Genomic DNA, 144,179 nt, shown 5'->3' with positions numbered 1-144,179 from the left:
GGGCCGAATACTTTCGCAAGGCACTGTATATGGCTGTGCTGCTTCCAATAGACCCTAACCAATAGGGTCTATTCAGTTTACACTCTTAAGGCCGGTTTCCAGGACACAGATTCAGTTTAGTAGGTAGTCCTGGACTAAAAAGCATTCTAAATGGAGAATCTCTATTGAAAGTATTTTTTTTAGTCAAGGACTAGGCTTAATCCATGTCTGGGAAACTACCCTTTAGAGAGTTAAATTATATTTATGTTGATGGCCTTCCCACTGGGCACAAACTTTTTGAATCAACATTGTTTCAGTGTAATTTGTCAACGTATTGTGGTGTGTAAACTACATAGAAAATACACTGGATCTGAAAAAAGTTATCAACTGTTGTTTTGAGGATGCAATTTCAACCACAGGATTATGTCATCATAACCAAATTTCAACATAGACAAACCTTGTACAAAAAAAGCAGAACTTTTAGGCTGGGCAGCGCCTTATACTAGAGAATAGGATGCCACCTTTCCAACAAGTCAGTATGACAACTTTCTGACCTGCTAGAGCTGCCCCGGTCAACTGTAAGTGCTGTTCTTGTGAAGTGGAAACGTCTAAGAGCAACAACAGCTAGGCGTGAAGTGGTGGGCCACACAAGCTCACAGAACGGGACCACCGAGTGCTGAAGCACGTAGCGCATAAAAATCATCTGTCCTCATTTGCAACACTCACTACCGAGTTCCAAACTGCTTATGGAAGCAACATCAGCACAACAACTGTTCGCTGGGAGCTTCATGAAATGGGTTTCCATGGCTGAGCAGCCATACACAAGCCTAAGATCACCATGCGCAATGCCACGGGTCAGCTGGAGTGGTGTAAAGCTTGCCGCCATTGGACTCTAGAGCAGTGGAAACACGTCCTCTGGAGTGATGAATCACGCTTTACCATCTGACAGTCCGATTGACAAATCTGGGTTTGGTGGATGCCAGAAGAACGCTAACTGCCTGAATGCATAGTGCCAACTGTAAAGTTAGGCAGAGGAGGAATAATGGTCTGGGGCTGTTTTTCATGTTTCGTGCTAAGCCCCTTAGTTCCAGCGTAGGGAAATCTTAACGCTATAGCATGTAATGACATTCTAGATTATTCTGTGCTTCCAACTTTGTGGCAACAGTTTGGGAAAGGCCCTTTCCAGTTTCAGCATGACAGTGCCCCCTTGCACAAAGTGAGGTCCACACAGAAATGGTTTGTTGTGATCGGTGTGGAAGAACTTGACTGGCCTGCACAGAGCCCTGACCTCAACCCCATCGAACACCTTTGGCATGGAACGCGGACTGCGAGCCAGGTCTAATCGCCCAACATCAGTGGCCGACCTCACTAATGCTCGTGGCTGAATTGAAGCAAAGTCCCCGCAGCAAAGTTCCAACATCTAGTGGAAAGCCTTCCCAGAAGAGTGGAGTCTGTGATAGCAGAAAAGGGGGGGACCATCTCCATATTAATGCCCATGATTTTGGAATGAGATGTTCGACGAGCAGGGGTCCACATCCTTTTGGTCATGTAGTGTATTTGTCACTAACTATTACCAATGTGCTATCGTGAGAATTATTGTTGAGATGTCTCCACTTAAAATCTAAATAGATTCACTGTTGCTATTGAAGCCATTCCAAAGGCTAGGTTTAACAGAGCAAATTAAATGTGACCATACATTATCCTCACATATCATCAATGTTGCTATTTAGGCCTACATAGCATTTGCAAAGTCACCAACAGCTATTGTTTCAATTTAACCCAGATTTTTTTTTTAAATGGACAACACAATCAAATTGTATTTGTCAAATGTGCCAAATAGAACAGCATTTCACCTTAAAGTGAAAGGGCCTTCCTCTTATACTACCTGGTATAGTGGTCCTGGATGGCAGGAAGCTTGGCCCCAGTGATGTACTGGGCCGTACACACTACCCTCTGTAGTGCCTTGCAATCGGAGGCCGAGCAGTTGCCATACCAGGCAGTGATGCAACCAATCAGGATGCTCTCGATGGTGCAGCTGTACAACTTTGAGGATCTGAGGATCAATGCCAAAACTTTTCAGTCTCCTGAGGGGGAATAGGCTTTGTCGTGCTCTGTTCACAACTGTCTTTGTGTGTTTTGACCATGATACAGTAGTTTGTTGGTGATGAGGACACCAAGAAACTTGAAGCTCTCAACCTGCTCCACTGCAGCCCCGTCAATGAGAATGGGGGTGTGCTCGGTCCTTCTTTTCCTGTATTCCACAATCATCTCCTTTGTCTTGATCACATTGAGGGAGAGGTTGTTATCCTGGCACCTGACGGCCAGGTCACTGACCTCCTCCCTATAGGCTCATCATTGTCGGTGATCAGGCCTACCACTGTTGTGTCATCTGCTAACTTAATGATGGTGTTGGAGTCATGCCTGGCCTTGTAGTGGCCTTGCAGTCATGAGTGAACAAGGAGTACAGGAGGGGACAGAGCACGCACCCCTGAGGGGCCCCCGTGTTGAGGATTTGTTTGGCAAATGTGCTGTTACCTGCCCTTACCACCTGGGGGAAGCCCATCAAAAAGTATAGGATCCAGTCGCAGAGGGAGGTGTTAAGTCCAAGCTTTGAGGGCACTATGGGTGTTGCATGCTGAGCTGTAGTCAATGAATAGCATTCTCACATAGGTGTTATTATTGTCCAGGTGTGAAAGGACAGTGTGGAGTGCAATACAGATTGCATTATTTGTGGATCTGTTGGGGCGGAATGCAAATTGGAGTGGATCTATAGTTTCTGGGATAATGGTGTTGATGTCAGTCATGACCAGCCTTTCAAAGCACTTCATGGCTACAGACGTGAGTGCTACGGGTCAGTAGTCATTTAGGCAGGTTAACTTAGTGGTGTGGGGGCTGTGCTTTGGCAAAGTGGGTGGGGATATATCCTACTTGTTTGGCCCTGTCCGGGGGTGTCCTCGGATGGGGCCACAGTGTCTCCTGACCCCTCCTGTCTCAGCCTCCAGTATTTATGCTGCAGTAGTTTGTGTCGGGGGGCTGGGGTCAGTTTGTTATATCTGGAGTACTTCTCCTGTCCTATTCGGTGTCCTGTGTGAATCTAAGTGTGCGTTCTCTAATTCTCTCCTTCTCTCTTTCTTTCTCTCTCTCGGAGGACCTGAGCCCTAGGACCATGCCCCAGGACTACCTGACATGATGACTCCTTGCTGTCCCCAGTCCACCTGGCCATGCTGCTGTTCCAGTTTCAACTGACCTGAGCCCTAGGACCATGCCCCAGGACTACCTGACATGATGACTCCTTGCTGTCCCCAGTCCACCTGGCCATGCTGCTGCTCCAGTTTCAACTTCCACCTGACTGTGCTGCTGCTCCAGTTTCAACTGTTCTGCCTTATTATTATTCGACCATGCTGGTCATTTATGAACATTTGAACATCTTGGCCATGTTCTGTTATAATCTCCACCCGGCACAGCCAGAAGAGGACTGGCCACCCCACATAGCCTGGTTCCTCTCTAGGTTTCTTCCTAGGTATTGGCCTTTCTAGGGAGTTTTTCCTAGCCACCGTGCTTCTACACCTGCATTGCTTGCTGTTTGGGGTTTTAGGCTGGGTTTCTGTACAGCACTTTGAGATATCAGCTGATGTACGAAGGGCTATATAAATAAATTTGATTTGATTTGAACTTACTGTTCTTGGGCACAGGGACTATGGTGGTCTGCTTGAAACATGTTGTTATTACAGACTCAGTCAGGGACAAGTTGAAAATGTCAATGAAGACATTTGCCAGTTGGTCAGCGCATGCTCGCAGTACACGTCCTGGTTATCTGTCTGGTAATGCAATAGGGCGAGGCGTTAGTGATATTGAATTGTTTTTGGTTGTCAACGCAACCAAATATCAACATTTGAAGTACATTTGTATTCTGCTTGAATAGTTCCATCTGTGCCACTGGCTTTAATTTCCGTTTGTCTACAAATAAATCATTGATATGTTGGATTGACGTCTCCATCTCAACCAAAAATCAAGGTTAAAGAATAGTACTAAATGAAATTAAAATGTAATTTAAAGTGCATTTAAAGTTTGATTTTGTCCTATTTTGTCCCCGGTGCGCAGGCATAGCCCAGTGCGATACATAGCAGCGCCTCGTATCGGCCGGGCTAGAGTGGGCATCGAGCCAGGTGCCATGAAGCCGGCTCAGCGCATCTGGTCTCCAGTGCGTCTCACAGCCCAGTGCGGGCTATTCCACCTCGCCGTACTGGCCTGGCTACGGGGAGCATTCAACCAGGTAAGGTTGGGCAGGCTCGGTGCTCGAGAGCTCTAGTGCGCCTTCACGGTCCGGTCTATCCAGTGCCACCTCCACACACCAGCCCTCCGGTGAAAGCCCCCCGCATCAGGCTGTCTCTCCGTCTCCTTCCTACAGGTGCTCCCGCCTGCTCAGCGCTGCCAGAGTCTCCAGTCTGTCCTGAGCTGCCAGAGTCTCCCGTCTGTCCTGAGCTGCCAGAGTCTCCCGTCTGTCCTGAGCTGCCAGAGTCTCCCGTCTGTCCTGAGCTGCCAGAGTCTCCCGTCTGTCCTGAGCTGCCAGAGTCTCCCGTCTGTCCTGAGCTGCCAGAGTCTCCCGTCTGTCCTGAGCTGCCAGAGTCTCCCGTCTGTCCTGAGCTGCCAGAGTCTCCCGTCTGTCCTGAGCTGCCAGAGTCTCCCGTCTGTCCTGAGCTGCCAGAGTCTCCCGTCTGTCCTGAGCTGCCAGAGTCTCCCGTCTGTCCTGAGCTGCCAGAGTCTCCCGTCTGTCCAACACGTGCTCAGCCCCCTCCTGTGCTCCCTGTTCACTCATGACTGCATCGGCCAGGCACAACTCCAACACCATCATTAAGTTTGCAGATGACACAACAGTGGTAGGCATGATCACAAAACAAATATGAGACAGCCTATAGGGAGGAGGTCAGAGACCTGGCCGTGTGGTGCCAGGACAACAACTTCACCCTCAACGTGATCAAGACAAAGTAGAAGATTGTGGACTACAGGAAAAGGAGGACCGAGCACGCCCCCATTCTCATTGACGGGGCTGTAGTGGAGCAGATTGAGCTTCAAGTTCCTTGGTGTATACATCACCAACAAACTAACATGGTCCAAACACACCAAGAAAATCGTGAAGAGGGCACACTGAAAATGTTTGTCATGTGTCCTCAGATCCTCAAAAGGTTCTACAGCTGCACCATCAAGAGCATTGCATCACTGCCTGGTATGGCAACTGCTCGGCCTCCGACAGAAAAGCACTACAGAGGGTAGTGCGTACCGGCCAGTAAATCACTGGGGCCAAGCTTCCTGCCATCCAGGACCTCCATACCAGGCGGTGTCAAAGACTCCAGCCACCCTAGTCATGGACTGTTCTCTCTGCTACCACATGGCAAGCGGTACTGGAGTGCCGAGTCTAGGTCCAAAACAGCTTCTACCCCGAAGCCATAAGACTCCTGAACAGCTAATCAAATGGCTACCCAGACTATTTGCATTGCACCCCTACCCCCTTTTACGCTGCTTCTACTCTCTGTTTATTATCTACGCATAGTCACTTTAACTGTACCTATATGTACAGTTGAAGTCAGAAGTTAACATACACTTAGGTTGGAGTCATTAAAACTCGTTTTTCAAGCACTCCACAAATTTCTTGTTAACAAACTATAGTTTTGGCAAGTTGGTTAGGACATCTACTTTGTGCATGACACAAGTAATTTTTCCAACAATTGTTTACAGACAGATTATTTCAATTATAATTCACTATCACAATTCCAATGGGTCAATAGTGTACATACACTAAGTTGACTGTGCCTTTAAACAGCTTGGAAAATACCAGAAAATGATGTCATGGCTTTAGAACCTTCTGATAGGCTAATTGCAATCATTTGAGTCAATTGTGGATGTATACACCTGTGGATGTATTTCAAGGCCTACCTTCAAAGTCAGTGCCTCTTTGCTTGACATCATGGGAAAATTAAAAGAAATCAGCCAAGACCTCAGATAAAAAAATTGTAGACCTCTACAAATCTGGTTCATCCTTGGGAGGAATTTCCAAATGCCTGAAGGTACCACGTTCATCTGTACAAGCAATAGCATGCAAGAATAAACACCATGGGACCACGCTGCCGTCATACCGCTCAGGAAGGAGACGCGTTCTGTCTCCTAGAGATTAACGTACTTTGGTGCGAAAAGTTTAAAAACTGTAAAAACTGGCCACCAGTTAGGAACCTTGTGCTAGAGTTTCACCATACTGTAACTATATGTTATAGACCCCTTTCACCTACTGGGTATGTGGCATGTAATATCTATTGTAGACCATGCCTGCAGGTAGCTTAGCTTGAAAACTATGAGAGACACACTGAAGCCACTTACCCGTTATCCCACTCCAAACACACACAAACACATCATAAAACAAGCAAAATATCGTAATCTACAGCCACATTTCTAAAAATGTACAATATCACTCGAATGCGAGAAGGATAGTCTTGTGATCTAGCAATGTAGTGTCGGAACAACACATTGCCATCAGTGAGTGTGTTTGTGCGCGCGTCAGGCAGCTGAGCAGTACACGCACCCCTGCTAGGAGGAGTCAGTAAACGATTTGATTATCCGCCTCGCTCAACTCTGTGCGCTCAGTGGTTTACGGGGACCGATTTGAAGGGTTGACAAGGAGAATCGCTTCCCCGTTACCCTGTCCCTCTTCACCGGGTAGCCTAGAAGCATAGTATCCTATCCCTGTCCCTCCGCTCGTTCCACGTTGAACAGAATGGCCAGAGACGCATAGAGAACTGTCTGGATTTTGAAGGTGAAGGACTTTGTATTTACATAAAGTTCTGTAGGCTATAAGTACTGCGTATTTGATCGCGAGGATGGCTGCGAATATGGAATTAATCGAAAGGACAGTAAGGTCCGATATCAGAGTGAAAGTTTGCACAGCACTCCCTCTGAGATGGAGACGCGAATAACATAATAATTTATTCACTTTTTCTCATAACGGAGCGGCCTTTTGGATTTATTGTCTGCAGCTATTACGCGGCGCCGGACACCTGCACCCGACTTGGCCGAGACGGCTTCTACGCGGCTCTCCGCTCAATAACAAATTGCTCAGAAGCGCTTCTTGAACTGAATCGATAATTTCTACTCGTATCTGAACTGTTGTCAATGGTAGGCTACTTCCACACAGGCAGTTCATTTGTTGCGCTTTGTTGTGCAGTTCTGTAAATCACTGAATGCGACGGATAGGCGACAGTGGACATCCGATAATAAATTGGTGAGCACCTCTACTCTCCTCATATTGATTATTATACAACCTCTTTGTAGTTACATGCAGGTATTTTATAAATGTTACATTATCCTGTTAATTATTTTCTGTGTTTGTGGGGATTCATTCATTGTGTGATGTTATTGTCTGAGGTTGGGGTTTGCGGCTTTATGCTCTTGTTATAGTGCGCACTGTGACATGTTGTTGTAACCTGTCCTAGAATATCATTGTGTTCTGTGAAAAAAATAATAGTTATTGATTTATCCCACTGCAGTAGCCTAGGTTACAATATGTTGCATTGATTCGACAATAATTGCTGCATGTACAGGCAGTCTGAGTCAGTCTAGTGACTAAAGAGACAGGCGCATGAGGAACCGTCCTCACACTAGGCTAGGGAATTAATTGTCTGTACTAGCTCTGGTCCAGGGCGTTAGTTCGCGGTCGTAGATGTTAGTAGAAGAACACGCACTAACGTCCTGGACCAGAGCTTTGTCTTGATATGCATGTGGGAATAATGTAGCGTCGCTGCTTGACGGGATTTTAAATATTTTTTATATTACATTATTAAATGTTATTACAAATGTCTTGTTTTAAATGTTAAAGTATTATCTTGTTTATTCTCAAAATCATACGTTTGCCTGTTCTTATGTGTTGCAGATACTTGATGTGTCTTCATGGGCATTTGAATAGTGTCAGCATCAACTGAAAAGTAACAAAGCTCAACTAAGCTTTATAAATGTCTTCCTCAGTCATCTCTTCATATCGCTTCTCTGTCCAGTATTCACTGCCTGAATTGTAATCGCTAAAACAGGAGAGAACTGTGCCTCCACCTCGCCCCTGTCCAAATTCAAAGCCAGTGTAATATTCTTTACAGCACTGACTCACAATGGGCACAGTACTATCCCTTTCCCCTGCATTCAGGAAGAACAGCTACTATGACACGCGGCCTGGCTCACTCAACCACTACCCGAGCCTGAGCAGCCGTTCGCTCAACACTCAGAAAGACCGCGCCAGTGGCCTGAAACGGGGACAGTCAATCTTTCTCCCAGCCCTCACCTGGAAACGCCTTGTCGCCTCCACCAAGAAACGAGGGGGCTCTAAGAAATGTCCTGGGGGTCCGGGGTCACTTGGAGACCCCCTCAACAACAACAACATCTACCAGAAGGATCCGGTGTTGCACCTCAACCGCGAGAATGTCAAGAAGTCTCTGTCGTGTGCCAACCTCTCAAGCTACGACGGGCCAACGGGACTGGGTCTGGGGATAGGCTTCGGCCAGGGGCACTACAGCTATGGCATGGGCATGAAGCCCCAGCAGCTGTCCTCTGTCAAGAAGGTGCCCCACCAAGGAACGGCCGCCTCATCCCCCAAGCGCATCATTGTCCAGGCGTCCACCAGTGAACTTCTCCGGTGCCTGGGTGAGTTCCTGTGTGGCCGCTGCTACCGGCTGAAGCACCTCTCCCCTGCGGACCCGGTGCTGTGGCTGCGGGCGGTGGACCGCTCTCTGCTCCTCCAGGGCTGGCAGGATCAGGCCTTCGTGACTCCGGCCAACGTGGTGTTTGTCTACATGCTGTGTCGTGATGTGGTGGATGGAGACCTGGTGGCGTCAGAGCACGAGCTTCAGGCCACACTACTCACCTGTCTCTACCTGTCCTATTCCTACATGGGCAATGAGATATCCTACCCACTGAAACCTTTTCTGGTGGAGGCTGGCAAGGAGGCCTTCTGGGACCGCTGCCTAGCCATCATTGACGCCACCAGCGCCAAGATGTTGCGCATCAACGCCGACCCGCACTTCTTCACCCAGGTGTTCGCTGAGCTGAAGAGTGAAGGGGGCTGCAGCCCACAGGACTACAGCCGCGTGCTGGACCGGTGAGAGGAGGGGTAGTGGGGTACAACCCCCCCCCCCAATCCCCATCCCCCTGTCCTTTCCCCCCACCTCTCTGCCAAACATTTCCCACCCGCTCCAGCCACCTACCTCCAAGAATGTAACACAGGGATAAGGGACTGCCCCCCCCTCCACCCCCCCCGTCTAATGGTACATCCCGAGATCCTGCCATTAACCATCAGTGAGCCATCCACATTAAGACAATGGGGAAACTTGTCCCCCTAAGACTAGATCAGAAATTTGCATGTGTCATCAATAGGGTTGAGTGCTTATGTTGTTAGCACAAGCCCTTTTGTGTTATGTAATACTCACCTGATTTTACTTGAATGGTGGAACCATTTGTTCCACCTGTCCTTCGTGACCCCATTCTCACCTCTTGTGTCTCAGTGAGCTGGGGGAACAGAAACAGAAACAGTCATCTCAGCTGTTCCCCCCTCCAGTCTCTCCCCACTCTCCTCCCTTCCCTCTCCCCACTCTCCCCTCTTTCTCCCCTCTCCACTCTCTCTACCCTCCTCTTTCTCCCCTCTCTTCTCTCCCCTATCTCCTCCCTCCCATTTCCTCTATCTCCTCTCTCCCCTCTCCTCTCTCTCTCCTCCCCTCTCTCCTCTTTCCCCTCTCCCCTCTCCTCTCTCCCGTCTCTTCCCTCACTTCTCCCCTCTCTCTCCTCTCCTATCCTCTCTCCTCTCTATCCCCTCTCCCCTCTCCCCCTCTCTCCTTTCTCCTCTCTCCTTCCATCTTCCCTATGCTCTCTCCCCTCTCCTCACTCTCCTCTCTCTCTCCTCCCTCCCCTCTCTCCTCTCCCCTCTCCTCGCTTTCCTCCCTCCACTCTCTCTCCTCCCCTCTCCCACCTCTACCACAGCCAATAATCCCTGTCTGAATGTGATAGCAACATCCGTTTGCATGGAACAGAGTTTTTTTTGTCCGAAAAAAAGGCATTCACTATTACAACCACATACAGAGCCGGGTCAGACGTTCTAAACAGTGATTGGTTGGGTCATAAACAACCCAAGGGAATGGCATTTCAATAAAAACATTTTTACCTAGAAGATCATGGACATCATTACCTATAAATTACTTTGCGCTAAGTCAACAGACCTAACTGAAGACATAACAGGACATTACAATAGGACCTACAGGCATGTATTATGGTAGTGTACTAAATTCCTTATCTAAGTAACAAAACCCCATGTTGCCTAGGTCCCATGTTGCCAAGGTCTCATGTTGTCTAGGTCCCATGTCATCTAGGTCCCATATTATCTAGGTCGCGTGTCATCTAGGTCCACTTGATTCTGTCTGTCGTGTGCTTGGTCATCAGTAAAACAAAACAAACAGTGTTTTGCAGGATTCTTTTTTCAACAGAGGGTCATCTGACCTGAGGGAAAAGCTAGAACAACTACCAACCCATTAAGACCATTTCACTCAGTTTACATCCCAAATGGCACCCTATTTCCTAAATAATGCACTACTTTAGACCAGAGTCCTTTGGACCCTGGTCAAAAGTATTGCACTATATAAGGACTATGGTGCCATTTAGGACAGAGCGTAAAAAACATCTGTAGGGTGCAGGGCCGTTTGTGTGTCTCTCTCCAGCTATCATTTAATCTAAGGGTCTCCTGGTGGAAGCAAAATATGACCTTATTTTGCATGTGTGTGTGTGCTTTTGTGTATGTGGGTATGTTATTGGCAGATAGCGAGGTTCATCAGCTGTTTACCCCATCCGTCCTTTGTTCCCTTGCTGTGCATGTCATCAGGGCACCCGGCCGCTGCTACTGTGGCATTAATGAGACTACACCCCCCCCCACCACCTCCTCCACCACTCCTCCAGTCTTACTCTGGCCCCATACCCTCCATCCACCTCTGTCCCCCTCTAGGCTACTCTACAGGCCTAGAGGTTCTGTCACTGGCTAATCCAGGCTTGCCTGGAATTTAGACACACACACACACACACACACACACACACACTTAAATACCTAGTCTCCTGCGCCGGGAGTCCCCTGAAACAATGTATGAGAGGGAGAGAGGAGGGGTGTAGATATGAGTCTCACGTGCCCTGTAAAAGGGTAGAGGTAGCTGAAGGTGGTCCTTAGTCCCAGTGCAAGGCTGGCCTGGAATGGCAAGATGTGTGTAGTTGTGGTTAAATGCTGCTGTTATTGTTGTTATCCTCTCTGTCTCATTCTAGGGATTACATCTATGTCCCAAATGGCTCCTTATTCTGTTTATAGTGCACTACTTTTGGCCAGGACCCATAGGCCTTGTTGTTCTCCTCTTTATAAAATGTTTTTAATGAAACCTTGGAATTTCTGGTTCACACGTTTTGATCTAAGTCACATGTGCTCTAATGTGTGTTTGTGTCTGTCAGGAATAGACCACAGATGTACCTCAGGGCCAGAGGGTGGGATTTTTTCTGTGTGCAAGCTGTGCTCATAAAAATATATTTATCATGGTTGCCAAGGCATTAAAAAAATCTGATTTGAAATATGAACAGAGAGCGCGAGAGGCTTTGGATCCTCTCATTCCCTTCTGGCCATGGCAGACTGTTAGCCTGCTAATGAGCAAAACTACAATAGCTACAATATGAAAACGAGGTGTGTAGAATGTAGAAACACACCTAAGGTGAGACATGGGAATTGTCCCAAATGGCCCATAGCGCTCATAAGACCCATAGGCCCCTGGTCAAAATGAGTGCACTATGTAGGGAATAGGGTGCTATTTTGGGATGCACCCATACAGTAGGATCACAAAGATAGTTACTCCCGGTATGAGAGGGTGAGGACGTTCTTCTATCGCCTTCTATGCAGACAGGTCTTGCTGCCAAACCAATTGTATTTCTGTTGATGCTAAAGCAACATAACAGCCTCTCAGTCTCTCTTCACTCTGATTCTGGATGAGAGTGCTATAGGTTCCAATGGGTTGCTATGGGTTTGTTGAACCAAGGAAACTGGTCTACTGTCCTAGACCTAGAAGACATGTTTCAGGGTCTGGAACCTAGGCGCTCAATGCTCCTCTTTCGCCCAGACGGGTGGTGGGTGGCACATTCAGGAACAGTATATGGCAGTACTGTGCTGTGCCACCCTAACCGTCCCCTCCCCCATGCCAGGCAAAATGCATTTACACACTTATGTTATGTGGGCTGAGCATCCTGTACTGGAATCCCCCCCCCTCCCCCCCCACACACACACACACACACCTATCTATGGATTTACCCTCCACTCTCTGACTGACAAACCCTCACGCTAGATCCGCCCCTTGACACGTGCATACAGTACGTACACACACACTCAAGCAGACACACACACCGTGGTAATCCACGATTAATCCTCCCATCCAATCAAATAGAGCAAGGGGGAATAAGTAAATGCCAAAAGGTTCAAAATCTGATGAGATTTGGTCTTGCACTTCCATCCTTCCCACTGCGTTGGCCCTCCGCTCAGCCTTCCAATTCATGACACACTCCTTATAACTACTTGGAGGTCCCCCAAGACCAATGGACAAACCTCATGTTCACTCCTTCCGCTCAGATCGAGGCTTATTGGTGTTGGAGGCAGTCCAGTCCAGTGGTTCCTGCCTGCCTGCCCAGGGGCCTTGTATTTCTATTTAAGAAGTGGGAGACTAGAGCTGGGTGAGGTTGGCAAGGATGTCTCATTGCTGGGGACCACCGTCTCTGTTTCAGGAACCTTGGTCGACGGCCATCTTGGAAGACGGCCGGTCACTCCTATTGTTGTGGACGTTGTTGTGCATTCAGTACGACACTGGCCACTGTCCAGCACTCAAGGCCTCTAGTGTGTTGACAGCAATGAACCCTATCCCCCTCCTCTTACCCGCTCCTCCTTTCTCCTTTCTCCTCCTCTCCCTTATCCCCGTCTCGCTTTCCACACACTCGGCTGTTGTTCCCCTGCCTGTTGCCATTTGATTGGATGTTCAACCACATTGTGGAGAGAGGAGCAGATAGAATGGTGGTGTTTGTTGGCCAACAGTCAGTCACAGACACAGCCTTAGTAATGGGTCTCTATGGCCTCTATCTATACCGTGTGTTGTATGCTATCCTGTCTATAGGGGTGATAGGGATTGCACGTGGGTCATAGTATTGGGAGGATTTTGCTTACACCAGGAGTCTCCTAGTCAAGTCCTGTTCTCCTCTTATGTTATATTATTGCATATTTCAGGGAAATCGTAAAATGTTGCATGTCTATGTGTGTGACCTTTTAGGCATCATAACGTTAAAACGTGTACACGCTACATGTAACTGGCAGTTTTGTTGGAAATCATCATTCCATTGAGGTCAGTGGGAGATAGGCATGAAGATTTCAGTTATGTGTATGGATCTCAAGTTAAGATGTGGCCCATACAGGTTACAGCTATGGGACTACGCTGTAGTCCATGTGAACAAGAGTATTTCTTACTGTAAAGTACATGTAGTCCATGGAGATATAGAGAGAGACATAGGCCCTGCAGATGGTATATTTATTATTAGCATGTTATTGTAATGTGACATCCATCAACCTTGAGTCCACCCTCACCTTCACCTTAAGCAGATTACCCCTTTATCTCTTTACCTCCACCCACCCAAACAAAACCTTGAGCTGGATCCCTGTTTATCCAATCGTATGGCTATACCAGACCTGTTTCTCTGTTTCCAACCAATCATATGCTACTCAACAGGAACTGTGACTCTACCTGTCCAATCAAACACCTCAGCAGAACCCTGGAACTCGGTTTGACTGTTGGATGAAACTACTGATTGGCCGACAGGATATTCTTTGCAACCCCATTGGTCAAGTGATTCTCCTTCACTACAAATGGACTAAATATGGAGAGTCAACCAGGAATAAAACAAAAGACTGTTGGACCCTATTCTATGAACTACATGGGTAGGACTCAAGCAAAGACTATTGCACCTCAACCATCCAGGATATTTCAAATGGATCTCAGGCCCTAGTTTGGCATAGTGGGAGACTGTGGTTTGGCGGGAATATCAGGCAAAGGCTGTTTAAGTCACCATTGCTCTGTGAGTTCTGGTGAACTTGTTTTCTCAGTGTGTTTTTCTGCTGTGTTGGAGTAGAATTTCAATGGCACACCTATAACAGTCTCAGTGCAGACTTAAAGGGATAGTTACAATTACAAAATGACATATTGGTTTGAAATATCCCTTTTAAAAGAAGTAGAAAATTGTGCAGCTTAAATATGTTGCTGTGTGACAAAATAAACTGACGACAGGAAACGACCCATTTTGGGGGTTATCTTGTTACTGTGGTGGTGAGCATGCCAGATAGACTAGCATTTATTGTTTTGTTTTACGTTTGCTTTTTTGTTTTGATTAGCTTTTGCTTTAATGCCGTAAATGTGTTTTCAATTAAATGTTATTTCCTTAACTTAAAAAATGTAATCAGTTCATCCCTAGTCGTGGGAGAAGATCTGATTGTCAAACAGTATTAGTATGTAATTCAAGGGGTAATTCAAGTCATGATGACTGTTATAATTATAACTGCAGATTTGAAGTGTTATTGTCATTGTGGATGTTATGTTATTGAATGACAGAGATAGAGAATCTACAGTACCTGTATTCTCATTTTATTTTGATGAACCTTTGTCTTTAACATCTCGAAGAATGTGAAATCACGTAAACAATGATAACATAGTTTCTCCCATTTCTCCACCGCTATGTCTTAGTGTTCAAAGATGTCAACACTGCGATTTCAGACAGCTTTTGACACAACACTGTTCAGATACGGTAGATCTGGTGGTATAATGGTATAATTGGCATCATTGTGATGGGTGGTGGGTCAGGAGGCTGGGTACGTAGGGTCGCATCCCAAACGGTACCCTATTCCCTATATAGTGCACTACTTTTAACCAGAGCCCTATAGACTATATAGGGAATAGAGTAATATTTGGGACACACCCCTAGCTTTCTGTTAGAAGGAAGTGTTTCAGTTTGTGCTTGTCTCACTTCCTCTGAGGATGTTGTGAAATGGGCGGATGATTGATTTTCACGAAACATCAACATAATTTTGTAATGGCTGCTGTGTGTATAGCAATAGCATAATCAATGGAATCAATGGCGAGGCCTCATCAATGCGACAACAGACGGTGAATTGATGCACAATGGAAGACATTGTAGTGGTCAGATCACAGACAGGCGTCCCCACACAAGCACCTCCAGTCCTTACCCTCATTGTAGCTATGTCTTAACCCACAGCACTGCATATAACTGAGGCCTCTGCTTCTTTTCAAGGCTACATAGCACTCCTATTTATATGAAAGGAAAATACTTAAACAAAATACTGAACAAAACATCAATAAAGAACTGTCTGAATGATCAGTGCTTTGAGTTAGACACTTACCTGTTGCCAACCCTCTCATAAGACCTGTACCCTTCAGTCTCCTCTCACCGTTGCTGCCAACTCAACCCTTACCCCAGGTTTCCATGGTTACCTGGCACTGACTGACAATGTCATTGTGATAAAACTCAGTTGAAATGGAGAGACCAGAGTTACTTTTATAAAGCCACCTCATATGTGTGTACAGATGTAGGATCTTACTTTGATCACCCTAGTGTGGGGACTTAACCGCCATTCAGGACATTTAAAACTTGTAGTGTATTTGAGGTTTAAAAAGGCTTCTGAAGTTTGTCATTTATATTTTGAAATTTCAGACTTAATTTCTTCCCTTTTGAAAAATGTATCAACCCTTACAAAAATGTCCATTAATTATAATCCACATAATAATCCACATTTCCTGTTGCTGCAGGATTATTTTCCTGTTGTAGCAAACTGGCTCAAATTAAGATCCTACATCTGTATGCAACTCAATGTGTCTAATATTGTTGTTGGGGAACACTTGAAGATGAAAACAATGTGACTTTGTTTTTCATGTTAAAATGCAATTTTGTTTCCTTTTTTCATTACGATGTTGATGATTATTACTATTATTATTCAATAAAGTATTGAGATGAAATTCCTCTCCTGTGGTGTTAACGTTATTTGGGTGATGGCTTAAGAGCTTTATATTGTATGCTCTCTCTCTCTCTGTCTCACACACACTCACTCACTCTCTCTCACACACTCACTCACTCACTCACTCACTCACTCACTCACACCATCTATCCATGCACACACACACCCTCCTCCGGTATTTGCAAGGCCCACAAGCTACCATTGTATTCTCCCAGTGCATATGGTATACTCTGCCTGTCTGGGCCCAGCAACGCAGCACCTGGCTGGCCGACAGTAAAACAGCATAATGTATGTCACCCACAATAGCCTGGCTGTGCAGATAGCACATTGGGTTTTAGTTAGTGGGCTGATCTGTGCTCTCTATTGGAGCATGTCTCTGTAGTCAATCAATTTCCCACTGGTGTGATCCACAGGAGGGACTGGTCTCACAGCTCACAGGTGGGTGTGGGTGCCATGCTGGTATCTAAGAAAACAGCAACCCCGGGATTCAACCAGAGGAGAGTTCTCGCACTACCACAAGCCATCATGGTAAACCCTGTAGATGTCGGTTCAAGCAGAAATGACCTTCTCTACAATGCACCTTTGATTGAGTCGCAGCCTTGGTCAGGATGTGTCTGCAGCATGCTGTGTTATGCACTAGCCTGGCTGCTTGCACTAGCCTGGCTGCTTGCACTAGCCTGGCTGCTTGTACTAGCCTGGCTGTTTGCAGGATGTGTGTGTGTGCATGTGTGTGTTTATGAGAGGGAGATGTAGAGAGCACAACAGGTTGTATGTGTAGTTTGAGTACCAGCTAGCAAGCACTGGACAGTGGGTCTACCTCAGGCCACCTCTGGCTGCCTGTCACTATATATTATGGTGATACAGAGTACCCCTGTAGAGGGACTGGATACAAACACTGATGTGCCCTTGTTGTCTTCTTGCTGGTTAGCTTAAGTCTGTGCATAAACAATTAAAATGCCTGCAACAAAGCAAACACATAGATGCTTTAAAACAACACAGTAAAGCACATTATCCATGACACGGACACACACTCTCTCTCTCTTCTGCAGATTGACAGGAACAGCGTAGTGGGCAATGCTGAGTAAAAGAAAAACACAACAATGAAACTAGTAACTAGAGGATTTAGGGTGTTTCGTTTTGTTTCAATTTGAATAAACATTACATCCTCCTATAACGTTCATACAACTAAATGAAAATAACTTTTTGGCAGTGAAGGCAGCTTACTTATTTTGGTAGAGTATTGTATTTTACAATTCATTTTAAATGGCCATTCATGATCTGGGCACAATGCTTAGAGCAGGGTGAAGCCATATGGTATTAGAGATGGGGCTGGGTTAGTGACCGTGTCCAGGGACCCTGCTCTTGGTCACTGGGGGCACAGAGGTTACCGAAGCCAGCCCAGGACACAAGGATGGAGGGATGGAGGGAGGGATAGAACAAGATGGAGAAGAGAGGGGAGTCAAAAGGAGTGGATGCAGATGGCTGATCTGGACTGTTGGTCCGGCCCTCTCCCTCGTCTGTCGAAGACACAAATCACCCTGCTCACTCGCTTCCTCCCATCTCTCCCTCCCTCTTCCCTCTATCACTCCTTCCCTCCCTCCCTCTCTCCCATCTCTCTCTCCCTATTTCCCTCCTTCCCAGTGTTGTGGTCCTTTGTGCCTCTGTGAGAGCCTCTACTGCTGTTCTCAGTCTTTTATCGGTCCTCTGCTATTAGTTCCCTATGGGGACAGCCGAAGAACCCTTTGAAACCGTTTTTTTCTAAGAGTGTAGCAGCCTTTCATAGAAGTGTGTGTCTCAAATACCAACCTATTGCCTTTATATTGAACTACTTTGACCAGGGCCCTTACGGTTCTGATCACAAGTAGTGCACTTTTAAGGGAATAGGGTGCCATTTGAGACTCAACCACAGGCTGTGCTCTGCCTCTCCAGAAGTGATTACCATTGGTAATTGATATTTTTGACTGGTATACAATAATCCACATAGGTTACACAGCACTTTAAAGAGTAGCTTTGTTAATTTAGAATGATTAAAGCCAACCTAAATTGCTCTCATCTTAATACATAATAATGCATAATAGGATATACCATACGTCTAAATAGCTTGAATTAATATCATATAATTTACTCTAGGAAGATCATGTCCAAGTCTAACTCAAACCATATAGTCAGAATTAAGGAAATAGTCTAATTCTACTATGGGGAGTCTCTAACTAAAAACATACATATTAGGTCAGTTTCTACAGTGCATTGGTTTGTAGATCACAGTACAGTTCATACTTAAAGCATCAATATGGGGTCAGTTTCTTTCTACAGAACATTGGTTTAAATAGATCATTGTACAGTTGGGACCTTGAAAAGAGGCCACCTGCTGGCCTGGCAGCCTCCAACTGGGAGAACAGATGGTTGGTGAGGTAGTAGCTGTACCAAGTTCCAGAGCCATGTTGCACCCAAAAGGCATCGAGCCTAGGTCAGTGCCAGGGGCAACACCAGTCCAGAAGAGCCCAAGGGAACACCAGAAGACACATGGGCCCTGGCCAAAAGTAGTGCACTAACTAGGGAATAGGGTTCCATTTAGGACGCATACAATGAACACAAAGTACAGCAGAACTGAGATTTGTTATCTTTTCATAAAACAACTGGTTGCAGTAAAGAGCCATCTAGAAGAAAAAGAAACGCACACCTATTAAGACGAGGTGCTGGCTAGCGGAGTAGAAAACTTGAAAATAAAAGAGAGCCGCATACTCTAGGAGCTCAGATGCAAAAATGTAATTACCAACGTTTCGACAGCCAAGCTGTCTTCATCAGGGTATGCAGTAAAGAGCCAACCTGGATACTAAGGAGATCCTGAGGGAAATCGATGAGTACCAACAGCTTTACGCTATGGAGGAACAACATAGTCCATCGTGGAAAGATCCGACTACCTCACAAAACAACTTTAACCCGACAAAAAAAAAGAAAAACAGACTCATCTACAGACACGGACGATTGCTTGAATCCATGCAACACTGGAAAGGTTGTGTGAGGAGGTAGCAGGGCTGAGGGGGAGTTTGGAGTTTAACCAGAGTTAAATTCTCACGCTCCAATGAGAGAACAAGGCACCCACAGCCAAGGTAAAAATCCACAATTCCAACATGGATTGTCTACTCAAGGGAAAACAGGGTGCAGAAGGAGTCGCTACTAGACATACAAAGTCATAGCATACGTGAAAATCTATTTTTATCTGGGATTCCTGAGGACGCATCCAATAATCCAGAGGGCGCTATCAGAGAATTCATGCAATACGCCTTGAAACTTCCTATAGAGACTGTAAACAAGGTGGCTTTCCACCGAGTACACAGACTTGGAGCTCGGAGCGACAAGACCAAGTGTCCCTGACCGATCATCGCAAAATTTGAACACTACCAACAAAAGGAGCTGATCAAAAGCAGGGGAAATGAGCCTAAAGGGACCAAATTCGTTCTCAATTACCAATTTCCAAGGGAGATAAACTAACTTTGTAAGAGACTGTATCCGGTACAAAGGCAACAGAGGGAGAAGGGTAAGCGTGCCTTTCTCATTATGGACAAACTCTTCATAGATGGACAGCTATTCCGAGACAGCTCCATAACACAATGGCTGTACTAAATTCTACAGGGACTTCAGGTTATGAAAAACAGAAAGTATGGGAACTGTAAAATATCTGAACACTATGAAGGGGATATAAACACACAAGTACTCAATTACATGCTCGCTTACACATACGGACTTATACATACTCACACACACCTGATCTCGCTCTCTTCTCTCACTCTCCCCTTATCTCTTTTCTTTTCTCTTCTCTCACTCTCTCTATTGTCGAGAACTGTTTTATAATTTAATATGTTTCTTGTTTGTCTATCTTTATTATGTATTTGTCTACAAGTTTATATATGTTTATAACAAGCAAGGTTTACAACAAGCAACAATATCAGAGTAGTGGCATTGGGGAATAATAACCTATTGTACTGTAGTGAAGCCATCTCTAGAGTAATGTAAGTTCGCTTTCATGATCATGTGAAACGTCAATTGCTGTGGAAAACTGGGATGTGTTTTTCAATGACCTTAAAGTTACAGTGCCTTGCGAAAGTTTCGGCGCCCTTGAACTTTGCGACCTTTTGCCACATTTCAGGCTTCAAACATAAAGATATAAAACTGTATTTTTTTGTGAAGAATCAACAACAAGTGGGACACAATCATGAAGTGGAACGACATTTATTGGATATTTCAAACTTTTTTAACAAATCAGAAACCGTTTTCCACATTTTTGGTGTGGAAGTTTTGCACCTTCTTCCACATGTTTGGTGTGTCTCCCAGGTGGCTTGTGGCAAACTTTAAACGACACTTTTTATGGATATCTTTAAGAAATGGCTTTCTTCTTGCCACTCTTCCATAAAGGCCAGATTTGTGCAATATACGACTGATTGTTGTCCTATGGACAGAGTCTCCCACATCAGCTGTAGATCTCTGCAGTTCATCCAGAGTGATCATGGGCCTCTTGGCTGCATCTCTGATCAGTCTTCTCCTTGTATGAGCTGAAAGTTTAGAGGGACGGCCAGGTCTTGGTAGATTTGCAGTGGTCTGATACTCCTTCCATTTCAATATTATCGCTTGCACAGTGCTCCTTGGGAAGTTTAAAGCTTGGGAAATCTTTTTGTATCCAAATCCGGCTTTAAACTTCTTCACAACAGTATCTCGGACCTGCCTGGTGTGTTCCTTGTTCTTCATGATGCTCTCTGTGCTTTTAACGGACCTCTGAGACTATCACAGTGCAGGTGCATTTATACGGAGACTTGATTACACACAGGTGGATTGTATTTATCATCATTAGTCATTTAGGTCAACATTGGATCATTCAGAGATCCTCACTGAACTTCTGGAGAGAGTTTGCTGCACTGAAAGTAAAGGGGCTGAATAATTTTGCACGCCCAATTTTTCAGTATTTGATTTGTTAAAAAAGTTTGAAATATCCAATAAATGTCGTTCCACTTCATGATTGTGTCCCACTTGTTGTTGATTCTTCACAAAAAAATACAGTTTTATATCTTTATGTTTGAAGCCTGAAATGTGGCAAAAGGTCGCAAAGTTCAAGGGGGCCGAATACTTTCGCAAGGCACTGTAATTATGATGCAGCTATTATATTGATATGATATGGATTACAATTATCATCATGAATATTAAGGCTATAATCACTACATGTTACACACATAGACACTCAACCATGTAAATTGGCGGAGTTATTATTTATTTGGACAGCATACATTATAGTCTTACTCTTATTTAGACATCGTACACACTCTCACTAAATCACATCCAATATCATACACATCAACCTACTCAGATTTACGACACACATAATATCTTGTATCAATTTTTCTAACATCTGTGGCATTGGCTCACAGGCAAACAGGCAAGGGAATAAAACAAATATTGCTAGAACCTATTTCTTGAATTCTAAATATCAGACATTTGAAAGCTCTAATTGTGACCGTCATAATATCTCCGATGGCAGCAACTTTACAAGCACTAATTATGGTAAATTTAGACTGAGAATAGTATCTAGTTATATAAGTATAGCCAGTTATAATTGTAACGGTTTAGCAGATTATAAAAAAAGAAGATCAGTCTTTACGTGGCTGAAAGAAAAGGAATATAACATATACTGTTTACAGGAAACTCACTCTACATCCTTAGATGAAGTTGTGTGGAAAAGGGAACGGGGTGGTGAAATAGTTTTCTGTCATAGACAAAGGAACTCAAAAGATGTGATGATATTAATTAACAAAAATGTTGATTTGAATGTGCAAATAGTCAGGAATGATTCTCAAGGAAGGTGGATCTTTTTGAATATGAAAGTGGACGAAAAAGAGATTTGGCTCATTAATCTATATGGTCCAAATCAGGATGTTCCATACTTCTTCGAAAACATTTATACCGATTTATTGACAATGATCATATCATTATGTTAGGAGACTATAACACAGTGTTAAGTACCTCAGTGGACCGTAAAGGTAATCACTCTACAAACTATCATCACCGTGCCCTCAAGGAAATCACAAATATTATGGACACATTAGAAATAGTGGATATTTGTTGACTAAAAAAACCCGACATAGTGAGATATACATGGAGGAGACTTAATCAAGCTAGTCGTCTTGACTACTTTCTTGTATCTTTCTCTCTTGCATCAAAGGTTAAAAAAGTTTTAATAGGAGACAGAATGCAATCGGATCATCATCTAATTGGCATTCACACTACTCTTATAGATTTTCCACGTGGACATTGGAAATGTAATCAAAGTTTACAGTTTACTGTCTTTTTAACTAAGACAAAATCATTTATAACTGCATTTTTAGGTATAATATAGGTTCAGCAAATCCCCTTATTGTTTTGGATACCTTTAAATGTACAATTTTGGTAACTTTTCTGTACTCTCTGGACTAAAACCTAATTATGATAAATGTACAATATTACGTATTGGATCTTTAATAAATACAACTTTTACATTACCCTGTGGTGTATCTATAAAATGGGCTGATGGTGAAGTAGACATTCTTGGTATTCATGTCACAAAATATATAAATAAGCTCTCCATATTGAATTTCAATAGAAAAAATAGACAAGATCCTGCAACCATGGAGAGGTAAATACCTGTCTATTTTTGGAAAAATTGCCCTGATTAAGTCCTTAGTCAGATCTCAGTTTACTCACTTCCTTATGGCGCTGCCTACTCCCAATGTTTCTTTTTTCAAATCACATGAGCAAAAAATATCTTGCTTTATCTGGGACGCTAAAACAGGCAAAATAAAGTGTTCCTATCTATATAATGAATATGAACTGGGTGGGTTGAGATGATTAAATAGAAAAGCACTAATCCTCTCTCTAAAAGCTTCACTTATTCAAATGTTTTACTTGAAACCTAAATGGTTCTCAAGTAGATTACTAAGAAAAACTCATCCATTGTTTAAAAATTGCCTTTTGCCTTTGTGCAGATTGCCATGTCTCATTTTCGATTAATTGAAAATGATACTTTTTTCAAAGTATCTCTCTTTTTCAAACAAGCATTGCAGAGCTGGCTACAATTTCAATTTCATCCCCCTGAAAAGATAGAACCAATATTCCTACAAATATTATGGTGAACTCAAATGTGCTGGTTGATAAAATGCCTGTATTTATGGGAAAGATGTTTGAAAATTGTATTTTGTTCTTAAATGATATTCTAAATTGGAATGGTTGAGTTATGTCCTTCATTGAGTTATCAGAATTGTATGGGAAGGTCTGCTCAATCCAAGAGTACAACTAATTGATTATAGCATTACCCCAAAAATGGAGGAGGCAGGTGGCAGTGGTAGGAGGTAGGGAACTAGTCTGTCTGCCCAATATAAAGGATCAAAACTGGCAGAGGAATATAAATAACATAACTATGAAAGTATACCAGTTTCATTTGAGAACCAGGATGTTGACAACTGTGCCATACAGATGTTTAAATAGTTGGGAAGAGATTTTTGATGTACCGATTCCATGGTACAGGGTGTATGAGTTTAAATATAAAACAACGCGAGATTCAAGACTTTGTGCTTTTACGCTAAAATTATTATATAGAATTCTTGTCACCAACAAAATGTTGAATGTTTGGGGCATAAAATCATCGAAGCTCTGCAGATTTTGTTGTGAGGATACATAATCATTAGACCATTTATTTTGGTATTGCCATCAGGTAGCCTGTTTCTGGTCTCAGGTTCAGGAATGGCTGAAAATGCATAGCATTAATCTAGAAATAGTACTGTTAGGAGATCTGGAGAGACCGGGTCAGTCAATTACTAATATACTAATAGTGTTAGTAAAAGCATTTATCTTCAACTCACAATATGTGGATTCTATTTGATTAGATAGATTGAAATTGTACGTTAAACATCACAGCATAGTTGAAAGATATATGTTAGGCCTTTAGAGATAGGTGGGATGGGCTGAGGGAAGCTGAGGGTTGGGATGTGGAATTGGAGACAAGTGGGAGTGGAGTTGCTGTGCAGGAGATAGAATGATGGGCAAAGATCAAAGTTTTTTTTTTAAAGTCTAAATAAAATATAATAAAAATAAGTTTGAATGACACTGAGGGGCAGTATTTTTACAGCTAATGCCGGGTTGCCTGAGGCTGATGTCGTGCAGGTGTTTGTACACATGCATATACACACACTCTCATTCCAATAAACGCATACAAGAACACACATATACATGTAATAGTGCCAGACATGCACACAAACATATACAGTTGGCATTGCTGTTATGATTTTAGTTGTCCTTGATGTCCTTTGTTTTTTATTTTGTTGTTTTGTTGTTGTTTTTATTTGTATTTTTTTGCATTGTTCTTTGTTGTTTTCTTCTGTCTTTTCCTTTTTTCTCTTTAGTTCATTATCTTGGTTGTTGGTGCATTTGGGGGTTCTTGAGGGTAGGGAATGGAATTTATTTTATTTTTTAATTTTATTTTTCTTCTTGGGGGGGGACTCAGCGAAGGGTCTCAAATGGTTGAGGGACAGCTATTGGGGAACTGTGGGGGGATCTTGGAGGGTTCGGTTTACGTTTTCTGGCCTGGTGGGAGATCGGTCAATGTACACTTGCCCCGGGATGCTTCTGTGTGTCACTCTGAATGGGAGTCTGTTGGATGACTGGTATGGTGTATATATATATATATATACTCCATACCACCATATATACACCAAAAATATATACACCAAAAATATATACACCAAAAAAAAACATATACATATATATATATGTGTTTTTTTTTAAAGAACAGCAGAACTCCAAGAAGTCACATGGGTCCTGAACATACTGGTAAGTGTCTGAGAATATCACCCTCTCTCATACAGACTGGACTCTCTCATACAATCACATGCCTTGCAATTGACTAGCGTCCTGTCCAGCAAGCTGCCTTGAGCTACAGAAACAGGAGATAGGCTCCTGCCCTATGGGCCTTTCTGGCTTGGACAAGGCTTACTTACATACAATCACATAGTACAAATATTCATTATCATTATCATTATACAACATTCAAATAGTATCAGAGTTCTCAGTGTAGGCGACAGGTTTGGTCTGTTAAACGTTTCCTGATTAGTTGTTATTACCACTGATGGCATGTTGATTCAGCTCAACCAAGCAGAAAGCAATCTCCCCCTCACATTAAAGTAATCTTTCCCATGTGACCTTCCTCTGCTCAGCCTAAAGGGGAGACATACAAGATATGTCCCAAATTGCACCCTATTCCCTATATAGTGGCATAGGGCTCTGGTCAAAAGTAGTGCATTGTGTAGGGGAATAGGGTGCCATTTGGAACGCAGGATTAGAAAACCTGCAGTGCTTACCAAACCGGTGGCGGAGGCCTAGCCTGAGAGGATTTAGGAGAATAAAAACCTGCATGGTAGACTACAGTAGCTGCTCCTGGACCATGTTATATAATCCCAAATGGCACCCTATTTCCTATGTAGTGCACTACTTTTGATCAGTGGGGGTCTCTGGTCAAACGTAGTGCACTACATAGGGAATAGGATGTAATCTGGGACACAGCGGTATTATATTCCCATTGACAAATCCTCCCCAACTGATTAACAAACTGTGGTGGGTTCTAATCTCTAAGTAGAGATAGAACCAGGTGCCAGATCCGTCCCGAATGGCACCCTATCACCTATTTAGTGCACTACTTTTGATCAAGGACCACATGGTTCTGGTCAAAATTAGTGCACTATATAGGGAATAGGGTGTCATGTGGGACGGATCCTTTTCAGTAATGGAATTTAATTGAACACCCCCTCTAGAGATAATGCATTAACAATGACCAATCCCAATAGATTAGTTTAGAACAAGACTTTGGATCCAATTAGTTGATAATACACTGAAGTACAATAGCCTAACTGTAACATCAACCAATGGGCCGGATTGCATCATCATCATCATCACAAAACAAACAGAACAGGATTTAGAAAATGCCTTCTTCAGACTTGTTGAGTATCTGGAGCATCAGCGTTTGTTGGTTTGATTACAGGCTCAAAATGGCCAGAAACAAAGAACTTTCTTCTGAAACTCATCAGTCTATTCTTGTTCTGAGAAATAAAGGCTATTCCATGCAAGAAATACCAAAGCTTTGTACTACTCCCCTCAAAGAACAGCGCAAACTGGCCCTAACCAGAATAGAAATAGGAGTGGGAGGCCAAAGTGCACAACTGAGCATGATTACAAGTATATTAGAGTGTCTAGTTTCAGAAAAAGACGCCTTACAAGTCCTCAACTGGCAGCTTCATTATATAGTGCATGCCAAACCCCAGTCTCAACGTCAACAGTGAAAGGACGACTCCGGGATGCTGGCCTGCTAGGCAGAGTTGCAAAGAAAATGCCATATCTCAGACTGGCCAATAAAGAGAAAAGATTAAGAAGGGCACTGGACAGAGGAATTCTGCCTAAAAGGCCAGCATCCCGGAGTCACCTCTTCACTGTTGACATTGAGACTGGTGTTTTGCAGGTACTATTTAATGAAGCTGCCAGTTGAGGACTTGTGAGGAATCTGTTTCTCAAACTAGACACTCCAATGTACTTGTCCTCTTGCTCAGTTGTGCACCGGGGCCTCCCACTCCTATTTCTATTCTGGTTAGAGTCAGTTTGCGCTGTTCTGTGAAGGGAGTAGTACACAGAGCTGTACCAGATCTTCAGTTTCTTGGCAATTTCTCACATAGAATACCCTTAATTCCTTAAAACAAGAATAGACTGATGAGTTCCAGAAGAAAGTTATTTGTTTCTGGCCATTTTGAGCCTGTAATCGAACCTACAAATGCTGATGCTCCAGATACTCAACTAGTCTAAGAAGGCCAGTTTTCAGCTGTGCTAACATACTTGCAAAAGGGTTTTCTAATTATCAATTAACCTTTTAAAATTATAAACTTGGATTAACTAACACAAAGTGCCATTGGAACACAGGAGTGATGGTCGCTGATAATGGGCCTCTGTACGGCTATGCAGATATTCCATAAAAATCTGCCATTTTCGGCTACAAAAGTAATTTACAACATCAACAATGTCTACACTGTACTTCTGATCAATTTGCTGTTATTTTAATGGACAAAACATGTGTGTTTTTTTCTCAAAAACAAGGACATTTCTAAGTGACCCCAAACTTTTGATAGGTAGCGTATGTCAACACTAACTTTCATGCAGCAGTAGTCTGCAGCTGTGTGTGTGTGTATGTGGTTTGGTAGCTAATTAACAAACAGAACAAGGGCTATGTTATCAGGAGTAAAGAGCAGGCCTGTCACAGATGGAAGCATGTGATTGGAGGTGCTATCATTGAGTCTAGCAACTGATAGGAGGAACTGTCACAGAGATGAGTGCCTGACCTTGGAAGCCATAAGTGATGATTGAGGTGATTGGAGGAGGAATTGTGGCTCTCTTTGTATAATGATTGGACCAACTGTCTTCAAACCTCATCCCATTGAAGTTTGAGTTTCCTCCATACAATGTAAAGTGCTTCGAGCATCTGAAAAAGCACTATATAAATCCAATCCAGTTGTTTGTTTCAAGCTTGAGCTCGGATAAACTGCCACAGGTACTGAATAAACTGTTGATGAAGGGCCACAATTCTAGGGTGGCAGGTAGCCTAGGGGTTTAGAGCATTGAGCCAGTAACTGAAAGGTCGCTGATTTGACTCCCTGAGCCGACTAGGTGAAAACTCTGACGATGTGCCCTTGAGCAAGGCACTTAACCCTACTCGCGCCTGTAAGTCGACACTGGATAAGAGTGTCTGCTAAATGACTATTGAGGTGTAGTGGAGCTGCAGCCTATAAAGTTCACTACTTTTGAGCAGAGCCCATAGGGTTCTTCATTCACCAGGGCCAATAGGACTCTCTATTCAACGTAGTGCACCATAGGGAATAGGGTTTCATTCAGGACACGTAGAATTGTACCTTATACCTCTACCTCATTCCTAACTGTAGAAGGCTGAAAGCATCCCAAATACCAAACTACATACAGAGGCAACAGTCAATCAATACCCAGTTAGAGTTATATACTGTACTCTAACCTTAAAACATTATACGGGAAAAGCTTGACTGTCCTATAGATCAATGATTAAGGGAAGTTACATAGACTTTTTGAATCAATGACCACTGTACGTGATAGCTACAGTAGCTGTATCTAAGCAAGTTTGTGATTGGTGTATGTATTAGTAAGAACAGATGTCTATCTCAGCAGGAGAGACTGTTATGTCCCAAATGGCACGCTATCTATTTAGTGCACTACTTTTGACCAGAGCCCTATAGGCTCTGGTCAAAACTAGTGCACTATATAAAGAGTAGGGTGCCATTTAGGACACCACCAATAGATTACCACAGAGAGTTGTCAAGTAATCTGTTTTGGCCAAAGAACACACAACTATCAGCGAGAGCTCTGTCTCACTCAGGTTGGCAAAGGATAAGACACTGTTCAAGATATGTTTTGAAATGATCCCGAAAAAAGTTTCTGAGAAAAAAGTTATGTTTTAACAACTTCATATTCATCCAGTCCAGTTTAGATGACATCTAAGTCAAGTGTTTTGGACCAAAATGGAACTAAACTAAAAATGAAACGTCCTCTCACTGTCAACTGCATTTATTTTCAGAAAACTTAACGTGTAAATATTTGTATGAAAATAACAAGATTCAACAACTGAGACATAAACTGAACAAGTTCCACAGACATGTGACTAACATAAATGGAATAATGTGTCCCTGAACAAAGGGGAGGTCAAAATCTAAAATAACAGTCAGTATCTAGTGTGGCCACCAGCTGCATTAAGTACTGCAGTGCATCTCCTCCTCGTGGATTGCACCAGATTTGCCAGTTCTTGCTGTGAGATGTTACCCCATTCTTCCACCAAGGGACCTGCGAGTTCCCGGACATTTCTGGAGGGATTGGCCCTAGCCCTCACGCTTCGATGCAACAGGTCTCAGGCATGCTCAATAGGATTGAGATCCGGGCTACTCGCTGGACATGTCAGAACACATTCCTGTGTTGCAGGAAGTCACACACAGAACGAGCAGTATGGCTGGTGGCATTGTCATGCTGGACGGTCATGTCAGGATGAGCCTGCAGGAAGGGCACCACATGAGGGAGGAGGATGTCTTCCCTCTAAAGCACAGCATTGAGATTGCCTGCAATGACAACAAGCTCAGTCTGATGATGCTGTGACACACTGCCCCAGACGATGACAGACCCTCTGGCTCCAAATCGATCCCGCTCCAGAGTACAGGCCTCTGTGTAACGCTCATTCATTCGACAATAAACGCGAATCTGACCATCACCCCTGGTGAGACAAAACCACACCTCGTCAGTGAAGAACGCTTTTTGCCAGTCCTGTCTGGCCCAGCGATGGTGGGTTTGTGCCCATAGGCGACGTTGTTGCCGGTGATGTTGGTGAGGACCTGCCTAACAACAGGCCTACAAGCTATCAGGCCAGCCTCTCTCAGCCTATTGCTGTTTTCATAACTGTAACCTTAATTGCCTACCATCTGTAAGCTGTTAATGTTTTAATGACCGTTCCACAGGTGCATGTTCATTAATTGTTTATGGTTCATTGAACAGGCATGGGAAACAGTGTTTAAACCCTTTACAATGAAGGTCTGTGAAGTTAGCTGCTGTAGCTGCCTACCTAATGTCAACTGGCAGCACCAGTAGAGCAACAATTAAAAATAGACACTAAAAGTAAAGTTCCTGGCGATCATAGCGATCTGACCACCCCTTCTGTCTGAACTTGGAATATTCCTTTTCGCGGGCTTTGGCCACTGACCTTCAACCAGGTTGTTCTGTTCTGCATTGTGTACTATTCTAATAATTAGAAGTTTGATGGAATAACCATTTTAACTCTACTACATCTGTGTCTTTCTTCGGGTTTTGTTTCATTAAATGTATTTTTTTTTCATCTGGGTGCTTGCGTCACCTACTAACACCCTGGTACTACCCGTAGCTCCCGTTCTCCTCTGTCCGAGAAAACACAGAGAGAAAGGTATATGTTGCAGATTACTCCTCTCTAGAAATAATGCTGTAGATATTGTTACAAGGGAGTGTGATACTATTGAAACATGTAACATTCAGAGTTTTATTGTTGTTATCAATATAGTTTACAGAGTGCTAAAAGTGCTGCGGTTGCTAGCTAGCATGCCTTTCTGTGATGCAGACGGTTAGCTGAGCTGCCGACTGGTGCTGGCGTTGTATTATGGGAGATGTAGTTTTGGCCCTACAGGTCTGAATGGGATAGAGGCAATTTCACGTTGTAACTTGTTTGTGTTGCCGTGTTTTTTTACATGAGTTGTTGTATTCTGGTACTGTCAACACTGAAAGCACCTAGCAATGTATTGGGGATGTGAGACAGGATATGTGTTTTACCTTTCTTCATGCTCCTGTGTAGAACAACTTGTCAGATGGTGCATTGGAGACTGATGTGTTCCTGTCCTGTCTTTTCACAATACTATTGCAGATCAACATAAAAGCCAAAAAGACAGCCTTGGTGTCGCTCTTCATTTCTTGGTTCTCCTGTGGTACATACCAAACCCGATACATAGAGAAGAGCCAAACAGTAAAAGCACAGCCCCCTTCATTATACACACATTGTGCCAACAACATAAAAGAGCCATTTCAGACTCCGAGGTATTAAGTGTTATCCAGACTAGCTGATTTAAGTTAGCAGGTTAAATAACACTCTGAGGAGAGAGGTGTCATGGGAGATATTAGGCACTGTGTCTGTGTTGCAGCCTTGATGCAGGCCTATCATCTCCTAATGTCACGGAAAGTGGAGAGAGTACTTGACATCTCAAGAGGCTCAGCTTGAAAGAACAGAAGAAAGTGAAGATTAAGGGAGAGAGGGGAAAGATAGAGAGGAATGCTTTTCCGGTTGTCCGGTAAGATGAGAGACATGCTCAGACACATGCAATCACAAAGAAATACATGCAACCACACAAGAGGAAGTTGACACTAACCACGTTTCTATCCAACCATTCCATGAGGATGAATTATCTGAAGCATGAAAAAAGTCACAACCAAGTTAAGCATGAAAACCGGTACAATTTTAGAAATGCTGACAGACAAGACAATTTGTTTGTTCAACCTGGTGTGATCTTTTTGTTTCTGTAAAATTAATTATGCGAGAAATGGCAGTGGAAATACAGTGCCTTGCGAATGTATTCACCCCCTTGGCATTTTTTCTATTTTGTTGCCTTACAACCTGGAATTAAAATAGATTTGGGGGAGGGTTGTATCTTCTGAATTACACAACATGCCTACTACTTTGAAGATACAAAATATGTTTTTTTGTGAAACAAACAAGAAATAGGACAAAAAAACAGAAAACAGAGAACAGAGCGTGCATAACTATTCACCCCCCCAAAGTCAATACTTTGTAGAGCCACCTTTTGCAGCAATAACAGCTGCAAATCTCTTTGGATATATCTCTATAAACTTGTCACATCTAGGCACTGGGATTTTTGCCCATTCTTCAAGGCAAAACTGCTCCAGCTCTTTCAAGTTGGATGGGTTCCTGCTGGGGTACAGAAACCTTTAAGTCATGCCACAGATTCTCAATTGAATTGAGGTCTGGGCATTGACTAGGCCATTCCAAAACTTTTAACTGTTTCCCCTTAAACCACTCAAGTGTTTCTTTAGCAGTATACTTAGGGTCATTGTCCTGCTGGAAGGTGAACCTCTGTCCCAGTCTCAAATCTCTCAAGAATTTTCCTGTATTTAGTACAATCCATTATTCCTTCAATTCTGACCAGTTTCCCAGTCCCTGCCGATGAAAAACATCCCCACAGCATGATGATGGCACCACCTTGCTTCACTGTGGGGATGGTATTTTCAGGGTGATGAGAGGTGTTGGGTTTGTGTCAGACATAGCATTTCCCTTGATGGCCAAGAAACTCAATTTTAGTCTCATCTGACCAGAGTACCTTCTTTCATATGTTTGGGAAGTCTCCCACATGCCTTTTGGTGAACACCAAATGTGTTTGCATATTTCTTTCTTTAAGAAATTGCTTTTTTCTGGCCACTCTTCCGTAAAGCCTAGCTCTGTGGAGTGTACTGCTTAAAGTGGTCCTATGGACAGATACTCCAATCTCCGCTGTAGAGCTTTGCAGCTCCTTCAGGGTTATCTTTAGACTCTTTGTTGCCTCTCTGATTAATGCCCTCGTTGCCTGGTCTGTGAATTTTGTGAATCTTGGTAGGTTTGTTGTGGTGCCATATTTGTTCTACTTTTTTAATAATGGATTTAATGGTACTCTGTGGGATGTTCAAAGTTTCAGATATTTTTTTATTACCCAACTCTGATCTGTACTTCTCCACAACTTTGTCCCTGACCTGTTTGGAGAGCTCCTTGGTCTTCATGGTGCCACTTGCTTGGTGGTGCCCCTTGCTTAGTGGTGTTGCAGACTCTGGGGCCTTTCAGAGCAGGTGTATATATACTGAAATCATGTGACAGATCATGTGACACTTAGATTGCACACAGGTGGACTATATTTAATTAATTATGTGACTTATGAAGGTAATTGGTTGCACCATATCTTATTTAGGGGCTTCATAGCAAAGGGGGTGAATACATACATACACGCACCACTTTTCAATGAAAATGTTTTTACCTAAGTCAGGGATTTCCTCATCGAATGATTCATTTTCAAAGTCAGATAGAGTCAGCATGGCACGATCGTCCACCATAAAGTAGTCCATCACAACTTTTTCCCACTGATCTTTGTCAATAGTGCCTGTTAATTTCAGGGCAGAAATATTGAGAGAAGTAGCAACACATTTTCAGTTCTTCATGATGTCTTTAAAAAAAAGCTGCAGTAGAAAGGATTATCTACACATACTGAGAAGCTCATGTTATAGACAGAAGCATGCTACATGGCAGACCAATCTGAACTCATCTCTCAGCATGTCCAGTCCATCCAATCATGGCTAGCAGGAAGGCTTCTGTATTTTTCCGTAACTAAACCAACTAGGATCGTAATTTAACAATTGTATTTGTATTTACAGATGGCATACAAGTTTGTTATTAAGGCACATGAAAGTTCACCTTTCAAAAGGCAGTTCTGCCAAAAACGCATTTAGAAAAAATATATATATAATCAAATGCCTGTCCTGTGAAGTAGTGACGTGTGACATTTTTTGAAACAGGTCTTGTGACAAAACCATCAGTAGAGTTGGAAATGCGATGGAAACTCATTTAACATTATAGGCAAAAGTGATTTTTATGTGCACTATGTCATCACGGCAAAAAGTATGCTTGATGGAAACACATCTCTGCTGGGAAGATGCTCATATTATTTATCGCAAATTGGATGGAAACCTAGCTATAGACACACACAAATTGACACACTGAAAAGGGAGATACATGCACACATAGTGGTGTGAAGAACTTAACTTAAGTCGTTTTTGGGGTATCTGTACTTTACTTTACGATCTATATTTTTGACAACGTTTACTCCACTACATTCCTAAAGAAAATAATGTACTCTTTACTCCGTACATTTTCCCTGACACCTAAAAGTACTCGTTACATTTAGAATGCTCAAGCTGGACAGAATTATGGCACCTATCAATATAGCACTTTGTCATCCCTACTGCCTCTGATCTGGCAGAATCACAAAACACAAATACTATGTTTGTAAATGATGTGTTGGAGTGTGTCCCTGTCTGTCTGTAATTAAAAATAATAAGAAAATCATACCGTCTAGTTTGCTCACTATAAGGAATATGATGTATAGCATTTACTTTTACTTTGTACTTTTACTCAAGTATGACGATTGGGTACTCTTTCGACCATTGTACTTAAGTACATTTAAAACCAGATACTTTTAGACTTTTACTCAATGTGTATTTTACTGGGTAACTTTCACTTTACATGAGTCATTTTCTGTTTTCGGTATCTTTACTTTAACTACAGTATGACATTTGAGTACTTTTTCTACCAATGTGCACACATACACTTGCGTGCGCACACACACACACACACACACACACACACACACACACACACACACACACACACACACACACACACACACACACACACACACACACACACACACACACACACACACACTTGTCAGAATGGATTAGAGAGAGACTGGGGGACTCACAACATGAGGGATGTCAGGAGAGGGGAGATGTCAGGGGAGGGGAGGATGGAGATAGAGGATGTCAGGGCATGGAGAAGAAAGCAGAGTCACACTGAGGCCAGGCCATCACTAAGCAGTACCATCAGGACAAAGTGGAGAGAGACACAGAAAGAGCGTGTGAGAGAGAGAGATGGGGGGGGGGGGGGGGCAGAGAGAGGAAGAGAGATGGAGGTAGAAAGGGAGAGAGGAAGACAGAGAAAGACTGATATGCTCTCAGTTACATTACAGTGTATAGGGTTGGTATCTCTAACCCAGAATAAGACTGTTCAATGGACTTAATCTGGGTCCAGAAAATTGGCCCATAATATAATAATATTAATAATATATCAAATGAAAATAAATAGTATGAATAATATGATATAAACATATTATATATACTTTTGTGGTAGAGTAAAAACATCTACACATACTGCGATAAAATACATTTTAATAAATATTTATTTGCTTTTTCATTGTTGCTATTAATCTCATGGTCTGCCCTTTCAAGGCAGTATGTTGAGATGATGCACTTTAAAGGAGTATTCCCATTTCTCAAAGGCAGTAAAATAGCTGTCTTCTCTGCTGAATATACAGTATAAAAACACTGTGTCTAAACTAAGTTAGTCTGAAAAAATGGATGTGAAATATTGCTATTCTTGTTTGCATTTCAATCTCTTGGCTATATATCTCTGTTAATTCCCTGAAAAGTGCAAAAACATGAAATCATATAAAAAATATGTTTTTAAAGTTAAATGTTATACCTGTGAGCATCTAAACCATACATAATATGACAAAAAACATCCAATGGCCAGTGTGAGTCCCTGCCATAATGAGTAGTTCCAACTCCAACCATCAGTGCATTGGTTTTACATTTTCAACCAATAAGATTGAAGCTCCTTTTCCAAGAACATGAAAATCAGCAGGCTTTGAGGTCCAGATTAGAATGTGCCTGGGGTAGCTGGTGGTGACTGTCTCAGTTGGAGGGGATCAGGAGGGTGAAACCGTCGCGGTTCTTACGGAAGTCTGCGTGGGCCTGGCCGGCCTTGGCCTCCAGGGTTACACTCTTGGGCTTGCCCCGCATGTACAGCTGGACGGCCGAGCAGCAAACCTTCACTGGTAGCGGGGCGTTCCTCACTCTGAAACACACACACGCACAAACACACGCACACACACTGACTGTTAACTCACTGATCATGATCTACAAAACAAGATAAAATATATTGTATCATCGGAAAGTATTCAGACCACATTACATTTTGCACGTTTTGTTACTTTACAGACATATTCTAAAATTGATTAAATAGTTTTTTTCCCTCATCAATCTACACACAATACCCCATAATGTTTATTTTTTTGAAATGTTAGCAAATTGGATATATCACATCTACATAAGTATTCAGACCCTTTACTCAGTACTTTGTTGAAGCACCTTTGGCAGCGATTACAACCTCAAGTCTTCTTGGGTATGACGCTACAAGCTTGGCACACCTGTATTTGGGGAGTTTCTCCCATTATTCTCTGCAGATCCTCTCAAGCTCTGTCAGGTTGGATGTGGAGCGTTGCTGCAAAGCTATTTTCAGGTCTCTCCAGAGATGTTCAATCGGGTTCAAGTCTGAGCTCTGGCTGGGCCACTCAAGGACATTCAGAGACTTGTCCCGAAGCCACACCTGTGTTGCTTTGGCTGTATGCTTTGGGTCGTTGTCCTGTTGGAAGGTGAACCTTCACCCCAGTGTATGGTCCTGAGTTCTCTGGAGCAGGTTTTCATGGATCACGGATCTCTCTTCATCACGGACCTCATCACCATGCTTCACCGTAGGGATGGTGCCAGGTTTCCTCCAAACGTGACGCTTGGCATTTAGGCCAAAGAGTGGTTTCATCAGACCAGAGAATCTTGTTTCTCATGGTCTGAGAGTCCTTTAGATGGCTTTTGGCAAACTCCAAGGGGGCCATTATGTGCCTTTCACTGAGTGGCTTCCGTCTGGCAACTCTACCATAAAGGCCTAATATACCTTCCAGACCAAAGGTATATTACACCTCTCATCAGCTCCCATATGACATGTTTTAATTGGTATTCCAACATGTCAATAAAGGACAGTAAACACAGCACCAATAGTGTGTCCATTAGTTATACTTAAGCAATAAAGCATGAGGGGGTGTGGTATATGGCCAATATACCACGGCTAAGGGCTGTTTGGGGCGGCAGGGTAGCCTAGTGGTTAGAGTGTTGGACTAGTAACCGGAAGGTCGCAAGTTCAAACCCCCGAGCTGACAAGGTACAAATCTGCCGTTCTGCCCCTGAAGAGGCAGTTAACCCACTGTTCCTAGGCCGTCATTGAAAATAAGAATTTGTTCTTAACTGACTTGCCTAGTTAAATAAAGGTAAAAAATAAATAATGCATGACGCAACGTAGAGTGCCTGGATACAGACTTTAGCCGTGGTATATTGGCTATATACAACAAACCCTTGAGGTGCTAGAGCAGTGAAAATAAATGTTCTCATACCTGTGGTATACAGTTTGATATACCACGGCTGTCAGCCAATCAGCATTCAGGGATCGAACTACCCAGTTTATAAAAGCTAATAGTCCTTATCTAATTGAAAACTCTACACTGCCTCTCAGAGGGGATCTGACTGACTGCCATCCTCTCCTCTCATCTATCTAGTATCCTGTGTGCAGGTGCTGTGGTGTCACACACCCTATCCTTGAGCTGACAGCTGCCAAGGGGAGGGGAGAGAGGGGGATGAGAGGGGGAGAGAGAGGGACAAGAGGGGGAAGAAGGGCTTTGGCCACTGCACAGTCAGCTGAAGATGATCTGTTCCGAAGGCCATACTACAGTCTCTGTTTCCATGCCAAATGGCACCCCATTTCCTACATAGTGCACCTTATGGCCCTGGTCAAATGTATTGCATTATATAGGGAATAGGGTGCCATTTGGGACACAGCCTCTGACTGACCAGGGGGATCCTCCAGCCTGGCTGCACTTCTGCACCACACTGACTCTCTAGTTAACACACAGGACCAGCACATGGCCAAATACACATGGCCAAATACCTTATCTATCTGTCTATGCTATGGGATTGGATGGGTGCACAGTGCATTGTTAAACTGCTCTATATCTCAGCTGGTTAAGGAGCTTCTTGTGTGTTATTCTTCTGGGAGCACAGGCTTTTTTGTGGGGGGGAAATGGTTTGAAAGAGCAGTACCTGCATTTATCACAGTATGAATTGATGATGCCACTCTCTCTAGTATAGCAGGAAAGTGTGCCTGTGTGTCTGCGTGTGCCTGTGTGTCTGCGTGTGCCTGTGTGTGTGTGTGTGTGTGTGTGTGTGTGTGTGTGTGTGTGTGTGTGTGTGTGTGTGTGTGTGTGTGTGTGTGTATGCCTGTGTGTGTGTGTATATTGTTATTGTATCTGAACCCTTATACAGTGCTTGGGTACTGTGCTAAAGCTTAATTCAAGGTTTCCTTCCAGTTCCAGCACCCTTGTTTCACAAAGCTGCATGGCGTCCATCAATAAGCCACTCTAACAGGTGTGACCCCAGACCCATAGTCCCCAGTGCCCAAAGTCAAGTAAACCCCAAACCCCTTCTTCCTCCCTCTTCCTCTTCCCTTCCTCCTCCTTCCACCCGTTTCCACCAGCTGTCCCCCTCCCAGAGACACACCCGCCCGGCCCTGCGACCCATTACCCCACTGACTTCCTAGCTTCCCTGTGTTTTGATGATTTGTGTGCAATACTGATTTCATCACAGATTGATTGACCAACTGTCCAGAGGAATGGCCCAGTGTAAACCGACACCAGGGTAAGGCTCTTTGAACTTCACACTAAGCCATGGGCTATGACAGAGAGATTTGACACTATGGCTGGTATAGAATGAGATGAGGGAACAGGCTGCCATTTCAGACACAGCCGAAGACAGGTCTACCTATCTATTTCTATGGCTGGGCTGTGGTACTGCAGTGTAGTAGAGGGGGAATCTACACGACATGACCAAAAGTATGTGGACACCTGCTGGTCGAACATCTCATTCCAAAATCATGGGAATTAATTTGGAGTTGGTCCCCCCTTTGCTGTTATAACAGTCTCCACTCTTCTGGGAGGGCATTCCACTAGATGTTGGAACATTGCTGCGGGGACTTGCTTCCATTCAGCCACAAGGTAATTAGTGAGGTCAGGCTCTGATGTTGGGCAAATAGGCCTGGCTCGCAGTCGGAGTTCCAATTCATCACATAGGTGTTCGATGGGGTTGAGGTCAGAGCTCTGTGCAGGCTAGTCAAGTTCTTCCACACCGATCTCACAAAAACATTTATGTATGGACCTTTGTGTATGGGGACATTGTCATGCTGAAACAAGAAAGGGCCTGCCCCAAACTGTTGCCACAAAGTTGGAAACACAGAATCATCTTGTATGTCATTGTATGCTGTAGTGTTAAGATTTTCCTTCACTGGAACTAAGGGGCCTAGCTGGACCATGAAAAACAGCCCCAGACCATTATTCCTCCTCCACCAAACTTTACAGTTGGCACTATGCATTGGGGCAGGTAGCATTCTCCTTGCATCCGCCAAACCCAGATTTGTCCGTCGGACTGCCAAATGGTGATTCATCACACGTTTCCACTGCTCCAGAGTCCCATGGCAGTGAGCTTTACACCACTCCAGTCGACGCTTGGCATTGTGATCTTAGGCTTGTGTGTGGCTGCTCGGCCATGGAAACCCATTTCATGAAGCTCCCGATGAACAGTTCTTGAGGTAGTTTGAAAGGCAGTTTGAAACTCTGTAGTGAGTGTTGCGGCTGAGGAGAAGCGATTTATACACGCTACACGCTTGGTCCGGTTCTGTGAGCTTGTGTGGTCTACCACTTCGCGGCTGAGCCATTGTTGCTCCTGGACATTTCCACTTCACAATAACAGCACTTACAGTTGACTGGGGCAGCTCTAGCAGGGCAGAAATTTTTACTTGTTGGAAAGGTGGCATCCTATGTTGGTGTCACTGAGCTCTTCAGTAAGGCCATTCTACTGCCAATGTTTGTCTATGGAGATTGCATGGCTATGTGATCGATTTTATACACCCGTCACTAACAGGTGTTGCTGAAATAGCCGAATCCACTAATTTGAAGGGCTATCCACATACTTTTGTATATATAGTGTATGTGTGAAGCCTAAAGGGCTTTCTCAATGAGATTTCTCAATGAGACAGACCTGGATTGCATCTGAAATAGCATACTATTCTCTTTATAGTGTACTACTTTTGACCAGGGACCCTATTTCCTATGTAGTGCACTATCCGCATAGAGCCCTGGTCAAAAGTAGTGCACTACGGCCTCCCGAGTGGTGCATTGGCAAAATCGATCACATAGCCATGCAATCTCCATAGACAAACATTGGCAGTAGAATGGCCTTACTGAAGAGCTCAGTGACACCAACATAGGATGCCACCTTTCCAACAAGTAAAAATTTCTGCCCTGCTAGAGCTGCCCCAGTCAACTGTAAGTGCTGTTATAAGGCACTCCATCGCAATGCTTGAGGTGTCACTACAGACCTGGGTTCAATCCCAGGCTGTGTCTTGCTTCAGAGGACCCATGGCTCTCAACGTTCACCTCTCCTGAGTCTGTACAGGGGTTGCAGTGATGGGATAAGACTGTAACTACAAATTGGATATCATGAAATAGGGGAGAAAAAGTACAACAAAAAAAACCATATACCCTTTGCACTACATAGGGAAAATGGTACCATTTCAGGCACAGGCCTGGTGTTTAGAACCTGGTTTGTCTCACTGCTCTGGTTCATAAACAGGGAGATGTGCCAATGAGGCCTCCTGATGCTGCACCCAAATTATTCATTCTCCTGGAAATGACCGCTGACAGAACTGGGGCGCAGCAGCAGCAGCAACTCCTGGGCTGTGTCCCAAATGGCACTCTATTCCCTATTTAGTGCATTACTTTTGACAAGAACCCATATGGCTCTGATCACTATGTAGGGAATAGGGTGCCATTTGGGAAGTAACCCTGCAGGTGCCTGAGGACCGCCTCCACACCTCCTTCCTTCTCCGCCTTTTCCTTCCTCCTATTCCTCCTTCCCCACCTCCCTCTCCTCATCCTCCCTCTTTCCCCTGTCATCTCCTCTATAGTGTTGGAGTGTAATAATCCGATGTGAATATATGCCTCCTGTGTCTCCATTATGAAGAATTATGAGACCATTTTGTGCTGGGCTGTGGCTGGGTGTATGTGCTGTAAGACATTGCCTCTGCTGTGCCTCCTGCCACACTCAGTTACTGTGTTAGTGCTGCTGCTAGACTGTGTGTGTGTGTGTGTGTGTGTGTGTGTGTGTGTGTGTGTGTGTGTGTGTGTGTGTGTGTGTGTGTGTGTGTGTGTGTGTGTGTGTGTGTGTGTGTGTGGCACCCGAGGTACCAGCACTAGATCCCATTGTGTAGAAATCAAATCATCAACACTGAGGCCTGTACAACGTCCCTGCCAGGAAATACGTGTCACTCCAAATAAAATATGTTTATGAAGGGGGAGTGTGTGTGTGTGTGTGTGTGTGTGTGTGTGTGTGTGTGTGTGTGTGTGTGTGTGTGTGTGTGTGTGTGTGTGTGTGTGTGTGTGTGTGTGTGTGTGTGTGTGTGTGTGTGTGTGTGTGTGTGTGTACACAAGCTGCCCAACCTAGGACATTATTATCAGTGGAACCCCAAAACCATATTACATAATCTCACTGACAGCCAAGAGACATCTACAGAAATCATAAAGTATTTCATGCCAAAGTATTTATATAACTAACCAGTGCAACTTTAATGAGCAAGTAGGCTGAGTAGGTAACTTAAATATAATTTAACAAAGTAGCACACGAGTATGACGCATCATAAAAAGCTATCTGCAGGGTCAACACTGTAGATTGGTCCCAGATCTGTTTGTGCAGTCTTGCCAAAGACAAGACAGCACAACGAGATCCAGGACAAAGCTAACAACGCTATGCTTTGAGAATAAAGTTACCATTCCTTTGTTTTACATATTCTCATACACCTTTTCCTGATTTCCAATGAAAGCAACACTGCCATCCACACTGACTCTCTGACTCACAATCTAGTAATCAATGGATCCCAAGCAGTTAGCTGCCTGTTCTGTGGAGGCTCAGTGCACATTCATAAAGTATCTGAGAGTAGGAGTGCTGATCTAGGATTGCGTCCCCCCCTGTCAATGTAATCTTATTCATTATGATATAAAAGGCAAAGCTGATCCTAGATCAGCATTTCCAACTCTGAGACACTGTATATATACACAGTGTCTGGCTGCAGCTGTGATGACTGCTTCTCCAAATAATACCACTGACCACAGAACAGCCCGATGATGATCACACTACCGGAGCCTGAAGACACAGCTTACTGCCAAGCGACACAATGGCTGTCTGGGGCTCACTGAGTCACTACGGCTGCTCTGGCACCCTATTCCCTTTATAGTGCATTGCTTTTGACCAGGACCCATAGGGTTCAGGTCAAAAGTAGTGCACTGCATAGGGAATAGCGGGCCATTAGGGACACAGAACACTACATGCATCCATGCTGCACACACAACTGTCTCTGTAATCACTGCTAGCCAGTGCTTTCTCTGTAACAGCATAAAGCCTACTTAGCACATAGCATCATCTCACTCATAGCACCTCAATAGCACTTGGTTTACCACTGTATCTGTTTGTGAAGATAACCATGGCATGTAGGCTGTTTATAGCAGTGTGTGCATGGGGTGTTAAAAGTATGCCCTAGATGAAGAAGTATGGTGCATTGTGTTTGAATGGTTGGAATAAGACTTTTTTAAATGTTACTTATCCCAAAGAAAGGTATGCTTTTCCTTAACCTTCTTTTAACTCACTAAACTAACATTCTCCCCTCATCCCTCTCTCCCTCCCTTGACTCTCTTCTCTTATCCCTGCCTCCCTCTCTCCATTCACTCACTCTCCCCTCATCCCTCTCTCCCTCCATCCATCCAGGCAGGTATAATTGGCCCTGAGGAGGGGATCAGAGAGGACATCTGTTGGTCAACAGGGTGAAAGAGAGAAAGAGTGAAAGAAAGAGAGGAAACTAACTGTGGAGGGGTCAGGCCCTCTACCGAGCCAGCTACAGTATCCCACCAGGAGAGACATTGATGGAGAAAGTGATAGAAGAGGAAATAAAGGAGTCATTTTAAGAAGGATAAAGAGGACATGGATGGACAGTTTCTGGAGAGGAATAGACGTCTCTCCCCTGAGCATTCAAAAGACGAATGATGGTAGTTTACCGGACTACTAAAGACTCAGACTGCTCCTCAGATCATCATGTACTTATGATGTACGGTACCAGTCAAAAGTTTGGACACACCTACTCATTCCAGGGTTTTTCTTTATTTGTACTATTTTCTACATTGTAGAATAATAGTGAAGACATGAAAACTATGAAATGACACATATGGAATCCTGTAGTAACAAAAAAACTTTAACAAATCAAAATATATTGTAGATTCTTCAAAGTAGCCACCCTTTGCCTTGATGACAGCTTTGCACACTCTTGGCATTCTCTCAACCATCTTCATGAGGTAGTCACCTGGAATGCATTTCAATTAACAGGTGTGCCTTGTTAAAAGTTAATCTGTGGAATTGTTTTCCTTAATGCGTTTGAGCCAATCAGTTCTGTTGTGACAAGGTAGGGGTGGTATACAGAAGATAGCCCTATTTGGTAAAAACCAAGTCCATATTCTGGCAAGAACAGCTCAAATAAGCAAAGCGAAATTATTACTTTACTTCAACAAATGAAGGTCAGTCAATGTGGAAAATTTCAAGAACTTTGAAAGTGTCTTCAAGTACCATCGCAAAAATCATCAAGTACTATGATGAAACTGGCTCTCATGAGGACTGCCACAGGAAGTGAAGACCCAGAGTTACCTCTGCTGCAGAGGATAAGTTCATTACAGTTACCAGCCTCAGAAATTGCAGCCAAAATAAATGCTTCACAGAGTTCAAGTAACAGACACATCTCAACATCAACTGTTCAGATGAGACTGTGTGAATCAGGCCTTCATGGTTGAATTGCTGCAAAGAAACCACTACTAAAGGACACCAATAATAAGAAGAGACTTGCTCGGGCCAAGAAACACGAGGAATGTACATTAGACCAGTGGAAATCTGTCTATTGGTCTGATGCGTCCAAATTCAAGATTTTTGTCTCCAACCGTTGTGTCTTTGTGAGACGCAGAGTAGGTAAAAGAATTATCTCCCCACATGTGGTTCCCACTGTGAAGCATGGAGGAGGGGTGATGGTGTGGGGGTAATTTGCTGGTGACACAACTCCAGGCTGGGTAAGTGCTATTTGAACAAGAAGGGGAGTGAAGGAGGGCTGCATCAGATGACCTGGCCTCCACAATCACCTGACCTCAACCCAATTGAGATGGTTTGGAATGAGTTGGACCGCAGAGTGAAGGAAAAACACCCAACAAGGGCTCAGCATATGTGTGAGCTCCTTTAAGACTGTTGGAAAAGCACTCCAGGTGAAGCTAGCTGAGAGACTGCCAAGAGTATGCAAAGCTGTCATCAAGGCAAAGGGTGGCTAATTTGAAGAATTTCAAATATAAACTATGTTTAGATTTGTTTAACACTTTTTTTTGTTACTACATGATTCCATGTGTTATTTAATAGTTTTGATATCTTCACTATTATTCTAAAATGTAGAAAATACTTTTAAAAAATGTGAAAAACCCTTGAATGAGTAGGTGTGTCCAAACTTTTGACTAGTACTGTATATTTATCTCATGGTACTGGAACTTCAGGTAACTGTCAAAATAAACACTTGAGAAAATGAGGGATACAAAGTATATTGAAAGCAGGTGCTTCCATACAGGTGTGGTTCCTGAGTTAATTAAGAAATTAACATCCCATAATGCTTAGGTTCATGTATAAAAATGCCCATTTTCCCATTATCTATGCCTAGGTGCATTGAATATGTTCTGGCGGCTCGTGGTGGCCCAACACCCTACTAAGACACCTTATGTAAGTGTTTTTTAAATTTATTTAGCAGTATTCAGCACCTTCATTTGGAGTATGGGCTCGTGGTAATGGTTGGAGTGGAATGGTATCAAATACATGAAAAACATGGTTTCCAGGTGTTTGATGCCATTCCATTTGCTCCATTCAAGACATTATTATGAGCCGTCCTCCCCTCTGCAGCCTCCACTGCTGTACAATATACTTGCTCTTCAGAGATTCACTTCCACTGGTGAGAAACATGCTCACTGTGTAGACTAGAACATATTTAACACTCAGAGGTACAGCATCTAATTCACACTACTCAACCACAGTGGTAAAACAACTTATTCACACTACTCTACCACAGTGGTAAAACAACTTATTCACACTACTCAACCACAGTGGTAAAACAACTTATTCACACTGTGGTACCTCAGTCACAGTCTGCGTCCTAATTGGTACCTTATTTCCTATATGCCTAACTTCCCTATATATAGTGCCCAATGTATTCCCTTTATAGTGCCCAATAGGTAGTGCACTGCACTAGGAAGGTAATAGGGTACCATTTGGGATGCAGCAGAGAGCTCTGACACAATCTCAACTCCTGTTGAGTAAATCCCCATTCAATCCCCACAGCCCTAAATGAGCACTTCCTCCTCAGCTGCCTGGCAACAATCCCTGGGCAACAGCAGCATCTGCGTCCTGTACAGAGGGGGTGGGGACAGGAGGAAGAGGAGGCTATTTGGGTCTATGGGTGCTAGGCTGGGCAGAGGATGGGCGGGGGGCTTGTTTAAATATGGATGGCCATTCGCCAGACTACTTAACAACCAACTGCACACTGATTGAGCACTGTCATCATCATCATCATCATCCTCACCATCATCACCATATGCCCATCTCAACCAGCTGCCACCTTAACCTATTCCCATATACTCTAATATGTACTAATATGTTCTAACATATACTAATATGTAGGGATGTACAGCAAAAAAACATGGACTCAAATCAAGTGGTCTGGGTAGGGCATGGGCAGGGGAGCTTGTTTTGACATTAAGGACCAGACTGCCTTGATTTAGCATTGTCGTCATTGTGATCAACATCACCATCACCACCAACACAGGACCATCTCAGCCAGCTGCCCCCTGCATCTTAAGGCTCTTAAGGTATTCTGTGAGAAAAACAATGACTCACGGAATGCATCCCAAATGGCACCCAAAAGTAGTGCACTGTTTAGGGAATAGGATGCCATTTGGTATACAATCACATAGGATACAGCACAAACATGAACATGGACTCAAATGAATAGAGCGAATATGACCCTTAATCTACACTCATTATGTATACACTCTTAGAAAGAAAGGTGCTATCTACAACCTAAAATGGTTTTTCGGCTGTCCATATTGGAGAACCCATTAAAGAACCCTTTTGGTTCCAGGTAGAACCCCATTGTGAAGAACCCTTTCCCCAGAGGGTTCTACATGGAACCTAAAATAAATCTCCATGGAACCAAAAAGTGTTATCCTATGGGGACAGCAGAAGAACCCTTTTGGAACCCTTTTTTCTAAGTGTATGTTTATACCTAAGTGCTGCTACCAGGTATATTGGAGGATGTATTCTGAGGAGAAAACCAATGAATGACATAGGCAAAAACAGCAGGGTAGCCTAGTGGTTAGAGCGTTGGACTAGTAACCGGAAGGTTTCAAGTTCAAACCCCCGAGCTGACAGGGTACAAATCTGTCGTTCTGCCCCTGAACAGGCAGTTAACCCACTGTTCCTAGGCCGTCATTGAAAATAAGAATTTGTTCTTAACTGACTTGCCTCGTAAAATAAAAAAAATTAAAACACATGTCGTGTGAGCATGGATTCAAATGATTTGAGCAAATATGATTCTTAACCTAAGTTTATATAATCTAATATGTACTAATATAGACCGAACAAAAATAGAAACGCAACATGTAAAGTGTTGGTCCCATTTTTCATGAGCTGACAAAAACAAATCCCAGAAATGTTCCATACGCACAAAATGATTATTTCTCTCAAATTGCGTGCACACATTTGTCTACAACCCTGTTAGTAAACACATGTTGCATTTATATTTTTATTCAGTATACTGTATGTATGGCAGAAACACCACATGTTTAGTGATCAAGGACTCAAATGAATTGAAGGAATAGAACCCTTAGCCTACGTTCATCTAGTGTAATATGTGTACGTTTATACCTATTAGGTTTGCTGCTACCAGGTACATTGGAGGATGTATTCTAAGGAAAAAAACAACTCACTCATGAAGAGCAGAAACACCATGTTGTGCAATCATGGATTGAAATTAATTGAAGGAATATGACCTTTAACCTATGTTCATAATAATATAACATATGCCACATAGCAGAAGCTTTTATCCAAAGCAACTCACAGTCATGTGTGCATTCATTTTCCAATTGGGTGGCCCCGGTGGAATTGAACCAACGACCATTAGCATTGCAAGCACCATTCTCGACCGAATGAACCACACTGTTTAACGCATATTGACACCACTTAGGTTTTCTGCTACATGGTCTGTTGAACTAGAAACGTGCGTCATACCACAGTGAGTAATAGCATTAGCTAAAATCATTTTCTTGGAAACGATTAATGGACTCCTGGACTCCATAGGACACACACACACACATCTCGGAGTTAGGAGCAAAAGCATCCTACCTCACTACCTAAGTCAATCAAAGAGAGAAGGAACATAGAGAGTGTCTCACCACCACCCATATTGATTATCTACAGGAGGCGGGGATTGAATGATTATCTATAATAGGGGGGGCAGTTAAACAACGTAACACCCCAGGAGGGAATTTATGCAACAGACTTTTCATATTGGGACATTGGTTCCTGCTGATTGTAGCCTACGGTGCACTATTGTACTAATATTGTTTAGAGGTGAGAAGCTATACTGTAGCTGCTCTGATTATAGTTATCAGTGTCTCTGTCTGCTGCTGGGTCAGAGACACAACAGGAAACAAACAATTAACACTGTCAGAACACATACATTAATGTATGATCTTGTGCACACATGCACACACACAGATGCATAAAATAAATATTTTGCTTTTGATGACAGCCTCCGCTGCCCTGCCTCTTTATCGGAAGGGTCATGCAGTACACACAAATCAAATCAAATTGTATTGGTCACATGTGCTGAATAGAACAGGTGCAGACCTGACAGTGAAATGCTTACTTACGAGCCCCTAACCAACAATGCAGACAAAAAAATATGGATAAGAATAAGAGGTAAAAGTAACAAGTAATTAAAGAGCAGCAGTGAAATAGCAATAGCGAGACTATATACAGTGGGGTACCGATATAGCGTCAATGTGCGGGGCATCGGTTATTTGAGGTAGTATGTACATGTAGGTAGAGTTATTAAAGTGACTATGCATAGATGACAACAGAGAGTAGCAGTGGTGTAAAGAGGGGGTGGGGGGGCACTGCAAATTGTCTGGGTAACCATTTGACTGGATGTTCAGGAGTCTTTTGGCTTGGGGGTAGAAGCTGTTTAGAAACCTCTTGGACCTAGGCTTGGCGCTCCGGTACCACTTGCCATGCAGTAGCAGAGAGAACAGTCTATGACTAGAGTGGCTGGAGTCTTTGACAATTTGTAGGGCCTTCCTCTGACATCGCCTGGTAGAGAGGTCCTGGATGGCAGGAAGCTTGGCCCCAGTGACGTACTGGGACGTTCGCACTACCCTCTGTAGTGTTTGCGGTCGGAGGCTGAGCGGTTGCCATACCAGGCAGTGATGCAACCATGCTCTCGATGGTGCAGCTGGAGAACCTTTTGAGGATCTGAGGACCCATGACAAATCTTTTCAGTCTCCTGAGGGGGAATAGGGTTTGTCGTGCCCTCTTCACGACTGTTCTGGTGAGCTTGGACCATGTGAGTTTGTTTGTGATGTGGACACCAAGGAACTTGAAGCTCTCAACCTGCTCCACTACAGCCCCGTCGATGAGAATGGGGGCATGCTCGTTCCTCTTTTTCCTGTAGTCCACAATCATCTCCTTTGTCTTGATCACATTGAGGGAGAGGTTGTTGTCCTGGCACCACACGGTCGGATCTCTGACCTCCTACCACTGTTGTGTCATCGACAAATTGAATGATGGTGTTGGAGTAGTGCCTGGCCGTGCAGTCATGATTGAACAGGGGTTACAGGAGGGGGCTGAGCACGTACCCCTGAGGGGCCCCTGTGTTGAGCATCAGCGTGGCGGATGTGTTGTTACCTACCCTTACCACCTGGGGGCGGCCCATCAGGAAGTCCAGGATCCAGTTGCAGAGGGAGGTGTTTAGTCCCAGGGTCCTTAGCTTATTTATGAGCTTTGAGGGCACTATGGTGTTGAAAGCTGAGCTGTAGTCACTGAATAGCATTCTCACATAGGTGTTCCTTTTGTCCAGGTGGGAAAGGGCAGTGTAGAGTGCAAAGGAGATTGCATCATCTGTGGATCTGTTGGGGTGGTATGCAAACTGGAGTGGGTCTAGGGTTTCTGGGATAATGGTGTTGATGTGAGCCATGGCCAGCCTTTCAAAGCACTTCATGGCTACACACGTAAGTGCTATGGGTCGGAAATAGTTTAGGCCGGTTACCTTAGTGTTCTTGGGCACAGGGACAATGGTGGTCTGCTTAAAACATGTCAGTATTACAGACTCGGACAGTGAGAGGTTGAAAATGTCAGTGAAGACACTTGCAAGTTGGTCAGTGCATGCTCGCAGTACACGTTCTGGTAATTCATCTGGCCCTGCAGCCTTGTGAATGTTGACCTGTTTAAAGGTCTTACTCACATCGGCTGTGGAGAGCGTGATCACACAGTCTTCCGGAACAGCTGGTGCTCTCATGCATGTTTCAGTGTTATTTGCCTCGAAGCGAGAATAGAAGTAGTTTAATTCATCTGGTAGGCTCGTGTCACTGGGCAGCTCTCTGCTGTGCTCCCCTTTGTAGTCTGTAGTGGTTTGCAAGCCCTGCCACACCCAAAAGAGCGTCAAAGCCGGTGTAGTACAATTAGATCCGGTTTGGGTATGTACTTATGGTCACTGTGGGGATGACGTCATCGATGCACTTATTGATGAAGCCAATGACTGATGTGGTGTACTCCTCAATGCCATCGGAGGAATCCCAGAATATATTCCAATCTGTGCATGCAAAACAGTCCAGTAGTTTAGCATCTGCTTCCTCTTACCACTTTTTTATTGATCTAGTCACTGGTGATTCACGCTTTAATTTTTTCTTGTAAACAGGAATCAGGATGATAGAATTAGGGTCAGCTTTACCAAATGGAGGGCAAAGGAGAGCTTTGTATACGTTTTCTTGTTTGCTTATGGCGGAATACAGCTCATTCAATGATGTCTTAGTGCCATCCTCTGACTGTGGTGGTATGTAAATAGCTACAAAGAATACAGATGAAAACTCTCTCAGTAGGTAGTGTGGTCTACAGCTTATCATGAGATACTCTACCTCAGGCGAGCAATAGCGCAAGACTTCCTTAGATATCGTGCACCAGCTGTTGTTTACAAAAATACATAGACTGCCACCCCTTCTCTTACCAGAAGCCGCTGTTCTATCTTGCCGGTACATCGTGTAACCAGCCAGCTGTGTGTTGATGTTGTCATCGTTCAGCCATGACTCCGTGAAGCATAAGATGTTACAGTTTTTAATGTCCCGTTGGTAGTTTAATCTTCCGCGTAACTCAGCGATTTTATTGTCCAAAGATAGTATGTTTGCTAGCCGAATGGAGGGAAGTGGGGGTTTATTCGACCGCCTCCGAATTCTCAGAAGGCAGCCTGATCTTCGGCCCCTCTTTCCCTTCACGCAGATCACGGGGATCAGGGCCTGTTCCCGTGGAAGCAGTGTATCTTTCGCATTGGGCTCGTCAGAGTCGTGAAAGGAAAAAGAGGATTCTGCTAGTCCATGGTGAGTAATCGCAGTCCTGATGTCTAGATGTTATTTTCGGTCATAAAAGACAGTAGCGGCAGCATTATGTACAAAATAAGTAACAACGTAAATAAACGAACAAAAAACACAATCGTCTGGGGGCACGAAAACGTCTCTGGCGCCATCTTACAACCCCCTCCATCTTAAGATATAACTAAGTCCATAATTCAAATTAATCTATAATAATAGTTAGAAAACTAACTGACTATCAATCTGTCACAATTGTGTTTCATCATGGTATTTCAGTTGATGATTCCCAAACAAAGCATCCACAAAGAGCTATTTTGATGCTGCACTGCTCTCAGTTTCATGGGTTAATAGCTGACTCTATAAATGTAGTAGATTGTGCCGCCGTCCCAAATGGCACCATATTCCCTACAAAGTGCCTATGGGTCCAGGTCAAAAGTAGTGCACTATATAGGAAATAGGGTGCCATTTGTAAAGCAGGCCGTGAGATAGAGGCCTCTGTTGTCAAACAGAAAGCTTACCAGGAATGAACAGGGCCATGGTAGCTTTCTGGTAGCTGCTGCTGCAGTGCAGTCCAACTGTCTTTGTGAAATGTAGCTATTTGTTGGGTTTGATGTGAACATGTGAAAACATTGTCATGCAAAAGATGGCAGAGCTCTCTCTCTGTCTCTCTGTTTCCCTTCTCTCTGCATACGCATGCCTGCATTTCTCAGTTTAAACTATTATTTTTAGTTCTTCAAACTATTACACCAAGGTTATATCGGTTCCATTGACTAACCTCCCTCTAATGACTACAACTTTGGAATCTCAAATGTATATAAGCCTTCGAGTCTTCTCCATTCAGAATAGGCACAAAGCAAATAGTTCTTGACTCCCTTTTAGATTTTAGAAATGACTCCTCCAAAATAGGACTTTTCCTAAATAGGACAAACAGTCAGCCATGGCCAGGACAGAGAGAGAAAGAGTGGGAGCATAAGAGAGAGAGAGGTGAGAGAGTGGGAGAGAGCGAAAGAGAGGGGGAGGGTGAGAGCGAGAGAGAAAGGTGAGAAAGAGAGAGAAAGAGAAAGGGAGACAGAGAGAGGTAGAGGAAGAGGGAGACAGAGAGAGAGAGAGTGGGAGAGAGATAGGTAGAGAGAAAGAGGGGGGAAGAGAAAGAGATGGAGGTAGAGAGGGAGGGAGAGAGAGAGAGAGAGGAGAAGAGAGAGAGAGGGGAAGAGATAAAAAAAGGGGAAGAGGAACAGAATGAGAGAAAGGGAGAGAGAGAGGTAGGGCCGTGGCTCGCCTCTTTTAATGCTGAAATGAGCGTATCGAGGACAGGCACTGAGGGAGAAGGGTAGAGCAGGAGGAAGAGGAGGAGGAAGAGCAGGCTATTTCAGAATAGGATGACGCCTTTCACAACCTAAAAAGCGAGTCAAGTTTAGAAAAGAGCGGAGACCATTTAGGTCTGTGATGTCTGCTACTGACCAGGGTCACATAAGGTAAAAATGAGGGAGGGAGAAGAGGGGGTGAGGGAAGAAGGGAAGAAGGGGAGGAAGAGAGTGGTGGGGTGGTTAGAAGGGGAGAGTGGAGGGGGGAAGAGGGATGCAGGGTAGGAAGAGAAAAGGGGGATGTAAAGGAATATCCCCTCCCCAATCTTTCAGATAAGGGGCTGACCAAACCCTAAATCTCCAGCCCTCAGCCCCTGCCCTGTCACACACACCCAGCTGTCTCAGCAGATGGCCCAAAAGGGGTCTAACCCCCCAATACACACACACACCTACTCCATGAGGCTCCAAATACTCATCAGTACGTAATAGGCATCAGTGTTTGGCTCGGAGCAGAGGGAAACAGACTGGTACCACAATCGCTCCATTGACTCACTCTCTCACTCTCCCTCCCAGACCAAACCAGACTACATGTGAGAACAAGCCTGACTGGGGCATGACTACTGTGGTCTTGGGACTGACTTCCTGGGAAAAAAGAGTGATGAAAATGCGAGAGGAAAAAGAAGGTGTGTGTATTGTCATCTGCCATTCTCCTCCTCCCCCTCGTTCATGCTTACACACACTCACCCCCTCACACACACTTCTGTGGTCGGCAACCCCCCAATCCCACTATCCCCCAACCCCCCGAATCTAAGTCTCCAAGTCTCTCTTTTGATGAGAGCCTGTGGGGGTCACGACCCCCAGATGGCGGCACAAAGGCACATGGGGGCCACGCAGGCAGACAAGCCGGCACAGTGATTAGCCTTTCTCAATGGCCGCCACTAACTATCTGACGCCAGCCGCTCCGAACAGCAGCCAAAGACACACAGCTGCTGTAGGAACCCCTCTGACACAGACTGACTGACTGACTCCCCCAACACAAACACAGATCAAAACACACACACACACCAGACCCAGACCTAAAGTCCAGGAGTCTAGGATAATGCTCTGTCATTAAAACACACACGCTGTCCCACATGCAGACACGCACACACGCTCCAAAAAATACCCCAAAACACAGCCTGGTACGGTTGCCACCCGGCTGCCTGTGGTCCTATAAGCCTCTCCCTAGGGGGTCTAGTCTAGCTATCTGTCCTATGAGAAAATGCCTGGACACAAGACATACCACCACTACATTAATGAGATGGCAGTCTGCTGCACAGACAAGACTGGTCCTGTATTCCACACAGACCTGTGCCACATCTAGAGTATATATGATGTAATATCCTGTATACCCCACAGACCTGTGCCATATCTACAGTAAATGTGACGTAATAGACATACGATTGACATGAGGGAGAAAGCATGTCCTACAGCACATGAGGAATGTGTTATTCCTCATTATATTTGGACAGTGTGAATGACGATTCAGAGGTTTGAACTGAAAAGTTTGTAGTACAATTAAAATAAGTGGGAGTATGGTCTTTGGTGTTTTTAAGTAAGTCAGTATGACTGGATTTGGGGATTAAGATTTAGGAAACCAATCAATTTAGGATGGGTGCTGTTAGCTACAGCCTGCAGGAGGCTTAGTGGTGAGACACATAACAGACAGGCTGACTCTGGCCTGCACTGCAAAAAATAAAGATTTATTTTCTTTTATTGAGATAATAAAGTAAAAATAACTTGGTTTGAGTTGATTTCCCCAAAAATTGCATTTACTTGTTTTGAGTTACCCAGAAAATGCATCAAGATATGGCCTTGAATTAAGCCTTTTTTAGGTTAAAATAAGCTAAATGGTCTGCCAGTCCAGAAAGATAATTTAGCTTGTTAAGACATCTTATTACGTTTGAACACTGCCTGGTTGGCTGCCTGGGATTTTCAAATCAGTCTGACGATGACTGAATCACATCTAAATATGGCAGTGATGAATGTCATGAATCTGAATCATACAGAGCACCAGTCAAAAATTACTAATTCAAGCGACTTTCTTATTTATTTGATTTTTTTCTACATTGTAGAATAATATTGAAGGCATCAAAACAATGACATATGGAATCATGTAGTAAGCAAAAAAAGTAGCCAACCTTTGCCTTGATGACAGCTTTATCTATTATTTCTTAAATTGTTAGCCCAGAAAATCTTAAGTGTTATTAAATACAGCCGGGAAGAACTATTGGATATAAGAGCGATGTCAACTTACCAGCACCATGACCAGGAATACGACTTTCCCGAAGTGGATCCTTTGTTCGAACCACCCAAGGAATTCAAACTGTTTCCAGAGGCTGACCAAAAACAATGTCGCCGCAGGAGAGGTAGACGGAGCGGCCTTCTGGTCAGACTTTTGAGAATGGTGCTGACAGAGATGGTCGCCTTGCTTCGAGTTCTTAGGAAACTATGCAGTACTTTGTTTTTTATGTATTATTCTTACATTGTTACCCCAGGAAATCTTAAGTCTAATTACATACAGCCGGAAATAACTATTGGATATAAGAGCAAAGTCAACTTACCAACATTACGACCAGGAACACGACTTTCCCGAAGCGGATCCTCTGTTCGGACCACCACCCAGGACAATGGATCTAATTCCAGTAGTCGACCCAAAACAACGCAGAAGGGGCAGACGAAGAGGCCACCTGGCCAGGCTCCGTTGATGTGCCCATCACACACCACTGCCGAGTATACTACTAGCCAATGTCCAGTTTCTTGACAACAAGGTAGACAAAATTCGAACAAGGGTTGTCTTCCACAGAAACATGGCTCTCACGCGATATGTTGTCGGAATCGGTTCAGCCACCGGACTTCTCCATGCATCACGCAGACAGAGATAAACATCTCTCTGGGATAAGAAAGGGCAGGGGTGTATGCTTTATGATTAATGACTCATGGTGTAATCATAACAACATACATTAACTCAAGTCCTTCTTCTCACCCGATCTAGAATTCCTTACAATCAAGTGCCGGCCATTTTACCTACCAAGAGAATTCTCGTCAGTTATAGTCACAGCTGTGTACATTATCCCTCAAGCAGACACCAAGATGGCCATCAAGGAACTTCACTGGACTATATGTGTAACGGGATTCGTCCTCTGACGAGGAGTATGAAAGATCGGACCAATACGCAGCGTGGTAAGTGTTCATGATATTTAATAGAACAGAAGACTTAAATACAAAAACAACAAGAGAACGAAAAATGAAACCGAAACAGTCCTGTAAGGTGCAGAAAACACTAAACAGAAAATAATAATCCACAAAACACAGGTGGGAAATACTACCTAAGTATGATTCTCAATGATAGACAATGAACGACACCTGCCTCTGATTGAGAACCATACTAGGCCAAACACGTAGAAAATATAACATAGAAAAAAGAACATAGACAACCCACCCCAACTCACACCCTGACCAACCTAACACAAAGACAAAACAAAAAAACTAAGGTCAGAATGTGACAATATGCAAATTGGAAACCATACATCCTGAGGCTGCATTTATTGTAGCTGGGGGTTTTAACAAAGCAAATTTGAGAACAAGTCAACCTAAATTCTACCAGCATATTGATTGCGCTCAGTGCATGCACAATATCCTCGACCACTGCTACTCTGACTTCCGCGAAGGATACAAAGCCCTCCCCTGCCCTCCATTCGACAAATCCAACCACGACTCCATTTTGCTTCTCCCCTCCTGTAGGCAGAAACTCAAACAGGATGTACCCGTGACTAGGACCATTCAATGCTGGTCTGACCAATCAGAATCCACGCTTCAAGATTAATTTGATCAAGCGTACTGGGTCATGTTCAGGTAGCCTCAGAGAATAAAATAGATTTATACACTGATTGATTCAGTGACTGAGTTTATAAGGAAGTGCATAGGAGATGTTGTTCCCACTGTGACTATTAAAACCTACCCTAACCAGAAACAGTGGATAGATGGCGGCATTCGCGCAAAACTGAAAGCGCAATCCACCGAATTTAACCATGGAAAGATAAGTACAGATATGGACGAATACAGACAGTGTAGTTATTCCCTCCGCAATTCAACGGCTCAGACATGAGACGTATGTGGCAGGGTCTACAGGCAATCACAGACTACAAAAAGAAAACCAGCCACGTCACTGACACTGACACTGATGTGTTGCTTCCAGACAAACTAAACACCTTCTTTGTTCGCTTAGAGGATAATACAGTGCCACTAACTGCGGCACTCCTCTCTCCTTCTCCGTGGCCAACATGAGTAAGACATTTAAACGTGTTAACCCTCGCAAGGCTGCTGGCCCAGACGGCATCTCTAGCCGCGTCCTCAGAGCATGCGCAGACCAGCTGGCTGGTGTGTTTACGAACATATTCAATCTCTCCCTATCCCAGTCTGCTGTTCCCACATGCTTCAAGATGTCCACCATTGTGCCTGTACCCAAGAAAGCAAAAGTAACAGAACTGAAGGACTATCACCAAGTAACACTCACTTCTGTCATCATGAAGTGCATTGAGAGACTAGTCAAGGATCATATCACCTCCACCTTACCTGTCATCGTAGACCCACTGCAATTTGCATACCGCCTCAATAGGTCCACAGACAATGCAATCGCCAGCACACTGGACACTGCCCTATCCCATCTGGACAAGAGGAAAACCTATGTAAGAATGCTGTTAATTGACTACAGCTCACCATTCAACACCATAGTACCCTCCAAGCTCATCATTAAGCTTGAGGCCCTGTGTCTCAACCCCACCCTGTGCGATTGGGTCCTAGACCTCATGACGGGCAGCCCCCAGTTGGTGAAGGTTGGAAACAACATCTCCACTTCGCTGATCCTCAACACTGGGGCCACAGAAGGGTTCGTGCTCAGCCCCCTCCTGTGCTCCCTGTTCACCCATGACAGCATGGCCATGCACGCCTCCAACTTGATCATCAAGTTTGCAGACGACACAACAGTAGTAGGCTTGACAGCCTATAGGGAGAAGGTGATGGAACATGGAGTGTAGTGTCAGGAAAACAACCTCTCACTCCACATCAACAAAACAAAGAAGATGATCGTGGACTTCAGGAAACAGCAGAGGAAGCACCCCCCTATTCACATTGACGGGACAGCAGTGGAGAAAGTGGAAAGTTTCAAGTTCCTCTGCGTACACATCACGAACAAACTGAAATGGTCCACCCACACAGACAGTGTGGTGAAGAAAGCGCAACAGCGCTTCTTCAACATCAGGAGGCTGAAGAAATGTGGCTTGTCATCTAAAAACCTGACATATTTTTACAGATGTACAATTGAGAGCATCCTGTCGGGCTGTATCACCGCCTGGTACGGCAACTGCATCGCCCACAACCGCAGGGCTCTCCAGAGGGTGGCGCGGTCTGCTCAACGCATCACTGGGGGCAAACTACCTGCCCTCCACAGGAAGGGCAAAAAGATCACCATGGACAACAAACACCCGCACCACTGCCTGTCCACCCCACTACCATCCAGAAGGCAAGGTCAGTACAGGTGCAGCAAAGCTGGGACCGAGAGACTGAAAAATAGCTTCTATCTCATGGCCATCAGACTGTTAAACAGCCATCACTAACACAGAGAGGCTGCTGCCTACATACAGACTTGAAGTCATTGGCCAAAAGGATCACTCGTCACTTTATTAATGCCACTTTAATAATGATGTTTACATATCTTGCACTACTCATCCCAGATGTATATACTGTATTTTATACCATCTATTGCATCTCGTCTATGCCGGTCGGTCATGGCCCATCCATATATTTATATGTACATATTCTAATTCCATCCCTTAACTTAGATTTGTGTGTATTAGGTAGTTGTTGTGGAATTGTAAGATTACTTGTTGAATATTGCTGCAGTGCAAAGTCTTTTTTTAAATGATAAAATAAAAAATTTAAATATACCCCTTGTTTCATGGTATCCAATTGGTAGTGCCTTAGACCACTGCGCCACTCGAGAGGCCTGTTAAAAGTTCATGGAATTTCTTTCCTTCTTGATGTATTTGAGCCAATCAGTTGTGTTGTAACAAGGTAGGGGTGGTATACAGAAGACAGCCCTATTTAGTAAAATACCAATACTATGTTATGGCAAAAACAGCTCAAATAAGAAAGAGGAATTACACTCCATCATTACTTTAAGATATGGTCAGTCAATCCAGAAAAATTGTGCATTTGCAAAAACCATCAAGCGCTTGTCACACCTTGGTCTTAGTATTTTGTGTTTTCTTTAATTATTTGTTCAGGCCAGGGTGTGACATGGGTTTGTGTGTTGTGTTTTCGTATTGGGGTTTGTAGTATTTGGGATCGCGGCTGATTAGGGGTGTTGTATAGGCTTGGCTGCCTGAGGCGGTTCTCAATCAGCAGTCAGGTGCTTCTCGTTGCCTCTGATTGGGAACCGTATTTAGGTAGCCTGAGTTCGCTTTGTCTTTCGTGGGTGATTGTTCCTGTCTCTGTGTAGTGTTCACCAGATAGGCTGTAATAGTTTCACGTTCCATTTGTTGTTTTTGTATTTATTAGTTATTTCATGTATCGTCACCATTTCCTCATTAAAGATCATGATTAACCACCACGCTGCATTTCGGTCCGACTCTCTTACGACAAACGAAGAACGCCGTTACAGCGCTATGATGAAACTGGCTCTCATCAGGACCACCACAGGAAGAGAAGACCCAGAGTTACCTCTTCTGCAGAGGATAAGTTCATTAGAGTTACCAGCTTCAGAAATGGCAGCCAAAATAAATGCTTCACAGAGTTCAAGTAACAGACACATCTCAACATCAACTGTTCAGAGGAGACTGCGTGAATCAGGCCTTCATGATGAATTGCTGCAAATACTATAGTACACCAATAGGAAGAAGAGACTTGCTTGGGCCAAGAATCACGAGCAATGTACATTAGACCAGTGGAAATCTGTCCTTTGGTCTGAAGACTCCAAATTCGAAATTTTTGGTTCCAACCGCCGTGTCTTTGTGAGACGCAGAGTAGATGAATGGATGATCTCTGCATGTGTGGTTCCCACCGTGAAGAATGGATGAGGAGGTGTGATAGTGTGGGGGTGCTTTGTTGGTGACACTGTTGGCGATTTATTTAGAATTCAAGGCACACTTAATCCGCATGGCTACCACAGCATTCTGCAGTGATACGTCATCCCATCTGGTTTGCGCTTAGTGGGACTATCATTTGTTTTTCAACAGGACAATGACCCAACACATCTCCAGGCTGTGTAAGGGCTATTTGACCAAGAAGGAGAGTGATGGAGTACAGCATCAGATGACATGGCCTCCACAATCACCTGACCTCAACCCAATTGAGATGGTTTGGGATGAGTTGGACCGCAGAGTGAAGGAAAAGCAGCCAACAAGTGCTCAGCATATGTGGGAACTCCTTCAAGACTGTTGGAAAAGCATTCCAGGTGAAGCCGGTTGAGAGAATATCAAGAGTGTGCAAAGTTGTCGTCAAGGTAAAGGGTGGCTACTTGAAAGAATCTCAAATCTAAAATATATTTTGATTTGCGTCACAATTTTTTTATTACTACATGAATCCATATGTGTTATTTCATAGTTTGATGTCTTCACTATTATTCTACAATGCAGAAAATAGTAAAAATACAGAAAAACCCTGGAATGAGTCGGTGTGTCCAAACTTTTGACTGGTACTGTAACTATAACAGAGATAAATACCATAAGGGTTGCAGGTAGCCTAGCGGTTAGAGAGGCGAGCCAGTAACCTTGCCAGTTCGAATCCTGGGAAAAATCTGGGAGAAGTGACCTGTACAGCTCGGCTCGGCTCAGTAGTGTGAAAAGCCCTTAAAAAGTAGTCTAATTCCAATCCCAGTCTTTACCCAACGCAATACCTGTGTAGCATAGTTAAACCAGCCTGAATGCTGCACTCACCATTGTTCAGGCTGGTTTGACCACGCTAACAGGTCGTCACTGACTACAGTTAATACTTAACCAGGCCAGCTCAGTAAAATTTGGTTTGGCTTGTTTCAACTCGGCTCCCCTCTGTAGTCTAAACCCAATCCCAGTCTCAACCAAACACCCCCTGACAGTTGCCACTGACCGTGTGAAGTGGTCAATGAGCGTTCCCAGCAGCTCCCCGATGCGGTCCTGGTTGGGGCACAGCTCTCCTCTCTGGATGTAGAGAAGGACATCATCCTGGGAGGAGGTGTGTAGCGCCACCATCTGGTCAACGCCTGCAGTGATGCTCAGGCCTGTCATCTGGGGGATAGACAGACACAGAGGGGTTAGATACACCCAGACACAAACACACACATACGCATGCACGCAGGCTCACACACAGACTCACATGCACACACACACAGGCTCACACATTCATAGTTACTCCTAAAACAAAACACAGGTTACTCTCTCTATCCATGTGTGTGTGTGTGTGTGTGTGTGTGTGTGTGTGTGTGTGTGTGTGTGTGTGTGTGTGTGTGTGTGTGTGTGTGTGCGCACGTGCGTGCGTGCGTGTGTGTGTGCTTGTGTGTGTGTGTGTGTGTTTGTGTGTGTGTGTGCGTGCGTGTGTAGTGCACTTTATAGGGAATAGGGTGCCATTTTGGATGCAACATAGTCATAGTAGAGAACAGTGTTGAGATATTACTATTTTGTTGGGCATCATGCTAAATGGGGCAGACATACTACCTGTCACAACATACATGCATCACACAGAGCAGTAGAAAGAGATCCTATTACAAAGGAAAAGTCTAAACGGGATCCTTGGGACGGCCCAACTCTGATGTCACCCCATTGAAGTTGACATTTAAAATGGTTAAGTAAGGGTTAAAGATAGGGTTAGGCTTAGGTAAGGGTTATGGTTAAGGTTAGGGTTAGGGTAGGGACGTCCCAAGGATACCAGATAGCACTAACCCTTTTACAATGCGTAAGCTCCATGGGGAACCACCGCGTTACCATGAGGAACTACACTGTAATGTCGTGAGTCAGACAGTTAGTTGTGAGCTACTCGCACCATAAACACAACTTTGTATCCTGTCATTCATACATTCTAAATAAAACTTAGTTGAAAGTGATTTATAGTACTAAGCCATACTCTATAGCCATCATATAGGTTAAAGGGGTAGTGACATTGCTTTGGATAACTTTACAGCGCTACTGTTTCTCCCCCATGGCATGGTTGTGTTCTATCCTAACTGGTGTCCAGCTGTGTTGTACCTCATTAAGTAATACTGTGTATTTAACTGCCTGATCTGTTACCTAAACCTACAGTCTGTTCTTTAACACGCACAGCCTCCAGGCCAAAACATACTGTGTACACGTACAGACACATTGTTGCTTATTGTGAGTAGTGTGGTGCTCTATTGTACAGTACCTAACTGACTGTCACTGAGGCAGAGACTGTCCCAGTCACACACGTCATGTCCCACATGGAGCTCTCTCTCTCTTTATTTGTTTCTCTCTCCCTGTCACCCCATTTCTCATTCTCTCCCTCTCCCTTTCTCTTTCTCTTTGTCTTTCACGGTCACTTTTTTCTCTCCCTTGGTCTCGGTCTTAGTCTCTCTCTCTCTCTCTCTCTCTCTCTCTCTCTCGCTCTCTCTTTCTCTCTCCCTCTCTCTCCCCTTCTCCCTCCCTCTCTATTCCAGGCTCCTCCTTGTCCTTGTGAGCACGCGCCCCAGAGAGATCCCTGATCCAATTTCTCAGATCAGCTCCTGAAATGAGACTGGCCCGCCCCACACTGCAGTGCCGCATTTTGTGACCGAAGACACACACTCACACATACACACAGAAAACACACACACAACACACACGTCCCTCCTTTGTGCAGCACTGTACCGCTCCTGAGCCTTTCTCCCATCTGTCCCCCTCTCCCTCCTTCCCTCTCTCCCTTCCTACTTTGCTCCCTCCCTCCCTCTCTCATCTGACCTGGGTCACTTTAACTCACAGATACAGACAGAGGGCACAGCCATTGTTCATCTCTGCATCCTAAATGGCACACCGTGTATGGAATAGGGTGCCTATTGGGACGTCCCTCATGTTATAAAGTAATACCAAGGCAATGAATATGAGAGGGTGTAAAGTGGGAACTCAAGGGAAGGACTAGAGAGCGTATGTTTATTGACACAATGGGAAAGTTTACAGATGTAGGAAATTAATTTGAGCCAGTCTGCTACAGCAGGAAAATAATCCTGCAGCAACAGGAAATGTGAATTATTATGTCGATTATAATTCATTGGCATTTGTTGTAGAGGTTGATACATTTTTTGTTGGGGCAAATAAAGTCTGGCATTTTTAAACCTTGAATACTAAGTTTGCATTTCCTTCTGTGCAGAACAATTATCATCAACAAAAGAGTGATCAAATGAAGTATACGTGTGGTTGTATGACTAAGGTGTGTGTGTGTGTGTGTGTGTGTGTGTGTGTGTGTGTGTGTGTGTGTGTGTGTGTGTGTGTGTGTGTGTGTGTGTGTGTGTGTGTGTGTGTGGAGTTCTTCTGAGCCAGTACTCACACTCTCTAGAGGCAGTCTTTTCAACACCTTGAACTGTTTTTTGGGGTCCAGTTTGTAGATATGTTTTTCCGTAATAAACAAGGCTCGGTCTGTGCTTTTATTGAACCGATTCACCTGAGAGAGAGGAAGAGATAGAAAGAGAGAGAGACATACAGATATAGACAGAGAGAGAGAGAGAAAGAGAGCGAGAGGGGGGAGCAAGATAGAGAGGGTGAGGTAGAACAAGGGAACAAGAGGAGATATCAAACACATTTATCTACATTTCTGTTTCTATGTTCTATCCTGTTCTACATCTTCAGAATATATCAGGAGATTAAACCAGACAAAATCCAGGACAGATATGTCAGGACGAAAAGGTCTATTGAAGATGATGAGTTAATAGTTTATATAATTTCATGCATTCCCTACACACCTATCCAACAAGGATGGTAATTAAAATAGTCATAATAACTAGGTGGATGTGGTGTCCTGTCTTCTGAAAAACAGTTCATCTCATAGCCTGGTAAGGAGGTCAAGTGGTCAGACAGACAGACAGACAGACAGACAGACAGACAGACAGACAGACAGACAGACAGACAGACAGACAGACAGACAGACAGACAGACAGACAGACAGACAGACAGACAGACAGACAGAGAGCGAGACAGAGAGCGAGACAGAGAGAGAGACAGAGAGAGAGACAGACAGACAGACAGACAGACAGACAGACAGACAGACAGACAGACAGACAGACAGACAGACAGACAGACAGACAGACAGACAGACAGACAGAGAGAGAGCGAGACAGAGAGCGAGACAGAGAGCGAGACAGAGAGAGAGACAGACACAGACAGACACAGACAGACACAGACAGACACAGACAGACAGACAGACAGACAGACAGACAGACAGACAGACAGACAGACAGACAGACAGACAGACAGACAGACAGACAGACAGACAGACAGACAGACAGACAGACAGACAGACAGACAGACAGACAGACAGACAGACAGACAGACAGAGAGAGAGAGAGACAGACAGACAGACAGACAGAGAGAGAGAGAGTGAGATAGATAGAGAGATAAAGGGATAGAGAGTCACAGAGAGACACGAACAACAACGAGAGAGAGAAAGAAACTCTTTGTGGCAGTACAGTACAGTAGGCTATGGTACTGTAACACACCTTCCTACAGAACCCTGAGAAGAGGACCTGGTTGTATTGGTCTTTGTTTCTCAGCTCTTTGGAGATCCGTATGAAGTTAGAGCTGGTCTGAGGGCAGTCCCTCACCTGCAATCAAAGAGGCACATTACAAAGGCACACATTAGGGATGCATCCCAAATTACACCTTATTCCCTATATAGTGCTTTTGACCAGGGCCCATACCCTATTCTCTTTAAAGTGGACTACTTTTGACCAGGATCCAATGGCAGCGTATTTGCTATATAGTGCACTACTTTTGACCATAGATCTCATCTAGGGAACAGGGTGCCATTTGGGATGCAAACAATACTACACCAGCCTGATCCACCATCCTGATTGCTGCGCTCTTGTTTCATATGTTGAGATCAGGATGGTGGAACAGGGCTAATATTACAGGACCCCGTTAGCCTTCTGCCACCATCTACACTGCTACCAGCTAGGACAGCATCTCCTCATTAGTCATAACACTGTTTATAACCTCCTCTTTCAAGCTTGTATCACCAGCAGATCAAAAACCACAGCCTGAGGGAAATGATTTAAGACACTGACTTTGAGGAGCATTTAGAGATCATGGCTTTTATGGGAGTGTAGTTGTATTGTAACTTAACATAGCTTTTCCACATCTACTGCCCTGCCTAAAGGGAATTTATTTAGGAATTTGAAGAACAGCAATATGTAAAAATGGCATGCCAATCTACACTTTTTATCCGGACTCATTGGGCTCTGGTCAAAAATAGTGCACTATGTCGGGAAAATAGTGTCATTTGGGACGCAATCCACAGACCACTCGAGGACTAACTAACTGACTGATTTATTGAGTGATTAATATGATACCTTTCATGGCTCTACAGAACAAACGCTATTGGATTAAGCCGTTAGCGAGGCGTGAGTGAGACCCATTAGAATGAGACTGATTGTGGCTGCCTTTGACTTAAGCAGTCAAATTGAGTCTCATGGCAACTGCAGGCCATGTGGTTTATCACAATAATTCCTTCATGGGATGGATGACCTCTCGGGAGCCCCACTCGGAAGAGGCATCACTCCAGTCTCTGGTTCGATTCCTGGCTGTATCACATCCGGCCGTGATTGGGAGTCCCATATGGCAGCGCACAATTGGCCCAGCGTCGTCCGGGTTTGGCTGGTGTAGGCCGTCATTGTAAATAAGAATTTGTTCTAATTCTTAACTGACTTGCCTAGTTAAAGGTTACATTTGTTTAAATTCAGGAACTCCCCATCCCCATGTACTAGCCAGGGTGAGTGGGGAGAGTCTATTCACCTTATTTACGAACATGGAAACAAAACAATGTCCGAAACATTCTGTTTTGTGGAGGACATCCGTTGAAATTGAGGTGAATAGGGACACGCCTGGTGCCCACATTGATGACATACAGTAAGTCGTGCAGCTGAGTGTCGAGTGGAGAGCAACGGATTGGATTCAGTCAGTCTGTCACGGTTCATGAATCCACTGCCTCCCTCTCTCTTGCTCTCTCTCTCTCTCTCTCTCTCTCTCTCTCCCGTGTTTGTGTGGGCATGGTTCCCAATCTCGGCCTGATTGTCTGTGCCAGCTGGAATCACTTATCTTCCCTTTATATGTTCTGTAACCAGTGTTTCTTGTTGTCAGATCGTTGTTACTTCTCTGAGGTTGTGTCGTGTGTCCGTGCTCATCTCTCACCGCCCTTGTGTGGATTATCTGCTGTGCTCCCTCCTACCCATCCGGACACACTCCCCTGGATTTCTCAGCACGCTATCATCGGAAGATGCGCCCTAGTCCCTGGGTCGGATTCCGTCTGAGTACAGTCTGTCTGTCCTGTTGCTGCTGTAAACTGTATTCATTAAACCATCGTTGCTTGCATCTTGCATCCGCCTCTGTATTGTCACACAGTCGTCCTGATGATGAGCCCTTACCAGCTATTTAGTTTATGCTGGCTATCTGGCAACAACAGCAGAATGGCGCTAATTAAAACTTGTAAAGTTGTGTTTCTTTCAATGGGCCAGGGAGAAAGAACTTGCAGTATTGGTCACCATCTAGATGTCACCATGACACGCCAATTAGCTAACGTAATGACAAGCGAATGACCAGTACAACGGTGTTGTATCGAGGTGCTTCCTAATTCCCACTGTTGCTTCCCACTGGGCAGCTGTATCACATGTTGCTGGCGGTAGCTACGTGGCCAATTTGTTCCATCCCACATAATTATATTTCGAGTAGGATAGCAGACCACAAGAGAAATAACTTGTAATATTGGTATTTGGTAGTATAGTAACCATCTGGATGTCACCGTGATACAGTCTACTGCTCAATAGGGAGAGTTTGCACTGCAAGCCGGCAACACAACAACACAGGGCACAGTGTGTCCTTCGCTCTCACTGGCGGACTGCCGACCACCGCTGTCCTGCAATAAGGAGAGGGAAGTAGCGAAGTAGCTCCATTTGTACCCACTCAACTCTCGTTGCAAGACATTTGTCATACATTTTGGGCACCAGGCATCCATATATCCTCTCCCGGGTGAGTGTGTGTATGATGTTGTATTGGTGTTTCAATGTACAGTGCCATCTAGATTTCTTTTACAGAACTGTACTTGGGGCCAACCTATGGGGCCAGAATGAATATGAACGTTGCAAAAAGTTTTTGTGAAAGTTGCCTTCTCCATCTTCCGTGACACAGATACTCATTTAATTTTCACATTTTACTGTTTGTTGAAATACTATAAACAAGGTATGATGATAGGAAGACGTGAGGATGTTAGCCAACTGTTCAATTAGAATTCAAACCCTTGCCCCTATTCTCTGGCCACTCCTGTAGATATGAGAGGATTGGATAGATGGAAGCAATATGCTGGAAGGAGGAGCTAGGAGGTCATTTGACATACAGCTAACGTGTTGTGACTCACGTTAGACAGGTAGTCCCTCTCCCAAGGTCGGCCACAGCCCCAGTCCTTCCTCTCCCCACTCAGAGCCCCCAGAGCAGCCACCTTGGCCCTCACCTCCCCCATGTCAGACGGAGGGATGTTCTTCACTATCTGCCTGGCACGCCACCTGGGAACAAACATGTATAACAGAGAATACATCAAAGACGCTGCAGAAAAAAGTGCTGTCATTCATTCTTAGCCACACTGTCAGATAAGATCAAAAATAACCTGTGTATAGGCCTGAAATGAACAGTAACTACATGTTATAGTGAAGAAAGAGCATGTGCCGTGCCCTTCGGCCCACCAAGATAATTACAGACTTCCTTACTGTAGTTACCAAAATATACACGACCGTTCAAAAGTTTGGGATCACTTAGAAATGTCCTTGTTTTTGAAAGAAAAGCAACAAAAAAAAGTATATTAAAATTACATCAAATTGATCAGAAATACAGTGTTCATTTTGTAAATGACTATTGTAGCTGGAAACAGCAGATTTTTTATGGAATATCTACATAGGCATACAGAGGCCCATTATCAGCAACCATCACTCCTGTGATCCAATGGCACAGTGTGTTAGCTAGAGGTAACTCCGGGATGCTGGCCTTCTAGGCAGAGTTGGCAAAAATAAAAAATTAAGATGGGCAAAAGAACACAGACACTGGACAGAGGCATCCCGGAGTTGCCTCTTCACTGTTGACATTGAGACTGGTGTTTTGCGGGTACTATTTAATGAAGCTGTCAGTTGAGGACTTGTGAGGAATCTGTTTCTCAAACTAGATACTCTAATGTACTTGTCCTCTTGCTCAGTTGTGCACCGGGGCCTCCCACTCCTCTTTCTATTCTGGTTAGGGCCAGTTTGCGCTGTTCTGTGAAGGGAGTAGAACACAGCGTTGTACGCGGTCTTCAGTTTCTTGGCAATTTCTCGCATGGAATATCCTTCATTTCTCAGAACAAGAATAGACTGACGAGTTTCAGAAGAAAGTTCTTTGTTTCTGGCCATTTTGAGCCTGTATCGAACCTACAAATGCTGATGCTCCAGATACTCAACTAGTCTAAAGAAGGACAGTTTTATTGCTTCTTTAATCAGGACTACAGTTTTCAGCTGTGCTAACATACTTGCAAAAGGGTTTTCTAATAGGGTTTTCTAACACAGGAGTGATGGTTGCTGATAATCGGCCTCTGTACGCCTATGTAGATATTCCATAAAAATCTGCCGTTTCCAGCTACAATAGTCATTTATAACATTAACAATGTCTGCACTGTATTTCTGATCATGTTATTTTAATGGACAAAATATAGCTTTTTCTAAGTGACCCCAAACATATATAAACCAATGACTATATATAAACGAACAAAGCCATTGATCACGTGACACCATTCATTCTTATTTTAAGACTCAATAGCGCATTTAAGCCAAATGAAGTCGGTTAAGATGGAGGCTCATGGAGACATCCAGGAAGTGACGTTGCAGGCTAGCTCTATGCTGCCCCCTCCCATTGAGTAACTCCAAATGAAAGGCAGACCGAGGTACTGCAGCCTGCCATTAGCAACTAAAAGATCCTTAAAATATCTTCTGTGTATGATTGAAAAATAATCGGTTCAAGGACATACATCTGGTGTATTAGAAGCAATTATTGGTACCATGATTGTCTTCTAAACATATTTTTATTTACACGAAGATTGCCAGTTTTCCATTCACTATAATGGAGGATTCTGTTTTCTACTAACAATGCCTGCAGTACGGCAGTCGGCCTTGAACTTCGTGGCTTCAATGAGAGGGGGCAGTCGTTTTCCCCTGATATAAATGCATGCACATTCTATTTCTCGTTGTGGTAACTATGGGGGCTGACTGACCTGCGATGTAGCTGTTGAGTGATGCTGTCGAACTGTGCGAGGGCTGCCGGCGGTGTGGGCCACTCCACACTCTTCCCATAGTCAGCCATGTTGCGTACGTTGGTGAAACGTCGTTCTACCTCCCAGAAGTGGGCTTTGACCTTGTAGCGCTTGTAGCAACCCATGATGGCATAGATGGCACGCATACGCTGGCACCTCATCCTCGCCAGTGCCCCGCGCCATACCTGTGGGAGGGAGAGAGAGAGCGAAAGAGAGAGTGAGGGATGGAGAGAAAGTGAGAGAGTGAGAGTGGGAGAGAGAGATGGAGCACAGCAAATTCTCCAGTGTTAAATCAATACTGTCAGTGTTGTTCCAGTGTCTATACGGGTCCACACTTTTCAGTGGGCATTCAAATGAAGTAGCAAGTTAGGAAAATACTAATAAAAAGGTGAAACAAAGGAGGAAGAGGAAGAAAGACAGGTAGACTAGTTGTCAAATCAAAGTCTACAAAGCAAATTTGCCCGTGTTAATTTTTCAGTGTAACATTTCTAGTGTTGATTTAGTTGTTAAATGCACTCTGTAAGAGTGAAATTGACACCCAGTGGTGTAAATAACCAGAGTTATTGTTTTACACTTTGGAGAGTAACAGTCCCATAAAATTGTAAAATATATTCTTTAGGATTGTTTCTCTTGTTTTTGCATGTACATTGATTGATTAATCTTATGCTACACAAGGATAAATAACATACATTTTTCTAAACTAATCCAATCACTTGGTTAGATTTATTGCACCCATTACTGAAATGGTTGTTCCTGTTTAATTGGTTTATGGAGTCTTCTTATCAACTTTCCTAACCTTGGCATTCATTCTGAATGCAGGTTGCAGGTGAATCAAAATCCCAACTGTTGGATATCATAACTCTGTCTGAAATCCAATATGAATTACACATCACTTTACAAGCCAGCATAATGTGACAAGGAGTTTCCTAACAGCACTGTGTGAGGATTAAACTTGGCCATCAAAGGAAAGCCTAATGATATAAGTATTGTATTGTCATAGAGTTCTATTTTAATGGTAACATTTGCCTAGGTACTCACTTAATGAAAGCCATAGGTGTCACGTTCTGACCTTTATTTCCTTTGTTTTGTCATTATTTAGTATGGTCAGGGCGTGAGTTGGGGTGGGCAGTCTATGTTTGTTTTTCTATGATTTGGGTATTTCTATGTTTCGGCCTAGTATGGTTCTCAATCAGAGGCAGGTGTCATTAGTTGTCTCTGATTGAGAATCATACTTAGGTAGCCTGGGTTGCACTGTTTGTTTGTGGGTGATTGTCTATGTTGATGGCTTGTTTCAGCGCAGCTCGCATTAGCTTCACGGTTGTTATTTTGTTTACTGTTTTTGTATAGTGTTTCAGTGTTCAGTGTTTTCTTTATTAAAATTCATGATGAACACATATCATGCCGCATTTTGGTCCTCCGATCCTTCTCGCCTCTCCTCTTCAGATGAAGAGGAGGACAACCGTGACAACAGGTCTTTAAAATGAAAGAATTCAATAACCATATCTCTGTCAATAACAAATACAGTCATGGGTGGTAACCCTACAATTCACTCGAAAAGAAAAGGCACCCTGGGAAATGTGCAAATCAGGCTTTAGACCATACAGCGTTAAAACAACACCCCCAAAGTATTTACTGTAACACGACAGGTGTTACTTTCTTACACTGAGAAAGTGTAACAGCGTTAGCAGTTAGTGAGTCCAGTTTACTCTAAATCACGTGTTATGTTTTACACTGTAAGTGTTGCGTATCACTCTACAGTAGAGCTATACAAACATCACAATCAAGTTCATTTGAACACTTTAAAAGTTAAATGGGGAACACTGCAACAGAGTTCAATCTTTAACTCTTTCAAAGGTGTTATTTTAACACCAGTTCAGCAGGGCTCACATGTTCACTGAAAATAGTGTACATTTAACTCTTTCTGAGTTAAATGTACACCATTGATTTTCCTGTGTGGGACAAATCAATGTCTGTCCAGAGACTGTCTGGGTTAGACTCCTGCTGAGTTCCAGACAAAGTTCTGCTCCAGTTAGAGAGGCTTAGCTGCAGATAGATTCATCCGGGTTATGTCCCAAATTGCAACATATTCCCTATATAGTGCATTACTTTTGCCCAGAGCCTATACGGTGTAGTACACTATATAGCAATAGGTTATTATTTGGGACGTAATCCCTGAATTGGGTCAGAGAGAAAAGCAGGGCATTTAATTCACAATCAAAGAGCAAGAAGAAGAGAATAATTAATGAAATGTAATGTAACGATGGCTCTGATCGCATTCATTATCCCAATTATTGTATCAGAGTGATCTCCATTTGACTCAGCAGATGAATCACACTGAGTTGAATATAACACATCCCAAATGGCACCCAATTCCCTATTTTGTGCTAAGGGCGCTGGTTAAAAAAAGTAGTCCAATACAAAGGTAGAGGATGCCATTTGGGACTCAAGCTGTGACTGGGAGCCAGATCATCATCATGCTGGAGACAAATTAAAAGCTTTTCTTTTAAAGGGGCAATCTGCAGTTGCAACATCAATTTTTGGACTTGTAAATTAATGATATTGTACCCATTGATTCTTTAAGAATATAACTTATAAATACCGAATTAGCTTAGTTCAACTGCCATACCCCATCAGAACTTAAAATATTAGTTTGTTTTACATGTAAGTAAAAATATCGTTGATGGTCAGTCCTTGCATCCATAGGTCTTTCTATGAATTTGAGAGTGGTTACATTTCTTCAGCCTTATCCCTCAGCTTTTTACTGAAGCAGAGGCTTTATTATTGTTTCAACTGCGGATTGCCCCTTTAAATGCAGAGGTCTTAATAAGATGTGGATGCTGCTGTGTGATTCACATTCTGACACGCAAGCTGTCGATGGGGTTTTAATTAGGACTAGCTGCCAATGCCATGGGTCCTTGGACAATTAAATGCATCTCTGTCTGTTTTCATACATACATGAATAATTTGGCCTATGAAAGTAACAGGAAATATACATTCAGGATAAATGCCATAGAATTATGTGTGGAGTATCTGAACGCAGGGGTTTGTTCATTAAAACCAAACAGGAGAAAATTTACATTTGGCAAGACAGGTATATACAATTTTCTCCCCATTGATTGAACACAACCCAGTTTGTGACATTTTACTGTCAGTACAGCCTCCGGCCACTAGGGTCCCTACCTTCTGTAAGAACAGCACCAGGATGGGGATGAGCGCAGCTCTCTCCTGCTCCAGCGTGAAAAGGGACCGAGGTGTTCGCACAAACAGCTTGGTGTGTCCATACGCCACGTCGTCCTGGAAACCGTGCTGCGTAACGATTGCCTCTACTGCCTCTCTGTCTGTCTCCATCAGGTGATTGGGCCAGGTGTACTCACACGTCATCTTATACCTACAGTACACACAGGAGGGAAGACGAAGAGTTCAAGATACAGGCAGTTGTGCTAAACATGACAATGAGTGACAAGGAGTTGGTATGATAGAACAAACAGAGTGGCACTGAGGCTAGGATTGGACATTGGACAGATTTAAATTCCTCTGTTATACACATGGTTGAACATAGTCATATAAAGCTTGTTATTCACATGAATACTGTGGCAGAATGTTATTAAAATCATGGACAATGACTCTAATTGCTGAGAAATGACTCATTCTTAATGTAAAGTTTTCACCCCAATGACGTTAGACCTCAGGGTGTGCATGACCTCTGACCTCTGTAGGAAGCGTGCGTAGGGCTGGCGGTAGGCGAACCCTGCCCTCCGCACCCTGACGTTCTCCAGCAGGCCCAGGTACGCCACCTGGTGTTGGCATCGGGCGTCGTCAAACAGCACGGGAGACTTCATCTCATTGGGCTTGATGCAGCGCACATAGTATGGCTCCTACAATACAATACACAAACTCATTAACAGCATAGTTATATACTGTGTAGTACAGTCTCACATAGTACCTCTCCTGTAAATACACAGAATAATACACAGTCAATAAGTATGCCTCCTAGAATACAACACACAGAATCCTCTAATATAATACTGTAATACTACAATACACAACACAGTCGTATACTGTGCCGTAACACATAGTACAGCTCTTACAATACAGCGAACACAGTCACAGTCCAACAGGATACAATACACTGTCATATATGCAGTAAAGAGGTCAATGGAACGCAGACCGCAGGGGATAGACGAAGGACGCCGGATTGGCGCACATTCAACAAATCTGATCTAACAAAGTGGATATTGGTCGAATCCATCATGATTGATGTACTGTAACAGACCCACAATGTGGTTACTGAAGTCCGATTTCAATATTTTGGGCTGTTTTCGCTGCATAACATTTAGAAGTTGTCCCTTTTCATGTTATGAAGAAGTGACTGCTAAATGATAACTCCCCTTTGTATAAGCTGATAAAATAGCTAGCATACAGAAATCAGTGGTGGTAGTCAAAGTTGTTTCAAACTGTACGCAGTTGCTTGGTGATGATGACATGAACATGTATTGTGGTTGACATCCATACAATCATTATACTCAGATTCTTACCTCAACATAGTGTGAAATACACATATAAACAATAGCTTAAATATTCAGTAGGCGGGCCTCCGGGGTGGCGCAGTGGTTAAGGGCGCTGTACTGCAGCGCCAGCTGTGCCATCAGAGTCCCTAGGTTCGCGCCCAGGCTCTTTCGTAACCGGCCGCGACCGGGAGGTCCGTGGGGCACAATTGGCCTAGCGTCGCCCGGGTTAGGGAGGGCTTGGTCGGTAGGGGTGTCCCTGCACCAGCGACTCCTGTGGCGGGCTGGGCGCAGTGTGCGCTAACCAAGGTGGCCAGGTGCACGGTGTTTCCTCCGGCGCATTGGTGCGGGTTGGATGTGCACTGTGTTAAGAAGCAGCTTAGCTTGGTTGGGTTGTGTATCGGAGGACTTTCAACCTTCATCTCTCCGAGCCCGTACGGGAGTTGTAGCGATGAGACAAGATAGTAGCTACTACAACAATTGGATACCACGAAATTGGGGAGAAAAATATATATATATATATTCAGTAGGCAAATTTTGCTTGAGGGCAACGAGGAGATTCCGGATCTTCAAGGCCCTTTCCCCTACGCATTTGCATTGTTTTGGTCGAGTTCCATTGACCTCTTTACCGCATCTATGTACTGTATAGGAGATACTGTAACCACATAGTACCGCTCTCACAATACAGAGAGTAGTGGAACAGTCAAATACTGTTTTTACTATAGTATCACATTGTATCACATTGAAATACTTATTTTGCCCAAGTTGGTTCTGTAGACAACTTGGCATGGACCAGACTGTACAGAACTCAGGGGAACATAGCCATCCCAAAGAGGACTGAATCTGCCTTGTGCAATCATGCCAAAATGCATCCAAGCCTATTAGAATATCAATGCATTGTTAAAGTCTAGCTCGGCCAAACTCACAGTGTCTGTCTTACAGAAAGAGACTATTAAACTCCTAAAACGGCATAATACTAAAGTTTTTAAAGTGCACAGATAGTGGCAGCATGCCAATTAGTAACCTATTTCCTATAAAGTGCACTACTTTTGACCAGAGCCATGTGAGGCTCTGGTCAAAGTAGTGCACTATGTAGGGAATAGGGTGCCATTTGGGACACAAAATGTGTCCTTGTGCTACCTCTGTGTGCCAGACAGGAGCTTGCTGGGACACATTAAGGGACACATCTTCTTGTCAAGGGAATGGGCATGTTTTGTGTTCCAAATGGCACTCTATTTCCATTGAAGAACACAACTTTTGACCAGGGCTCATAGTTCGCTATATAGGGAATAGCCCCCTGCAGGATGAATACAGTTGAACAGAGCACACACACACACACACACACACACACACACACACACACACACACACACACACACACACACACACACACACACACACACACACACACACACACACACACACACACACACACACACACACACACACACACTCACACACACACACACACACACTCACACACACACACACACACACACACACACACTCACACCAGCACAAACATTTTAGCTCAGACTTGAGAAAGGAGGCAGTTAGACTGGGAGGGGTACAACGAGGAGAGGAGAGGCGGTAGGTCAGATTGGGTACAGGTGTCCCCCTGGGACTAACAATCAGGGCATCCAGTCCTTCAACATGACCTAAAAACTGTCCCCAATGTGTCCGTCCCATCCCCCCCTCGTCCCCGTCCCCCCACCATACACACTGGCCTAGCCCATCCTCACAGAGAAGCACTGAAGCACAAGTCGGTCATCTCAAAATAACAGCAGGAAACGTCACATCTCAGTCAGGGTTACAGGGAGACATATCACCTCATGTAGAAACAGATTCCTCATGTGCTGTAAGACATGCTTTATCACTCATATGTCTAAAACGTTGCATATACTGTAGATATGGCACAGGTCTGTGTGAGATACAGGATATTACATCACATATACTGTAGATATGGCACAGGTCTGTGTGGGATACAGGATATTACGTCACATATACTGTAGATATGGCACAGGTCTGTGTGGGATACAGGATATTACATCACATATACTGTAGATGTGGCACAGGTCTGTGCAGGATAGAGGATATTACATCATATATACTCTAGATGTGGCACAGGTCTGTGTGGGATACAGGATATTACATCACATATAGGGTAGATGTGGCACAGGTCTGTGCGGGATAGAGGATATTACATCATATATACTCTAGATGTGGCACAGGTCTGTGTGGAATACAGGACCAGTCTTGTCTGTGCATCAGACTGCCATCTCATTAATGTAGTGGTGGTATGTCTTGTGTCCAGGCATTTTCTCAAAGGACAGATAGCTAGACTAGACCCCCTAGGGAGAGACTTATAGGACCACAGGCAGCCGGGTGGCAACCGTACCAGGCTGTGTTTTGGGGTATTTGTGTGTGTGTGTGTGTGTCTCAGTAATAATCCCTGCAGTTTGTCAGTATCTGACTGACCTTTCAAAAACAGACATTGTTATCTCTCTGACAACGTTATCCATATTTCTAGGAGCTGGTTGATTCGTCCAGCTGTTAGAAACACAGGTGTGGCTAGTGCACAATGTCCAGAGGACGATGATGACAGAGAGGTTAAGCTCATGTTAGATTTAAAGCATAGAGAGTGACGGACGAGTGGCCTTGATTTGACAGCCGTTGCCAAGCAACACGGATGCATATTATTTTGCCAAAAAGTTGGGAGAGAAGTAGGAGTGGGACTAACATCAAACCTACCAAGCACACCAGAGTCACCATGAACAGAATGAAGGTGTGAACTTTTATCGCTATGAGAAGTTGCCCATGTGTCTGTTTTGGTCACATAAGCAACCAGTATACAATACAACCAGTCTGCAATCAACCACCACTGACCTTGCAGCCCAGTTTATCCACAAGGGCCACAATGGAGTTCTTGAAGAGGGTGGCTGCAGTCAGGGGTCGTTTAGTGACCTCTGTGATGCTCAGCTGACCATCTGGCCACATCTCCTTCAGCACAGGGTTGGAACTACAGAACGAGAGAGAGAAGCGAGAGAGAGATGGAGAGAGAGATGGAAGGTTATAAAAGTGAACACAGGCTCAAGTGTAAGAGTTTAAAGAGAGTTTGAACAGCTGAAGGAGATATGAAGTAGGATTAAGTAGTCTAGGAGAGAAGAGGAGAGCAGAGAGTACTGTAAGGACAGGATGAAGTAGTCTAGGAGAGAAGAGGAGAGCAGAGGGTACTGTAAGGACAGGATTAAGTAGTCTAGGAGAGAAGAGAAGAGCAGAGGGTACTGTAAGGACAGGATTAAGTAGTCTAGGAGAGAAGAGGAGAGCAGAGGGTACTGTAAGGATAGGATTAAGTAGTCTAGGAGAGAAGAGGAGAGGAGAGCAGAGGGTACTGTAAGGACAGGATTGAGTAGTCTAGGAGAGAAGAGGAGAGGAGAGCAGAGAGTACTGTAAGGATAGGATTGAGTAGTCTAGGAGAGAAGAGGAGAGGAGAGCAGAGGGTACTGTAAGGATAGGATTGAGTAGTCTAGGAGAGAAGAGAAGAGGAGAGCAGAGAGTACTGTAAGGATAGGATTGAGTAGTCTAGGAGAGAAGAGAAGAGGAGAGGAGAGCAGAGGGTACTGTAAGGATAGGATTGAGTAGTCTAGGAGAGAAGAGAAGAGGAGAGCAGAGAGTACTGTAAGGATAGGATTAAGTAGTCTAGGAGAGAAGAGGAGAGCAGAGGGTACTGTAAGGATAGGATTAAGTAGTCTAGGAGAGAAGAGAAGAGGAGAGCAGAGAGTACTGTAAGGATAGGATTAAGTAGTCTAGGAGAGAAGAGGAGAGCAGAGAGTACTGTAAGGATAGGATTAAGTAGTCTAGGAGAGAAGAGGAGAGCAGAGGGTACTGTAAGGATAGGATTAAGTAGTCTAGGAGAGAAGAGGAGAGAAGAGGAGAGCAGAGGGTACTGTAAGGATAGGATGAAGTAGTCTAGGAGAGAAGAGGAGAGCAGAGGGTATTGTAAGGACAGGATTTAGTAGTCTAGGAGAGAAGAGGAGAGAAGAGGAGAGCAGAGGGTACTGTAAGGATAGGATGAAGTAGTCTAGGAGAGAAGAGGAGAGCAGAGGGTACTGTAAGGATAGGATGAAGTAGTCTAGGAGAGAAGAGGAGAGCAGAGGGTACTGTAAGGATAGGATTAAGTAGTCTAGGAGAGAAGAGGAGAGCAGAGGGTACTGTATGGATAGGATTAAGTAGTCTAGGAGAGAAGAGGAGAGCAGAGGGTACTGTAAGAATAGGATTAAGTAGTCTGGGAGAGAAGAGGAGCAAGAGAAGCAGGGTAACAGGAACACATTTTTCAAGACGTGTGTGTGCAGAGGAGACACCTGTTATACATGAGCCGCTTGAAATCTTGGAAGAGTGGGTCCTTGTTCTTGTCCAAAAAGCCCTCGACGGAATATCTGAAATAGAGAGAGAGACAAGACAGAGGTTATAGAAACTAACACAGCCTAAAATGTACAAGAGACCCCCCCCCCCCCCCCCCCCCCCCCCCCCCGCAAGAACATGAATTGAAGTGACAAGTCGAGAAAAGCCTGAAAGGTGCTATAAAAATGACAGTACATGAGTTCTGACACTGCAACGATAAGTGAAATAACACAGACAGTACATTAGAGTCAGTCCTAAACTCTAATAGGGTGCCATTAGTGATGGATCACTAATGGCACCCTATTACCTTAGTACTATACTACTTTTGACCAGGGCACGTAGGGTTCTAGTCAAAAGTGGTGCACTACATGGGGAATAGGGTGCCATTGAGAATGTATGCTATATTACGAGCGCAATCCCTTCTACACAAATAGAACAGTACTCTCTCAAGTGAGTCAAGGAGTCCTCAGGCAGAAGCTTATAATAATAGTTACGGAGCTTAGTGGATTGAGTAAACTCCCCGAGAGCTTACATTTAAGAAACAGGAGGGGATAAAAACTGAGTTGAACCACATCAACAACATGTTTTATGATATTATGCACCACTTTGTGGTACTAGTTACAATATGTGTGCATGGGGCAACCTGATTACATTAAATAGAAAATAGAACAATGAATTAACTTTATTAATTGTTTAGAACTAAATGAGGTAAATTGAGTTGAAACTTCGCCGAAGTGATATCTCGTGGCATGCTGCTTCACTGGATTAGAGACCCAGATGTGAAAGGCTAAACCCTTAAATACACACACACACACACACACACACACACACACACACAAACTCATGCATACACAAGAACTCTCTCTCTCAAACACACACACGCATGCACACACAAGCGTGCAGGTACATACTCATGCATACACAAGAACTCGCTCTCTCTCTCAAACACACACGCGCATGCACACACAAGCGTGCAGGTACATACTCATGCATACACAAGAACTCGCTCTCTCTCTCAAACACACACACGCACGCACACACAAGCGTGCAGGTACATACTCATGCATACACAAGAACTTGCTCTCTCACTCTCTTTTTCAAACACACACACCCCTGCCACACACAGATATGGCACTGTGAAAGAATGTTCTGTCTCTCCATGACTGTCACATCTGGACAGAGAGGCAGATGAAGAGCTTGTGTTAGTATGACAGATGTGCTCCTGAGGCTGATGGAGGCTCTGTGTGTGTGTGTTTGTGTGTGTTTGTGTGTGTGTGTGTGTGTGTGTGTGTGTGTGTGTGTGTGTGTGTGTGTGTGTGTGTGTGTGTGTGTGTGTGTGTGTGTGTGTGTGTGTGTGTGTGTGTGTGTGTGTGTGTGTGTGTGTTGTTGTGTCAACACCACCTGACTGGATTCCAGGAACCTCTCTAGAGAGAAGAACACACCATGTGTTCCAAATGAAACCCTATTCCCTATATAGTGCACTACTTTTGACCAGGCGCTGGTCAAAAGTAAAGCCCTACGTAGGGAATAGGATGCCATTTGGAAGGCAGACACATACAGGGCCAGGGCAGATGCTACAAGGACAGGACAGACAGGATGACACAGGGAGGAAAAGCAGCTATCCAGAAGATGAAGGATGATTCAGGGTATATATGAGCATTTCCCAAACTCTCTGTTTTTCCCTAAAACTACAGAGCTGATTCTGATGATCAAAGCTTGATAATTAGTTGATATGAGTTAACTATGGGAGTGTTAGGGCAAAAACCAAAACGTGCACCCCTTGAGGTCCCGAGGACTGAGTTTGGGAAACTCTGGTATATACTGTATTGTACAGGTAACTGCCAAAATGAAGGAAACATAAAGTGTGCATATGGAACATTTCTGTGATCTTTTATTTCAGCTCATGAAAAATGTACATGTTGCGTTTATATTTTTGTTCAGTGTAGGTTTGAAGGTGGAGGGTAGCATATGGGGTGGAAGTACATTGTGTGCAGTAAACAGTATGGACATATATGGTTATACAAAGCAAAGGTATATAGTGGTGAGAGACTGAGAGTGAAGTGCTAAAGGCCATGGTTAAAATATAAAGGCTAAGCTATAGCATGAAGTTCAATAGTATCTAGAGTTAGGATGGGTTTGAGGAGTCGGCAACACTATAGGGCAATGAGATGGAAAGGTATGGCTGTAGGATACAGATGATAGCGGTAAGACAGAGAGAAGAAGACAGAGAGGAAGAGAAAGAGAGACGGAGTGAGAAAAGTCAGGAGGGAGGGGGGAGCAAAGTAGGTCAGTGCTGGAGGGGCGTGGGATGGGAGGGGTGGCGTTGTGACATGGGGGGGTGGCAGGGACGAGGCAGGGTATATTTAGCAGGAGCAGGGGATGGGATAGGTTGGGGGGGGGTCTGTTGCAGTCACAGGGGAGAGGTGTAGGGACCTTACGGGGGATGACAGCTAGGCTGAGGCAGGCTCTCCCCTGGGTCCTGGCTGTGACAGAGTGACAGACAGACGAGGACAACACAGTGACAAGGAGAGCCTTCCATCTTGGCCGCCCAGGAGCCCTGTCGTACTGGAACAACGTCTAATACTTTTAACTATATATCGCACTACCTTGGACCAGAGCCCTGCTCAAAAATAATGCCCTATATAGGGAATAAGGTGTCATTTCAGATGCAGGCGAAGACTAGTACACTAGCATGTTGTGCACTAAAAGGCATGACTGTGATGTGTGAGCCAGCTGGGGATTCAGGGATGGATGAATGTAAACCAAACATGGCCTAATTGCTTAGTGTTGAAGTCATGTTATACATCATGTTAACCTGGATTCCCTGACTGTCATTTCTCGTCACATGTACTTGGCACTCCACTCGACTTCTCCTTATTAATACTGCTCGAGACTTTCTAAGGGGAAATAGTCTGGTTCTCTCTCTCTCTGTCTCTCTCTCTCTCCCATCCTTTCCTCTTTCCCTCCCTGGCTCCTTTGATGCCCTACTATTTCTAGAATTGAGGGCAATGTAGACCATTCAAACCCACTGTAAGCCAATGGAAGACCGTTTTACTGGATAAACCCCAGTGTTAACCTATGAAAGACCCTGGTACTGGATAACAGTCTGGTCTACTCCCTCACTGTTCTCTCCTACCTCCCTCCCTCCCTCATCCCTCCCTCCCTCATCCCTCCCTCCCTCCTTCCTCTCTCCCTCCCTCAACGAGACGATGTCCTTCTATTTCAAATGTTTTACTGTAGGTCCCACAATACTAGTGCCAACAGTGCTAGCCAAGTCGCTAATGGCTTGGCGCTGGTATTGGCTTGACTCCATTTAGCTACACTGCCATTGACTTTTCATCCAATCAACATTAATCTTATAGGTCCTATGACCTATGACCTTTCCTGTATTACATCATCATGATATTTCACCTGTTGAACCACCATAGTTTCCTGTCATGGTTGTGGTTTAAGTGCAGGCTGAGTCAGCCGTAACCCACCTGTTGTGTTCGTTTCATGTTAATTCATTCTGTGTTCCCGGTTCAAAATGAACGCCCCATTATAGCTGATTATAAATCCATAATAATCCATATATTATCACCTAATGTTGTGTTAGATATTTTTATCAACTGAAGTTCTTGCTATTTATTGACCTGAGCATAATGTATGTATTATTTTGTCTATAACAAATACTCAGATGAACATATTGTGCTATTTATCACACACTACTTTCTCCTCCAATGCATCTTCACTGTCAGTTTCCTGGCCTCTCTCCTCCTCACCAGTGTCATGATCAAAGAAATTATCAAGAGCCTCACATACAGTATATCGTTTGGTCATTGTGCTGCCACAGAACGAATTGTGAGCAAGGCCTTAAAAAAGCTGTATATACCAGAGCTGCGAGAAAAGTTCTATATATTATTGAAACAATGTTGCGATTGTTTGTGAGAATGCAAACAGGTGTGGTTCCCCTGAGGGAAAGATTCTATTGGGGAAAGGTTCCCGTGGGGGTTGCCATGGAAGCCAAGAAGGGGAGAGAGGGGGGTGTAGGGGGGTGTGTGTGTGTGTGTGTGTGTGTGTGTGTGTGTGTGTGTGTGTGTGTGTGTGTGTGTGTGTGTGTGTGTGTGTGTGTGTGTGTGTGTGTGTGTGTGTGTGTGTGTGTGTGTGTGTGTGTGTGTGTGTGTGTGTGTGTGTGTGTGTGTGTGTGTGTGTGTGCTCAAACACACATGCATGTGGAGAGGAAGTGTGTTCATCTGATGAATGGGCATGTGCCGGAACTCAATTTTATACACTAATAGTAGTCTCAACCCATTCATTTCTAATGACCGGTCATGTTTCCCTGGGAACACTACATGTGTACAAAAGTTAAATAAAACCCCAAATGTAATGAAAATCATCTAAATGTATTTTGTGTGTTCAGATGCCCTGTGTGGACAAAGTCAGGGAACCTTAAGGCAAGCCGATTAAATGAACTTCATTTTTCAGAGAGAACACAGCAGGATGGCCAAAAGGGATGAAGGAGAATAGAGTATGTGACTTTACAGCAAATACAAGTATGTGACTCACGTGACGTCCCCAGCATAGTGGCGGATACGGAAGTCTCTGTGGAACTCCATGGTCTTGTCTGATGGGGTGAGCTACAATGGAGATATTATCCCCATCATCATCATCATCATCATCATCACCATCACCTTCATCATCACTATCATCACCATCATTGTCATTGTGACCATCATCATCACCGTCATCACCATTGTGACCATCATCATCACCATTATCATCATCATCAACCTCCTCATCACCATCGTCAACATCATCCTTATCATCATCACCATCATCCTCATCATCATCATCACAGTTACCCTCTGTAATATAGGCTGGTCAAGGTGGGATACAATCATCTCTTACACCTCTCGTATGTCTCTCACAGAGATCAAGACATCTTACAGTAGTTGGAAGTGGAGTATTTAGACCCACTACCATTGGATGCTACTGTCTGTCTCGATGGTCTCAATGGAATGTAGCTGCCTTCAGAAGTATAACGAAACCACAACAGAGTGCAAATAGTGGGATGGATACCCCTGCTCTCTATTGACCATCCAGTGTAACTGCACTAACAATATCACACCAGTGGGGTTTTAAAGCCATTCTTAAACCGTCAATGGGGTCCTGATGGGAGTGTTGCAGTATAATGAAGACAGTAATGGAGAGAAGACATATTCAGTGAGGTAGAGGAAGGATTGGGGTACCCCAGCATAATTCACATTGTGGGTTTTTAGTGTAAGTTGCAGAAGGAATGACTATTTTATGGTTATAGGGACATGGTTATAGGAGCTGTAGAGAGGAAATGTTGAGGTATTTGTGTTCGAAGTATGGCCTGGGAGAATAAAATAGACTAGATTAGAAGAGAATAACATAGAATAGAATATAGTTTATTCTATTGAAGGCAGCGTTGCTCATCTGACCCACCTTGCGGGAGGTGTAGTGAGGGTGTTGTCCCAGCTTAGCATCCATGCTCTCCAGGCAGATGGTGTCTGTCACCTTGCCCACAGTGAGACAGGCCTCGTCCAACACAGAGATGATGCCCTTATGGGGCTGTTCCACCAGGTCCACGATGATCTGGTTGTTAAAGTAGTCAATCTGGAAACACACAGGGGGAGAGGAACTGTTAGATGTAGGCTTCTGAATACTGCCTGTGTTGCTTATGGGAGTGTGTTTGTGGAGAGAGAGAGAAACAAGAGAGAGAGAGATAGAGAGAGAGAAAGAAAAAAGAAAGAAAGAAAGAAAGAAAGAAGGAAAGAAGGAAAAAAAGAAAGAAAGTGTGTTTCTGCGCATCTGTATGGGCATGTGTTTGTGTTAGTCCGCGTGCACGTGTGTGTGTCTCACATGCTGCCAGGTGATACCCTCTCTCTGGTACTCGTCTTGTTCCTGGCGAAGGATCAGCTCGATGAAGAGCTGCTGCAGCTTCTCATTACAGTAGTTAATACAGAACTGTTCAAAGCTGCCCGACGACAACACAGAAACACAGGTTTCAACATGGAACAACAGATCATGTAGTCACCATGACTACCATACATTTGGAATAAATACAATCTTCAGAGAGGTTTCAAAAAGTTTGAAATTATAGATATTGTGAGAAATATTTATATCAAGGTATATCCATCTGGTCAAATACAAGGTTGATCCACCATCCTGATAACTCAAAAGATTGTAAATACATGGACAGGGAGGAGAAGGTAGATAGATACTATTGGAGAGTCTAACCTGTTGTTGTCGAAGATTTCAAAGCCGTAAATATCCAGCACTCCGATGACTGTGTTTTTCCCATGGAGCACTGGGTTGTAGTCTTTCACCTCAATAACAGCATTGATACGAGCCACAATCCAACAAAACAATCTCTCATAGAGAGCCTAAAGAACCAACATAGAGCAGGAGAGAGAAAAAAAAAGAGAGAGAGAGAGATTGAGAGAGAGCGAAAGAGAGAGAGAGAGAGAGAGAGAGAGAGAGAGAGAGAGAGAGAGAGAAAGAGTGAGAGAGAGAGAGTGAGAGAGAGAGAAAAAAAAGACAGAGAAAGAGTGAGAGATAGAAAGAAAGAGAGAGAACGAGTGAGAGAGAAAGAGTGAGAGAGAGACAGAAAGAGAGAGAGAACAAAAGAGAGAGAGAGAGAGAGAGAGAGAGAGAGAGAAAGAGAGAGAGAGAGAGAGAGAGAGAGAGAGAACGAAAGACAGAGATTATGCAGTACACAATAATGAGTCAACATTGATGGGATTTGTCATTTATGAAGACAAGTCTTGCTGTGCTAATAGTGACCAGCCCAGTACCTTGGCAAAAGCGTCCCGGCCAAAGCAGGCCTCCTTTTCAGTGTGTCCCTTCTCTATGACCTCTCCGCCCCCGGTGGCCACAGTGCGGTACAGCAGGCTCTTAGTCACGTTGTCTGGCTCTGTGGTGGTCAGCCCAGCGATGTCACTCACAGCCTCCGAACCCACCACCTGGACACTCTCACTGTCTGTCTCAAACTGCAGGTTGCCCTGGGGAGTGGCAGAAACACAGTTCATGATCCTAGTATTATAAAACTGGATTTGGTGTAAATCATAGATCACAGGGTTGAACTTTATCTCGCAAGTAAATTGCAAAATATGTACTAAGAAGTAATATGGTTTCCAACCAGGATATTAAATGTTCCTTTATCTTTGTATCAACTGACATGTATGTGTAACTGATAGATGCACACACACACACACACACACACACACACACACACACACACACACACACACACACACACACACACACACACACACACACACACACACACACACACACACACACACACACAGCATGTTAATGTTTTTAAATGTATGTCAATTGTAAAGTACAGTATTTTGTCTGTAATGTCTTTTTCGTTGTGTCTGACCCCAGTAAGACTAGCTGTTGCCATTGGCGTTGGCTAATGGGGATCCTAATGAATCAAATAAATCTCTGTCAAGCATGCTAAGTTTTACTGCACTGAACCATTAACACTAGCTCTTAGTTTAGAGATGGGCACCAATAATGTAAGTAACCAACATGCTACGGTGTTATAGTTGCGTTAGACCATTCAGGTATCATTTGGTATGTATGGCCAATAGAAATGTGACCAAGAGTATACTGAATACAACCAACCAGGATGAGGATGGTCCCCAGGATCCTGTAGATGGAGTCGATCTCCTCCTCTGAGAAGCCAATCACCTGCAAGGCACTCAGCACAGCCCTGTGATTGGACCGGTCATTGTTGGATGTCTACAGAGAAAGAGAGAGGTCAATTACAGACTACAGAACAGTGTTTGCTACTCTTTACTTAACTTTACGTTAGGTTACCTTACTTTATGTTACTGTACCCTAGGTTATTTAATGTTATTCTACTTTACTTTATGTTACTCTACCGTAGGTTATTTAACGTTAATCTACTTTACTTTACGTTACTCTACCCTAGGTTATTTAACGTTATTCTACTTTACTTTACCTTACTCTACCCTAGGTTATTTAACGTTAATCTACTTTAGTTTACGTTACTCTACCCTAGGTTATTTAACGTTAATCTACTTTAGTTTACGTTACTCTACCCTAGGTTATTTAATGTTCTTCTACTTTACTTTACGTTACTTTACTTCTCCCTAGGTTATTTAATGTTAATCTACTTTACGTTACTTTACTTCTCCCTAGGTTATTTAATGTTAATCTACTTTACTTTACGTTACTTTACTTCTCCCTAGGTTATTTAATGTTATTCTACTTTACTTTACGTTACTCTACCCTAGGTTATTTAATGTTAATCTACTTTACTTTACGTTACTTTACTTCTCCCTAGGTTATTTAATGTTATTCTACTTTACTTTACGTTACTCTACCCTAGGTTATTTAATGTTAATCTACTTTACGTTACTTTACTCTACCCTAGGTTATTTAACATTATTCTACTTTACTTTACTTTACTTTACTCTACCCTAGGTTATTTAACGTTATTCTACTTTACGTTACTTTACTTTACCCTAGGTTATTTAACGTTATTCTACTTTACTTTACTTTACTTTACTTTACCCTAGGTTATTTAACGTTATTCTACTTTACTTTACATTACTTTACTTCTCCCTAGGTTATTTAACATTATACTACTTTACTTTACGTTATTTTGCCCTATGTTATTTAACATTATACTACTTTACTTTACGTTACTTTGCCCTAGGTTATTTAATGTTATTCTACTTTACTTTACCCTAGGCTATTTAATGTTATTCTACTTTACTTTACCCTAGGTTATTTAATGTTAATCTACTTTACTTTACCCTAGGTTATTTAATGTTATTCTACTTTACTTTGCCCTAGGTTATTTAATGTTATTCTACTTTACTTTACCCTAGGTTATTTAATGTTATTCTACTTTACTTTGCCCTAGGTTATTTAATGTTATTCTACTTTACTTTACCCTAGGTTATTTAATGTTATTCTACTTTACTTTGCCCTAGGTTATTTAATGTTATTCTACTTTACTTTACCCTAGGCTATTTAATGTTATTCTACTTTACTTTACGTTACTTTGCCCTAGGTTATTTAACGTTATTCTACTTTACTTTACGTTACTTTACTTCTCCCTAGGTTATTTAACGTTATTCTACTTTACTTTACATTACTTTACTTCTCCCTTGGTTGTTTAACATTATACTACTTTACTTTACGTTATTTTGCCCTAGGTTATTTAACATTATACTACTTTACTTTACGTTACTTTGCCCTAGGTTATTTAATGTTATTCTACTTTACTTTACCCTAGGCTATTTAATGTTATTCTACTTTACTTTACCCTAGGTTATTTAATGTTAATCTAATTTACTTTACCCTAGGTTATTTAATGTTATTCTACTTTACTTTGCCCTAGGTTATTTAATGTTATTCTACTTTACTTTACCCTAGGTTATTTAATGTTATTCTACTTTACTTTGCCCTAGGTTATTTAATGTAATTCTACTTTACTTTACCCTAGGCTATTTAATGTTATTCTACTTTACTTTACCCTAGGTTATTTAATGATAATCTACTTTACTTTACCCTAGGTTATTTAATGTTATTCTACTTTACTTTACCCTATGTTATTTAACGTTATTCTACTTTACTTTACGTTACTTTACTTTACCCTAGGCTATTTAATGTTATTCTACTTTACTTTACATTACTTTACTTTACCCTAGGTTATTTAATGTTATTCTACTTTACTTTACTTTACTTTACCCTAGGCTATTTAAGGCTATTCTACTTTACTTTACTTTACCCTAAGTTATTTAACGTTATTTTACTTTACTTTACGTTACTTTACAGTACCCTAAGTTTTTTTATGTTAAGCTACTTTACTTTACGTTACTCTACCCTAGCTTATTTAACGTTATTCTACGTTACTTTACTTTACCCTAGGTTATTTAAAGTTATTCTACTTTACTTTAGGTTACTTTACACTAGGTTATTTAACGTTACTCTACTTTACTTTATGTTACTTTACTTTACCCTAGGCTAGTTAATGTTATTCTACTTTAAGTTACTTCACTTTACCCTAGGCTATTTAATGTTATTCTACTATACTTTACGTTACTTTACATTACTCTAGGCTATTTAATGTTATTCTACTTTACGTTACTTTACCCTAGGTTATTTAACGTTATTCTACTTTACTTTACGTTACTTTACTTTACCCTAGGCTATTTAATGTTATTCTACTTTAAGTTACTTTACTTTACCCTAGGCTATTTAATGTTATTCTACTTTACTTTACGTTACTTTACATTACCCTAGGCTATTTAATGTTATTCTACTTTACGTAACTTTACCCTAGGTTATTTAACGTTATTCTACTTTACTTTACGTTACTTTACTTTACCCTAGGTTATTTAATGTTATTCTACTTTACTTTACATTACTTTACCCTAGGCTATTTAATGTTATTCTACTTTAAGTTACTTTACTTTACCCTAGGCTATTTAATGTTATTCTACTTTACTTTACGTTACTTTACATTACCCTAGGCTATTTAATGTTATTCTACTTTACATAACTTTACCCTAGGTTATTTAACGTTATTCTACTTTACTTTACGTTACTTTACTTTACCCTAGGTTATTTAATGTTATTCTACTTTACTTTACGTTACTTTACTTTACCCTAGGTTATTTAACGTTATTCTACTTTACTTTACGTTACTTTGCCCTAGGTCATTTAATGTTATTCTACTTTACTTTACCCTAGGCTATTTAATGTTATTCTACTTTACTTTACCCTAGGTTATTTCATGTTAATCTACTTTACTTTGCCCTAGGTTATTTAATGTTATTCTACTTTACTTTACCCTAGGTTATTTAATGTTATTCTACTTTACTTTGCCCTAGGTTATTTAATGTTATTCTACTTTACTTTACCCTAGGTTATTTAATGTTATTCTACTTTACTTTGCCCTAGGTTATTTAATGTTATTCTACTTTACTTTACCCTAGGCTATTTAATGTTATTCTACTTTACTTTACATTACTTTGCCCTAGGTTATTTAACGTTATTCTACTTTACTTTACGTTACTTTACTTCTCCCTAGGTTATTTAACGTTATTCTACTTTACTTTACATTACTTTACTTCTCCCTTGGTTATTTAACATTATACTACTTTACTTTACGTTATTTTGCCCTAGGTTATTTAACATTATACTACTTTACTTTACGTTACTTTGCCCTAGGTTATTTCATGTTATTCTACTTTACTTTACCCTAGGCTATTTAATGTTATTCTACTTTACTTTACCCTAGGTTATTTAACGATAATCTACTTTACTTTACCCTAGGTTATTTAATGTTATTCTACTTTACTTTACCCTAGGTTATTTAATGTTATTCTACTTTACTTTACCCTAGGTTATTTAATGTTATTCTACTTTACTTTACCCTAGGTTATTTAATGTTATTCTACTTTACTTTACCCTAGGTTATTTAATGTAATTCTACTTTACTTTACCCTAGGCTATTTAATGTTATTCTACTTTACTTTACCCTAGGTTATTTAATGATAATCTACTTTACTTTACCCTAGGTTATTTAATGTTATTCTACTTTACTTTACCCTATGTTATTTAACGTTATTCTACTTTACTTTACGTTACTTTACTTTACCCTAGGCTATTTAATGTTATTCTACTTTACTTTACATTACTTTACTTTACCCTATGTTATTTAATGTTATTCTACTTTACTTTACTTTACTTTACCCTAGGCTATTTAATGTTATTCTACTTTACTTTACTTTACCCTAAGTTATTTAACGTTATTTTACTTTACTTTACGTTACTTTACAGTACCCTAAGTTTTTTAATGTTAAGCTACTTTACTTTACGTTACTCTACCCTAGCTTATTTAACGTTATTCTACGTTACTTTACTTTACCCTAGGTTATTTAATGTTATTCTACTTTACTTTAGGTTACTTTACCCTAGGTTATTTAACGTTACTCTACTTTACTTTATGTTACTTTACTTTACCCTAGGCTAGTTAATGTTATTCTACTTTAAGTTACTTCACTTTACCCTAGGCTATTTAATGTTATTCTACTATACTTTACGTTACTTTACATTACTCTAGGCTATTTAATGTTATTCTACTTTACGTTACTTTACCCTAGGTTATTTAACGTTATTCTACTTTACTTTACGTTACTTTACTTTACCCTAGGCTATTTAATGTTATTCTACTTTAAGTTACTTTACTTTACCCTAGGCTATTTAATGTTATTCTACTTTACTTTACGTTACTTTACATTACCCTAGGCTATTTAATGTTATTCTACTTTACGTAACTTTACCCTAGGTTATTTAACGTTATTCTACTTTACTTTACGTTACTTTACTTTACCCTTGGTTATTTAATGTTATTCTACTTTACTTTACGTTACTTTACCCTAGGCTATTTAATGTTATTCTAATTTACGTTACTTTACCCTAGGTTTTTAACGTTATTCTACTTTACTTTACGTTACTTTACTTTACCCTAGGCTATTTAATGTTATTCTACTTTAAGTTACTTTACTTTACCCTAGGCTATTTAATGTTATTCTACTTTACTTTACGTTACTTTACATTACCCTAGGCTATTTAATGTTATTCTACTTTAAGTTACTTTACTTTACCCTAGGTTATTTAACGTTATTCTACTTTACTTTACGTTACTTTACTTTACCCTAGGTTATTTAATGTTATTCTACTTTAGTTTACGTTACTTTACTTTACCCTAGGTTATTTAACGTTATTCTACTTTACTTTACGTTACTTTACTTTACCCTAGGTTATTTAATGTTATTCTACTTTACTTTACGTTACTTTACTTTACCCTAGGCTATTTAATGTTATTCTACTTTACGTTACTTTACCCTAGGTTTTTTAACGTTATTCTACTTTACTTTACTTTACCCTAGGTTATTTAATGTTATTCTACTTTACTTTACGTTACTTTACTTTACCCTAGGCTATTTAATGTTATTCTACTTTACGTTACTTTACCCTAGGTTATTTAACGTTAATCTACTTTACTTTACTTTACGTTACTTTACTTCACCCTAGGTTATTTAATATTATTCTACTTTACTTTACGTTACTTTACTTTACCCTAGGCTATTTAACGTTATTCTACTTTACTTTACATTACTTTACTTTACCCTGGGCTATTTAATGTTATTCTACTTTACGCTACCTTACCCTAGGTTACGTAACGTTATGCTACTTTACTTTACGTTGCTTTCCTTTCTTAGAGACAGGTGGAAACACTGTATTCACAAATTAGTGTTGAGTGTCTATGCGTTTTGTCCAGCAACCAATGTCATGGTAAGGTTGTGGAACTACTGTAGAAGAGTGAAGCAGAACTCACAGTGGAGGCAGCTCCTTCTCTGGTGTACACATAGTTGACAGGGTCATTCTGGAGGTGAAGTGACCCCAGCATTTCCTCTGAACCTCCACGCAGTAACTGTGGAAATACACACACACACACAGTACAGTACAGAAGTTGAATTGGGAAAATGTGGAAACATTCATTACAAATGATTAATCTGTAATAGAGCGAATGAAAATAGCCTTTTCCACGTGTTCCTTTCCTGATCCAGCCAAACATGTCCTGATCCAAACAGCATTAAGCCATTATTAATCATACTTATGACTTTATTTTAACAATATATGCCATTTAGCAGACGCTTTTATCCAAAGTGTCTTACAGTCATGCGTGCATACGTTTGACCAGTAAAGATCAATATTTACCTGATAGAAGGAGTGGAAGTTCCTCTCTCCTCCCTGCTGCTGAACAACCCTTGACTTTGCATGTGAGAACAGAGAAAAGTCCATGAATACACACACATACACACACAAACACATACACACAGGCAGAAAGTTTAACCAACCACAGAACTCCCAATACAAGACGGGATAACAGGGTTCAGACAGTTCACTGATCCACAGTTAGTAAGGTTGCATCTGTGCAGTGAGAATGGATGACACCGTCGTTCACACAGCCCCACTGTGTCAGATGGTGTGATAGGCTGGCTCATAGAAAGGATTAAAAACAGCAACCTATCTCATCATGCCTCCAGGCGAGCCCTTCATTATCATTCAACACAACCAGAACAGAACAGGGTGTAATTCACAGGCATTTCTATTCACGGACCCACTCTCTCACCTCTCTCTGCTTCACCACCTTTATCAAACATATATGTTCCACCACGAAATGAAGACCAGAAAGTGGATCACTTTTCAAAAGAAGACTATGGACACAGACACATATTAAGTATATTCCCTCACTATTATATATTCCTTCACTAAAAGGCATGTTCAATCTCCGTTTGTAGTCCAGGACAAGGCTTAATCTGTGTCTGGGAAACTTGGCCTATAAATACGACTTCTGTTCAAACCATCCAATCAAATCTCCCCGCCTATCTGTTAAGTCCTTCCCCTCACTTCAAGTGCCAATCACTGTATGTCTCTCTCTATCCTATCTAATCATATTGCTCTTACCTTCTCCAGCAGGTAGTTGTTAATATGGCCGCCGGTGGGGTCCCCGTTGAAGTTGAAGTTGATGTCCATGTACTTGCCGAAGCGGCTGGAGTTGTCGTTGCGGTTGGTCTTGGCGTTACCGAAGGCCTCCAGCACACAGTTTGACTTCAGCAGAACGTTCTTCACACTGTGTAAGAGAGGAGAGGGTGGTCATCATTGATAGTATCAGGTGACAATGTGGCCCAAAGAGTGAGAGGAGAGGAAGAGAAAAAGAGAGAGGTGAATTGGAAGTCCTTTCCACCCTTCAATTGTGAATTTGAGTCTATGACATTGAGACTGACACAATATAACCTTGTCTCTGGGTACTTCTGAAGTTAGGGAGGAAGCCTGATGCATAAGACTAAATGCAATATACTGAAGTTCCTTTCAGAAACAAAACTTGTAACCCAGTCTAAGATGTAGTTATTTAACTGGGAGAGGAGAGCCTCCTGTCCCCCAACACCTTGCTGACCCCTGACATTTGACACTGACTCACCTCTCGACCTCTGCTCTCTGGCTGGGGTTGGTAATAGCTGCGATGTACTGCATGATGTACTTGCTAGCCTCTGTCTTTCCTGCTCCACTCTCACCTGGGACACACAGACCATTAATAACAAAGAAGAAACTCACATATAGCAGTATATGTACATTACTTGTGTATTTACCACAGATACTGGATATATTAGTAGATATACAGTATATTTGTACTTCTATGATGTGAGAACATACATGGTAAACTGAAGTGTATTTATGGCATGAATTTTCTTAAAGTAGTTATTGACTGTCAGTCACCAATCACCATGTTTCTATTCCTCTTTCTATGACCGTAAAGTAGCCTGCTACACACTGCAGAGGAGGAAACAGGACATTATGAGCTAGTGCAACTAAGAAAAGACCATTGCAGCAACAGTGAAGACCAATAAGCATCCTGGAGGAAGTGAGGAACTGAGAACACTCAGAAACTGTAGACATTGGCCTTTTCTCAATTAGATTAGCTGTGTCCTCTCTCCTCCGTCCTCTCTGGCCTCCTTTTAAAAAATATCAAAAGTAATCGAGGAGTGGTGGCAAGGAGAGGGAAATAAGACGAAAATGCGCTGGTATGAAATGAAACTCCCCTTCTTCAATCGCACGTCATCAGGCAAATTACATTTACAGGGTGGAATCCCCATTTTTTTAAATAAAGTGATAAAAACAAATGTAGCTAGTTGTGCAATACATTTTATAGATAAAGGGATAAGTAGCATATCGTTTTTTAAGCATGTGTGCATTCTTTTCTCCTTCGAGAAAACAACAGCTGATTCAAAGGGGTTGTGGCAGATTTCAAAACTCTTCCGCGAAGGACTCACAAGTGTAGGACTCATAGGATACAGTACACTTGTGCTTCCTCACCAAAAGGAGGCTATCGAGGAGAGGAGGACTGTTTTCCGTTTGCCGAATTGACACACTCCTCGACCACACTACCGCATATCGGTTTCCGGGTCATGGAGGAGAGAGGACGGAGGACAGACTTTTGCTCAAATGAGAAAACCTCATAGACAGACAGAGTGGCATGATGGGGTCTGCAACAGGACAGACTGTGAATAGATTAGGGACCCTGCTCAGTTCTACTTCCCTCAGTAAACTATTGATAAAAGTGCTACTGTATACGCCAGGAAGCAATACTGTGGCATGAATGTTCCATCACATGATAGTGCCCTTAGAAATATTACATACATAAATCAACAAAACTGTCCTCAATTTTATATGAAGGCAACAGGACATAGCCAGTTAAAAAAGTATTCATGCACCATGCCTTCTGACCTGCTCAGAAACCAGCAAGGTGTGAGTCAAACAAGCTGAGCAGGACTGTGGTAAACTAGGTAAAAGACGATGGTTGGAGCATGAGATGGAATGAATGAATGAATGAATGAATGAATGAAAAGAGTAGGAGACTGGAGTCTGAGACAGACCTGATATGACGATGCAGGTGTCTTTGGCCCGTCTCTTCATGGCCTTGTATGCAGCGTCGGCCACAGCATACAGGTGGGGTGGGTTCTCGTACAGCTCCCGGCCGCGGTACGCGTCGATGGCCTCTTTACCATAGATGTCCATCTGTTTGTAGGGATTGACTGACACCACCACTTCACCTATGAAGGTGTAGATACGGGCTTTCTCAAACCTGCCAGGCACACAAACAAACACAGAGACAGAGTTGAATTTATTTACTTTTGAAGTATGGTTTTATATTTTTATGTAATGTCTTCATGTAGCATTTGAGTATACTTGAACTGACTTGAAAACTGTCCAAGTATCAATGTCCACAACAGAAACATCATTTTGATATGAAAAAGCCAAATCGTGATAATAACACTGTAACAAGGGGGACCAGAATCATTTGTGTCACAGCAATGCTTATTTATATAGGCTATATATAGCCTAAAAATACCCACACCACATTCAACAGTCAGTATCTAAGTCTCCACCCCATCAACACCAGAGAGAGAGATGTTTACATAGACATTAGATAACCTATTTTACAGAGAAACACCCTGACATAAATAGACAACATATTTTTGCACCTAAAGTCAGACCTCTCACCCTCAAGGGAACACGCCCCAAAGGACAGGAAGTGACACAGGTGGGAAGTGAGAACAGGAAGTATGTACAAATTATGGCTCAAGAGGGGTTTCCACTAGAAAACTCAGCCATAAAGTCAGTTTCAACAGCACTATGTTTAAGGTTAGAGTTAGAGTTAGGTTTAATCGGTGGAGTTTAGCCATAATTATGACTTTGTGGCTGTGATAATTAGTGACAACCCACAAGAGCTGTCACTTCCTTCACCTTGTTTAATCTTCCTGGGTATTGGTTTGACTTGTTGTGGCATCTGCTGAAATTACACAGAATTGTCTGTTTCTATGTGTAAAAATACAATATGCATGAAGTCATTAATCAACTCTATTTGCTTCTAAACCAAAAATACTGTAAATGTCACAACCTGTGATACAAATATGGGCACAAACAGTCATTTACAGTGTATATTAGATGTATACTAAGACCAGGCAGTGACAATGACTGATCCTAATAGTATCTTGATGGGCAATATTACAGGAAAGCTTTATTTTATAAATTCCTATCTAACATCAAGTGGCCCTGAATGTTTCTCCAGACATTGCCATGGGGCAAGTGGCCCTGAATGTTTCTCCAGACATTGCCATGGGGCAAGTCTGGTCAGGCAGGGCATGATCAAATGAATGAGAGATTCAGGGAATAAGAATTTGTTGCATGTATTGCCTAGCTTACCTTCTAGGGCAAAGGCCTGACTAAAACACATGGGCTACATGTGAAACAGGATCCTATTCCCTATTTATTCCCTATAGTGCACTAATTTTGACCCACTATATAGGAAAGGGAATAGGATGCCATCTCAAACGCACCTGTGGACTATGATGAGAAAAGTGATATGAAACTAGTGTCCATTTGCTAAGAATCTGTGAGCTGTATAAAATAAATAATTGACATGTTTGGCCACTGTAAATTCTTGAGTGATATTCTACTCTAACTCCTAGGCGTCCACTGGATTCTAAAGATGTGGTGCTATGTGGTTTCTCAATACTGTCTCAAGAGAAGGGCATGTCACGACGTTACCAAACTTGAGAGATAAAAGCGAGATGTGCTGTCTGACAAGTGTTGGAATGGAGAGATGCTGAGAAGGGTGAATTTAGCAGCAGATGCAGTCAGTCACACCACACCCAAAATAGAGGAAAAAAAGGTCACCTGATTCACTCAAACTCAACAGAATACGTCACCGAGAAAACCAATCAGAAAGGGTGGGCTTTTACAGGAAAGTAGTTCCCGTTAGTGTGAAGTCAAACAAAACGAGTTTAGACTCAGGTCTTGATCAATGGGTTGATGACGTATTCTTGACTTACAATGCATCTATTTATGTGACCGTTTCTATGGTGATAGCAACTAACTGAACATTACAAGTTCATATCGCAACCACTGAAGGTGGGCGGGAAAGTCAAACCAGAAATGACTCATCCTTCTCCTTTTCCTGTCTCTCTCTCTCTCTCACGTTCTCTACAAGTCAACTTCTTCACCGTGGTTCTTGTACAAACAAAGAGTTTATAACACTCCTATAAGAGAGGCCCTGAAAAGTTGCCATTGTTGTGAGGCTGATGAGTACACACTCTCTGACAACAGAGCTCTCAAATATCAAGCTGTGACATCACAACCCTACAAGCACACAAACAGACAGTTTGAGATAACAGATACATATACAAGATTTGAGGGCCCACAAAGTCATCAGTAGGTGTCCCCATGACAGATTCATCTCCATCCCTGTGTTACAGACAGCTGCTTCCTCCTCCCCTCTACCTCATCTCTACCAGAGGAGACTCTACAATCAGGACTTACCTTAACTTCAGATTCTCCATAAACTGCTCCATGTTCACCTCATCCAGAAGGACAAAATCCGACTTCCCAAACTCCAGACCCTCCAGCTCCGCCATCCTGACGGACAGACAGATAAACAGAGAGGAAGGAACGAACGAGGACTGAAGAGACAAGAGAGAGAAGTGAAGGCAGGCAGACAAGTGCTGCTGGGGCCCGGTAGCGTGCTGTGGGTGTGGCGTAAGTCTGTTCTTTTGTGGTGTGGTGGATTCTGGGATGGTGTGCTGCTTAGTCAAGTCACTGAGGGCTGTGGTCGGCATGCTGCAGCATGTCATCCTCTCAGTGGTGTATGTGAGTTTGTGTGTGTGTGTGTGTGTGTGTGTGTGTGTGTGTGTGTGTGTGTGTGTGTGTGTGTGTGTGTGTGTGTGTGTGTGTGTGTGTGTGTGTGTGTGTGTGTGTGTGAGAGAGCTGAAGGCACACACTGGTTGAATCAACATTATTACATTGAACCAACATGGAATAGTTGTTTAATTGATGTCTGTGGCTAGTGGGAGAGTGAGTGTGTGTGTGTGTGTTGTGTTTGTAGTGTATATATAGTGTACATAACAGGACAGAGAAGAGCTATCATTAAATACATACAGCACTTCTGCATCCTCCTTTTCCTGCCACAGGCCTCCAGACCTCCTTGTTTCCGTGGGAGATAGACCACAGCGAGTGAACCATTGTAGAAGCTCTCTCAGGCTTTCCCTCTCACTGTCTCTTTCTCTCTTTCCGCCATACTTGCGTGTATCTCCATCTTTCGAGCTCTCTCACTCTCTCTTTCCTTCTCTCTGTCTTTCAGCCTCCCTTTGCATGCCTCTTTTTTCTGTTAAGACTTCACATATTTGACAGAAAATAAAAACAGAACAGAGACACATAGGCTCTCTCCACTGCCAACCATGTACAGTTAATCCTGTAAATCTGCTGAACAACGTTCCCTTATCTCCTGGGAAGGATCAGGGCATTTCCTGCTTCTGACTCCACAGCAGCATTCATCATCCCCCTGGGGTTTGTCATGAGCTAGACATCAGGCTCGTCGTTATCAGACATTAAACCACATCAGAATTGAAGGCAAAATATTTCTGTAAAGTTTGCGGGATTGACCGATTCCTGTGGAGACAACCAAGATTTCCACTCTGTTTCAACAGTATAGTATTTCCCAATGCAGGACAGGTAATCTGGCTCCAGACATGAGTCAGAACGTATGAAGAGCAGTCTTCTACCAACCTCTGGAAAAGGATGGTGATACATTGTGTGGGGGTGGCATCAGTGTATGAGAGGACAAAGAGCGGTTCAGTCTTTGTCAATATTGCCAAATAATAAAATGTAGTTAACAAACCAAATCTGTTTTCAGACATTTCAGTCAGTGTACTTCTGTCAGCCTCTGAGTCGCAGCCTTAGTCGTTGGTGGTCATCTAACATCTTACATTTGAACTCAGCTATTTGTTTTTCTACGTGTAAACCAACGTTGTTTGGGAAACAGTGTATGATGAGGCAATGGACCTCAACATAAAACCTCATAGCACTCATTGGCTAGGAGTGGTTGTTGCTTCTCTAAAGCTGCATTTACACAGGCAGCCTCATTCTATTTTTCCACTAACAGTATTTTTTAACAATCAGATTAGCTCTTTTGCCAGTAATTGGGGGGGAAAAAACTGAAGTGTCTTGAGTGTACATAACATTATGACTTAGACTGACCAGGTGAATCCAGGTGAAGACTACAGTATGATGATCCCTTATTGACGTCACGTATTAAAACCACTTCAATCAGTGTAGATGAAGGGGGGGACAGGTTAAAGATTTTTAAGCCTTGAGACAATTGAGACATGGTTTGTGTACGTGTGTCAAGAACTGCAACACTCCAGGAGTCAACATGGGCCAGCATCCCTGTGGAACGCTTTCGACACCTTGCAGTCCTTTTGCCCTGTTCTGAGGGCAAAAGGGGGAGTTGCAAGTCAATATAAGGAAGGTGTTCTTAATGTTTTTTCATAATATTAAGAACATGCCCCATTACCTCATAAGTATCATTCCATAGACTACACTACCACTCACCCCCTCCTAACCTGCTTATCTCTGATCAGCACTTCCTCTGTCAGTGTGCCTTGTGTTCTGTCATGTCGACTGCGTGGGGCCGCCTCACATCCTGTGTAGAGAGGGGGGGATGGCTGCGTCAGTGAGCACTTCCTCTCTCATCTGCTTCTGGCTCCATCATCACACAACATGACACTCTGAGTCCAGAAGTTACACACACAGAATCAGTCTGACAAGAAGCACACAACCAGATACTAAGGCAAAAGCATAGAGGCAGACTGATATAGTAACAGAATTAAGTGGAATGTGGAGTCAATGCCAATTCTAAAGAGAGAATATGTTGATTTTAATCTACGTGAAGAATTTCAATGACCACGTTCCATGACAGTTTCCACAAGTGATTGAATGAGATCATCCCAGAATAGGCAAATTGTTCCAAATAATCAACACAGATAGATTATGATTAATCATTAGGCTACATTGAAAGTCTACTCCAGAAACGAAGTGCGTTTTCATTTGCACATTTTATACAAAACCTTTCGAAAGTGATTTAGTCTCAAACACAATGAAAATAACAACAAATATCACAGCAACAAAAAAGATGTACAAATATAATACATTTGTCAGACTCTTTAAGCCTCAATAAATATACATAAAATCAACCACATTTATTAACAATAATAGTTTCAAAACAGACCATAACAAAGAACATATTAGAATCTGTCATAATCCATTTTATGCCCCACATCATGACATATAAGATATTCAAGAAATAAACAGCTAAAGCCAATTTTATTATAGGTGTCAGAATGTAAACTAGTGACTTGTTATGGCCTTTTCTTTATTTTCCCTGATAGCACATCCTTCCAACCTGCTTTGTTAGTAGGAATTTTGGTAAGTAATGACTTCTTTTTCATGACTGGCATCTGAGCTCCAGCAGAGGGCACTACCACATCATCCACCCGTTCTTGCCTCGAGAAGTCCCTCTGTGTTACTCTCTGCTCCTTTACTTTCTCCTGTGAATCAGAGTGACTTCTTCCCCTGTGACTGGGGGTGGATGTATAGGGTACTGGGCTTCCAGCCCTCTGTACAGTCCTTCCATGCGCAGAGTCACCCTGGTACTTTGAGGGGGAGTAATCTGGTACAGCAGCAGACACAGGGGCAGGGTCCCATGGGATGGGGGCATCCTTCCTTTTGGGCAGACTCGATAGAGAACTGCTTCTCCTGTCCCTTGAGCCCCTGTCCAGTGCCCTCCCTGTTCGCCCGGCTGGTGGAAGTTCTAGGGGTTTTCCCAAGAGAATCTGCATCATGTCATAACTGTCCCTGGAAGGCCCTACAAGGCGGAGAATATCTCCGACCTGATTGACGAGGACAGTAGGATAAACACTATTAAACTTCTGAATCAGTTTACTAATTCTAACCTGCCCGTTGTGATCGATTGTTCCCAGTGGGATTTCTTGGGTGCGTAGTGTTGTGTTGAGTGTAGTGAGATAGTCTTGCAGCTTTTCCATAGCAGTCTTTGGGTTCTTCCCCTCGAGGCTAACAGAACTGATATTGGAACATTCACTAGGCTGCACATTCATTTGAATGTTGTTGCTTCCAAGAATTGTATCAATGTCTTTTTTCCTGACGCACTGGGCATATCGGAGCACATCTGCGTCCATTAGGAAGGAGACCACACTGCGAGACCTGCTGGGAGATGGGTTCCTCCTGTGGGTCACATTGGCCCCATACCCTGGTGCCAGAAGACTGGGAGATAGGTTGTCACTCCGGGGGCTGGAGAGGCTACAAGGTGACCCTGAGTCCCGTGAATAGTTGGTAGGGGAAGAAGACTGCAGGACATGTGCAAACTGCTCTCCATTGACTGAAATAGGACTCCTGCTCCCAGCATACATAGGACTCATGTTCCCAGCATGCCTTGCAGTGCCATTGGTCTGGTGCATCCTGGTGGAGGCTTTGTAGGTCCCAGAGGCATGGCCACTGAGGCTAGGTGGGGAAGGGTTGTATTGGGGCTGGTTGTCTTGGTGTAGTTGGGCCTTCACTGCTCTGAGCTTCAGAAAGGAGCCCTGGACACGCAGCTGACCATGTCGAAGCTCGTTCACCTTAAAGCCATGGATGTCTAGGAGTCGCCGCACCTCTCTGTCATTGGGGAGCATTCTCACATCCAGAGTTGCCTTGACTGGCATGTCCACCTGTGATACACATACAAATAAAACAAAACAAGGTAAACATTAGGATTTAATTACACTTGAACAATATGACATGTAATACAAGGGACGGGGGGGGGGCTTTTCCCTACCTCAGGCCTGTCAACTATTCTGACTTTGAGACAAAATTGTTGTTGGTCCACCTCCAACACATGGGTCAACCGCGAGACATGGGCAGCCACTGCAAAAGAGAGAGGGTAGGTTAAAGAAATTATCAAGTATTTGTGGTGGTTTTATGTATCAATAAATTCAGGGGGAAAGAGTAGCCTACTTTAACACCTACTAATATTGTGACATATATTCATTGCATCCATTTTTGTCCCTGATCCCCTTCATGTCTAGTTCAGCCACTGAATATATATAAGTTACCCCGCCATCAGTTACAGTAGATCGCCTACCTTCTGGTTCCTCAAATATGACAAAGGCCTGTCCCGGGCTATCAGATGGAAACAGCACTCTCTGCACCTCTCCTCCCCCGTTCCGTGGTCGCAGGAAGTGTATAGTGAGCTTGTCAACCATTCTATCAGAGGCAAGGATATTGGGGACGCCAAGAACCTCCACGACTATACCATCCATTGTGAAGATCTGTCAACACTGGAGAAAGAGATGAGCAACGTGACCGAAGTTGAAACCACATCGTGCAAGTAATGGAGACTATAAAGGCCATGTAGGGTGAAAAACTGAAGGTTACTGAAAGTAAGCATTTTAACAGTACGAAATATTCCATTGAACGCAATATATTCTTACATTAGATTAACTGTTTAAGGATATGTCAGTTAACGAAGAAGTTCTCCCAATCAATGTTATTTGTTTGGCAATGTTGTTTGAATCCCTGTCAAAGTTTCACACTCGTTTTCCACCAGTTTTCCCTCTAAGAAAACACATAGCAAAGATACTGACGCAAGTTTAGCATTTTACAGAACGTCTTGTGTTTTCCTTTTCCTAAAAATGGTGTAATTCGAACCTAAACTTACCTATCTATCTAGTGTAGTCGTTCGTTCAAAACAAAGGTCGTAACTATGCATTTCGAGAAAACCGAAAGTGAAAGGTGCGCATATTTCTCACGATAGCCACTATGGGGCGCTGCTTGACTAAATAAGCTATGCCTTCTACTCACAGGGGTTCTGTAGTGTACTGAACCCCTTGTAATAATACATTGTCAAATAAATACTCTCATTGTTGGAATCATATCAATGTAATGTAATGCACTCGAGGCTGTTTAAAATATAAACCGAGACCAATAACTATCGTAATATCTGTTTAAAATGGTATAATGATACAGTATATCCAGCTTTGTTGAAGAGAATGCGGGTAGGCCTATATCAACCATCTGAGGGCAAGGTGTACATTGGTCTACTCAAGGTTCATCTTCTAACATACCTTCAACACATTGAGCGGTGACAAGACAATAAATGGTTTATAACAACTGTATTTGTATTCACATTTTGTTTTTTTCTTTATTTATTTCAGTACAAGAACGTAGGGGTTGGTGTCTTGGACCCAAATGTCAATTATGGGGTTATCCAAGAAGCTGAACTTCCCATATCAGCCAACAAGGAAGTTCAATTGAATGGGACAAGATTGGATGAGAGTATCCAAGATCCATGTTTGTTCGGCTGGATTCCATCTTGCTTGAAAAGATCCTGTCGATTCCAAAACAAATCAAAATTGTCAAAGGCTGGTGATCCCTGATTAAATGAGGCATACTAGTGCACTAGTTGGCTAGTTCATACGCACCATTTGAATTTAAATGTATTTACCAAGCCCTTTTTACATCAAATGTTGTCATGTGGTTTTAGGGTATAGGTGCCTTGCTCACAAGCACAACAGTTCAAACCAGCAAATTGAGATTCAAACCAGCAACCCTCTGGTGGTAGGTCCATTTCTCTAACCTCTAGGCTACCTCCCAAACTCCTGGGAAGGATATCTGTCCAAGAATAAATCAAGAAGTCCAAATTATACCAAGTCAAAGACAGTCCTGTTATAGGGGTTTTAAACAAATAGTGATTTGATACAATCCTATTATAGTCTTCAATGACACATGTTAAGTGTAAGCATGTCTGAGGTTTAGCTAACTTAGCCTTGGAAACACTGCAGGGCCACAAACCATCCCAGTTCAGAGCCACGACAGACCAAGCCTTGCGGAACAGCTTGCGTGTTATTGATATAATATTGTTTTACCAGATAATGAAAAGCAAGAGAAGCCTACGGTAATATAATTATTTAAACATTCTGAGGCTTGAAAAAAAATAACCTTTTCAGTTATGGTATCAAGTCAACAATGTAGCCCCACAATCAGATGTTTTTTTTACTGATTACTATTTGGTTTCATTTGACCATTAACAAGTTTGAGGTCCTAGGATTGACTTAACTCATTCTTAGGTCAAAAGCGACAAAGTTTATATACACTGCTCAAAAAACACTAAAATAACACATCCTAGATCTGAATGAATGAAATTTTCTTATTAAATACTTTTTTCTTTACATAGTTGAATGTGCTGACAACAAAATCACACAAAAATTATCAATGGAAATCAAATTTATCAACCCATGGAGGTCTGGATTTGGAGTCACACTCAAAATGAAAGTGGAAAACCACACTACAGGCTGATCCAACTTTGATGTAATGTCCTTAAAACAAGTCGAAATGAGGCTCAGTAGTGTGTGTGGCCTCCATGTGCCTGTTTGACCTCCCTACAACGCCTGGGAATGCTCCTGATGAGGTGGCGGATGGTCTCCTGAGGGATCTCCTCCCAGACCTGGACTAAAGCATCCGCCAACTCCTGGACAGTCTGTGGTGCAACGTGGCGTTGGTGGATGGAGCGAGACATAATGTCCCAGATGTGCTCAGTTGGATTCAGGTCTGGGGAACGGGCGGGCCAGTCCATAGCATCAATGCCTTCCTCTTGCAGGAACTGCTGACACACTCCAGCCACATGAGGTCTAGCATTGTCCCTCATTAGGAGGAACCCAGGGCCAACCGCACCAGCATATGGTCTCACAAGGGGTCTGAGGATCTCATTTCGGTACCTAATGGCAGTCAGGCTACCTCTAGCGAGCAAATTGAGGGCTGTGCGGCCCCCCCAAAGAAATGCCACCCCACACCATGACTGACCCACCTCCAAACCGGTCCTGCTGGAGGATGTTGCAGGCAGCAGAACGTTCTCCACGGCGTCTCCAGACTCTGTCACGTCTGTCACATGTGCTCAGTGTGAACCTGCTTTCATCTGTGAAGAGCACAGGGCGCCAGTGGCGAATTTGCCAATCTTGGTGTTCTCTGGCAAATGCCAAACGTCCTGCACGGTGTTGGGCTCTAAGCACAACCCCCACCTGTGGACGTCGGGCCCTCACACCACCCTCATGGAGTCTGTTTCTGACCGTTTGAGCAGATACATGCACATTTGTGGCCTGCTGGAGGTCATTTTGCAGGGCTCTGGCAGTGCTCCTCCTGCTCCTCCTTCCACAAAGGCGGAGGTAGCGGTCCTGCTGCTGGGTTGTTGCCCTCCTACGGCCTCCTCCACATCTCCTGATGTACTGGCCTGTCTCCTGGTAGCGCCTCCATGCTCTGGACACTACGCTGACAGACACAGCAAACCTTCTTGCCACAGCTCGCATTGATGTGAAAACCTGGATGAGCTGCACTACCTGAGCCACTTGTGTGGGTTGTAGACTCCGTCTCATGCTACCACTAGAGTGAAAGCACCAGAAAGCACCATTCAAAAGTGACCAAAACATCAGCCAGGAAGCATAGGAACTGAGAAGTGGTCTGTGGTCATCACCTACAGAACCACTCCTTTATTGGGGGTGTCTTGCGAATTGCCTATAATTTCCACCTGTTGTCTATTCCATTTGCACAAGGGCATGTGAAATGTATTGTCAATCAGTGTTGCTTCCTAAGTGGACAGTTTGATTTCACAGAAGTGTGATTGACTTGGAGTTACATTGTGTTGTTTAAGTGTTCCCTTTATTTTTTTGAGCAGTGTATTTAGAAAGATAGAATCCTATTATAGAGTCTTTAATGATACAATATCACTAGAAAATCTACAGTTGAAGTTGGGAGTTTACATACACTTAGGATGGAGTCATTAAACAGTTTTTCAACAACTCCACAAATGTCTTGTTAACAAACTATAGTTTTGGCAAGTAGGTTAGGACATCTACTTTGTGCATGACACAAGTAATTTTTCCAACAATTGTTTACAGACAGATTATTTCACTTATAATTCACTGTATTACAATTCCAGTGGGTCAGAAGTTTACATAAACTAAGTTGACTGTGCCTTTAAACAGCTTGGAAAATTCCAGAAAATGATGTAATGGCTTTAGACGCTTCTGATAGGCTAATTTACATAATTTGTGTCAATTGGAGGTGTACCTGTGGATGTATTTCAAGGACTACCTTCAAAGTCAGTGCCTCTTTGCTTGACATCATGGGAAACTCAAAATAAATCAGCCAAGACCTCAGAAAAAAATTGTAGACCTCCACATGTCTGGTTCATCCTTGGGAGCAATTTTCAAACATCTGAAGGTACCACGTTCATCTGTACAAACAATAGTACACAAGTCTAAACATCATGGGACCACGCAACCATCATACCGCTCAGGAAGGAGACGCATTCTGTCTCCTAGAGATGAACGTAATTTGGTGCGAAAAGTGCAAATCAATCTCAGAACAACAGCAAAGGACCTTGTAAAGATGCTGGAGGAAACAGGTACAAAAATATCTATATCCACAGTAAAATTAGTCCTATAGCGACATAACCTGAAAGTCCCCTCAGCAAGGAAGAAGCCACTGCTCCAAAACCGCCATAAAAAAGCCAGACTAAGGTTTGCAACTGCACATGGGGACAAAGATCGTACTTTTTGGAGAAATGTCCTCTGTTCTGATTAAACAAAAATAGAACTGTTTGGCCATAATGACCATCGTTATGTTTGGAGGAAAAAGGGGAAGGAAAGAACACCATCAAAGAACCAAAGAACACCATTCCAACTGTGAAGCATGGGGGTGGCAGCATCATGTCGTGGGGGTGCTTTGCTGCATGAGGGACTGATGCAATTCACAAAATAGATGGCATCATGAGGCTGGAAATTATGTGGATATATTGAAGCAACATTTCAAGACATCAGTCAGGAAGTTAAAGCTTGGTCGCAAATGGGTCTTCCAAATGGACAATGACCAAGCATACTTCCAAAGTTGTGGCAAAATGGCTTAAAGACAACAAAGTCAAGGTATTAGAGTGGCCATCACAAAGCCCTGACCTCAATCGTAGAAAAGGTGTAGGCAAAACTGAAAAAGCATGTGCAAGCAAGGAGGCCTACAAACCTTACTCAATTACACCAGCTCTGTCAGGAGGAATGGGCCAAAATTCACCCAACTTATTGTGGGAAGCTTGTGGAAGGCTACCCAAAACACTTGACCCAAGTCAAACAATTTGAAGGCAATGCTAGCAAATACTAATTGAGTGTATGTAAACTTCTGACCCAATGGGAATGTGATGAAAGAAATAAAAGCTGAAACAAATCATTCTCTCTACTATTATTCTGACATTTTACGTTCTTAAAATAAATTGATGATCCTAACTGACCTAAGACAGGGATTTTTTTACTAGGATTAAATGTCAGCAATTGTGAAAAATGGAGTTTAAATGTATTTGGCTAAGGTGTATGTAAACTTCCAACTTCAACTGTAAGTGTTATTACTTTGATTGGCCTCAAACCAACCAACTACAGTGCATTGGGAAAGTATTCAGACGCCTTGACTTTTACCAAATGTAGTTACGTTAAAGCCTTATTCTAAAATTGATTTTTTTTTCTTTTTCTCATCAATCTACACACAATACCCCATAATGACAAAGCAAAAACAGGTTTTAGACATTTTTGCAAAAAAGTAAATAAAAAAACTACTGAAATATCACATTTACATAAGTATTCAGACCCTTTATACAGTACTTTGTTGAAGCACCTTTGGCAGTGATTACAGCCTCGAGTCTTCTTGGGTATGACGCTACAAGTTTGGCACACCTATATTTGTGGAGTTTCTCCCATTCTTCTCTGCAGATCCTCTCAAGCTCTGTCAGGTTGGATGGGGAGCATTGCTGCACAGCTATTTTCAGGTCTCTCCAGAGATGTTCGATCGCTACAGTCTGAGGACCTTCATCAAGGATGAATCTTTGTACTTTGCTCTGTTCATCTTTCGCTCGATCCTGACTAGGACTTTTTTGGTTACAACATGATTTCATATGTGTTATTTCATAGTTCTGATGTCTTCACTATTATTCTACAATGTAGAAAATAGTAAAAATAAAGAAAAAGCCTTGAATGAGTAGGTGTGTCCAAACTTTTGACTGGTACTGTATATATACGTATCAATGAGAGGACGCTGGTGGGAGGACCTATAGGTGGACTGGCTTATTGTAATGGCTGGAATATAATAAATGGAATGGTACCAAACACATTAAACATATGGAAACCACGTGTTTGACTCTGTTCTATTTGATTTCATTCCAGCCATTACAATGTGCCTGTCCTCTTATAGCTCATCCCACCAGCCTCCTCTGGTATCAATCTATCAATAAGTCTAATGTCATTTGGTATGATAATACTTGTTTTTCATATCCATTTTTAATTGTTGCCAGGCATTAGCCTAGATACTCCCTACTTTTTAATTTGGTTATTTGCATCAGCAAAACACCTACTGTTTTGGAATTGATTAGCTGGGTGTTTATCTGTATTGATTTCAGAATATATTCACAACAAACATACATTTAGATTGGGCAAATTCAATAGGCATTTTTTTGTTGATTCATAGTGGAAAGTGACACTTTCCCCACTAGGGGACAGCGGAGGACTGCTCAAGGTGTCTGTTAGGTCACAATCTACACAGTTACCGTTTCAGCAACACAGTCCATCCAGAACAATCTCTCTGTCTGTGTAGCATACAGTAAGTCTACATATCTCATCTTCCTACGTGTAAAATAAGTCATTCATATGTAGTATGATTAGAATTATATAGAATATCTTGTCTTTCCCATTTTAGTCATTTAATAGAAGCTCTTATCCAGAGCGACTTACAGGAGCAATTAGGGTTAAGTGTCTTGCTCAAGGGCACATTAGCAGATTTTTCACCTTGTCTGCTGAAGGATTCAAACCAGCGACCTTTGAGTTTAGAACCAACGCTCTTAACTGCTAGGTTACCTTCCGCCCATTTACATTTATACTTCCTCTTGACCTTTTTTCAATTCAAATTCAAACTGAGTTTACCATGCATTCTGACCCCAACCCTTGGTCTGTTACACTACAATATAGATAGTTAGAAACTGATGCAGTAACGGCTTTGATGGTGGGTGGTGACTGTGGTCTCACAGAGCCCCTTACACAAAGGACTAGCATGGTGGATGACTCAGAATACATCATTAGACAACAACAATACAGCCCATAGACAGAGCTCTGTCATTGGCATAGCGTCTAAGATCACAGGACAGGCTATGAATTTCAGCTTTGTTTGTCTATTGAAATGCTGACTGTCTCTCAAGTTGACGTGGTCTGCATGCAGATAGGTTGACCACCAAGCTTGAACGCTTGCATCTGTGTTGGCAGGAAAACACTGGTCATTCATTTCAGGCTCGTCTGTGTCATTGCAGAGCTCCGGAACTCTGTGTTTTTAAAACTAGGCCTAGGGAGGGAGTTCAATGTGACACACAGCATTTATCAAACCCTACTGGAAGAGCAATAGAAACGGCACAGCTCTGGACAGAACAATCCGATTAAACCCATTTTTTTTCTCTTCTCAGAAGCATTGTACCCATCTATGGCAGTGTCCTACACGTGGCCATAATTTAATTCAGTCTGTCTGTCTATAATTTAATTGAAGAAAATCTGCTCAGATTCATATTAATAGTGTACTTGACCTCATGTGTATGTCTGTTGTTTGCATTACATCAGCAGCAATGACAATTCAAGTCTGTCCAGGTTTGAATAGTCGCCCATCTAAAGGACTTTGTCATTGCCTAGTCAAACAGTCTGATACCTGTGTGTATTGGAGGAGTAATGGTTCTGCTTTATGGTAATGATACTGGCAATAGCAATGTGCAGGTCTTTTTTGACTTCGAAGACATCAATGATGATGCCCACACACCTGCAACAAGGAAACGTAGATGTGCAAGTGCATTTTATATTCTGCTTAAAGGCCGGAAGTTCTTCTGACTCTTAATCATCCTGATGCGTGAGGAAGAGGTCAGATTCTGGTATTAAGCTTGTTTAAGACAGAGGATTGGCCTTGGCCCTAATGACGGCACAGCAACCACTGGGACAACCGATTAAGAGCACTGACTGCGTAACCTAGCTACCTAACTGAGTTCTGGGTACTAGTACAATATTTAACTCCTGTAGTCTCTCTCACGGCACCGTGACACAGCTTAGTCTGTGTCAGCAGAGGAGGTTGGAGGTGGTGGGGTTCTTAGAATCAGTTAGAGCAGTGGTATCCAAACTTTTTATAGTCCCATACCCCTTCAAACATTCAACCTCTAGCTGCGTACCCCCTCTAGCACCAGAGTCAACGCACTCTCAAATGTTGTTTTTTGCCATTATTGTAAGCCTGCCACACACACGAGACATTTATTAAACATAAGAATGAGTGTGAGTTTTTGTCACAACCCGGCTCATGGGAAGTGACAAAGAGCTCTTATATGACCAGGGCACAAATAATAATATAATAATAATAATAATTTTGCTCTTTATTTAACCATCTTACATATAAAACCTTATTGTTCATCGAAAATGGTGAATAACTCACAACAGGTTAATGAGAAGGGTGTGCTTGAAAGGATGCACATAACTCTGCAATATTGGGTTGTATTGTAGAGTCTCAGCCTTAAATCATTTCCCACACATAGTCTGTACCTGTATTTAGTTTTCATGCTAGTGAGGGCTGAGAATCCACTCTCACATAGGTAGGTGGTTGCAAAGGGCATCAGCGTCTTAAATTCAATTTTCACAGAACCGCTTGTTGCAATTCCGATGAGGTTCTCTTGTTCAGATATCGGTAAGTGGACTGGAGGCAGAGTCAGACCCTCACAAGTGAATGAGGGATAATGAATCCAGTTGTTTGTGTCATCCATTTCAGGAAAGTACCTGAGTAATCGCGCACCCAACTCACTCAGTTGCTTCACTATATCACATTTGACATTGTTCGTAAGCTTGAGTTCATTTGCACACAAAAAAAAATCATACAATGATGGAAAGACCTGGGTGTTGTACGTGTTAATGCAGACAGAGAAGAGCTCCAACTTCTTAATCATAGCCTCAATTTTGTCCTGCACATTGAATATATTTGTGGAGAGTCCCTGTAATCCTAGATTCAGATCATTCAGGCGAGAAAAAACAGATAACCCAGATAGGCCAGTCGTGTGAGAAATTCGTCATTATGCAAGCGGTCAGACAAGTGAAAATTATGGTCAGTAAAGAAAACTTTAAGCTCGTCTCTCAATTTAAAAAAACATGTCAATACTTTGCCCCTTGATAACCAGCGCACTTCTGAATGTTGTAAAAGCGTTACATGGTTGCTGCCCATATCATTACATAGTGCAGAAAATACACAAGAGTTCAGGGGCCTTGCTTTAGCAAAGTTCACAATTTTCACTGTATTGTCCAAAACATCTTTCAAGCTGTCAGGCATTCCCTTGGCAGCAAGAGCCTCTTGGGTGGATGCTGCAGTGTGCCCAAGTGGGGTCAGGAGCAACTGCTTGCACGCGCGTTACCAGTCCCTGTCATGGTTTTTGCACCATCAGTACAGATACTAACATGAGCAGAAGCTACGAACCGTTAGTGGTGTTCCCGCGAGAGAGTAATGGTTAATGTGATTGGATGTTAATTAATTGACTAGGCTACCTGTATTTGACATTGTGTTGTTATTTCGCTGAACACTAGATGGTTTAATTTTATTTTTATCAGTAAAACGAGACTACTCAGGTGAGAAAAAAACCTCACCCAAATGTATAGCCCCGTTGAAAAATATAAATGAACTGTTTGAAAATGTGAAGATGTATTGTTTTATTTATGTTGTAAATGTGAATCACAAGTTTATTTTGCGTACCCCCGACGGCATTGTGTGTACCCCTGGGGGAATACCCGAGTTAGAGGTTAGAGGTATTTAGAGGTACTTTTCCATGTGGAATGGACTTCTAGGAAATAATGTTTTGAAATACTATGTTATAGTTCTGTTCAACCTTTCTGCCCATTACCTAGCTGTAGGGTACTATACACAGAGGATATGGTGTCTAGCCCAAAATTAAAGGCTTTATATCTGAAGGTTATGTAAGGGCCAGTGTGAATGATGTCTTTGTGTTGAGTCCGCATGCTTCACACTCCCTGTCATGGGGACGGAGATAGGCTGGATAGGAGATACACACCAACTGGTTGAATCAACGTTATTTCCATGTCATTTCAACAAAATAATTCAATGTGGAACCAAGGTGGAAAATTGATTAGATTGCAAAAAGTAATCAACGTAAAGAAATTAGTATTTTTTTCCACTGACTTTAAACCTACATCCAATGACTTGAACAAATGTTTTTGTTGATTTCACATTGAATTCATGTTAGTTGACAACTCAATCAAAGGTACATTAAAACTCAATGTTAAACTGGCTTCTTTGCCCAGTGGATCAACTCAAGTAGTTTGTTTGTAAGCTACTGAACCAGCTATTTGTATTAATGCTTCTGAGTAAAAACTGCACCTGATTGTGCATGCATAATGTGCATGAGTGTACATTCATGTATGTGTCTCCACATGAATACATGTCCCATCCGCACATACGGGTGCGTCCCTTTAAAGTGCACTACCTTTGACCAGGGCCTATAGGGCTTTGGTCAAAAGTAGTGCACTATATCAAATCAAATTGTATTTGTCACATACACATGTTTAGCAGATGTTAATGCGAGCGTAGCGAAATGCTTGTGCTTCTAGTTCCGACAATGCAGTAATAACCAACAAGTAATCTAACCTAACAATTCCACAACTACTACCTTATACACACAAGTGTAAAAGGATAAAGAATATGTAAATAAAGACATATGAATGAGTGATGGTACAGAAAGGCATAGGCAAGATGCAGTAGATGGTATCGAGTACAGTATATACATATGAGATGAGTAATGTAGGGTATGTAAACAAAGTGGCATAGTTTAAAGTGGCTAGTGGTACATGTATTACATAAAGATGCAGTAGATGATATATAGTACAGTATATACATATAAATATGAGATAAGTAATATAGGTTATGTAAACATTATATTATATTAATATGATATATTATATTATATATATAGAATAGGACACCTATACTTTTGTTCCAGGGGATCGCCAGCCACCAAAATGAACCCAGAAAAGAAAATAGAACATGAGAGGTACAGCTGAGGCTACCGGTAGATCTGTTGGGGTTTGGGCTCTTAGAAGGTTGTAATCTGTGAATAATGAAGACTCACTCCAGCCAGGCCTTGGGCTGCGTCTTGACTAGAGCATAGCTAATCCTTTATACCTGACCCCCTGTTCAGCACACTGAGATTAAAGATATTCTCCCAGGTCACGAAGGATGTAATGGTCCATACAAAGTGTGGTCAGGAATCAGGATCTGGACATTTTCATTCATGCAGCTTGTTTTGCATGGAATCCAGGGTATTGGTATTTCAAACAACCAGATTAGCTCTTTTGCCAATAACTGGGCAACATATAAGAATTGGTCTGTTTGTGTAAAGGCAGCCTTAGGCCCCGACCTGACCCTCAAAAGATGCCTAACACATGAACCTCAAAGCAAATGATCGACTTGACCCTCATTGTATGCAATGGGCCATGCAAAGTGTGGTCATGATCTTCCCATTTTCATTCACCCAGTGTCCTAGCTCTCTGGGCAGCTTGTTTTGCATGGGATCCAGGCCAACTGTTGGACAGACATTTTGAGGGTCTCAATATTGCGTCAAGGCAAATGTGAGGCCTTAAAGCTTTAAATGTAACATTTGGATGTACGTACTACAGCCCTAAGTTTAATCATCAGTAGTGCATGAGTGCAGTACTTAAGAGGTTCAATGACGCATTAAGGGATGTCATCAAAAAGCCTGTGGGTCCTGTGCTCCTATGAAGGATGTCACTGTTGTACAGAAGGATCTATTCAATAGAACATAATGTAGTTCTTGTTTAGGTGCATCATTCCGAATAGGAGTAGAGTAGCCTATGTATTTAGTTATGATCTCCTGAGCAGATTTCCAGAACACGATTATCCCCACAGCATAGCATGAGTCAGGCTTTTAGCTACCAGCCCTGACGCTCCTGCATCTGAATGGAATGCTCTCTCTCTCTCTCTCTCTCTCTCTCTCTCTCTCTCTCTCTCTCTCTCTCTCTCTCTCTCTCTCTCTCTCTCTCTCTCATGGCACGGTCAGGGGAACAAGGGAGAGACTAAGTCCAGGTTATTTCTGGAGGCCAGATCCTTTTCTAAGAGTCTTATCACACCACTGAATGTACCATTACTGTGCAGATGGTAGTGACTGTAGCCAAGGTTATACGCCTCACAACTACAGTACCTAAGCACAGGTGAGGACAGGTGAATGAATTGGCATCAAGATGAAACTAACAGAGAAAACACATGTGTGATTAATGACCAGTACGACCTATGAGGTAAATCAAGATCCCAGAATAAACATATCTACCACAGTAAGAGTGGCTTGTGTCCTCTACAGGTGAGGTGAATGAATGGGCATCCCGTATGAATCACCAACAATACACCATAAATGACCTATAACTTCAGGATATCAGAATAAGCATGTGTACAGTGCACAGTAAGAGTTGTGTGTCTGCTACAGGTGAACCAATGACCACCTTAGGTGCTTCCCAATAATATCTCCTTCTTCCTGAAGTGTCAACTCATTCACTACTTCCCACAAATCTAAAAGCATTGGATTAGTGGAGGGATGGACTAGAGGGTGTTTCCGCCATATGTCTTATACTAGTCATTTCCTGTAAAGTCAGTGATGGGAAGTGAACAAGTGCATACTTCTGGAGGAGAAGAGATTATTCAGACACAATCCAAAGTCAGCATGGCTCAGTGGGAAAGTTTCTGCCAGGATGTTCTGTCCTCTCTCCTCCGGCACATCATTGTTGGTTGGCATGACTGGAATTCCGGAATCCACAGAAATTTCAAAATGTTCCATAAACACACAATTACATTTTCTGTAGCCAATAACATAAAATCACCACATCATGGTTGGTTGGCATGACTCATATTCCGGAATCCTCAGTAATTTGAAAATGTCCCATGAGGACACAATGTTATGTTCTGTAGCGACAGTAATACAGCAACATCTCATTTCTTTGAGTCACTGTGTTATCATTAAACTCAGTAACAAACTCGTTGTTGTTGTGATAAGGGAGTTTTATCATCTGTAATAATCCCCTACTTGTACGTAATGTCCACTGTCTCTTGCGCAATGAACATAGACAACTTCCCTTTTTGAGAAGTGTTAACAGTGAAGCAGTCACATGTCTGAGTGTGTGCAATTCACCAACATTTAGTACTCAGTGTTTGTTTTGTATACTGTCGTCATGGCCCATGGAATATTATAGGAACCCAAAGGGAAAAGTTGCATGAAATAAATTACAATAAATTACAATCTAGAAACCTCAAGATGCATATCTTACCCCAGATAACAAACATTTTCTTTGAAGAGCATATCATCCATTACCTACTGTGCCATTTGTATTACACTACAGCCAAGCTAAGATCTGTGAGTATGATGAATAAATCGTTTTTATGTTACACAGCAAGTAGAACAGTGTAAACAAGATGAAAGTGTTTTTGGTCCAGCACATGGTGCATTAGATCAGAACTACCTGTCTGCCTGTCCAGCCCACTGTGCTGTGCAGTAACCCAGTACAGCTGTGTTTGATGGATGGGACATTTCATTCATACAGAGACTCATTAATCAGCTCTATCTAACAGTTTCACGTATAGGCCTGCTGGATCAACACGGGCACCCTATTCACTACATAGTGCACTACTTTTAACCAGGGCACTGGTCAAAAGTAGTGCACTATGTAGGGAATAGGGTGCCATTTGGGACTCATCCTGGTATACAATCATGAACAACACCGCTGCCAAAACAGCCCTCGCTAAACTGCCTGTTGTTTTTGTTTGAGGCTGTAAGCACTCTGGCATATGAAAGTTATTCTGCTGTTATTCAGTTGTTTGTTTAGAAGCTGCATCATGCTTTAGTACTGCTAGCTAATGGACAGTGGGTTATGCGTAACTGTGCATAACAAGTGCATAACTGTTTTGATGAACCCAGTTGTTTACATGTGGGCATTGCTTGCCAACCCGACACTTTGATGGCCCCACTTGGACCCTCTGTAAGCCAGTCAGTCTGTTTTTTCTGGCAGCTTGAATTGATTTTACTTGCTATATTGTATTTACTTTGCCATCATGGCCTTTTTTTGCCTTTACCTCCCTTCTCACCTCATTTGCTCACATTGTATATAGACTTGTTTATACTGCATTATTGACTGTATGTTTGTTTTTACTCCATGTGTAACTCTGTGTCGTTTTATCTGTCGAACTGCTTTGCTTTATCTTGGCCAGGTCGCAATTGTAAATGAGAACTTGTTCTCAACTTGCCTACCTGGTTAAATAAAGGTAAAATAAATAAATAAATAAATTCTCCAGTGGCCCATGGATTGTATTCTGAACAGGGTATCATTGTGAGCTGGAGTGTAGAGGGGGCCAGAGCTAGCCTCTGTGGCCCCAGACGGAGTTAGCCCCTCAGAGAGAGGGGAGTTGCTCCCTCACTGTCTGTGTCCCAAATGGCACCCTATTCTCTATGTAGTGCACTACTTTTGTGTCTAGGTCCGGTCTTGGTCACAGCAGACTCATGTGCCCCTGGGGCAGCTTGATTTGATTGTTGCAGCAATTAGTGCTCTATCAGACTGCACTAATGATGACATAGATGTGAAGAGACAGGCTGAGGTGAGGTCAGTAGTAGAGTACAGAGGTACTGTACTAAACACAATCGGACAGGCAGGGTGAGGCACAGTCCTCCTGTGCAGAACATACTGATCTGGAGAGCACTGGAGGAGGTTGAATGGGGAGTCTGTTTCTTGGGCTACCTGTTGGCTTCCTCCCTATTTCTCTGTTTCTCTCACTCTCCCTTTCTCTCTGTCTGTTTGGCTCTCACTCTCAATCTATCTGTCTCTCTCAGTCTACCCCCCTCTTACCTCTCCTCTCTCTTTCTCAATTTCCCTCTCTTTCTCTCAAATGTTCTCTCTCTCTCATTCCCCCTCTCTGTGTGACTCCATTAATCCTTCCTTCCATAAGTTTTTCCAGTCTGCATATTTCCCCTTCTCACCTCCTCGGTGCCCTGACAACCACTCTCAGGGAAACTGCCTCTCTCCCTCTCTCTTTCTACATCCCATGGCACAGTCAGGGGAATGTGGGATACCTGTGCTTCTTGGGCTCACTGTGGGTGATCAGACTGAAACCACACTCCAGGTGTGTGACCCACATGGCACCCTATCGCCTATGTAGTGCACTACTTTTAACCAGGGCCCAGAGGAATAAGGTGCCATTTGTGACGCACTCCTGGCCACATGAGGAAGTCACTCAACCTCCTGGGAAAGGACTGGCCAGGGATAAAAGAGGCTCACAGATTGGTCAGACCCTCACAAGTGAATGAACATTGGACATGTTTTGATCTATCTAGGGGGCCAACCAGGAAATTAAATGAGGGGTGACTAATAGGAAAATGCTATTTTCTTTTGTTCCTTCCCTGGACTGTAATAAATGGATATGAAATATCCTGTCATTGCATTTCTTTTGAGTGCTGAGGTAAGGAGTTTTGGGTAATGTTTAAATAAATATATAACCTCCAACTCCAACACATTCCTTGTGCCTGAGTGTACCTTCCACTAATGTTATCAGATTACCTTTGATGTTTTGTCTCCCCGCACTTTAGTTTGAATGTTTTAGTCAGTTACCTAAGCAGTTAAAGGCAGTTTAGTTCTAAATACAGTACAACATGTTTCAGCTGACACTGCAGGCCTTGTGGGGCTTAAAGAATGTTGATTTGTTTTTTCCGTACACTATGATTATAAGCACGGTAGCAACAGTGCAAAGAACAACATCGGTCAGTCTCTTCTTTTGGTTATTATGAGTTTACCATTCTCAATCAGACTTTGTTTCTCTGGTTTGAGTCTTTGAGACTTGTGTAGTTGTTATGTTGCTCAAACTGACCTCAATATTGGCATCCGACCGTAAGGCGGTTCAGAAGGAAGTGCATATGGCCCAGTACATTACTGGGGTCGAGATCCCTGCCATCCAGGACCTATATATCAGGCAGTGTCAGAGGAAGACCTTAAAAATTGACAAAGACTCCAGCCACCCAAGTCATAGACTTCTTATGATTTTGAATGACGTGTGAATTGACACCTATTGCTGAGTTAGATATCAACTCCTATTAAGACTATTGTCTTTGAGTTGGGCCTAATACTCCTTTTAACCTGTTAGCCAATCGCCTGGTAGGTTACTGGTTCGTTGGAGGCCGGTCACGAATCAGGATACATATGACCTTTGACCTGCTGTTGAACGCCAAAGTACAGGCTGGATTCAGGCTAAGTGGGGATCTGGTTGCTAAGTGCCCTGGCTCAACCAATCAGCTTCAGCTGAGGCCAGTTGAGCAAGCGGGCGGGAGTGCGGTAACCATGGGAACCTCCTGTGGTGAATTTCCATTCAGTGGCTCAGTGGCAAGGCAAGGTCTCAGCCATCATCAACTCCCACGCTTATTCAGAGTTACAGAAGTATCTGTCTAGATTACTTGTCCTTTTGCAATATCAGACAGAGGGTGCCGGTCAGGCAGGTTGATGTTTACTGTCATGAATTTTGCCATGGAGGCAGAATTGATCGATTTTTGCTAAATGGGCCAGCTGCAAGGTAAAAATTGGGTGTATATTGTAAACATTTATGGAAACAGAAATTACTTTGTGACTGTGGCAGCTAGTGACCACTGCAGTGCTGCCTCCATAGCAAGATTCATGGCAAAAATGCTAACCTGCAAAGATTAGTTAGACAACTTAAAGATGGAACATGTTCCGGGACTCTTCCGATGGCATTGAAGAGTACACCACATCAGTCACTGGCTTTATCAATAAGTGCATCGAGGACATCGTCCCCACAGTGACTGTACATACATACCCCCTGTACGTACATACCCCAACAAGAAGCCATGGATTACAGGCAACATTCACACTGAGCTAAAGGGTAGAGCTGCCGCTTTCAAGGAGCGGGACTCTAACCTGGAAGCTTACAAGAAATCCTGCTATGCCCTGCGACGAACCATCAAACAGGCAAAGCGTCAATACAGGGCTAAGATTGAATCATACTACACCGGCTCCGACGCTCATTTTATGTGGCAGGGCTTGCAAACTATTACAGACTACAAAGGGAAGCACAGCCGCGAGCTGCCTAGTGACACTAGCCTACCAGACGAGCTAAATCACTTCTATGCTCGCTTCGAGGCAAGCAACACTGAGGCATGCATGAGAGCACCAGCTGTTCTGGATGACTGTGTGATTTCGCTCTTCGTAGTCGACGTGAGTAAGACCTTTAAACAGGTCAACGTACACAAGGCTGCGGGGCCAGATGGAATACCAGGATGTGTGCTCTGGGAATGTGCTGACCAACTGGCAGGTGTCTTCACTGACATTATCAACATGTCCCTGATAGAGTCTGTAATACCAACATGTTTCAAGCAGACCACCATAGTCCCTGTGCCCAAGAACACAAAGGCAACCTGCCTAAATGACTACAGACCCGTAGCACTCTAGTCCATAGCCATGAAGTGCTATGTAAGGTTGGCAATGGCTCACATCAACACCATTATCCCAGAAACCCTAGACCCTCTCAATTTGCATACTGCCCAAACAGATCCACAGATGATGCCATCTCTATTGCACTCCACACTGCCCTTTCCCACCTGGACAAAAGGAACACTTATGTGAGAATGCTATTCATTGACTACAGCTCAGCGTTCAAAACCATAGTACCCTCAAAGCTCATCAATAAGCTAAGGATCCTGGGACTTAACACCTCCCTCTGCAACTGGATCCTGGACCACCGCCCCCAGGTGGTGAGTCTAGGTAGCAACACATCTGCCACGCTGATCCTCAACACTAGAGATCCACAGGGTTGCGTGCTCAGTCCCCTCCTGTACTCCATGTTCACCCACGACTGCATGGCCAGGTATGACTCCAACACCATCATTAAGTTTGCAGAGGACACAACATGGTATGCCTGATCACCGACAACAATGAGACAGCCTATAGGGAGGCGGTCAGAGACCTGGCTGGCTGGTGCCAGAATAACAACCTATCCCTCAATGTAACCAAGACTAAGGAGATGATTGTAGACCACAGGAAAAGTTCCCCAAGGACACAGTGGCCTCAGCTGGCCAAACTGAGCAATCGAGGGAGAAGGTCCTTGGTCAGGGAGGTGACCTAGAACCCGATTGTCACTCATTTTCACATCCCTACTGTGAAGCGTGGTGGTGGCAGCATCATGCTGTGGGGATGTTTTTCAGCGGCAGGGACTGGGAAACTAGTCAGGTTTGAGGGAAAGATGATCGCAGCAATGTAAAGAGAGATACCTGATGAAAACCTTTATCAAAGAAAGTTGTAAAACTATATGTCAAATAGAAATCAAAACTGGATGGTGTTAAGAGGTCCATGGCATTCGGAAAGTCTGAATACTTCTGTAAATGTGATATTTCAGTTAGCTTTTTTTTTAACCTGTTTTTGCTTTTTCATTATGGGTTATTGAGTGTAGATTGATTAGGTTAAACATTTTTTAATAAAAGCTTGATTAAGGCTGTAATGTAACAACATGTGGAAATAGTCAAGGGGTCTGAATACTTTCCGAATTCACTGTAGATGGGAGGGGTTGAGTGGAGCTGAAGGGTGAGACTGAAAACAACACGATAACTAATGTCAAATATACTGTGTCCGTAAAATGTATATAGGTTCAGAACTTTTGTGAAACAACACAGTTAAAAATATTTTGTAAATAGAAGGTAGGGTCTTCAGAGATGGATGGGGATAGATGGGGGGGGGGGGGGGTTGAGGGTAGCTGAAGGATGGGATTGAAAACAAACAAAAGATAACTGTTGTAAAATACAATGTGTCCTTAAAATGTATATAGTATGTATAAGCTGGAAGTAGAAGCCTAAAATATGCTGGCAGCATACCACCCTGCATACCACTGCTGGCTTGCTTCTGAAGCTAAGCAGGGTTGGTCCTGGTCAGTTCCTGGATGGGAGACCAGATGCTGCTGGAAATGGTGTTGGAGGGCCAGTAGGAGGCACTCTTTCCTCTGGTCTAAAAAAAAAAAAATGATCCCAATGCCCCAGGGCAGTGATTGGGGACACTGCCCTGTGTAGGGTGCCGTCTTTCAGATGGGATGTTAAACGGGTGTCCTGACTCTCTGAGGTCATTAAAGATCCCATGGCACTTATCGTAAGAGTAAGGGTGTTAACCCTGGTGTCCTGGCTAAATTCCCAATCTTGCCTTCAAACCATCATTGTCACCTAATAATTCCCAGTTTACAATTGGCTCATTCCTCTCCCCTGTAACTATTCCCCAGGTCGTTGCTGCAAATGAGAACGTGTCCTCAGTCAATTTACCTGGATAAATAAAATAAATATGGGGGATCTGAAATGATGCAGACAATTTTCTATCTAACATATAAGTCAATCCTCCTCCCAGGCTCCAACCATATGGCATCTTACCGTGTGACCGATGGGCACGCAATCCCATCCAAGATGCCCCTCAGTGATTAGGCCTAGGCTAAACTCTCTCAATGACTCAGAGGGGCACTGGTCTGATCTGGTCTCTGGGACCAGCTGTATTGTTTTTAACACCATTAGCTCTGTTCCGGATCCCATGGGATCGATCCACTATAGACACCTCCCACTCTTCCCTGGCACTACCACCAGGTTTCTCAAGGAATAATAGCTAAGCCGGCCCCAGTTTGTGTAACAATAACCTCTTCGGGGTGAAGTTTCCCCTAGGCATAGATCTAGGATCAGCTTCAACTCCCCCAATATTAACCATTAGTAGGGGAAATGTAAAACTGACCCCAAGATCAGCATCTAGGGGCAACTACACCCTACTCCCTGTTTGTGCCATTGACATGACAATGATCAAATGATCAAGGACCATGCTGAAGTCAAAGTCATTGAGAGGGCTCCAAACCATGCCTCAATGGCCTGACTGGCCTCAATGGAAAAACTTCAGAGAAGATTTAATGGAGAAAAAAAACAATTGTCTCATTGTGAACTCTCAATCAGCGCTGTAAAGCTGTCAGAAAAGGATGGAAGACAAACGCACACAACACCAAGTGTCTAAAGTTCTCTCCATTGGGAGGGAAACTAGCTATTATTAGCCAGGCACACTTCCGTCAGGGCCAAGGTAACAGCATATCTGCAAAAGGTAATGTCCAGGTCACCATCTCTCTCACACTGTACTGTTCCGAGCCTGACGGGAACAGGCTCATCATAAATATATCAAATAAAATAAAATGTATTTATATAGCATTTCGTACATCAGCTGATATCTCAAAGTGCTGTACAGAAACCCAGCCTAAAACCCCAAACAGCAAGCAATGCAGGTGTAGAAGCACGGTGGCTAGGAGAAGCTCCCTAGAAAGGCCAAAACCTAGGAAGAAACCTAGAGAGGAACCAGGCTATGTGGGGTGGCCAGTCATCTTCTGGCTGTGCCGGGTGGAGATTATTACAGAACATGGCCAAGATGTTCAAATGTTCATAAATGACCAGCATGGTCAAATAATAATAATTACAGGCAGAACAGTTGAAACTGGAGCCGCAGCACGGCCAGGTGGACTGGGGACAGCAAGGAGTCATCATGCCAGGTAGTCCTGAGGCATGGTCCTAGGGCTCAGGTCCTCCAAGAGAGAGAAAGAAAGAGAGAAAGAGAGAATTAGAGAGAGCATACTTAAATTCACACAGGACACCGGATAGGACAGGAGAAGGACTCCAGATATAACAAACTGACTCTAGCCCCCCGACACATAAACTACTGCAGCATAAATACTGGAGGCTGAGACAGGAGGGGTCAGGAGACACTGTGGCCCCATCCGATGATACCCCCGGACAGGGCCAAACAGGAAGGATATAACCCCACCCACTTTGCCAAAGCACAGCCCCCACACCACTAGAGGAATATCTTCAACCACCAACTTACCATCCTGAGACAAGGCCGAGTATAGCCCACAAAGATCTCCGCCACGGCACAACCCAAGGGGGCGCCAACCCAGACAGGAAGATCACATCAGTGACTCAACCCACTCAAGTGACGCACCCCTCCTAGGGACAGCATGAAAGAGCACCAGTAAGCCAGTGACTCAGCCCCTGTAATAGGGTTAGAGGCAGAGAATCCCAGTGGAAAGAGGGGAACCGGCCAGGTAGAGACAGCAAGGGCGGTTCGTTGCTCCAGAGCCTTTCCGTTCACCTTCACACTCCTGGGCCAGACTACACTCAATCATATGACCCACTGAAGAGATGAGTCTTCAGTAAAGACTTAAAGGTTGAGACCGAGTTTGCGTCTCTCACATGGGTAGGCAGACCATTCAATAAAAATGGAGCTCTATAGGAGAAAGCCCTGCCTCCAGCTGTTTGCTTAGAAATTCTAGGGACAATTAGGAGGCCTGCGTCTTGTGACCGTAGCATACGTGTAGGTATGTACGGCAGGACCAAATCAGAGAGATAGGTAGGAGCAAGCCCATGTAATGCTTTGTAGATTAGCAGTAAAACCTTGAAATCAGCCCTTGCCTTGACAGGAAGCCAGTGTAGGTTAGGCTAGCACTGGAGTAATATGATCACATTTTTGGGTTCTAGTCAGGATTCTAGCAGCCGTATTTAGCACTACCTGAAGTTAATTTAGTGCTTTATCCAGGTAGCCGGAAAGTCGAGCATTGCAGTAGTCTAACCTAGAAGTAACAAAAGCATGGATACATTTTTCTGCATCATTTTTGGACAGAAAGTTTCTGATTTTTGCAATGTTACGTAGATGGAAAAAAGCTGTCCTTGAAACAGTCTTGATATGTTCGTCAAAAGAGAGATCAGGGTCCAGAGTAACGCCGAGGTCCTTCACAGTTTTATTTGAGACGACTGTACAACCATTAAGATGAATTGTCAGATTCAAAAGAAGATCTCTTTGTTTCTTGGGACCTAGAATAAGCATCTCTGTTTTGTCCGAGTTTAAAAGTAGAAAGTTTGCAGCCATCCACTTCCTTATGTCTGAAACATAGGCTTCTAGCTAGGGCAATTTTGGGGCTTCACCATGTTTCATTGAAATGTACAGCTGTGTGTCATCCGCATAGCAGTGAAAGTTAACATTATGTTTTCGAATGACATCCCCAAGTAAAATATATATAGTGAAAACAATAGTGGTCCTAAAACGGAACATTAAAAGGAACACCGAAATGTACAGTTGATTTGTCAGAGGACAAACCATTCACAGAGACAAACTGATATCTTTCTGACAGATAATGTCACGACTTCCGCCGAAGTTGGCTCCCCTGCCTGTTCGGGCGGTGCTCAGCGGTCGTCGTCACCGTCCTACTAGCCCCTACCGATCCCTTTTTCGTTTGTCTGTTGGTTTTGTCTTATTAGTTTCACCTGTGTGTATTTTAGTTTAATTAGCGTCCTTATATATAGTAGGTTGTCCCGCCCTTGTTTTGTGCGGGATTGTTTTTGTTACCCTGTTATATGGTGTTTCTTTTGTGTGTTTTATTCTTCGGACTATTTTGGTCCTGTCTTAGGGCTGGGTATTTTATTCGCCCTGTGTGACCATCGTTTGTGCACCGGAGAATAAACTGACAAATAACTGAAACCTGCTCTCTGCGCCTGATTCCACCCACCTTAGTAATTTGTGACAGATAAGATCTAAACCAGGCCAGAACTTGTCCGTGTAGACCAATTTGGATTTCCAATCTCTCCAAAAGAATGTGGTGATCGATGGTATCAAAAGCAGCACTAAGGTCTAGGAGCACGAGGACAGATGCAGAGCCTCGGTCTGATGCCATTAAAAGGTAATTTACCACCTTCACAAGTGCAGTCTCAGTGCTATGATGGGGTCTAAAACCAGACTGAACATTTCCTATACATTGTTTGTCTTCAGGAAGGCAGTGAGTTGTTGCGCAACAGCCTTTAAAAAATTTTTTGAGAGGAATGGAAGATTCGATATAGGCCGATAGTTTTTTATATTTTCTGGGTCAAGGTTTGGCTTTTTCAAGAGAGGCTTTATTACTGCCACTTTTAGTGAGTTTGGTACACATCCGGTGGATAGAGAGCCATTTATTATGTTCAACATAGGAGGGCCAAGCACAGGAAGCAGCTCTTTCAGTAGTTTAGTTGGAATAGGGTCCAGTATGCAACTTGAAGGTTTAGAGGTCATGATTAATTTCATCATTGTGTCAAGAGATATAGTACTAAAACACTTGAGTGTCTCTCTTGATCCTAGGTCCTGGCAGAGTTGTGCAGACTCAGGACAACTGAGGTTTGAAGGATTATGCAGATTTAAAGAGGGGTCCGTAATTTGCTTTCTAATAATCATGATCTTTTCCTCAAAGAAGTTCATGAATTTATTACTGCTGAAGTGAAAGCCATCCTCTCTTGGGGAATGCTGCTTTGTAGTTAGCTTTGTGACCGTATCAAAAAGGAATTTCGGATTGTTCTTATTTTGAATAGGATGATCGAGCAGCAGTAAGGGCTCTTCGATACTGCACGGTACTGTCTTTCCAAGCTAGTCGGAAGACTTTTCTGGAAGCTTGCTTCAGAGCTTGGGTATTTTATGTATACCAGGGAGCTAGTTTCGTATGAGAAATGTTTTTAGTTTTTAGGGGTGCAACTGCATCTAGGGTATTGTGCAAGGTTAAATTGAGTTCCTCAGTTAGGTGGTTAACTGATTTTTGTCCTCTGATGTCCTTGGGTAGACGGAGGGAGTCTGGAAGGACATAAAGGAATCTTTGTGTTGTCTGTGAATTTAAAGCACTACTTTTGATGTTCCTTGGTTGGGGTCTGAGCAGATTGTTTGTTGCAATTGCAAACGTAATAAAATGGTGGTCCGATAGTCCAGGATTATGAGGAAAAACATTAAGATCCACAACATTTATTCCATGGGACAAAACTAGGTCCAGAGTATGACTGTGACAGTGAGTAGGTCCAGAGACATGTTGGACAAAACCGACATGAGTCGATGATAGCTCCGAAAGCCTTTTGGAGTGGGTCTGTGGACTTTTCCATGTGAATTTTAAAGTCACCAAGGATTAGAATATTATCTGCGATGACTACAAGGTCCGATAGCAATTCAGGGAACTCAATGAGGAACGCTGTATATGGCCCAGGAGGCCGGTAAACAGTAGGTATAAAAAGTGATTGAGTAGGCTGCATAGATTTCATGACTAGAAGCTCAAAAGACGAAACGGCATTTGTTTTTGTTGTAAATTGACATTTGCTATCGTAAATGTTAGCAACACCTCCGCATTTGCGGGATGCACGGTCACTAGTGTAGCCAGGAGGTGAGGCCTCATTTAACATCAGGCTTAAGCCATGTTTCAGTCAGGCCAATCACATCAAGATTATGATCAGTGATTAGTTCATTGACTATAATTGCCTTTGAAGTAAGGGATCTAACATTAAGTAGCCCTATTTTGAGATGTGAGGTATCATGATCTCTTTCAATAATGACAGGAATGGAGGAGGTCTTTATCCTAGTGAGATTGCTAAGGCGAACACCGCCATGTTTAGGTTTGTCCAACCTAGGTCGAGGCAGGGTAGCCTAGTGGTTAGAGCGTTGGACTAGTAACCGGAAGGTTGCAAGTTCAAACCCCTGAGCTGACAAGGTACAAATCTGTTATTCTGCCCCTGAACAGGCAGTTAACCCACTGTTCCTAGGCCGTCATTGAAAATAAGAATTTGTTCTTAACTGACTTGCCTAGTTAAATAAAGGTAAAATTTAAACATTTTATTTAAAAAAGTCCCAGAAAGAGGGCCAATTATCTACAAATTCTATCTTTTGGGAGGGGCAGAAAACAGAGCTCATCACTCCCCCTAACTGGGAGGGGGCCAGAGACAATTACTCGATGCCGACACATCTTTCTAGCTGATTTACACGCTGAAGCTATGTTGCTCTTGGTGATCTCTGACTGTTTCATCCTAACATCGTTGGTGCCGACGTGGATAACAATATCTCTATACTCGCCAGTTTTAGCTTTAGCCAGGACCATCTTCAAATTAGCCTTAACGTAAGTAGCCCTGCCCCCTGGTAAACAGTGTATGATCGCTGGATGATTCGTTTTAAGTCTAATACTGCGGGTAATGGAGTTGCCAATGACTAGAGTTTTCAATTTGTCAGAGCTAATGGTGGGAAGCTTCGGCGTCTCAGACCCCATAACGGGAGGAGTAGAGACCAGAGAAGGCTCGGCCTCTTGCTTAATGGGGAAAACCGGTTTCTGTCAGTGAATGAGCGACACCGGTTGAGCATTCCTACAGCATTAACCTCCAGAAACCGTGAGAAAGTTGTCCGGCTGCGGGGACCGTGCGAGGGGATTTATACTAACGTTACTATCTGTACTTACTGGTGGCACAGATGCTGTTTCATCCTTTCCTACACTGAAATTACCCTTGCTAACGATTGTGTCTGAAGCTGGGCTTGTTTTGTTCTCCTGTATATTATGAGTACAGCGACTGCAATTAGAAGGCAGCATGTTAATGTTACTACTTAGCTTCGGCTGTTGGAGGTCCTGACGAACCATGTACAGATAAATCGTCGGGAGTGAAAAAGTTTAATGAAAAAAAAGTTGATGGAAAACAAAAAATATAAACGGTAATTAAAAAGTAAAAACCGTAAAGTAAGGTTGGCAACAAAATGCACAGCAACACGTAAACAAGTCTGCAAATTGGATGCACCTGACCTCAATTCGTGTATATGTAACGGATGTGAAATGGCTAGCTAGTTAGCGGTGTTCGCGCTAAATAGCGTTTCAATCGGTGACGTCACTTGCTCTGAGACGTTGAAGTAGTAGTTCCCCTTGCTCTGCAAAGGCCGCTGCTTTTGTGGAGCGATGGGTAACGATGCTTCGTGGGTGGCTGTTGTTGATGTGTGCAGAGGGTCCCTGGTTCGCGCCCGGGTATGGGCGAGGGGACGGTCTAAAGTTATACTGTTACATATATACATATATACAAGTCCTGACTTCCCAAAGATTCTCTTCCATTATCAACACACACATTGGACCCGAGGTAATCTAAAAAACAGAGGCCATCAATCAGGTCCATCTGTCAATCATTGAGGAGGAAAATGTAAGCACCCATTTTCAATTAAGACAATTTCCAAGGATCATAGACCAAGGCAGGTGTCTTTGCATGGCATATTCCATATGGCCTAAAGAGACCTCTTGTTGTTGGGTCGTTGCACCTTGTAGAAGTGTAACTTAGTAAAAAATGATTTTACCTCATTTTTACATTTTGGCATAAAGAGCATGTTCAACTTCATTAAAAACTTGTTTTCCCATCTCAAGAGGTTAAATAAATAACAAATACTATAATAAGTGCCAAATAAAGTGACAGGGTTGACCGTAACAGGGTTAACCATAACAGGGTTGACTGTAACAGTGTTGACGATATTATGATGTATTTCCTATTCAACCAAACTGTATGAACAAGGCTTAAAATTAATTAGATTTTCATTAAATATAGTATAATCAATTTATAAAATGACTAACTATAAGATTTCACCTTGTAAAAATTTGCATGTTTTCTAAAGGTCTCTCTTGATCATAAAGTCTGCCCCCATCACTTTGAATGTCTCACAGAGCTCTAGCCAGGCTTCCTGAACTTGTTAGGAATTTGCCTTCCATTATATATTCATATTTTTCATTCCATCTATGACAAACAGAACGTGTTTTTTTAATCTATGAATTAGTTTAGATTACTGGCTATAAATCGATCTCTGAATGTGCTAAAGAGACAACCACTCTCCTGCTGCGTTACGATGTATGGCATATGCGTTGTTAGTGACTGTGATGTATGGTGGATGGACAGTCGGAAAAACAAATGAAATGGTAGGACATACCATCTTCAAGTGGAGTCAGATTTCACATCCTGCTTCACACTGGCAAAATGGAATCAAAGCTTTCGCTCAATGCAAGCCATTGCGATCTACGGTGTCCACCCTAACCCTAACCCTAACCAGTACCAGAACCACGCAGGTCTCCTAAACAAGGGACTTAACATCGAAGAGATTTTAAATCAGCCACTACTCTCCTTGTGACAGGGGCATTTGAATGCATGCCTTTTACATTTTTATTATTTCTAACATTTCTAGTCTGACTATCTATGGGTGACAGGGTTGATGTGTTATGTTGACCTGCTCAGTATTCCACCACAAATCACCAGGAAATGTTGACCTTAAAATGAGGGCCAGGCGTAAATGAATCACTAATCACAGGAAATTAAAATAATCTACAGAAATGACTTTGTTTTAAGCAACCAAAGGATTAGGGCTTTACAATGATGGTGGGTTCAAATGTTCCTAGAAGTCACATAGGGTACACAGAGGGACGTCAAAATGTGGAATTCAAAAGTCTTTATTCATATAAAAAAATCTGATTTATTGAATTCTCTATCTGATCTGTATTAAAGGGAACTTCATTTAATATAACAGGCTTTTAAAATGCAGTATTGGTGCACAATTTCTACTTCAAATGTCAAAAGGGACGCAAAAGGAACTCATTTTATGGAATGACCCTGTTATTCACTCTTTTTATTTCCCTGAGCCTTTCTGCTCTGCCGTACTGTAACCATTTTAAGCTCTTCTGTACTCTGGATTCAGAACAGAGTTTATAATCCATAAAAACAGAACATTTGGCCTGTTGTTTGTGTTGTGTTCTGCGAAAGATAACTGTCATTGTTACATCCCAAATGGCACCCATTTCCCTACATAGTGCAATACTTTTGACCATAGCTATGGGCCTTGGTCAAACGTAGTGCACTAAATAGGGAATAGTGTGCCATTTGGAATGCCACCATACTGTCATAACTGTTCCTGCAGCTCCAACCTCCTGCTTCCAGCTGTTGTTGCAGCATGGGCGGGGGCGGTGTCCCTCTCCCCTCTCTGCCTGCCTCCTTCCTGTCTGGAGCACTGGGCTGTGCCCTTATATGACACACTCTCACACAGGAAATAAACCTTCCACCTCACGCCTCAAATCCTCCATGATCTCTCCATTTAGCCATCCATCCAATCACTCCATCCATCCACTTCATTCATTAACTGAGCTTAATCTATGTCCACTATCTTCCTCTCTCCTTCTCTCCCCAAGTCGACCTCCATTCTGTCCAATTCCCTTCCCGTATCCGCCCTCCATTTGTAATTTTATCCTGTCTGTGTAGATTGAGAGGTTTTCTTTTTTAATGATGTAATGGTGTATAAACGCTGGGTAATCTCGTTTTTCTCAGAGGGCCTAATCCTAACCAACCAAAGTCCACTCAGTCCCAGGTGTTGAGAGAGAAGTACTGCCCTGTCCCTTAGGAGGAAAAGAAAGGCCCCTACCTGCGACCCCTTGTGATTAGCAGGAGTGTTTCCCAAATGGCACCCTATTCCCTATATAGTGAACTACTTTTGACCAGAGCCCTGGTTAAAAGTACTGCACTACTAGGGGAATAGGGTGTCATTTGGGACAAATACTAGCATACTAACCAACAATGATGGGTTGCAGACCACACCTGGTTCAGGTCAACACTGAGCTCCATAGGGCCAGTGGTAAATATCATGATGTTAGGCTACACAGGAATTTACTAGTAGTGGTACACCCTGTAACACATATCCACTGTGTTTTTGCATTAAATCATGGGTTGTTTCCCCTTGTGGGCCTGTTCATAACAATGGTGGTGTTACTGTTTTATTACACCCACATACTGAAATCCATGAGCAGACAAATTACATAGGCCCAAGATTAGGGCCTAATGAATTTATTTCAATTGACTGATTTCCTTTGAAATTGTTGTGTGTTGCGCCATGGGTGGACCTGGGAGGGCATGGGCCCACCCACTTGGGAGCCAGGCCCAGCCAATCAGCCCCCTCCGAGTGGACTTTTATTGCCCCCAGCACAAGGTGCACCTGTGTATTCAAGAATCTGTTTAATCACACCTAATATGTCACACCTGTCAGGTGGATACTGTATATTATCTTGGCAAAGGAGAAATGCTCATTAACAGGGATGTAAACAAATTGGTGCACAAAATTTGAGAGAAATAAGCTTTTGTGATTTCAGCTCATGAAACATGGGACCAACCCTTTACAAGTTGTGTTTATATTTTTGTTCAGTATATATGTGTACATGGTCAAGTGATAAAATAAGGGAATGGGATAGAAAGTACATGGCATCCAATAACCATTTGCTTCCATGAGTGATGTAGTGAATTGTAATTTAGGAGGACTAAATTCCGTTCCTAACGGAATGGAAACAAAGGTTAAGGAAGTGGCTCTGTGTCTACAAGGGCCATGTCTTGTTACATAACACACTCAGTCTCTCTCACGGGATATGAGCATAATTCCACTCATGTGGTTCAAAACAGTTAAACTGTAAGAACATAAAGGAATGTGGAATGTGCTCGTTGAGTCAGTCACATGATAAGGGGTGTGTCTGCTTGTGCTTGTGGGGAAGTGGGGGTTGTGTGTATCTGTACCCTTTTGAGCGCAAGCATGTTGTGGGTGTGTTTGGGGGAGTGTGTGTGCGCCAGAGAGAGGGAGGATGAAGGAGAAATTAAGGAATGCTGCTGTGTGGAAAAAGGACATAACTTTACATGACAGAGCTCCTCACATGACAGGTCTGCAGTCCTGAGTCTGAGCCCCAAATGGCACCTCATTCCCTACATATTGAACTACTTTTGACCAGGGTCCCATATGGCTCTGGTCAAAAGTAGTACACTATGTATGGAATAGGGTGCCATTTGGGCTGCGGTCAGAGATTAGGCAGCAGTGTGTCTGGTGTGCACTACTGATCTGATCACCCTCTCGTTCCCATGGTTCAGCTCACTGGATACCAGTGCTTTTATGATCACCACCTTGTAATGAGATTCCATAACACCATGTGAAGCTTAAAGCTAGTTCCTTAATTCTTTTAATAATTACACTTACTGTACTACCACATGCACCATCATCATATTAGTACATTTAGAATCTGTTTGAGCTAGGATTGGCTATAATAATGTGATATTATATATGTAATTTCAGACTTGCAGACAGATAATGTCAACAATGTGAAAATGAGATGTCTCATCTCAAAGGTTTTACCTTCTCCCAAACGTTCTAAAAAACCACAACCTAACCCACTCATTTTTTTACTTAACCTTTATTTAACTAAGTCAGTTAAGAACTAATTCTTATTTACAATGATGGCCTACCCAGACCAAACCCTCCCCTAACCTAGACAACGCTGGGCCAATTGTGTGCCGCCCTATGGGACTCCCAATCACGGGATCGAACCCGGGTCTGTAGTGCCACCTCTAGCACTGTAATACAGTGCCTTAGCCCACTGAGACACTGCTGAAGGGGTCCGGTGCACTTGCGGTGGTCGGCGGAGGCGGACAGAGCTTTTGGTCGTCTGAAGGCCGTTGTTTAGCGATGCTCCCGTATTGGCGCATCCGCACCACTCTTTGGCATTCATAGTGGAGGTGGACGCATCCAAAGCTGGTGTTGGAGCCGTGCTATCACAGCGCTCGGGCACTCCCCCGAAGCTTCACCCCAGCACTTTCTTTTCGAGGAAGCACAGTCCGGTGGAGCGAAACTATGATGTGGGAGACCAGGAGTTTCTGGCTGTGGTAAAAGCTCTGAAGGTGTGGAGAAATTGGCTTGAGGGGGCGAAACACTCTTTTCTCATCTGGACTGACCACCGTAATCTGGAGTACATCCGGGCGGCGAGGAATTTGAATCCTGGTCAGGCAAGGTGGGCAATGTTTTTCACCAGATTTCGTTTCACCATCTCTTACAGACCAGGTTCCCGTAACGCTAAGGCCGACGCACTGTCCCGTCTCTATGATACCGAGGAGCGGTCCATCGATCCCACCCCCATACTTCCGGCCTCTTGTCTGGTGGCACCGGTAGTATGGGAGGTGGACACGGACATCGAGCGGGCGTCTCGGTTAGAACCTCATCCATCCCTGTGTCCATCCCTGGTCGGAGGTACGTCCCACTTGGTGTTCGTGATAGATTGATCAGGTGGGCCCACACGCTTCCCTCCTCTGGTCATCCGGGGATTGAGAGGACAGCTCGGGCTCTTAGGGGGAAGTACTGGTGGCCCACCTTGGCTAAGGATGTGAGGGTTTATGTTTCCTCCTGTTCGGTGTGCGCCCAGTGTAGGGCTCCTAGACACCTGCCTAGAGTGAAGTTACAGCCCCTCCCCGTTCCACAGCGGCCTTGGTCACACCTGTCTGTGGACTTTCTTACCAATCTTTCTCCGTCACAGGGGAACACTACGATCCTGGTCGTTGTGGATCGGTTCTCTAAGTCCTGCCATCTCCTCCCTTTGCCCGGTCTCCCTACAGCCCTACAGACTGTGGAGGCCCTGTTTACATACGTCTTCCGGCACTACAGGGTGCCTTAGGATATAGTTTCTGATTGGGGACCCCAGTTCACTTCCCGGGATTGGAAGGCATTCATGGAGCATCTGAGGGTCTCGATCAGCCTGACCTCTGGTTTTCACCCCGAGAGTAATGGGCAGGTGGAGAGAGGGAACCAGGATGTGGGCAGGTTTCAGCGGTCGTATTGCCAGGACCGGCCTGGAGAGTGGGCGAGGTTCGTCCCATGGGCCAAGATGGCCCAGAATTCACTTCGCCACTCCTCTCAGGACCTGTCGCCGTTTCAGTGCGTGTTGGGCAATCAGCCGGTCCTGGTACCATGGCATCAGAGTCAGACCGAGGCTCCTGCGGTGGAGGATTGGGTACAGCGCTCAAAGGAGACCTGGAGAGCCGTCCAGGAATCCCTAAAACAGGCCGGTGGGCGATAGAAAGTGAGTGCTGACCGCCACCGTAGTGAGGCCCCCGTGTTCTTACCGGGACACAGGGTGTGGCTCTCGACCCAAAACCTGCCCCTCCGCCTGCCCTGCTGGAAGCTGGGCCCGCGGTTGGTGGGGCCATTTAAAGTCCTGAGGAGAATAAACGAGGTGTGCTATAGGTTCCAGTTCCCCCTTACTATCGTATTTACCAGTCGTTTCATGTGTCTCTCCTCAGGCCGGTGGTAGCTGGTCCACTGCAAGACGTTGAGGTGCGGGAGGTCCCTCTGCCCCCCCTGGACATCAAGGGGGGTCCGGCGTACACTGTACCTGCAGTACCTCATCGATTGGGAGGGGTACGGTCCGGAGGAGATGTGCTGGGTGCTGGTGGGGGACATCTTGGACCCATCTCTGCTGGGTGAGTTCCACCGCCTCCATCCTGATCCCCCTGCGCCTCGCCCTCCGGGTCAAGGCTGGCGTCGGCGCACTGCGGGAGGGGGGGGGGGTACTGTCATGACTTCCACCAAAGGTGGCTCCTCTCCCTGTTCAGGCGGCGCTCGGCGGTCGTCGTCGCCGCTTTACTAGCTGCCACCGATCCTTTTTCCTTTTCTTTTGGTTTTGTCTGTTTTGTGTTTCACCTGTGTTCTCTTTGGTTTATTAGGGGGTATTTAAATCTCGCCATTTCCTCTGGGTTTTGTGCGGGATTGTTTCGTTTGCTGTCAGTTAGTTTTGGGTTGCGTTTAATTGGGTTCTGTTTAACAGGTGGGTTTTCCCTGGACTGTGTCTTAGTGTTTTTTTTATTTTCGGAACTTGCTTTCTCCTGCGCCTGACTCCACACCCACATCTCCTCGGGGAGAATCTGACAGATGTAGAATAAATAGTTTTTACCATGAACAGGACAGGCTCTTCAGATAACAATAAGACAGTCCTCTAGGCCCTGAAGCTGCCTTCAAAATGACTAATATGACAGAGCAACAGGAGGTGACAACCCAGCTAACAACAAACGTTTCCACTCCGTTAGAGAATTTCCCCTTAAGAGTTTCATTAGGTCATCACCTAATGCTTTCATAAGAATATTCCAGTAGATTGTTTCCAAGAGGCAATTCCCTTTAATGTCAAACAGAACTTACCAAGAACGTGTTCTCAAAATATCTTACAGTGGCAAGAAAAAGTATGTGAACACTTTGGAATTACCTGGATATAGACAAACATAGTGTGCTTAAACTAAAAACACACAAATGATTGTATTTTTCTTTTCTATTTTGAATACATAATTTAAACATTCACAGTGTAGGTTGAAAAAAGTATGTGAACCCCTAGGGTAAAGACTTTTACAGAGTCCAATCCATGAGACAAGATTAGAGATATTGGTTAGAGCTGCCTTGTTGTCTATAAATGTAGAAAGTTTAGCACTGTTGCTACTCTCCAGAGGAGTCGCCGTCCTGCAAAGATGACTGCAAGAGCACAGCGCAGAATGCTCAATGAGGTTTCAGCTAAAGACTTACAGAAATTTCTGGGACCTGCTAACATCTCTGTTGATGAGTTTACGATACGTGAAACACTAAACAAGAATGGTGTTCGTGGGAGGACACCACAGAAGAAGCCACTGCTGTCCAAAAAAAGCATTGCTGCATGTCTGAAGTTTGCAAAAGTCCACAGCGCTACTGGCAAAATATTCTGTGGACAGATGAAACTACAGTTGAGTTGTTTGCAAGGAACACACAACACCATGTGTGGAGAAAAAAGGCACAGCACACCAACATCAAAACCTGATCCCAACTGTAAAGTATGGTGGAGGGAGCGTCATGGTTTGGGGCTGCTTTGCTGCCTCAGGGCCTGGACAGCTTGCTATCATCGACGGAAAAATGAATTCTCAAGTTTATCAAGACATTTTGCTGGAGAATGTTGGGCTATCTGACCGCCAATTGAAGCTCAACAGAAGGTGGGTGATGCAAAAGGACAACAACCCAAAACACAGAAGTAAATCAAAAGCAGAATGGCTTCAACAGAAGAAAATACGCCTTCTGGATTGGCCCAGTCAGCGTCCTGACCTCAACCCGATTGAGATGCTGTGGCATGACCTCCAGAGAGCCCTTCACACCAGACATCCCAAGAATATTGCTGAACTGAAACAGTTTTGTAAAGAGGAATGGTCCAAAATTCCTCCTGACCGTTGTGCAGGTCTGATCCGCATCTTCATAAAACTCTTGGTTGAGGTTATTGCTGCCAAAGGAGGGTCAACCAGTTATTAAATCCAAGGGTTCACATACTTAACCACCCTGCACTGTGAGTGTTTACACAGTAAATAAATAAAACATGAACATGTGTAATTCATTGTGTGTTATTAGTTTAAAAGCAGACTGTATTTGTCTATTGCTGTGACCTAGATGAAGATCAAATCACATTGTATGACCAACTTATGCAGAAATCCAGGTATTTACAAAGGGTTCACATACTTTTTTTGCCACTGTATATGAATGTTCTAGACATGTTTCATTGGAATGTTGCAATAATGCTCAGTTTTCTGACTGTTAGGAGAGTTTTCCATCAACGTCACACCAAACATGCACAGTACATGGTTGTCATGTTCTCAAAATATAAGATATTAAGGTTTTGAACACATTTTCTTAATGGGAAACGTTGATATGGGAAACATTGATGTGGGATATTCTGACAACTGGTAACCACATTACCAGATAGTAAATCAGTAACATAATTACTGTATTTTAATAGTCTACAATGGGAAATCATAGTAGTCACAAACCACAGTTGGGTCACCTGCTACTGTCCTCCCTTCCACTGTCATGCTGTTATGTTCAGATGGTTTTTTTCTATTGTCTGTTGGTCAAAGCTAGTGTGAAAACGGTCTGGACAACCTCTCCCTCCATCTCTCTCTCCATCTCTCTCTATTCTCTCTCTGTCTCCAGTTAATGTCACCCCCCCCCCCCCCACACACACACACCTTTGATCATAGCAGTATGTTTAATTCAACCAGGAAGGAAGTGATTGCCAGTCTAAGTGAAGTGTCCTCCTCAGGAAACTGAAAAGATTTGGCATGGGTTCCAGATCCTCAAAGTTCTACAGCTGCACCATAGAGAGTATCCTGACCGGTTACGTCACCGCCTGGTATGGAAACTGCTCGGCATCCGACTGTAAGGTGCGACAGAGGGTAGTGTGTACATCACTGGGGCCAAACTTCCGCCAAGCGGTAACGGAGCGCCAAATCTAGGTCCAAAAGGCTCCTTATTAACAGCTTCTACCCCCCAAGCCATAAGACCGTTGAACAATTAATAAAATGGCCACCTGGACTATTTACAGCTGCTATTCGCTGTTTATTATCTATGGATAGTCATTTTACCCCTACCTACATGTACAAATGACCTCGACTAAACTGTACCCCACACATTGACTCGGTACCGGTACCCCCTGTACATAGCATCGTTATTGGTATTTTATTTGTTACATTCTATTTTATTTTTTACTTTAGTTTATTTAGTAAATATTTTCTTAACTCTATTTCTTGAACTTTATTGTTGGATAAGGGCTTGAAAGTAAGCATTTCACTGTAAGGTCTACACTTGTTGTATTCGGCGCATATGACAAATAACATTTGATTTGATTTGAAGTGTATGTTCCCTCTGTCTCTGCACGTTGGTCAGAGATCAAAGAGCTGCTACAGTATTCTGTTTCTATACTGGGTAATGTCCCAGACCCCAACAGGGTTCTGTTTCTACACTGGTCAATGTCCCAGACCCCAACAGGGTTCTGTTTCTACACTGGGTAATGTAATTGGTAGATAGAGATACAGACGCTTTGGATAAAGGAGCATCTGTCTGTTGTGGTCGTTGCTGTTACTAAAATATTTACTTTCTCTATGCCTCCTATAGCTGCCAAAAGTAGTTCCACTGCCAAGTCTCCACCCAGGCCTGGCAGGACTCCCTGGCATCAACCTGACACCTTGGGAGAATTGGGCCTTTGGGCCTAGCGTGTGAAAGCAGAGGAGGTGTTGATGGTCTGATGTAACTGCCCTACATCCAAGGGTACTCTACAGACAGTCGGCTTTCAGGGGTTAGTTTTAGCTTGGTCCCAGATCTGTTTCTGCTCTCTTCTCAAACCTTATGGAATTCTCATGCGATGTTTGGCATGACAATGACAATGGAGTAGGCAAAAGCAGAAACATCTGGGACCAGGCTAAGCTAGTATAGTAAAGTAGTGTTGCAGTGACAGATGATGATGAGGAATATCATAATATCCTCATGGTTGACAGTAAGCTGTTGTCCACTTTGTTCTGATTAGTGTACATGTATTGGATTGTTGTGTTGTCAAGATAATATTACAGAACACCTACTGTATGAGACTGATAGCAGCAACTTATTCAGTAACGCAAAACAATCACCCAATTAAGGAACAAAACTGCACCCATCTATGACAATACGTTGCTGATCAAATCAGGTTCTATCCTCTTATCTAAAATGTAGGCTAGATTTCTGTTCCAGGGTCTTTTTTTCAGTAGCTGGTGAAACGTCAGACAGCACAAAAGATCCCCTCGACACTTTCCCCAAATCTAATTGGCTGTAGCTTTGGTAATGAGAAAGGATATGCATATTCTTGATACCATTTGAAAGGAAACACTTTGACATTTGTGGAAATGTAAAATGAATGTAGGAGAATATAACACATTAAATATGGTAAAAGAAAATACAAAGAATTTCTTTTTTTTGTATCATCATCTTTGAAATGCAAGAGAAAGGCCATAATGTATTTTTCCAGCCCAGGCACAATTTATATTTTGGCCACTAGATGGCAGCAGTGTATGTGCAAAGTTTTAGACTGATCCAATGAACCATTGCATTCTGTTCAAAATGTTGTATCCAGACTGCCCAAATGTGCCTAATTGGTTTATTAATAACTTTTCAAGTTCATAACTGTGCACTCTCCTCAAACAATAGCATGTTATTCTTTCACTGTAGTAGCTACTGTAAATTGGACAGTGCAGTTAGATTAACACGAATTTAAGCTTTCTGCCAATATCAGATATGTCTATGTCCTGGGAAATGTTCTTGTTACTTACAACCTCATGCTAATCCCATTAGCCTACGTTAGCTCAACCATCCCATGGGGGACCCACCGATTCTGAAGAAGTTTGCTACCATGGTATTTTTATCCTGTGTGTGTGTGTGTGTGTGTGTGTGTGTGTGTGTGTGTGTGTGTGTGTGTGTGAGAACCGGTCCATCATGTGTCTGACAGCAGTGTTATGTAAAAAGACAATAGGACAAGTCAGTATATAGAATAGCATTGTCACGCATACTGTGTCAATGTCAATAACGAGTTGACACTCATAAGATACTATATTTAGACCAACTCAATGCATCATCTCTCCATCTCCTCCCTTCAATTCATACTAGTTAGTTGATGGAAATGTTTTATTTTATCATTGTAGGTTATTAAGATGCAATACACAAATAATATTCCAGGCGCCATGCAATCTTTTTTATTTAATCTCTAAATCATCCCTGGATCTAATTGTATCAATACTTGCAAGTGTTATGTCTTACTTCATATAATAATAACAAGATGCAATATTAATATCCCATCCCGTTGTATCAATACTTGGATCAAAACAAAGTCCCATGCACTGAATTGACCCAGGTTCACCTGTAAAACAACAAGCCTGAGGCCCGCTGGCTGTTCTCCCCAGGGAGAACACGAAGTGGAAAATTCCTCCTTGGGTACGTGGCCAAACAAACAGCGTGGTCCGGTCCGCTGAAGACTAAGACTGCGTCCCAAATGACACCCGATTCTCTACATAGTGCTCCACTTTTGACCAGAGACCTGTGGGACCCGGGTCAAAAGTACTGCACTATTTGGGAATAGGGTGGCATTTAGGACACAGCCTAATGCTGGACAAACTGGTCATTGTTCTGAAGAATAACCCCCTTATCTGTGGAATCCCTGGGCTGGATGATAGGGAAACTGGGAGTTGGTTGGGAAAGGAGCAGTGCTCAGCACAAAAACATTGGCATTCCAGAGAGCGAGAGAGAGGGGCTTGAGGAGAGATGGAGATAAATGGTGAGAGAGAGAGAGGCAATAGAGAGAAAGAGAGAGTGCAAAAGAAAGATGGAGTGAGAGAGAGAAAGGGATGGAGGGAGAGAGAAAGAAAGAAAGAAAAAGGAGAGAGAAGGGTAGTAATACAGGAAGAGACTCACTCAGCGTGTTAAGTGATTCTCATTCAGCTGATATGCCAAGCCCTGAATTGAGTCCCTGCTATCTCATTAGACCCAGTCAGTGGACTGGAGAATATGAAACTAGAGTGCAGGGCTTAGCCTACTGTACTGGAGTTGATGTCAATGGTGTAGAGACTCTAAAGTAAATGGTCAAATATAGGACCTTTATCTTACTAGGAAATAGTCCTAATTTGCTTTATTTAATCATTTACTGTTGGCCCAAATCATGAACATAGTCTACATGATGTTATAATACCACAAGTGTCAGTCCCAAGCTTGAATGTTGCAGAGTAAACACAGACGTCGATTTTTATCATATGAGTTTTTTATTTCACAAGGATATTTTTTTCATTTAGGCCCAAATCAGGAACATAGTCTGCATTATATTACAACCTTGGCCGCCGGAAGTAGGGGTGCTAAAGCAATTCTGGATAACCTCCATCGGCAGCACCCCCACTCCAAAACATATACCCGCGGCCAGGGTTACGACATCCAAACACTCACTTTGTACACGTGTGCCCCTTCATTTGAAGTGCATTTCATTTCTAGTAACTCCGGCACCTTCCATCCTTACCATGCCAACGTGTGAAGGAACATGGCAAAAAATGTCAGGTTGAGATTACTAGATCTCACACATGGCCTAAACATGGCCTGAAGCGTGGGTTTATATGGATACATTTGTAATGATGGGGCGATGAGTCTGAAGCAGGTGAAACGTTTTAAGAACACAACAAAACCAAGAGCACGACACTGACATAAGGCCGTACACCAACGCACAAAAACAATATCAACAGCTGAGTGAACCTGGGAAAGTGATATATAAAGGGGAGGAAATGATGAAGGTAATGAAGTCCAGGTGTGAATCATAATGATTCAAAGGTGTGTGTAATGATGAGTGCCAGGTGTAAGTAATGATGAATCCCAGGACCGGTGCTTAGTACTCTGGCGACGTTGTATGCCGGAGGAGAGGAGCAGAAGCAGCCGTGACAGTACCCCTCTGATGTGTGTCTCCAGCCGCAGGAAGACGTCAACCAGGGGGACGACCCTGAGGAGCGGGTCGGTTCGGGTGGCAAAGGTGGAAATCACTGATGATGTTGGGGTCCAGAATTTCCTCCACCAAAACCCAACACATCGCCTCTGGGCCATACCCATCCCAGTCCAACAGATACTGGAGCCGACCCCCACAACGTTGGGAGTCCAGTAGGGATCTGACAGCATACGCTGGGCTCCTCTCGATGTCCAGGGGGGTGGAGGTGTGTCGTGGGGAATAGCATCAGCTAGGGGACCAGGAACCACCGGCCTTTGAGGAGACATGAAGAGGGTGAGATACGGTACTGGGTATTTGCAACCTGTATGTCACCTCATTGGTTCTCCGGAGAACCTTGAACGGCCCCACAAACTGGGGGCTCAGTTTATTGCAGGGCAGGCGGAGTGGGAGGTTCCTGGTAGAGAGCAAGACGCGATCCCCAGGATGGAACACAGGGGTCTCACTGCGATGACGGTCTGCCTGCTCCCTCTGACGGTGGACGGTGCACTGGAGTCTCACGTGCACATTGTTCCACACCTCCTCCGCATGCCGGAACCACTCTTCTACCACAGGAGCCACGGTCTGGCCCGGGGTTCATGGGGCCAGGGCCGGCTGGAAACCCAACACACACTGTGAAGGGGATCAAACCAGTGGAAGAGTGATGTAAAGAGTTCTGGCCATACTCTGCCCAAGGAAGGAAAAGTGCCCACTCCCCCACCAGTCATGACAGTGACTCCTCAGGAACCTCCCAAGCTCCTGATTCATCCTCTCCACCTGCCCGTTAGACTGAGGCCGATACCCGGATGTGAGGCTAACCGTGACCTCGAGCTTCTCCAAGAAGACCCTCCATACTCGGGATGTGAATTGGAGGCCACGGTCCGAGACGATGTCCTCCAGAAGACCATAATACTGGAAGACCTGCTGGAAGAGTTCCTCAGCGACCTGGGGAGCAGTGGGAAGACCAGGAAGAGGGATTAATCGACATGACTTGTATAATCTATCCACTAATACCAGAATGGTGGTGAAGCCATCAGAAGGGGAAAGATCAGTAACAAAGTCAATGGATATATGAAACCAAGGTCGCTGAGGAACGGGAAGCTGCAGGAGCTTCCCTGCTGGAGCATTCCGGGGGGACTTGGTTTGAGCACACACGGAACAGGAGTTGACATACCACATAACATCCTGCACCAAGGTGGGCCACCAGTATTTCTCAGTGATGGAATGGATGGAGCAAAAAATACCTGGATGTCCAGCGACAATAGCTGTGTGTACCCAGGTCAGCAGCCAATCCCTTATCCCTTTGGGAACGTAGATGGGATTATGGTTGCCCTCAGGAGACTCTCCCAAATCGTAGATACGGGACAGGGCATCAGCCTTGATGTTCTTGGAACCTGGGAGATAGGTCAGCGTGAAGTCGAACCTGGTAAAGAAGAGGGCCCACTTGGCTTGGCGCGTATGCAGTCTCCTCGCTGTTTGTATGTTCTCAAGTTTCTGATGGTCGGTGAGGAAGGCGAATGGTTCCTTGGAACACTCCAGCTAGTGTTTCCACTCCTCTAATGCTAACTTCACCGCCAAGAGCTCCCGATCGCCGACATCGTAATTCCTCTCTGCGGGGGGCAGTTTCTTGGAGAAGAAAGCACAAGGATACAATTTTAGAGGGTCCCCCTGTCTTTGTGACAACTTTCCTCACACCCACCTCCGATGCGTCTACCTCAACCTCCCACACTACAAAAGGTTGTGTGGGATCTGGGTGTTTTAGCAAGGGGATGGAGGTGAAACGCCTCTTGCCAGGTGTAAATAATGATGAATCCCAGGACCGTTGGTTAGTACTCTGGCAACGTTGTACGCCGGAGAGGTGGAGCAGGAGCAGACAGGATCAAATTTGAGTGCTCTTTGACTTAATTAGTGTAAACAAACTGCCTCCCGTCCCAACATGCAAGGATCTCTTTCAACCCTTTTTGAGAATAAAATTATGCAATAGGAAATTATTTATTACTAATTTAATTTAATCAAGTTATAGCTTGATTAAATGGATATGTTATTATGTCTTATTATTATACTTATTATACTTATTATACTTTATATGTTTCAACTGTGACCAACCAAAATGGACACTTAGAAAATAACATGACTTGTATTATTTCTTTGGTAAGGAGAAAGCAGCTACCTACACAGCAGGTTTAGGCAGGTCGGGGATCAGGGGAGTAGTGCTGTGGTTTTCTGAGGTGGCATCTGGCTGGCATGGTAGGCAAGGTGGGATGGGTTAGATGAATGACGGTGTGAGATGGCATCAGCCTGGGCCTGGGATAGGGCCAGAACAGGGCAGAGCCCCGGTTGCCAGAGGAACAGATGTTCCCTGTTTCATAACACATCGCCTGTTCTGCTCTCAATCCCTACGCCCAAGTCAGGCTTCACCATCTCTGACCCAGGCCATGGTTGCCCCCCCCCTCCCCCTCTCTCTCTCCCCATACTAGCCAGCAGGAGTCAAACAGCCATTATGGCAGACAGACGTTATTAAACTCATCCTCCTAGTGATTTAATCGTTCTTTAATCAAAACAAAAAACACTCTTCCTCTCTCTGTTGTGGTACCTGACCTAGCAGGGAGAGATGGCACATCTCAATCACACAGCTTAATATGTCTGTTGATGGGACAACCGTAGGTCAAAAGAGTTTTAGTTTATATAAAAGGAAGGGCTGATTCAATCAAAACAGGAATTTAGGAAAAATTCACCTAGCAGGAGCTACAGTAAGTTTGAGTAATGTTCTTATTTGTTAACAATGTACATTTTGAGTGAGGTCATGAATCCACATTCTTGCAGGACAAGAACTTGCGGAATATAGGTCATTATGCTTATGAGATTTGAGTTAAGTACAAAACTATAGGACTATAGAGTAAACTAGTGGTGGGCACTGAACCAGTTTAGTAGTAGTAGTAAGTGTATTTTCCAGTATTTGGAGAGAGCTTGTGATGTCCCTGTTCCAGTAGTAAGACATGTTGATGTTCCTGTCTCCAGTTCTCACCTCAACCCTGCTGCAAGCATCACAACTCCCTGTGGAAGTGACTCCGATCTGGGAATTAGACAACATAGTCGTGGTGTGTGTGTGTGTGCATGCCTGCGTGTGTGACTGTGTGCGTGCCGGTGTCGGGTGTGTGTATGCACATTCCTGTTTGTGTTTGGGTTTGAGACGGGCACATCTTCTTTTTTTAAAGTGGACATTTGGTGTTAAGTTGTACTTGGGCTGACAACCCTGGCAGCCAGGAGCATGGACATACTTGACCGACTTTGGGAGACTGCCCAAGTGACAGTAACCACAGGATGTTGTGCTCCGGTGCAGCAGAGCAGCAGTCATGTATGACATTCTCAGACTGGCTGTCCTGACCTCTCTGGTTGCATCCCAACTGGCACCCTATTCCATTTATAGTGCACTACTTTTGACCAGGAACTTTATTGGGACTAGAGTGCCATTTGGGACATAGCCTCTGAATGACGACGTGTTCCAGGTCGGGTGTCACTGTTCCTTCATGGTCTTTATTTTGATGCTCTACTTGAGACTGTTCTCCGTCACATCAGAAGAACGCTTCCTCTAGCTAATGGTCCTTTGAACACTTACATCACACCAACTGTGAACAAACGCTTAACTATTAGCCAGCATTTACACACATCAGATGAATGCTGGCATACAGTGCATTCATAAAGTATTCACACCCCTTGACCTTTTCCACTTTTTGATGTAAGCACAGCCTGATTTGAATATTTTTTAAATTGAGATTTAGAATGATGTTTTCCAATGCCTCGCATAGAAGGGGACCCATTGGAAGATAGGTAAAGGTAAAAAATAAAAAAGGAGACAAGGAATATCCATTTGATCGTGGTGAAGTTATTAATTAAACTTTGGATAGTGTATCAATAAACCCAGTCACTACAAAGATACAGGCGTCCTTCGGAGAGGAAGGAAACCACTCAGGGATTTCAACATGAGGCCAATGGTGACTTTAAAACAGTTACAGAGTTTAATGGCTGTGATTGGAGAAAACTGAGAATATATCAACAACGTTGTAGTTGCTCCACAATACTAACCTAAATGACAGAGTGAAAATAAGGAAGCCTGTACATCACGTGTCAAACTCATTCCACGGAGGGCCGAGTGTCTGCTGGTTTTTGCTCCTACCTTGTACTTGATTATTGAATTAAGGTCACTAATTAGTAAGGAATTGCCCACACCTGGTTGTCTAGGGCTTCATTGAAAGGAAAACCAAAAACCTGCAGACACTAGGAATGAGTTTGACACCCTTGCTATACAGAATACAAATATCCCAAAACATGCATCCTGTTTGCAATAAGGCACTAAAGTAAAAATGAAAAAAATGTGGCAAAGAAATGTATAACTTTATGTCCTGATTCCAAAGCATTATGTTTGTGGCAAATCCTACACAACACATCACTGAGTACCACTCTTCATATTTTCAAACATGGTGCTGGCTGCATCATGTCATAGGTATGCTTGACATCAGCAAGGACTAGAGAGTTTTTAATAATACAAATTAACGGAATAGAGAGAAGCACAGGCAAAATCCTAGAGGAAAGCCTGGTTCAGTCTGCTTTCCAACAGACATTGGGAGACAAATTCTCCTTTCAGCAGGACAATAACGTGAAACATAAGGCCAAATATACACAAGAATTGCTTACCATGAAGGTATCGAATGTTTCTGAGTGGCTTAGTTACAGTTTTGACTTAAATCTT

General features: G+C 43.2%; 3 protein-coding genes and 1 long non-coding RNA gene across 5 annotated transcripts; 2 read left to right on the top strand and 2 right to left on the bottom strand.

The window, feature by feature from the left end:
- The first annotated feature begins 6,335 nt into the window (after nt 1–6,335).
- Nucleotides 6,336–9,620, top strand: LOC109904674 (cyclin-dependent kinase 5 activator 1). The gene is made up of 2 exons (XM_020501857.2): nt 6,336–7,246; nt 7,895–9,620. Exon 2 carries the CDS (start codon nt 8,124–8,126, stop codon nt 9,108–9,110), a length of 987 nt encoding a protein of 328 aa, XP_020357446.1. The 5' UTR covers nt 6,336–7,246; nt 7,895–8,123; the 3' UTR covers nt 9,111–9,620.
- A 25,059-nt stretch (nt 9,621–34,679) lies between these two features.
- Nucleotides 34,680–96,082, bottom strand: myo1g (myosin IG). Its single transcript, XM_031788811.1, has 22 exons — nt 95,843–96,082; nt 93,397–93,605; nt 91,944–92,037; nt 91,430–91,595; nt 90,680–90,733; nt 90,297–90,392; nt 84,539–84,655; nt 83,698–83,904; nt 83,141–83,286; nt 82,763–82,877; nt 82,346–82,516; nt 81,443–81,513; nt 76,858–76,932; nt 75,383–75,515; nt 71,700–71,866; nt 71,172–71,379; nt 67,953–68,176; nt 66,081–66,225; nt 63,172–63,276; nt 62,007–62,120; nt 59,604–59,761; nt 34,680–35,384 (listed from the first exon to the last, which is right to left on the bottom strand). Exons 1-22 carry the CDS (start codon nt 95,935–95,937, stop codon nt 35,222–35,224), a joined length of 3,033 nt encoding a protein of 1,010 aa, XP_031644671.1. The 5' UTR covers nt 95,938–96,082; the 3' UTR covers nt 34,680–35,221.
- A 2,124-nt stretch (nt 96,083–98,206) lies between these two features.
- LOC109903453 (uncharacterized) lies at nt 98,207–101,143 on the bottom strand. Of its 2 annotated transcripts, none has more exons than XM_020500179.2 (4): nt 101,070–101,143; nt 100,494–100,689; nt 100,188–100,276; nt 98,207–100,080 (listed from the first exon to the last, which is right to left on the bottom strand). In XM_020500179.2, exons 2-4 carry the CDS (start codon nt 100,669–100,671, stop codon nt 98,716–98,718), a joined length of 1,632 nt encoding a protein of 543 aa, XP_020355768.1. In that variant the 5' UTR covers nt 100,672–100,689; nt 101,070–101,143; the 3' UTR covers nt 98,207–98,715. The 2 variants fall into 2 exon arrangements, with proteins under 2 accessions (XP_020355768.1, XP_020355769.1); XM_020500180.2 differs by lacking the exon at nt 101,070–101,143 and adding an exon at nt 100,843–101,050.
- LOC116353418 (uncharacterized) lies at nt 100,678–101,809 on the top strand. Its single transcript, XR_004202888.1, has 2 exons — nt 100,678–100,791; nt 101,566–101,809. It is a non-coding gene; the product is annotated as an uncharacterized LOC116353418 (long non-coding RNA).
- Nucleotides 101,810–144,179: the final 42,370 nt, after the last annotated feature.

The sequence above is a fragment of the Oncorhynchus kisutch genome, linkage group LG14, assembly GCF_002021735.2.
Source record: "Oncorhynchus kisutch isolate 150728-3 linkage group LG14, Okis_V2, whole genome shotgun sequence".
Lineage (NCBI taxonomy): Eukaryota > Metazoa > Chordata > Actinopteri > Salmoniformes > Salmonidae > Oncorhynchus > Oncorhynchus kisutch.
This window is presented reverse-complemented; position numbering and strand designations above follow the sequence as displayed.

Excerpts from the sequence above, each read along its gene's own strand:
- myo1g (XM_031788811.1), bottom strand. The coding sequence starts at position 95,937 with ATGGCGGAGCTGGAGGGTCTGGAGTTTGGGAAGTCGGATTTTGTCCTT. Across the intron at positions 93,606-95,842 it reads ATGGAGAATCTGAAGTTAAG|GTTTGAGAAAGCCCGTATCT; the intron begins GTAAGTCCTGAT and ends TGTGCCTGGCAG. Across the intron at positions 82,517-82,762 it reads AGGGTATCACCTGGCAGCAT|ATTGACTACTTTAACAACCA; the intron begins GTGAGACACACA and ends GTGTGTTTCCAG.
- LOC109904674 (XM_020501857.2), top strand. The coding sequence starts at position 8,124 with ATGGGCACAGTACTATCCCTTTCCCCTGCATTCAGGAAGAACAGCTAC.
- LOC109903453 (XM_020500179.2), bottom strand. The coding sequence starts at position 100,671 with ATGGATGGTATAGTCGTGGAGGTTCTTGGCGTCCCCAATATCCTTGCC. Across the intron at positions 100,277-100,493 it reads CATATTTGAGGAACCAGAAG|TGGCTGCCCATGTCTCGCGG; the intron begins GTAGGCGATCTA and ends TCTCTTTTGCAG. Across the intron at positions 100,081-100,187 it reads GAATAGTTGACAGGCCTGAG|GTGGACATGCCAGTCAAGGC; the intron begins GTAGGGAAAAGC and ends TGTGTATCACAG.